The sequence below is a fragment of the Hetaerina americana genome, unplaced genomic scaffold (genome assembly GCF_022747635.1).
Source record: "Hetaerina americana unplaced genomic scaffold, ioHetAmer1.1.p SCAF_121, whole genome shotgun sequence".
Taxonomy (NCBI): domain Eukaryota; kingdom Metazoa; phylum Arthropoda; class Insecta; order Odonata; family Calopterygidae; genus Hetaerina; species Hetaerina americana.
Window position 1 is genome coordinate 492,501 of NW_027286304.1, and position 137,500 is coordinate 630,000.

The 137,500-nt window shown below is 35.6% G+C and overlaps 3 protein-coding genes and 1 long non-coding RNA gene across 5 annotated transcripts in view; all 4 read left to right on the forward strand.

The window, feature by feature from the left end:
• Positions 1-28,927: 28,927 nt before the first annotated feature.
• Positions 28,928-75,580, forward strand: LOC139685937 (dentin sialophosphoprotein-like). The gene is made up of 8 exons (XM_071583074.1): positions 28,928-29,337; positions 36,102-36,239; positions 37,602-37,685; positions 41,789-41,920; positions 44,842-44,961; positions 45,777-45,909; positions 49,157-49,270; positions 75,426-75,580. The coding sequence occupies exons 1-8, from the start codon at positions 29,203-29,205 to the stop codon at positions 75,515-75,517; spliced, it is 948 nt and encodes a 315-aa protein (XP_071439175.1). The 5' UTR covers positions 28,928-29,202; the 3' UTR covers positions 75,518-75,580.
• Positions 75,581-77,944: 2,364 nt separating this feature from the next.
• Positions 77,945-96,919, forward strand: LOC139685938 (uncharacterized). Its single transcript, XM_071583075.1, has 8 exons — positions 77,945-78,359; positions 85,755-85,892; positions 89,850-89,951; positions 91,418-91,549; positions 93,157-93,354; positions 96,066-96,194; positions 96,538-96,759; positions 96,902-96,919. The coding sequence occupies exons 1-8, from the start codon at positions 78,240-78,242 to the stop codon at positions 96,917-96,919; spliced, it is 1,059 nt and encodes a 352-aa protein (XP_071439176.1). The 5' UTR covers positions 77,945-78,239.
• A 1,897-nt stretch (positions 96,920-98,816) lies between these two features.
• Positions 98,817-105,235, forward strand: LOC139685945 (uncharacterized). The gene is made up of 4 exons (XR_011700246.1): positions 98,817-98,956; positions 99,050-99,115; positions 102,454-102,598; positions 104,950-105,235. It is a non-coding gene; the product is annotated as an uncharacterized lncRNA (long non-coding RNA).
• Positions 105,236-129,824: 24,589 nt separating this feature from the next.
• Positions 129,825-137,500, forward strand: part of LOC139685946 (uncharacterized) — a 12,701-nt gene continuing 5,025 nt past the window's right edge. The window contains exons 1-5 of one of the 2 annotated variants that reach the window (XM_071583084.1): positions 129,825-130,023; positions 130,135-130,301; positions 131,796-131,906; positions 134,776-136,196; positions 136,508-136,678. In XM_071583084.1, the coding sequence (XP_071439185.1) occupies positions 129,905-130,023; positions 130,135-130,301; positions 131,796-131,906; positions 134,776-136,196; positions 136,508-136,678 (1,989 nt within the window). In that variant the 5' untranslated portion in view covers positions 129,825-129,904. Of the gene's footprint in view, positions 130,024-130,134; positions 130,302-131,477; positions 131,556-131,795; positions 131,907-134,775; positions 136,197-136,507; positions 136,679-137,500 lie in introns of those variants that run through there. The other variant, XM_071583085.1, reaches the window with a different exon arrangement.

Genomic DNA, 137,500 nt, shown 5'->3' on the forward strand with positions numbered 1-137,500 from the left:
TTTAGTGTTACTGGATTTGACAGAGGAAGAGAATGATGGAATTGTAGTCAAAGGAATGTTGATGGAAGAGGTAAGTCATGCGCAAGAAACTGCTGTAATCATTCGTTTGGTGTGGATTTATCCTTATAGTTGACTTAAGTCATTGTTTTAAAAATTCTGAAGAAACTGTGCAAGATGGAACACAGTAACTATTAACGGAGTCATCGTCTAATGTGCATTTCAATTCAACAATTTGCAAATGTAAATATCATTCACTTTGACTTGGATTCGAACCCAGATCCCTGAAATGTTCAGTTGAGCCCTTTAGCAAGTTAAGCTGAGAAGGGAGAATGCATGTATACGTATATGGTTTGGTGGAAAATAACAGTAAGAAAGGAAAGATTACAAAAAATATATCGTTCAGGTCACACGCAAGGCATATTTGCAAAAGAAACTCAACAATTAATTCCCTGATTATTTAACCCTCTTTGTGCGATGGGGATTCCAGGGTTACTTAGTGAGAAGTGCGAAGGGTAATTTAAGAAAATGTATCACCTTAGGAAAAAAAACATTATGAAGTTATTTGTTTAGATATCCATATGCAGTTTTCAATATTTTAAAATAAAATATTGTAGTTAACAATGGTGGTTTACATTTACATCATCTGAAAATTAAATGTAATTATTACAGTATTCTAAAATTTGAAGAATATTTTTTTATAAATAATATTTCGATTTTTAGACAAAATACTAATATTTTTTTAAAAACATTTTTCAATGAAACTGCGATATTTAAATCTAAGAAAAAATCAAAAAGACATGTAGAAAAATTATACATAAATAAAGAAAAACCAGTGAATTGCAAATTTTTCTGTCAGCCTCTGCATAGTTCGATTTTGTTGAAAAGGCTGATCTCACTGAGTCAAATTGGGACTTTTCCCCTTTCCTTGAGACTGCGGCAATGTGCTTACAATCTAAAGGCAGAACAAAACAAAGTTATTGATAAAACACGATATTGATAGTGATGGTTTGATACCAAGAAAGGGCCACCGTTCTTCATAGCTCTTAGCTTTGAGTCAAATTTGATGAGGATTTAGTCCCAAAAAACTGTCTGACAAAGCTGACAAAATCACTGTCTTTTCATTATTATTAATTGGAAAATATGAATAGCAACCCTCGTATCCACCACAATATTGATAGTGATGGTTTGATACCAAGAAAGGGCCACTGTTCTTCATAGCTCTTAGGTTTGAGCAAAATTTGATGAGGATTTAGTCCTAAAAAAATACCATTTGACGGGGAATTTGGTGCGGCAATATATATCTGAAATATTCCTGGATCATTTACAAATATTTTTGATAAAATCCTAAAGGACGAAAGTCTTTGGGAAACTAATAGATATGCTAGTTCCTACTTACGAAACCATGCTTTATCATTAACCCTCTTAGTGTAGTGGGCTGATATTTCAGCTCTTGCGTAGGCTATTGTTTAAATCGCTGTAACTTACGGTTTTTTCTCTAATAATTTATGGTTTTTGTGCTAACAATAAGGTGAATTCCATACAATTATATGACACATTTTTAAATTTTTTATTGGCGATTTCAAATGCTTTTCAAAGAGTATAATTCTTAGTACAATTTTAGGTTCAGTTTTGTACATGTCCAGAAGCTCAGCCTAATTGTCAGCTTGTTTTTTTCTGAGTGGTCTTTTCACTATGAAAAGCCACAGAAAGGCTACTAATCTGTTTTCATCTGTAATCTTTTGAATGTGTTGTGGTGTTGATATATACCTGCTTATTCAGACTTTGTTGAGAGGATGGAAATGAGAGCACTGCTTTGTAATCATTTTGGTTTCTCTTGCCGTCCATCCTATCCACTCAATTGCGCCCTGTGTATTGGATTACACTGTCAGCAGTTCTCTGTGTGTTAGAACTTTGTTTTGTTCTGCCTTTAGATTGTAAGCACATTGCCGCAGTCTCAAGGAAAGGGGAAAAGTCCCAATTTGACTAAGGTGAGATCAGCCTTTTCAACAAAATCGAACTATGCTGAGGCTCACAAAACAATTTGCAAATCACTGGTTTTTCTTTTTATTTATTTATAATTTTTTCTACGTGTCTTTTTGATTCTTTCTTATGTTTAAATATGGTAGTTTTATTGAAAAATGTAAAAAAAATATTAATATTTTGTCTAAAAATCGACATATTATTGCTAAAAAAATATTCTTCAAAATTTATGATACTGTAATAATTACATTTATTTTTCAGATGATGTAAATGTAAACCATCATTGTTAACTACATTATTTTATTTTAAAATAAAAGAACTGCATATGGATATCTAAATAAATAACTTCATTTTGTTTTTTTTCCTAAGGTGATACATTTTCTTAAATTACCCTTCCCAGTTCTCACTAAGTACCCCTGGAATCCCCGCCGTACTAAGAGGGTTAAACTAATAATGAATGAACCAATGGAAACCTTAAGATGTTGGAGAAATTTATTGTTTATTATTTTTCAATTGCTGTTTCATACAAACGTATTTCATTTCTGTCCTCTGTCTTTCTCCTTCAAAGACCGGTGATGCAGGAGGAGACGGAAGTCCACAGATCTCTTCTTCAGAGGGATCCGCAGGGGCCAAGTCCAACGGGTGCCCAGATGGGTCCTGCGATCCCAAGATTGGACCAATCTTGAGGCGTAGCAAGAGCGATTTGGCTGTGATCCAGGAGGGCCATCTTGAGAGACATTCCGAGGGGCAGAGGTTGAGGAAGAGGGTTTGGAAGGTTGAGGAATCAGGAGAAGTGGTCTCCGAGGAGAGGGTGACCAGAAGTTCAAGGAATGCACGCCACGTGACGGAGAGCAGCATTGAACAATTGCGTAAGTGGCGGAAGCAGAGTTTGCCCAAGCGTAGAAGTTGACACGGGCTACATCAACGCAAGGGACCTCCATCAGGGAATGGAAGGACGAGCAAAGTGATGTATCAAAGTTATGGTGAGGACCTCTCTGTTAATTGCAGTTACTACACATGTAGTTGGTAGCAAATTATATTTAAAAAAATGGAGAACACAGTAATCGACCTCAAGGTCTGTTTGGTATGGGTGATGGTAGAGTTCACCCAGTACTAAGCCTGACGGTGTGTGAAATTCATCCATTATTGGCAGGGTATTAAGGGGGGGTCAGTTCCTTGCCCTGTGCCAGTTATGGTTTCCTAGAAAGATTTGGTACCCGAAATATCACATAGCTTGGGTAGAGCTGCAGGTGCCTAGTGGCATATTGGCTGAGAATCGAACCCAGGACCCTCCGGTCAGTAGTCCAATGTTCTACCCCTTGGACTACCGTGATTATATATTTATATATATATATATATACACACACGAGGGTCATCCGGAAAGTAGTACCCGTTCGTGCCGCATGAAGTGCTGATGACGCGAGTAGCCGCTGGACGAGGTCAGATAGCTTCAGTGGCTTGTCTGCCTTCTCTGAGCCAAGTTGCGTGACACTAGCATTGCCTGTGTTGTTTCTGTGATTGTTTACAATGTTTAAAAAAATTGAGAACGCCGCCAGTTGTGAAGTGAGGGCAGTGATTAAATTCCTCAATGCAAGAAACGTTCGCCCATGTGATATTCATCGCCAATTAAAGGAGGTGTATGGAGACAATGTAATGGACGAGTCGTCTGTTCGGCGGTGGTGTCGCAACTTCAACATGGGGAGGGGGACACACATGACGATGAGCGTTCGGGGAGACCGTCTGTCATTACAGACCAACTGGTGAGCTCAGTTGACGAATTCGTGAGGAACGATCGGCGCGTCACAATTGATGACATCTGTGAGCATTTTCCCAATGTTTCTCGAACAATTGTTCATGAAATTGTTAAACACCATCTGCATTATGCAAAAATTTGTGCAAGATGGGTCCCTCGCATATCTCAATGAGCTGGCGGCGAAGGACTATGCAGCAGGAATACAGAAACTTGTCACACGTTATGACAAATGCCTTAATTTGCTTGGAGATTATGTTGAGAAGTAGTTTAAAGTATCCTCTTTCAAATAAAATTTTTTATGTTTGTTAATATTTACTTTTGCGTCTTTATTTCACGAACGGGTACTACTTTCCGGATGACCCTCTTAATAAATAAATAAAAGTAAAAAGGATTTTCAATTTAATTTGTATTAAACGAAAAAATTCATTTGTATTTGTAATCAAAGGTTTCAATTGTCCAGTTTTGACTGCTGAGAGTACCGTGTGTGTAGTGTATAATTTTGCTGTGGGAGGAGTGGATTTGAAAGAATGAGAGCTTGAGTCTTGCTTGATTGAACCAGAGAGAGAGAAATAAGGGATTTTACATTAAATTATGTAGACGACTGTTGAGTGTTTCCGTTCATGGCGCACATTAGTAATATTCTGTCTCTGAATAGCCTGTGAGAATAAGGGAGCTCACCCAAGCTTTCGTCTTTGCCTAATTTAACAGTTGCTTGAGAGGCGAGGGAATCCCAAAAACCCCTCCGGTGCGAAGAGACTGCCAATTGATCCATCGCAACGACGTTTGGTCGAGAGGCACTTCATTGAAAGGATACGACAGACGGGGAAGAAGTCGAGGCCTCAAAGGAGATGTCAGGTTTGCTCGGCACGAGGTAAAAGGAGGGATACCGTGTACTGGTGCCCAGACTGCAACACGGGACTATGTTTAGAGGATTGTTTCAAAATATATCACACGGAACAGTACTTTTGAGGGCAATGATGTCGAAACTTCGAGAAAAGAAGAATTTTAATTTATGAAAGAAGAATTTTAATTTATGAAATATTATGTAAGTAAAATTTTTAATAAATAGAATAAGTTATTTGAACGAATGGTTTATTTTTTTTTTTAAATTTTAGAATGTATATTTCAAAAGATTTAAATTATTTTCAGCAATGCTGCATTTGGAGATTTAAAAAAAAATGAAATACCACAAGAATGGCATTTAAATTCCAATACTGACTTGAAGGGTAATACTTTTCATTAATTATGAATCTTAGCTTTGCTTTGATGTTGAACTGTTTGGATACGGGGAAGTTCTGCTTAGTTGGGATGCTTATTTTCTCTGCCATTCACTAGTTTTTCCTTATCACTAACGATAATCAAACGGTTATGGTAGGTTTTGGATGGACACAGCCATTAAATAAATATTTTGTGACTCCTAACAAAACACAAAATCCAGTTTCCTACTCTACATCAGCTCCCTCTTCTTCTTTGAGCACTTCCTTCCTCCCTTCATCCCCTATCCAAGACATCCCTATCCTGTTCCTTCCCTTTCCTCATCTGCCATTAACATTCTCCCATCTACAGGGTCGCACCCAAAAGTGGTAGGACTGATTTTTTTACAAGAATTTTGTTGACAATATAATACATCGACTTAATAATCTTCAAAGTATGCTCTTTGAGCTGCTACACACTTAGTATAATGTTGCTCCCATTCCCCGTACGCCCGCTGGAAATTTTCTTTGGGGATGCCATTGATGACCCTCGTCAAAGCCTCTTGAACGGCCTTTATCGAGTCAAAACGTTGTCCCTTGAGCTGTCTTTTCATCAGGGGGAAGAAGAAGAAGTCCGGTGGTGCCAGATCGGGAGAATAGGGCGGGTGTGGCAACGTGGCAACGCCGTATTTGGCCAGGAGCTGTCTGACGACGAGCACGCCATGGCAGAATTTTCGGCACCATCTTATATATATATATATATACATTCAGACAGACATATATATATATATATATATATATATATATATATATATATATATATATATATATATATATATATATATATATATATATATATATATAGTGGGTCGCGGTAGTCCAGTGGGTAGAGCGTTGGACTGCTGACCGGAGGATCCAAGGTTCGATTCCCAGGCAAGGCACTCTGGGCACCTGCAGCTCCACCCAAGCTATAGTGATTTTTCGGGTACCAGGTATTCCTGGGAAATCATAATGGGCACAGTGTATTAAGGAACTGGCCCCCCTACTCTGATGTGTGAATTTTCACACGCCGTAAATAGGGCTTCGTTTGAACTCTACCATCACCCATACCAAACCGACCTTCGGTTTGATTACTGTGTTTATAGTTATATATATATATATATATATATATATATATATATATATATATATATATATATATATATATATACACATATATATATCTATTATATGTATATATATATATTTATATATATATTATATAAGTATGCGTGTGGATCTTAGTAGTAAGAGGGTTTTACTACTGACTGCAGGGTCCCAGGTTCGATTCCCGGGCCAGGCACTCTGGGCACCTGCAGCTCCACCCAAGCTTAAGTGATTTTTAACAGGGTATTAGGTATTCCTGGGAAACCATAACTGGCACATTGCACTGTTAAGGAACTTGCCTCCCTTATTAATACTCTGCTAATGTGTGAATTTCACATGCCATACATAGGGCTTATAGTACTGGGTGAACTCTACCATCACCAATCAACCAAACCAACCTTCGGGTTGAATACGGTTTTTATGGTATATATATATATATATATATATATATATATATATATATATATATATATATATATATATATATATGTATATATATATATATATGTATATATATATATATATATATATATATATATATATATATATATATATATATATATATATATATATATATATATGTATATGACCTGCTGCCTCCCATATTAATATCGTAGAAGAGAGCAGTAAATCTTGTGAATTATCTCCTATAAGAGAAATGTTTTCAATTGTATGCATTAAAAATGGTATTTAAATCTAGTACCATAACACTGTGCAGGTTAAAAATCGTTTTACTTTCTTAGTGTGACAGTTGGATATTATAAATACTGAGCATGGAGTTTAAATCCGGACAAATTTCTATTTGAATTTCCCGTCATATGGTAGTTCTATTGGAGGTCATGTTTTACATTGTTGAAAGCTATAGGCATCTGGTAAACAGTCATAATAACCTTCAAAATGGCCGAGATATGGCTAAGTACATGTGTGGAGTACTATCAAAAGAGCTGTTAATATCGATATGAGTGTTACCGTACTGGGCATTATGCATATTTTGAATTATAGTTTGATTCTTCTTCTGTAGCACCTCACAGATGAACTGTTTACGATATTGTGGCTAAGTATAATGCTTCGGAGAAGTCTGGAGAAGGTTTTTCTTAACCCAGCAAGGAAATCTCGTTTGAGGAAATGCTTGTTTGTCCTGATTTAAACCCTGCAGCATTATTTTAATCCTATGTATTGAAACAATACTTTTAACTGTCTTACTACTGTTATTTATAAGATTATAAATAATGTTTTATGTGTTCTCGGATGTGTTTATTCAATTAATCTATTAAAAAAACTAATTTTCTTGTTAGTCAACAGTGAGATACCTGGTCAGGAGAATTTGGAGCCATACAATAGATGACTTGAATGGATTGGAGGTACCTCGTATGACATTATGACTAACATCACCTATGGCACGAGCATTTAATAAATAAATCAGTATTCCAAATATAATAATATATCGACCAATGCTCGAAGTATATGAAGGCATCAGTAAGAAAGAGAAATGAAGATAATTTTTTTATTTTTTAACCGACAAGTACAAGAATATATATGTTTTCTTTAATGCTGTGTGATGTATGCCGGGCAGAGCAATGAGCAGTGTTTATTATTATTACTTTATGTGATCACAATAAATTATATTTACAATTAATATTTTGTTTTTATTTAATACCAATTCATCCTGAGAAATATTTGATAGTGTGTCTCAATGAAATTTATAAATGGGTCGTGTTAAGAAAAAAATACCTCTGAATTGATTACAAGATAGGTACAAAAACAGATGAGATCAGTGTCTTTCTATGTTTAAAAGGGCAGTTCAATAAGTACCCATGTTATAAATGAAGACATCATTTTTTCAAAAAACAATTACTTTTTTTTTCAACTAGATCCGTATTAATATCGTGAGAGGAAACTATAAAAATCTTCGGAATGAGATCTTTTTAAAGATCGTGGTTATTTACTGAAGTAAATTGCATGCTTTCTACCGAGGGACGGCTTTGGGAGGACGGAAGGGTATCCAACTGTAAGGTGATTACATCCCTATCAAAGATAACTCCTCTCTTCAGCATCTTAGCCTACTCGTAACAATTACCTGTTCTATAGACCAACACCATGTCATATACTAATGGTTGCCATTCATATATATATATATATATATATATATATATATATATATATATATATATATATATATATATATATATACACATAAAATTTCGTCTAAAAAATGAAAAGACTGTTATTTATCGTATTAAAATGACTTTATTCTTTCTTCAAAGTATTCTCCAATGATAATCAGTACAATTTTGCATTTCTCCCGTGGCAATTTTGGTAAAAAAAACTTCCAACTAATCCAATCGAGATATCTCCGATTGTAAAACATGTTTTTTCTTCAGAATTCATCAATGGCTTCTTCATTTGCCCTAAAAACGTTGGCAGCACAATTTTAACTCGATAGACTGGGTTATAGAAAGAATTCTCAATAGTTACTAAACCACGAATGTACAGAAGATGGATGGAGCAATCAATTGTAAGACGGTTTTAGGCCTGTCAACAATAGGAGGTAGTTTATCTGTTTCAGTCACCTATCTGTGAGAGTTTTCCCTAACTGTCATCGTGATTGAAGTATGATCCTACGTTGCCGTCCCTTTTATTCCGGTTTTTCACCAACAACCACTTTCTGTTGGAAACAGATGCTCAGATTCAGAATACAGGGTTCTACTTTGCCCTAATGTTACTCCTAATGTCCAGTTTGTATTCAATGAGGAAACAGGTGATCATTTGCTTCAATGTGCTTTTATGTACGATAATCACTTTCGTAGGTTTTGCTTCGTCTTGGAAGACCCATACAGTGGATTGCTGTCTTGTTTCGGACTAATACGCATATATATAAGATACGATCACACTTGTGTATTTAGATGTTATACACAGCTTTCGATGGACCGCGATTATGAATCACGTGGACAACAAGTCCATTAATTAAACATTTAATGAAAAGAACACGAAATAATTGCGTAGATGTGGAATAATATTTATTCGATGTTATAATTACTATTCGATGTCAATTTAATGGCAAAGGGTTATATAATCAAGGCCGGACAATCTATTTAACTTTGACCACCAGTTTAAATTGGGGATACTAATTATTATAACACCTATTAGGAATAAAATGACCGCTAAACGATGCCTCCAGTACGATACGTCGGGAAATTCTTAATGAAATCAATTCGTAATTAAGCGCCGTGTCGCATATATATATATACATATATATATATATATACATATATATACATATATACATATATATATATATATATATATATATATATATATATATATATATATATATATATATATATATATATATATATATATATATATATATTTTGTTTGTGAAAAACACTCGCCTTGGTCATGATTTAATGACTTTACATTTTGTTAATTTTTTAATAAAAAATCCCTCCCTTTTATTTCTGATAACTCAGTTCCTTTCAATAATTTCGCGAAATACTTCGTTTTTGTAAAGTTTCGCAAAAATCGCATTTCACGCATTTTAAAGAATTTCCCAACATCTGTATAATGCTAATAGGTTGGTGCTATTTCTAAGCCAAATTCTTATAAGTGATGAAAATTTCTAAAGAAGTCTTTAATGCATAATTTGGACATTAATAGTTTTGGAAAGTGCTTTAAAATAATATTTTAGAAACCGTTAAAATTTAAATTATTACTTTCGTATTTGAGTTTTTTCGACGCAGTTAGTCCGGAGTCCGCTAGCGCTGACTTACGGTGGTGTGATGTACGGGTACTGATTTTGCTGCCTCTGATGGAGTATTTGAGTACTTCGTGTTCAATCCCATCGAGTGTTCGAGTTCGTTCTGGTCCCTTCGCGACCAACGCACTCACACTCTCCGGCCCTCGTGACGTCTGCCGCCAATTTTTTAAATTCTGCTTTTTCTGTGCGTTTTTTAACACGAAAAAAACTTTATAAATGGGTTTAAAGTGTTCCGCAAAAAAATATTAAATTTTAATGAATCAAATTCATCGAGCAAAATATGTAATAATGGCTAATTTGTATCATTGTAATTACTTTTATTGATAATTTCATTGAAATTTATTTCATACGAGAAGATTGAAGTGATTAAAAGTATGTCTACGTCTTCTTTCCTTTAATTATCCAAATCGTTCTATATCACAAATATTGCAATGCTTTCGTGTTTTCCCATTTTAAAATAATAATACCGTATACCGTCCGTCGTATAGGCCGTTGAAACGTTCAGCCCCCTTAAGGGTTATTACCTTTTTTTCGGTAGTTTTTTGATTTTGGATGAAATGAAATTTTTGGAACCATTCTTTTAACGAGAGTTAAGTTGTTCTTACTTTAAATATATTAAATTAATAATGAAATTCATAATTACGGTGTATGAATGTAAATATATAAATATATATATATATATATATATATATATATATATATATATATATATATATATATATATATATGTGTGTGTGTGTATATATATATATATATGTATATATATATATATATATATATATATATATATATATATATATATATATATATATATATATATATATATATATATATATATATATATATATATATGCATATATATTTATATATTATTTATATTATATATATATGTGTATATATAACGCTAAATGATGGCATTACGTCAAATGAATCTTGACTGAGTCCTTATCATCATCACTGTTTCGTATTTAGGGACATCTCTTTGTGATTTCCCATCTGATACAGCGTCCGTTGGGATTTTACCCTTAGGGGCTAATAAATTGAGTATTAGCACTGAAATTTTTTTTACACCAAAAATTATTTTTCACACGAATATATTCATTTTCAAGGCATGAACAGGAAGATTTAAATAGATAGTCCATCAAATAGGCCGTAATATAATGTTACCCCTTGGGCGCCTATTTCTTAAATTAGACGCGAGTGGTTATTCACAGTGCTTCTTCTTTAAAAAAAAAATTCAAAATTTCCCATTTTTGAAGTATATTATTACGATTTCATTAACCGTCCGTCGTATGGTCCGTTTATTTCTTTGAAATTTAGGCTTTACTTTTTATGTTAATGTGTTGAATTCTTTACACTATAATATCTGCTATAGCTATCGAATGTTTTACTCAAAAAGCAGTATGCATTGATAATGTAGAACGAGAGAAGGAAGTGAAACCAAACAAGGACCTGAAATACAATCTCGCAGAAGATTCTGAGTCAGGCCTATGGAATGGAAACTCTGGACCAGAAAGAGTTCAACTCCGATGGGAAATTGGCGAAATACGGGTGTTACTTGGATACCACGAGTGATACAGGATTATAAGACGTGATCAATAGGATTTCTATAATAAAATAGTCAGCCTTCCGCCGTCTTCCCACAATGCAGGACAACAGATGGAAGTCGAGACACTCTTCTCCACGTGGGAAAGGTTTTTTAAGTCGAGGGATACCATTATCCCAGTAAAAAATGAACCCCAGATCGCTCAGATTCTTTCGTCTCCCAAACAAACACGAAACTGATATCCCTATCCGACCACTGGTATCTATTCCCTACGACCCAACTCACCTACTTGGGCAATAATTTGAAAAAAACCTATTCTCTGACAAAAGGCTCAGTTTTCCCAACAAAACACAGTAGCAAGAACTCATACGTGGGCTTTCGAGTGGGCTGTCGGATATAGTACTGACACCAAAGTGTTTCACGGTGTCCTCCGATGTAGCCTAAGTGTTCGGAAGCATCCTGATGGAAGGAGGCCCTAGAACAAGCAGAGATATCCCTCGTAAATTTTAAAATACCTCCTCCTATGGTTTACTGGACTTTTTGCCCTTATGTGGAAATGAATTTCGTGTTCTAAGTTCAACATTATGGACAATTATAAGGTCTAGCAATGGGCTCAGTGTGGTTGGCCAACTCTATGATTTCAAAATCATAAAAATTTAAATCGACCGTCCGTAGATTAGGCCATCAAAACATTATGAACCTTAGGCGACAAAACCTTTCGATACAGATGTATCCTACACCTCCCACTTAATTCAGTGTTTTTTGAGAGTAAACTATAGTGTTCTGACAACATAATGTTTACTTTCAATTGATCGTCCGTCTAATAGTCCGTCAAAACCTTATGATCCTTAGGTGAAAATATCCTTTACATAGACATATTGTGATTAGCGCTTATTAATTATTCTTTTTATCATGATTTTACAGTTGAATATCGTATTTTTTTGGGTCATATTTTGAGTTATCACTCCACCGTCCGTTATACAGGCCGTTGATATGACGTTTTTTGGGTGGTTTGGCGGACTAATATATGGAAAATTGGGGAAGAAAGTTATTTCCTTAATACGTTATCCTACAAAAGAATTTTTTATCTTGGTTCCGACGTCTTCAAGACATTTTCTGGGCTTGGACTGCATCCAGAAGACAGTAGGATAATTGTTTGACTTAATTTAGTTCTTAAGATGAATGTATACATGTCACGAGTGAGTTGGGAACGGACGGTGCATTAAATTAACTGGATTTGACCTCGGAAATAATTTATCAATGCTTCGACCATTCTGTTTGCATAGGAAAAAGTCTTACTCTGACCAAATCTAAGCATTATCCATTCACGGAAACCTGCGACCTATCATTCCATCACTTTGCGGAGTATCCCAATTGTCACCAAGGCAACAAACAAAGGGAAATACGGAACCTTAAAAAAATTACAACTAACTCTGTGTAGAAGGGATTAAACGATTGACCAATACTTACAACATAAAACAAGAGTCGAAAGCCTAGAAAATGTTTCCAACATACGTCTAAACCTGACGAGCAGTGAAAAAGTCCTTTTCTTGACAACGTTTCATAAGGGCAAATATAGAGTCATAATAGTTACTTCAAGAAGGACATTCTGCACACGTAAAAGAAAGGACTCAGGGTTTGAATTCTTTGGAGGAGATGGAAAATTGACAATCCCTTCTGTCTGAGAGATATGTGGTTGTCAACGGAACGATAAAAAACTCCCGTTCCACCCCCTTTCCTTATCTTTCTAACATACTTCTAAATCCTATAGACCAACCAAGCCAGGATTGAGAATTTATAAATCTATAAAACCAGATGTTTTTGCGAAGCTCGGAAACCATGGTGGTATTATACATCTTTACATGGAAATTGAAACCTTTTTTATCCTTACCCTCATCAAGAAAGAATCCCCTCCTACAAAGTTATTCCCCTTAAACTGTTATGTTTTTTTAATAATCTCTGTTAATTTTGAGAGGTCAACTCTCCACTCTATTCCCTAATTGAGTCCATTTCCCTTTCCCTTCTACAACTACTGAAGAGTCTGTCTAAAAAAAATATAAATGGATTAGTCGAATGCAAAGAGATGTAATGATATTTTTCGTTGTTATAATTACTATTCGATGTTAATTTAACGGCGAAAGGTTATAATATCAAGGCCGAACAATCTATTTAACTTTGACCTCCAGTTTATATTGGGAAAACTAATTAATATAAGACCAGTTAGTAATTAAATTAACGCCAAACGATGCCTCCAGTTGAACTGCAATAGCGCGGGGAATTCTAAATGAAATCGATCCGTATTTAAGCGCCGTATATATATATATATATATATATATATATATATATATATATATATATATATATATATATATATATATATGTACACACATATATAGTATATACATATATATATGTGTGAACAATACTCGCCTTTGTCAATATTTAATGACATTACGTTTCATTTTTTTCTGTAGTAAAACATCGTTCACTTTAATTTCATAAAATGCGGTTTATGTCAATATTTTCGTGAAATACGTCGTTTATTTTAATTTTCGCAAAAATCGCAATTTGCGCATGTAAAGAATTTCCCAACATCATTATAATGCCAATAGATTTGTGCTATTTCTTTTCCATATTAGTGATAGGAAGTTCTGAAATCGATAGACCTATCATACATTAATTTGGAGTGCTTTAAAATAAAAGTGCTTTAAATAATATTTTAAGAACTGTTTTAATTCAAATTGATATCGTATTCGTAGTTGTGTCCACGTAGTTAATCGGGAGTCCGATAGCGTTGACTTACGGTGGTGTTATGTTTGGGTACTGATTGTTCTGCCTCTGGTGGAGTATTTGAGTACTCCGTGCTCAATCCCTTTGGGTGTTTGAGTGCCTTCTGTTCCCTTTGCGACCAATTTCCGCCCCTCGTGACGTCACTCGCCACTTAATTATATTCTCCTTCTCCTGTGCGTTTTTTAACACGAAATTGACTTTATAAATGGGTTAAAAGTGTTCTACATTAAAATATACAATTTATTTTTACGTATTCATCGAGCTTTTTTCGTAATAATTGTTAATTTTTACCATTGTAATTACATTCACTCTTAATTTCTCGTCTTGGAAAAATGCCAGTCGAGGCGCGAGCGCGTCGTCAAACAAATGAGAATCGAGGCGCGGGCGCGTCCTCGGACAAATGAGAGTCGAGGGGCGAGCGCGTCGTCAAACAAATGAGAAACGAGGCGCGGGCGCGTCCTCGGACAAATGAGAGTTGAGGTGGGAGCGCGTCGTCAAACAAATGAGAAACGAGGCGCGGGCGCGTCCTCGGACAAATGAGAGTTGAGGTGGGAGCGCGTCGTCAAACAAATGAGAATCGAGGCGCGGGCGCGTCCTCGTACAAATGAGAGTCGAGGGGCGAGCGCGTCGTTGGACAAATGAGAATCGAGGCGCGGGCGGGTCGTCAGATTAGTGACAGTCGAGGCGCGAGCGCGGCGTCGGAAAAATGTCAGTCGAGGCGCGAGCGCGTCATCGGAAAAATGATAATCGAGTCGCGAGCCCGTTGTCGGATAAATCAGAGTCGAGGCGCGGGCGCGTCGTCTGACAAATGAGAATCGAGGCGCGAGCGCGTCGTCGGACAAATGAGAGTCGAGGCGATAAAATAATTCATAATAATGATAAAATTTGGCGTAAATGAAATGTACTGGTTTTTCTGTATGGTAATTCATATATCGCGATTGCGAGTTGGTTTTTAAGGGCTTTACAGTGTAAATAAATTAGGTTTTGGGTTCAAATTGCGGTCTCCGTAAGTTTTTCAGTTTATCAAAAGAAATATGAGGTATTTTGACCTTTCACAAGGAGAATAAAGTTACAGCATGGTATTAGCCTATGTGTTGCGATATATATATATATATCAATTTAAAGGTCTTAAAATCGGTAATTGCGGGATATATCTACGTAATTAGCCTAAATACAGATGATCGGACATTTTGAAAAGTCTTCCACTGTTTATAGGAATCATTTCTCAATATATATTGGTTTTATTATATCTTTAGACGAATTTTTAGTTCAATAAAACCAATTTAATGACTTGACTTAAGTAATTTTTAATAAAAACGAGCTCCAGTTCAACAATATCAATCACGACAATGATATAAACAAATAAAAACGAACATCACCATCACCATGCAGTATTGACGATGTTAACAGTCGACGTTGCCAAGTGAATTATATTACCATTTGCGTCGTTGCCAAGTTTCGTTTCTCCGAATTAAATTTTGTTTGATTAAATTAATTATGATTATGCGTAGCGTAGCAACAGAACAATTTCCTAATGCCATTTGTTTATTTATATACAATAAACCTTAGTGATCATCTTAAGAAATAAATTACAGACGAAATAATGGTATTTTCAGAGCCTCTAAACTATGTTACTGATTTCCCTAACGGCTGTCCTTAGCAACGTCTCAAAACAATGAAAATAAGCATCATATGTCCACATTTTCATCAATATTTTCGAAATTTGTTCCTTTAATAGAATTTTTCTCAACATCTATCCAAAGGATTGTCATGAAACTGCGTAAGCCCAAACAATGATAACTCATCATTAATGTAAACAATTCGACTCCCTGATAAAAATCACCCAATTCATATTATTGACGTAACTAATGGCAACCACAATCATTTTTTCGCAACAATAGGAAACCCTGATTGTTACATAAACAATAATATCGAAGATTAATTGCCATGACAATAATACAACAATGACATTATGGAAAAATGTGTTAGTTACGGAAATTTAAGAAAAAATTTTGTGAAAATTATGATCTCAATTGTAACTATGTCTCAAGACGAAAAATATACTCTATATCCCAAGGAAATGAGTGTAAGGTTAGGAAAAATATAATCATAGAAAGCTCTTAAAATAGACTAATAAATAATCCAAACAGATTTTGTTAAAAATACAAGATAACGTTGCTAAAAATATTTTTAGGTGAAATCTGAACTCTTTGTTAGGCTAAATATAGTATAACAGGCGTTGGAAAGCATAAAAACTGCCGAAAAACGGATTAAAGGATAAAATAAAGTTAACGGAGCGTATAAATTAATCTAATTTCGCATTTTTTGTTTAAGTTGCACCTGAAAAACCTTGAAAAACACGAAAAAACGATAAAATACGCGAAAACGCCATTTTCAATCGCGCAGGGTATCCATCTTTCAACAACACCTTGGTAACGCTTCGAATAAGCAAAAGACACTTCATTGTTGGATGAAGACAGGAAAAGTTTTCGAAATCTCACAACGAACTTCTACTAATTCAAATTCAAACAGGAAGTTAACGGTTTTCAAACGGACCGTTGGGTTGATTTCTAAAATTTGATTGGTCGACATTTTCGTCTCCAATTTTTTAAAACGTTAGCGACAGAGAAACTGAATTTAAAATACTCTTTAAGTATGTTTAAACTTTTTCAACATATGGTTGTACGCAATCAAGCAACAATGGATGTATATTTATAGCATTGTCAATTGTTGCGAATAATAGAATCAAGCACTGCGATTTAATCTATTTGTTAAGAAACCATGTCCGATTGCGTTGCTACCCAACGATCACATAACAATTAAAATGGCTTTCAAGGCTTATATATTGTTGTACAAGACCGTTGCAACAATAAAAAAAGTTGTTAAGCTGCCATTTTAAGCACGGATGCTCATCTAACCATAGAATTGACAAATAGAGATGGAATTACGTACAGTTTTAAGGCATAACCGTCAACAGTTCAGTATTAATGCCGTTTGTGGACAGTTTTAGGACTACATTCATTTATATCTATTATTTAAACTACTCCAGTGGCATTATGGGTAGGGATATTGAATTATTTTCCGTCTATTCCACAAGCCTTAATCCATATATCAGCATTGAAAAAGTCTACAATGCATTTTTTAACGTATAAACGTAAATTAGACCCAAAAAACATTTAGTAAGACGTAGTTTTAGTAATTTAAAAAAATAAAATGCCAATTTTCCCATTAATTAAGACTCAAAACCCTTATTAAAAACCCTGATACATAAATCAGTATACTTAAAACCCTTTTTTAAACATTAGGTTAGGGTATTAAAAAGTATTAACCCTTTTTTAACCAGGATCATTGACGTTAAACACACTATCAACAACGATAAATAATATTTGTACCCTTATTCACGAATATATGAACCCTTAATCACTTAGAGTGGTGATTAAAATGATTACTTGCACCCTTTTAGCGAATATCTCTCAAAAAAGCCTAGTATTTAAACAAATATAATGGTATGAGTACCCTTTCTATGAATATGTTCTCTAAACCCTAGCAAAGTCGTATTACGAGAGAATTGCTACGAAGGAATCTAAATTTAAAGATTTTTTATTGATATTTTTGAAGTTATTCCCGTAAAAAGACAATGCATACGTCTAGAAAGGTTACCAAAATACATTGTTTCGGTTGCTATGACGATAATGGCGAAGTTAGACCAGGGTATAAATACCCTTTTTTTTAACAATATCCGCTAACTAAACGCTACCCTTATAATAAAAATAAATTTTTACATTTTAAATGATGAATAATATTTTTTTAAAGATTTTCGGTTTTTTAAACAAAAAAATAATTTTAAAAACAGTATTATTGATATTTTAACGAATATAATTGAATCTCATCTTTGATTTAACATTTTAAGATAGTATTAGCACTTATTTCTACGAATGTAAGATGCTTAAACCCCTACATTAAATTTCTGAGAGATTTTCAATGCCCTTTATATGCATAACGGTTGAAATTACAATAGGAAAGGGTGTTCAATATCATTTTTTACATTAAAAACGTAAATGTCAACCTATTATCAACATTCTAAATGAGCTGAAGCACCCTTACTGCAATTTTATCAGCTAACTGTACTCTAGAAGATAAATTTTGACAACATTTAAACCCTTTTTTATGAATATCTAATTTCTAAACCATAGTAATATCATTTTTTTTAGATTTTACTGTGATTTATACGTATATCTGTATTCTCATTTATTCCTTAGCATTTCAGTTTTCTGCCATTTTTTTTAGGAAAACCTATTACTTAAAAGCAAAAAATCGCATTATAATGGGTTATTATTATTTTTTCAATTACTTTATTTGTTCAATCCCTAATAATTAGATTCTAAACAAAATATAGTATCCTTTACTTGAAAAAAACTCGTAATTCATACCCTAGCAATATGCATTGTTGATTAAATCAGCTGTATTTAGCATCCCTTTTATGTCAATCGATCAGAAAACCCTAACAATGATGAATTTTCCACAATGTAAACAATTGATTTCCACAACAATAGTACCCAAATTCATATGAAATGCCACCGTTATCGATAAGTACGATCATTATTGCGTATATCTATCATAAAATCCTAATAATGACACCAATAGACCGTATTGTACCCTTAATATTTCTCATTTAAAACCCTGGCATCAACACGGACAATATTGGCATAGGTTTAACGCAGATCTGTTATTTAAACCCTAGCCGCTGAAGATAACAGTGTATGATAGTTGATAATACCCTTAATTTTACAAATAAATGTCACCTTTTACTTAGCAGGGACGTAAAGAGCTAGGGTACGTACCCTTTTTAGCAACATGTTAGCCCCAAATGCACGTACATATGCTATTAAACCATAACTGTGAACTGAATAGATAATATTAGTCGATAGTACCCTTTATTTTACAAATATTTGTCATCTTACCCTTAGCAGGGACTTAAAGACCTAGGGTTAGTACCCTTATTTAAACATATACATAGATTGAAACCCTAGAAAATGATTTTTTTAAAATTTAATCTATATTTTTTGTGTAAACAAGTCGTTTATACCCTTAAGGGTAACAGGGTCGACCTAATTATCAAAAGGAAGATGGAAAACAATAGATATAGGGCGGAAGAAACTTAATTTCTCCAGGCAAAACCCTTAAGAGTTGAATCAATATTCATTATTTTTTTGAGGAACTTTTACAACATTCAGGGGTAACTGTTGCTAGCTAGAATAATAAACTTCGAGTAAGGGATCATAAAATCAATACCAGCGCCATGAAATCCCTTGGATCCCTTAAACTTTCCAAGCCAAGTTTTACCCAGGATCATTTCTCGGCGTAAGGATACCACATTCAATACCTGTACCCAAGAAAGCTTGGTTTACAGACATATATTCTGGTACTTAGACGCTTACAAACGTCTTGGAACAGTTAAAAATGGACGGAATATAATAAACACTAATTTATACTAATAAACGCATCGGAATACGCACATTTTAACCCCAAAAATGCTCCTAAACGAAAGAAAATAGTTCCTACTATACTTGCCTCATTGTTAAAAACCATACGCAGTGGTGAGTGAGTAAACAAAATAGATGAGCGACGCCGTTACCATGGTTAATATGGCGGAGAAGAAGAAACGCATAAACAATTCTCTTTCTAATGGCTGTAATTCTTAGAATATAGCCATAAACGCCTTTATATACATATATAATGAATGCAATGAGATAAGGCATTAGTTAATCTAAACAATGGTTAAAATTTCAATATCTTAACTTGAGTAAAAACAATTAAAAAATTGAAAATAAGAAAATGGCTTCATGTTTTCCGACGTTAAACTTAAAATTATTTCTTCTAGGTGTTTGAAACAAGCATTCTAGTATTAAAAATTCGGAATTTTACTTAAAAACCTTTTAATTATGAACTAAATACCAATCTTAGAAGAAAGAGATCATATGTTTGCCCGAGCTTTCAATTTCTAAACAAGTAAATAAAGCTGACAGCGATTACAACGGAAAAACGTCGTTTCCATGGTCACATGAACAAAATATGGCGATAGAACGGTTTACAAATATGGTTTCTTGTTAATGTTTCGATTTTTTCGACATAAATGGGAAAATGTATGATGAAATATGTTAATTAAATTGTTTATTCGTATTTTTGGGACAATTTTCTTATCTTAATTCGATATAAAACCATAAATATGTACCAATATATGAAAAAACACGGATATTGATGCAAAATGTTTAATATTTCACGAATATTCAGAGGAAACCAATCAAAACATAAAAAATAGCGTAATTATTTCATTTTTTTTAACTGTTGAGAACAATAATACGAAGTCAAATCACTTTTTCATGACGGTCACATAGTAATACTAAACTTTTTTAAAATTATTTTCACTATTTCTTTCAGATACGCAGCGAATTATGAAAACAATATTAATCCCAACAATTAACAATGCCGTTAAACACGCAAAACAACAATTGTTTGAAAAACAATTGTTATTCAGAACAGGAGAAGAGTTGTCTGCTGTCGTCTGATTTTGTTGAGCAACAATTGGAACGAACAATGGATCAATATATTAGTTGTTGACTGTTATTCGCCTTCGTTACCTGCGTTCATCTGTTTAATTGTTGGATTAATATTTACATGTCACGAAAGTCGAAATTTTAACATCAATAAATAATATATAAACAGAATAAAAAATACGTTTCATTACAACGGTTCATCTTTTTCGAATAATCATTGTTGTCGATCTAACAGTCGTTAATTATATTTGATTTTAACAGTTTATTTTTTTATCATCAGATAATTTCAAATTTTGAACGCTTTTTAATTTTTCTTCGACTAACTCTGGGGTTTGAAGTATCTCTGAAAATTCGTCAAACGAGATTTGAAAGAGTAATTGAAGAATCACGAAAAAAATCAAAATGGCGGATGGTTTCCTATCGATCGCCATTTTAGCGTTAATCCTATTTAGAAAATTTTATATCATCTGAACCACTTAAGTTAGAGAAACAATAAAATATGATATTGGAAGATAAAAAAAATTACCTACAATCTTAAATAATACGATATGAAAAAGTTACAGATACAATAAATTTAAAAAAGATTTTTCTCAAAATTAAGAACACGACCATTCGGTATTTCATGAGAAATTATTTTATTTCTCTCAAAAAACGAAACATAGGTTAAAAATAAAAATAGCGCTGAAAACACTGATATTTTTTAACTATAAACAATAAAAAGGTTTTTAATGAAAGGTACTACTATTAGCATTTCTTTAAGACTTTAATCAGCCTCTTAATGAATATGAAAAAGGATCTATTTCAATCAATATCAATTAATATGCTTCCACTACGCTAAAAAATTAATTAATTCCACTACGCCAACAATAGTATTGCGATTCTAATTTCAAAAAATAACGGCCATTTTTCTATTTTTCATTTTTGTAACGGTTTCACACAGATTTAATTTTAAACAGATTTTAATAATTAAAAATTTTAACTCCATCCAGAAGAGAGTAGGAAATTTTTTGACTCGGTTTAGTTCTTAAGATGAATGTATACAGGTCACGAGTGAGTTGGGAACGGACGGTGCATTGAATTAGCTGTATTTGACCTCGGAAATAATTTATCAATTCTTCGATCTTCCAGTTTGTATAGGAAAAAGACTTACTCTGACCAAATCTAAGCATTATCCATTCACGAAAACCTGCGACCTATCATTCCATCACTCTGCGGAGTATCCCAATTGTCACCAAGGCAACAAACAAAGGGAAATACGTATCGTAAAACAATTGCAACCAACTCTGGGTACAGGGGAATAAATGATTGACCAGCGCTTACACCATAAAAAACAAGAGTAGAAAGTCTAGAAAATTTTTATAACATTCATGTGGTTATCAACGGAACGATAAAAAACTCCCGTTACACCCCCTTTCCTTATCTTCCTAACATACTCCTAAATCCTATAGACCAACCAAGCCAGGATTGAGAATTTATAAATCTATAAAACCAAATGTTTTTGCGAAGCTAGGAAACCATGGCGGTATTATACATCTTTACAAGGAAATTGAAACCTTTTTTATCCTTACCCTCATCAAGAAAGAATCCCCTCCTACAAAGTTATTCCCCTTAAACTGTTATGTTTTTTTAATAATCTCTGTTAATTTCGAAAGGTCAACTCTCCACTCTATTCCCTAATTGAGTCCATTTCCCTTTCCCTTCTACAACTACTGAAGAGTCTGTCTAAAAAAATATAAATCGATTAGTCGAATGCAAAGAGATGTAATGATATTTTTCGTTGTTATAATTACTATTCGATGTTAATTTAACGGCGAAAGGTTATAATATCAAGGCCAAACAATCTATTTACCTTTGACCTCCAGTTTATATGTGGAAAACTAATTAATATAAGACCAGTTAGTAATTAAATTAACGCCAAACGATGCCTCCAGTTGAACTGCAATAGCGCGGGGAATTCTAAATGAAATCTATCCGTATTTAAGCGCCGTATCACGTAGAAATATATTCACATATATATATATATGTATATATATATATATACGTATATATATATAAATATATATATACGTATATATATATATATATATATATATATATATATATATATATATATATATATATATATATATAAATGAAAATCAATCGCTTTTGTCAAAATTTAATGTAACGTTTCATTTTTTTCTGTACTAAAAAATCGTTCCCTTTTATTCCTGAAAATATAGTTTCTGTCAATATTTCCGTGAAATACGTCGTTTTTTTAATTCTCGCAAAATTCGCAATTTACGCATATAAAGAATTTCCAACATCATTATTATTCGAACAGATTTGAGCTAGTTCTTTGCCATATTCTTATAAGTGATGGGAAGTTCTGAATGTGATGGCCCTTTCATGCATTAATTTGGTATAATTATGGAAGGTGCTTTTAAATAATATTTTTAAGAACTGTTTAAATATAAATTGGCATCGTATCCGTATTTGTGTCCACGTAGTTAATCGGGAGTCATATAGGGCTGACTTGTGGTGTGATGTTTGGGTACTGATTGTTCTGCCTATGGTGGAGTATTTGAGTACTCTGTGTTCCATCCCTTCGGGTGTTCGAGTGCTTTCTGTCCCCTTTGCGACCAATGCACTCAATTTCCGCCCCTCGTGACGTCACTCGCCACTTTATTATATTCTCCTTTTCCTGTGTGTTTTTTAACACGAAATTAACTTCATAAATGGGTTTAAAGTGTTCTACATTAAAATACACAATTTATTTTAACGTATTCATCGATCTTTTTTCGTAATAATGGTTATTTTCCCCATTGTTATTACTTTTACTCATAATTTCTCGTCGTCGGACAAATCAGAGTCGAGGCGCGAGCGCGTCGTTGGACAAATGAGAATCGAGGCGCGAGCGCGTCGTCGGACAAATGAGAATCGAGGCGCGACATCGTCGTTTGACAAATGCGAGTCAAGGGGCTAGCGCGTCGTCGAACAAATGACAGTCGAGGCGTGAGCTCGTCGTCGGACAAATGAGAATCGAGGCGCGAGCGCGTCGTCGCACAAATGAGAGTCGCGGCGCAAGCGTGTCGTCGGACAAATGCGAGTCAAGGGGCTAGCGCGTCGTCGAACAAATGAGAATCGAGGTGCGAGTGTGTCGTCGGACAAATGAGAATCGAGGCGCGACATCGTCGTTTGACATATGCGAGTCAAGGGGCTAGCGCGTCGTCGCACAAATGAGAGTCGCGGCGCAAGCGTGTCGTCGGACAAATGCGAGTCAAGGGGCTAGCGCGTCGTCGAACAAATGAGAATCGAGGTGCGAGTGTGTCGTCGGACAAATGAGAATCGAGGCGCGACATCGTCGTTTGACAAATGCGAGTCAAGGGGCTAGCGCGTCGTCGAACAAATGAGAATCGAGGTGCGAGTGTGTCGTCGGAAAAATGAGAATCGAGGCGCGACATCGTCGTTTGACAAATGCGAGTCGAGGGGCTAGCGCGTCGTCGAACAAATGACAGTCGAGGCGTGAGCGCGTCGTCGCACAAATGAGAGTCGCGGCGCAAGCGTGTCGTCGGACAAATGCGAGTCAAGGGGCTAGCGCGTCGTCGAACAAATGAGAATCGAGGTGCGAGCGTGTCGTCGGACAAATGAGAATCGAGGCGCGAGCGCGTTGTCGGACAAATGAGAATCGAGGCGCGACCCCGTGGTCGGACAAATGAGAATCGAGGCGCAAGCGCGTCGTCGGACAGATGAGAATCGAGGCGCGACATCGTCGTTTGACAAATGCGAGTCAAGGGGCTAGCGCGTCGTCGAACAAATGAGAATCGAGGTGCGAGCGTGTCGTCGGACAACAGAGAATCGAGGCGCGTGCGCGTCGTCGGACAAATGAGAGTCGAGGCCCGAGCGCGTTGTCGGACCAATGCGAGTCGAAGCGCGATCGCGTCGTGGTATAAATGGGAATGGAGGCGCGAGCACGTCGTCGGAAAAATGAGAATCGAGGCGCGACATCGTCGTTTGACAAATGCGAGTCGAGGTGCGAGCGCGTCGTTGGACAAATTATAATCGAGTCGTGGGCGCCTCGTCGAACTCTAGCACGATTTGTTCAACAATTAGGTCACGCCTCGATGTCCTTTTTGGGAAGGATAACTTTAATATATATATATATATATATATATATATATATATATATATATATATATATATATATATACATACATACATATACATATATAGGATACACCACTGTGATATCAAAATGCTATATTTAATTAGCCGTCCGTTGATAACGCCGTCAAATGTTATTACCCTTAGGCGTTATATAGTCCGTCGATTCATAGGCATTCAAACAATTGAAAACGGAAATATTGCGGCATTCTATATTTCTTGAATGTTCAATAGGTTTTTTAAATGTAATTTTGATTTGAAGTTGAACGTCCGTCAAACAGTCCGTGAAATCGTATGATCCTTAGTTTGAAAATCCCCATAGGTAGCTATCTTGCATTTCGTCTTATCGATTATTCTGTTAATTATCATCTTTGACGAAAATGTCGCATGCTTTCTCCATAAATTGAATTTCCACTGAACCGTCCGTCAATCCGACTGTTGATATGATACCTTTGGGATTGGTATTAAATTTCTTTATTGGATATAATCAGTTGTTTTGATATTAATTAATTATATTAAAATGCATTTACATGTAATTAGAATTAAAATAAGTTATAAAGCACCAAAAGGTAACAAGCTACGACGGCCTATATAATGGACTGTCACTTCAAATAACCATTTTTTCCACGATTTGAATATTTATGTAAACAGTAATTTCTCATAGGTTTCTAAGTTTGCCTATAATTGAACACTATTCAAATGCTAAATATGTTCCTAAGGTTAATAAACTTAAATGGACTGTTCGACGGACGGTAAACCATTTAAGAATTTTAACTAAAAAATTGAATTAATGCGTAAGAATGGACTTTTTAATCATTTGTTCTACACTTTAGTAAAAATATATAAATTTAATGCCTAGGGGTCAAAGATCCATACGGACTGTACGATTGGTAATCAATTTGACATTTTCCTCGAAAAAAATTATAAAATTATTCAAAATAAGATAGATTAGCAAATAAAAGAACCATAAAAAAATACCCAAGGACCATAACAACGTCCGTTTCAAGGGACGGTCGACCAAAATTACAAATTTATTTAAAAAAAATTAATATCTTCCATTTTAAAAGTTTAAAGAATTCTAATTAAAATAAAAATGGTGGATCAACCAAAATGATAGATCGCCTAAGGGTCAAAAATTGTCGACGGCCAATACGACGGACGGTTGATAATATGTTTATTTTTGGAAACAAACGCAAAAAGAAGAGCGAAACTTATATAACTCGATGACGCTGTTTAAATCATTCTATTCGATATAATAATAAGTTTACATAACAAATGGGACACTGTTCTTAAATATATTACAACTAGATATAATTGTATATACAAAAATATACATTATTATATATATATTATATATATTATATTCTTCTTATATAAATATGTATTATATTAAAAAATCATAGGGATATAATGCATCAAGATCTTAGGAGGATTCTTTCTACATTCTTATAATAAACCCCCAAAACAAATGTAAAACAACTTATATTCACCTATTTTTTCCTATTAGTAGAAAGTTATCCGCCCAAAGTTTACTTATACACTATAAATTTTTAAGTTATCTACAGTGATATGCAAATTATAAAATACTTAAAATTGATTAAAAAAACCAGATTTTTTAATTATTACATTTCAACTTTTCCAAAACTAAAATTTAGGGCCTAAGAGTCAAAAATATCGACGGACTATGTAGCGGACGGTACAATGAAATTAATGTATCTTCATTCTAAATGCACGCGCATTAAATTAAGACCAAAATAACACATTTTTTTGACTATGATAAAAAAAATCGCCCAGGGGTAATTAGCTTTAGCCTCCTTAGTGACGGCGGTATCTTTAGGTATATCTAATGAAGAATATGGCCTATTTCCAGCTAAAGAAACAATTCAACGTATACCTATGATAAAAATACGTATATTCACCAAAAAAATATTCCGCCTAAGGGTCAGAAAAAATGACGGATGGTTATTAAAATCGGACTTATTTACTTAAAAGGGATAAACGTTTGGGTATTCTAAAATGGATTGTACATTAAAAGTAACTACTCAACGCAATTGAAATAATAAGTAACCAAGGGTAATAATTTATAACGGCCTTCTAGATGGACTATCATATTAATGTTGCAGTTTAGCTCGTAAATAACTTTTCAAATAAAAAATGAAGTGTACCGAGTATCAGTAAAGTAATTCTTTAATTCTTCCAGTTATATTGTAAACACCTAGGGGTAAAAACCAAAACGGACGCTTTGTTTGCGGAACACCATGACGATTTGACTATATATAGGAAACCGTAAAGATAAGATAAACTTTTTCATAATTTATTTTAACATTCCAGCATAAGCCTAGGAGTCAAGTAATTAGACGGACTATACGACGGACCATCGATTAAACTTTATTCTTCTGGGGTATGTTAAGAAAAAAATTAAGAATGTCAATTATATCCAATTAATAGACATACTGCAAGTCCCCAAAAAATCATATAAACGTTCTGTTTGACGGACGGTCGACTGAAAACTCCAATTCAGACGAAAACATAATACACTCTGGTATATCATAAGTAAAAGTCGAATTGGTAACAGACTAATGGAAGATGACTTCCCAATGACATTAATCGCTTTAGGATCATTGGTTTCGACGGACTATTAGGAGAACATTCAATTGAAAAAAAAACATTTTGTTTCTAAACAATGATTTCCTGTTTTCCTAACACACTGAACGGGAAAGAAAGTATAGAATACATCAATATAGCCGTAATACAAGGTTGGAATTCCCAAGGGTCAACATAGTACGACGGTTTTGACGGACGGTCGAGTTAAAATTAATATTCTCTAATTAAAAGGATACTGTCGTATCTTAACACATTTATCATAACATTAGGTGTAGAAGAGGGTTTATGTTAGGGTTTATGAGTTAGGGTTTATTTAAGGATTAGGCTACGATTGAAGGATAAAATATTTTTATATATTTATGTGTATGTATATAGATATAAACATATATGTACATATATATTCATATATATGTGGTATATAAAATATTATATATATATACACATGTCTATATATATATATATATATATATATATATATATATATATATATATATATATATATATAAAGAACCATTCACACAGTAATCAACCCAAAGGTCGGTTTGGTGTGGGTGATGGTAGAGTTCACCCAGTACGAGGTCCTATTTACGGCAGGTGAAAAATCACACATCAGGGAATTAAGGGTGGCCAGATCCTTTCCCTGTGCCCGAAAAATCACATCGTATCATCGTATATATATATATATAAACACACACACATTTATATATATACCAATATATATACCTATATATACACAAATATATACATTAAGGTATATATACACACGTATATATGTTTATATATATGTATGTATACATTGGTATATATATATATGGATATATACATATATATATATATATTCTTGGCTATATATATATATATATATATATATATATATATATATATATATATATATATATACACACACACACATTTTCCAGGGTTTTATTAAAAAAACTCGCGGTGATTCTCCCAAAGTTCTTGAAATATTACTCATTAAACAAGACATACGGATGTTCACTAGTTTCTAATATCAAATTAATAATAATAATAACAGAGTTGATGTTGCCAGTAAGGCATTATTTCAGTTTATTCCCAGTTATTACCATTCAAAGTATTATCATTTTTATTAAATTAAACATTCTTCGTACTTGTTTTTTCCGATTTCTATGATCAATGAGTTTTTCGAATGATCAATGAGTTTTTTTAGTTTAAAACAAATCTTGTAAGAGATTACTAATCTGTACTCAAGGTACATACGACATTAGTAACTTCGAAGCAACTACATTAAATATGACCTCTATTTAAGCTATAAAATATCACATATGTTGACTGTACAAAATTTACGCAGACACGAATGAACCGCCATTTTCCTACAATAGATTAACTTTGGAAGTGTGTCAGCCACGCCACCCAAATCTGCCGCGAAAGAATTTGTGATGAAGTAATGGTTATTTGGTAGTAAGGTGAACTTATGATCGTAGACGAAGGATTTAAGTGGTACTTATGTAGCGGTACCGTCTTAATTGAATTGCAAATGCACACTATATTATCAAATATTGACATTGGTAAACTCATGTAACCGTTGCATGAAAGTCCTTTCCAATGGAGTTATATACATATGTGTGATTTAAGTTCCGTTTCTTCAGTTTCACGTTCGCGCAGCAATTAGGAAAGGTTACAGTTGGTGAACTAAAAGCCGTAACTTTTCTTTATACTCGTAGTATATTATAAAAGAAGCCGGGCAACTGGACAAAATGTTAATAGTGGAAAGTTCCCCACTCTGCAGGCTATGTTTACAAACTGGTACGTGGAATATCAACATATTCGACCCAGACGGGACAAATGGGTTTATTGTCTGGAAGGTGATTAAGGAGCTCTTGGGAATTGAGGTAACTTTTGTACTTTTCATATCTTTGGCGTAATTTTTACTGTTGACAATGATTATGGAACCGTTAACGTGTGACATTACTTCATATTGTGTAGTATTCACCATTGCTTCTGTCGATTTCATTTTGTTAGCACGGCATAGCTTCATATGAATTTACTTGATAGTCACGCTGTACTCAATTTAAAGTGTATAATCAATGAAACGGAAAAATGTTTTTGATACCAAACTAAACGTACTAGATTGCAGTAACTTCCCGAACAAGAAGTTGAAGTCCTTTGAATCGAAGTTTAACAGTGTATTAATGTCCCTGAAATGATTTTGTTCGTGTTTCAGTACGACATACTGGAATGTCATTTAGTCATTCTGTTTGTTAATTTATTTTGACCCTGCCAGCCCATTTGAACTTGTGTGGGATAGGTATTTGTTTACAACACACTATTCTTACGTTTTTCGTAAAATTGAATTCATTTTCGCCTCCTTAAGATCGCAGATGACTTTGAAGGGATTGTTTTCACCTTTCGCAAGTGTGAATTATGTGCACAGTAATTTATTAATTATTTATTTCTAGTTGATTAATCTCGAAGTAAAATTGTCCTGTCAATTGACATTTCCATTGTCCCTAAGTTACCTCGGAGATAAGCATCTTAATTTCTCAATATTCTCCCCGTAGTTATATTCCTACCTGCGATTTATTGTGTTAGTTACAATTAGTATATGGATTACGTCAGTGTCAATCATAGAATAACCTCCTACTACGGGAAAATTGCCTCTAAATACGTAAATAGTGTCGTAGCCCTGATGGAAGCCAAGCCAACTGTGAAAAACATCATTACGGTTATGTAACAACTATTTGTGAGCATAGTAGGGAAGGTTGACCAGAAAAATACTTTTTTTTCTTATATCAAGGAACACAGTGCATAATTTAACTACGTTCTGTTATCATAGTCTACTTGGAATTGACCTTTTAAAATTTTAATATTAATTCATGACCTGTGTAGATATCTCGTAAAACGATGAAATATTAATGGGTAATCATTAAGATATCCATTAAATATTTCTGTGGCTATGAATATCATCAGCAGTCATGAGATATGTGATGACAGTTCGAAATTAATCTATTATTATTATTAACATTTTGGAACATCCTGGGGGTTATGTAATTCTTTTGTGCCAACTTTACAATGTTACGTGTTTGTGTATTGAAATGTTTCGGAATGTAAACACGAGTTCTCTTTTCCTTGAAGTTTGCACTTTGCTCGATTTTCTTTCATTTTTCATGTATATAGTGCCTATTATTTTCCAAACAGTTGGGTTATGTGAGATATGTGTCTCGGTTTTTAATTTGAGGTGATTTTCGTGTTATTTTTTTATATATGTATTATAATATATGCCCTTTCATGCAGTATACCCTAGTTTAATGTATTGAGTTTTAAGGTATGATTAAATTGTGCTTAGTATATTATTGTGCTTGATGCGAATGGATTAATTAAAAATAATACATGTGGTTGAGTGTGATTACGTATGATAAGTTTTAGTGTGTGGAAAATTCTTACGAATCTAATTAAAATCTGTTGTTTACCCATTGAACGTTTTGATTTCGAAAAATTACTGTAGTTTACAGTAGTTTCAATAATTGATGGAGGAAAATAAGATCGTACTTGTTATGTAAGTGCATTAATCAGCAACATTGTCTTGTCGCTTGTCTCACAGGCACCGTATTTTCCTATAGATAACGCGCACCTAATGTATAACGCGCACCCAGAAATTTGTAGCTATCATGAATTTGTATAGATACCACGCGCGCTCAGGGATTTATAGTTATTTTGAACGTGTATACATCCCGCGCATGTATGTATCCATATATTTGCGCCTAAAAATACTAATAATAATAGATGGTAACAACCAATGAATACATGGAATCATAATTGCTTGTGGCTATTTCTGCCGTAATAATACACAATATTAGAGCCAGGTGATTGAAATTGACTGCAAACAACATGAGAATGAGAAAATAAACAATATTTACAAGCCAACACAATATGTTGTCTTATTACATTTTCGCTATGATTCGTAGGTCGAAACGAGACATAGGGTTGTGTGTCCTTTCATATTCTACGTAAATTAACTTACAGCAAATCAAATATAAAACAAATAAGAGAATGAATGAAATAGAATTTTCTTGTTTCGTCTGCTTTACTTCGCTTTGTTAATATCGGCGCTCAGCTGTTCTAGTGTAGGGAGTGCCGCCAACATGGCGATTGTTTCAATCCTGAATTGAGTTAAGTTATTCGTAATTCAGAATTTTCTCAAGAAAATTACCCATGAAGATAAATATTGTGAGAATAAAATGGTATGCAGAGATGTTTCAGATAAAATTCATCAATTTCGCGAAAGAAAAAGGATAAACGCGAGGCTGCCAGGAATTTTATCCTTTCGTATACCTGTATTTATACGTGCGTGTATATAATACGATATACTCTACGTTTAAGTGAAGTACTATGTATTAGAAATAAGAAGTACTACGTATTAGAATAAATGAAGTATAGAAATTATATATGTTTCTTCTTTTTCTCATGGATTTATGAGATGAAATAACTGTATCAGTAACACATCTGTATAAAATAGAATGCAATTAGTAAGGCATGCTTCCAGACTAATTTATTTTTGCGACACCCGTAATTAAATTAGTGCGGAAATTGGTACGTCAATGTTTTGATTATTTCAATTTTCATGACATAAGGCACATTGTCATTTTTTCGATCATCTGAACATTTTCTTGGGGCTAACGGGTGTGTTATCCATGGGAAAATAGGGTAATACAGTCATTTCAAAAAGATCACTTGCCAATCTAAAATCAAAAGCATTGTACTCAAACCTTCTGTCTCACTCAATATTGAGGTTATTTTCTTAATCTTTGACAACATTTTCCTGTATATATATATATATATATATATATATATATATATATATATATATATATATATATATATATATATATATATATATATATATATATATCTATATTGCTTGCTATATATATATATCACTTGCAACCGCCCCCGATGTAAAACCTGTCCTCTTATTATGCCTACTCCCCTCTCCCTACATCCCCTCATAGCCCCCTCACCTCGTTCCCACGCTAATTGCCTCTCAAAAAATATTATTTACCTTTTATCATGCAAGCATTGCACTTCCTTTTACATAGGTGAATGCATTACCCCCTTATCCATCCGAATGAATAATCACCGGTACTCCTGCAATTCTACCCCACTCTCTTCTCTTCCTATCCCTTCACACGCCAATTCCCACAACCTTTCATTCGACCAGCCTTTTGCTCTAAGCATCCTAGAATCCCTACCTGATTCAGCCACCAACATAGAGGTGAGAACTCGTGAATCCGCCTACATACTATCCTTCCGTTCCTTTAAAATTCCCACCCTAAACCGCCATATTTAATTTCCCTCCCAGCATTCCCTCCAACCTCCCCTCCACGCCCATAGCTCTTTCCCCTCTCCTCTGCAATAGCATATTTTCAGTCTCTCCTGAAGAAGGCCTCTGAGAGGGCCGAAAGCTCGAACAATTTACCGTGTTAGTGTTCTTTTAAATGTGTCTATTCTTTTCTATTTGTGTTATATATATATATATATATATATATATATATATATATATATATATATATATATGAATGTATATGAATATATATATATGAATGTATATGAATATATATATATATATATATGAATGTATATGAATATATATATATATATATATATATATATATATATATATATATATATATATATATATGAATGTATATATATATATATATATATATATATACATATATATATATATGTATATATATATATATATATATATATATATATATATATATATATATATATATATATATATATATATATATATAGTTGGGAAATAACTTGAAGATGATATGTTTTCATCTTTATTCCCAAGTTACACGATGATAGAAGTGTAATTATTTAATCTGTTAGTAATATCCTGGAAATGTTTAATGGTTTCTGTGTAGTTTTACCTTAGTTTGCAGATTCACATATACATGAGGGTAGACTGAAAAGTAAGGCATACATGCTTGTATAGACCATAAGCAAAAACAAACCAGCAAGAATTACATTCGAGTACAATTCTTATGTTTCAAAATGACATGTTTACTTTCCAACATAGTCCCAACATTAAGGCTAACTCAGATTTCTCCCAACATGTAACAACTTTCATATATATTCCGTCACTGACAAACTCTTCTGACTTTACTCGAATTCAATTGACTTATCAACAGCATCGTCTTTACCTAATTATCGTCCGAGATGTAATGATTATTACCCTTTGAGAGGTGTCTCTCTTTGAGTTGAAAAGGAATAACGTAATAATAATCGCAGAAGGCATTTTAAGATCGTATTGGGAATAAGAAAAGAGGGTGTTTTGGAATCGGTTTCAAATTTCTTAATAATTTTGCAATAGCCTCAAATTCCAATTGCCCGTGCGAATTGTGTGTATAGCAACGAGCATTGTATTGTCATATTTGCAAGATAATTATTGCCTGGCCGGGCTACTGCCATTTTAAAACATGACAAACTCAACTCCAATATGGTGTGATATGCGATATATATTCACTTTTGATAAGTGATTTGCCTTTGATCATTTTTGAATCAAATCTTCAGAAAGACGATTTGGCTTTGATGTTTATGTATCGTCTGTGGGTCAGTGATCTTGGACGTCCCCTGCTCATGTTTCAACCAACAATTTTTGACTTTTCCCAGGCTCGCAACCACTAAATTCTACCACCCATATCAGATTGACCTATGAATAGCATCGTCACTACATAATAAACAACCTTATAAAACAACGATTGAATCTCAGTAGGAGTTACTTTTTAATAGTCACGCTGTTTAAACTCGCAATTGTTGACATATATAGCACAAAACACTAGAACATGTCTCCATACTTCATCCGCTTCTCAAAATACTACAATGGATTAATAGGGAATTAATTAATTTAAACCTCCCTTAACCGGTAGATTACCTCATCATTGTCCGAAGTGTAATGATTATTACCCTTTAAGAGGTGTCTCTTTGAGTTGACAAGGAAAAACATAAAAATAGCTACAGGTAACTCAAGATCAGAGTGGGAATAAGAAGGATGGTGTTTTGGAATAGGTTCAAATGTCTTAATGGTTTCGAAATAGCCTCAGATTCCAGTTACGTATGAATTGTGTGTGGTTGAGGGTTGGTAGAAATGTTTCAAGATTATTATCACCAGGCGGACACCTTTCACACGACAAACTCAACTCCAATATGGTTTGCGATACACTTTTGAGTGAGTCATTGGTCATTTTGAATCAAATCTTCTGACGAGTTTGCGATGTTTATCGTCTGTGTTACCGATTGGAGGTCCGCTTTGTGTTTCATCAACAATTTTGGCTTTTCTCAGGCTCGTAACCACGAAATTTTACTACCCATCAGATTGACAGATTAGACCTATGAATAGCATCGTCACTACATAATAAACAGACTTTAAACGACGTTTATAATCTCAGTAGGAGTCACTTTTATAATAGTCACGCTGTTTAAACTCGCAATTGTTGACATATATAGCACGCAACAATAGAACACGTCTCCATACTTCATCCGCTTCTCAAAATACTACACTCAAAGAATAATGTAATGACCTCAAACCTAAGCATGCGTGCTGAGTTGGGGGAATGCTACTTCCACTTGCCACCAGACCAGGATTTCTTCTGAAGGTCATTTTGTTTGTATTACCAGGACACGTCTCCATACTTCATCCGCTTCTACAAAATACTACACTGGATGAATAATGAAACGAGCTCAAACCTGCAAATGCGTGTTGATGGGGAAATGTTACTTCCACATGCCACCAGACCAGGAGTGTTTCAGAAGGTCATTTTGTTTGTATAGTGTACAAGTATCTGTGCATTAGTTTACAGCATACCCTCCCCCATCTGAAGGTCATTTTGTTTGCATAGTGTACAAGTATGTGTGCATTAGTTTACAGCATACCCTAATGGATATAACTCTTGAATTGCTCTACTTTAAGGAGAATGTTACTTCCACCTGCCACAACTTGGCATATGGAAGTAACATTGCCCTCTCCTCCCACATCTGAAGGTAATTTTTTTTGTATAGTGTACAAGCATGTGTTTGCATTAGTTAACAGCCTACACTCAGGAATATAACTCTTGAATCGCTCTACTTTAAGGAGCATGTTACCTCCACCTGCCACCACTTGGCATATGGAAGTAACATTGCCCTCTCTTCCCCCTTCTGGAGGTCATTTTGTTTGCATAGTTGACTAGCATGTCGGAAAATAGTTTACAGCATACCCTAATGGATATAACTCTTGGGATGCTCTACTTTAAGGAGAATTTTACTTCCACCTGCCACAACTTGGCATATGGAAGTAACATTGCCCTCTCTTCCCCCTTCTGGAGGTCATTTTGTTTGCATAGTTGACTAGCATGTCGGAAAATAGTTTACAGCATACCCTAATGGATATAACTCTTGGGATGCTCTACTTTAAGGAGAATTTTACTTCCACCTGCCACAACTTGGCATATGGAAGTAACATTGCCCTCTCTTCGCCCTTCTGAAGGTCATTTTAGAGTTTACCTAAAAACGTAATGTTTTTCAAAGCTAACCCAAATTTTTAACAACTTACCTTCAAACGAGGTTGTGGGTTTTCAATGAGTTTGTTTTTAATCATTTACAGATCTCGAAGACGGATGGCCTGCCATCAAATATCTGTGATGCCTGCATGAAGAAATTGATGGAGTTCAAGTACTTTAAGAAGATGTGTATTAATTCCAAAATAGAATTCCTCAAGCTGCAGCTTAATCAAGGGTTAATTGTAAGTGTTTAACTCAAGGCTTTGCCATTTTTAATCAAGGTTTAATGCACCTAGAGTTTTTTTTGAACATGTCGTACCTCGCTTATTAAATGTAGATGTGCTTAAAAGAATTTCTAATTATTTATAAATGTTTATTCCATTCGTTTTGCTTGTTTTCATAGTTTTCATTTTTTTACCATTACCCATTGCGGTTAATACCTCTTGTTACATGTCCATGTTTGCTCTTTGATTCAATTCTCCAGGTAAAATTACGCTTAACCAGTGTTCAGTTAAACATAGGCCAATATCAACGCTAATACTGAGAATATACGAGGGCGGTTCAATAAGTACCCGTGTTAGAAATGAAGAAGCCATCTTTTCAAAAACATATTTTCATTATTTTTCAACATAGTCCCCTTTTTAGAAAGATACACTTCTCCCAACGTTCCATCCATTTTTTAAACCCCTCCAAAAAATAGGATTTGTCAAACTCTCCAAAATACGACTGTCTCGGCAATAACTTCCTTGTTTGAGCTGAATTTTCTTCCCATGAGCCATTTCTTCATGTTAAGGAATAAGAAAAAGTCACAGGCAACCAGATCGGGGGAATACGGGGGGTGCGGCAGCAATTCATAATGTAGTTCATGCTGTTTGGCTAGGTTGACAGCCGGATCAGCTTGTTGTCTACCGTGAGCAATTGCAACACCCATCAGGCCAACAATTTTCTCATTTAGACCTCCCACGGCCTCTGCTACTTCGTGCACTTTCGTTTGTCGATCAGCAAGAATCATGGCATGGACTTATTGAATGATTTCCTCGGTATAACCACGTCTGCCGGGCGTTCTGGTCGCTCCTCATCAAAAACAGATGTTCACCCACGTTTAAATTCGTTGAACCAATATCTAACTTTGGTCATAGATGGCGTGAAGTGAAGTGTTCCCATCCAACAGCATCCAACTTTGCTTTTATCCCCTCGCATTTCTTCCCATCCAAAAACATAAAAAGTGAATTACCAAACGATACTGCTCTCTTTTTCCATCTTAGAGAAAATCACAAAAAACACGTCTTACACTCAAATGTCTGCCAAATCCAAACTAACCATTGAATCAGTCTGAAATTTGTTTCACCATCGTTTGATAGATGGCAGCACACGATGATAGCATAAACTTCCCTTAGGAAAACGCCCTTTGGTCGTCAAACACGGGCAATTTTTGAACTGCCCTCATACTATGTTTCCTTTGCCATCTTCTTGTTTTGTTTAAATACTGATTTTTTCTTGTTTTAACTGTCCTTAATGGATCTATTGTTCAACCTTTTTTGTGCCTTATCGATATACTAGAGGTCCTGATAGATTTTTTGCAATCGAAATCATTTGCATTGCAGATTCCAGTGAACATAGAGGATGAAGGCTTCAGTTTACAAATTGAGAGATCTTTGCAGTCTGTTGGTCATCAGGAAGTTGATGAGGTAGGTCAGCAGGGGTCAAAATAGTCATATTTTAAGTTTTTTTTATCCTGTAACTTAGAATATGTTGTTCCTGTGGCCTTTTTTCTATTAATATCTATGATGGATACTTACTTAGAGGTCAAAATGATCACTTTTTATGTTATTTAACTATTAATATATAACTGTAACTAATAATATGTTGTTGCTATTGCCTTTTGTCAACTAATGCCAATGATTGATACTTACTTTTACAATTGTGGTAAATATTAAAGGGTTTATTTTAAAGTTTGGATATGAGTGTGAGATAATATCTTCCGTTCATTTGAGATTACTGCATGAAATCAAGTATTTTGGTAAAATTTTGGATTATGCTAAATCAAGAGGTTACATAAAATGGTGTAAAGAGACATTTCAGTTGTTATATGGTGGAATGTCATAATTGATTAGAAATTAAAAATTAGCTGATTGATTAGTGATGACTGTTACTTGACGATGACGTCAAACATTAAAAACCAGTCACATTAATAAATTTTATTTTCTGGAAAATATTGCCAATATTTAATGTTTTGCTTAGCGTGTTACTTTCTAGAAAATTGCTTAACCTTTGTTTTATTAATATTGATTCTCATCCCATACCTGTCGCCCTGAATTTCCAATTCACTCAGCAATGCTTGCAGCCCCTTGGCTGACTGACAAACTAAAGCTTGGTCATCAGGAAACCTAACTGATTTTACAAATTTCCCGCCCACTTTCATTCCTACCTCTAGTTCTTCCCAAAATGCCTCTTCAATCATTTCCTCTGCATACAGGTTGAACAGCAACGGTGATAATGGGCAACCCTGCCTTACACCCCTTCCTAACACTGCCCATCCTGACTCCCCGTTTCCCACTCATACCTGAGCAGTCTGAGACATGTACAGGTTACGGATTAGCCTCCTTTCCCTATTCCAATCTATTCCTATTTTCTGCAATATACTCATTAGTTTTTCTCAATTCACTCTATCAAACGCTTTTTCGAAATCTACGAAACAGGCAAATACCTCCTGGTTGTACTCTGTATTCCTCTCTCGATTAATAATCTCATTACTGCAATGGCATCACGTGTACCTCTCCCCATCCTAAACCAATAAACTGATCATCCCCTAAGTAATCATTTGCCCTACTCTCTCTAACCTTTTGTTTATGATCCTGAGAACAACTTTAGCTGCGTGAGATATCAAACTTATTGTCCTGTAGTATTCACATGATGTAGCCTTTACCTTAGAATAGGAACTAAAACTGATCTCACAAAGCCTTCCGACCAGATTCCTTCCTCATAAATACTACGAATCAGTCCAAATAGGCTCTTCCTCCCACATTTTCCTAAGCATTTCAGTAGTTCCCCTAAGGGAATGTTATCCACCCCAACGGCCTTATTTAGTTTCATCTCCCTTAATGCCCTTTCTATCTCACTGTCTAGTATGCCTGGACCTAAGCTATCTTCCTTTATGTCATGTTCCTCTTCTATGTCTGACTTTGTTGGTCTGAGTTCTTTACTATACAGTTCTTCTCTATATTCCTTCCATCTCTCTTGGATCTTTTCTGTGTCAACTATTATCTCACCAAAGTTATCTCTAACTGTTAGCATAAATCTTTTCTTCTTACTTCCTTGTATCCATCGATAAAAATAAAGTATAGAAAATGTATTTGTAGGATTAAATCAAAAATAGATATCCTAAAAATTGATTTTTCTGTAAATGCAGTTATCCATATAATTGATATTTCTGGTGAAACGATGTTTCCTTAAAATCAATGTTTTGAGGAAATGGGGATTTATAGTAAATCAAAGTGTAAATCAAGATTTTCTGGAAATCAATATGTTTTGTGTATTAATAAAACAAAGGTTATGCGATTTTCTAGAAAGAAAAAGGCTAAGCTAAACATTAAGATAGGAGGGCAAAAACTAGAGCAGGTAGAACAGTTTTCGTATCTCGGTAGTGTTTTGGACCAACACGGTCAAAGTAGTAGGGACGTAAGGAGAAGAATTGCACTAGGCAAAGAGGCTTTCAGAAAAGGAGGAGGGAGTTGATGAGAGGGACGTTGAGTAAGGATATTAAGAAAGGACTCGTTAGAAAACTTTGATATGGAGCATAGCTATGTACGGTGCGGAAACGTGGTCATTGAAGTAGAAGGATAGACGTAGATTGGAGGCTATTGTAGATATGTGGGTGTGGAGAAGAATGGAGAAGGTGAAATGGACAGAGAAGAAAACAAACGAGGAAGTGCTTGGTATGATGAGCGGCGAAGAGAGGGGTTTGTTGGGAGATATTACTAAGGAGGAGGCAGATGAAGAATGGATGAAGGGGGTACTGATATGCAATACTGGGATATTGAAGAAGATTGTAATAGAGGGGAGAATGTTAATGGCAAAGGAGGAAAGGGAAGGAACAGAAGATAGGGATGTCTTGGTTAGGTGAGGAAGAAAGTGCTCAGAGATGAAGAGGGACCTGATGTAGAGTAGTTTCGCTGGATTTTGTGTTTTGTTAGGAATCACAAAATATTTATTTAGTAGCTGTGTCCATCCAAAAACATACCTTAACTGGTAGATTACCTTATAATAATAATAATATGTTTTCTACATTTAAATATATATATATATATTAATTCATTCACCATTTGAATGTTTACTCGAGAGTTCTTTCTGACGAGGGTTCAATATTTTACAAGTGGGTATTTCATTATGCCCAGAGGTTTATTATGCTAAATATTTTCCCACAAACATTGTATTCATTTCTATGAGATTTTATTTTTGGGCATTCATTTCTATGACATTTCATTTGATTTTCCTTTAACCCTCTTAGCGCGGCGGGCCAATATATCGGCTTTCATATCCCTGGCAAAAAGTGCGGCGGGCGGATATATCGGCTCTTGCGTAGCCTATTGTTTAAATTGTTGTAACTTATGGTTTTTCCTTTAATAATTTATGGTTTTTGTGCTATCGATAGGTTGAAATCCATAGAATTACGTAATTAATTTTTTAAGTTTTTATTATCAATTTTAAATGGTTTTCAAAAAGTATAATTCTTACTATAATTTTTCGTTCAGTTTTGTACATGTCGGGAAGCTCAGCCTAATTGTCAACTTGTTTTTTTTTCTTAGTGGTCTTTCCACTATGAAAAGCCACTGAAAGGCTACTAATCTGTTTTCATCTGTAATCTCTTGAATGTGTTGTGGTGTCGTGGTGTTGATATATACCTGCTTATTCAGACTTTGTTGAGACGATGGAAATGAGAGCACTGCTTTGTAATCATTTTGGTTTCTCTTGCCCTCCATCCTATCCAATCAATTGCGCCCTGTGCATTGGATTACATTGTCAGCAGTTCTCTGTGAGTTGGAACTTGGTTTTTCCTGCCTTTAGATTGTAAGCACATTGCCGCAGTCTCAAGGAAAGGCGAAGAGTCCCAATTTGACTCAGTGAGATCAGCCTTTTCAACAAAATCAAACTATGCAGAGGCTGACAAAAAAATTTGCAATTCACTGGTTTTTCTTTATTTATTTATAATATTTTCTACATGTCTTTTTGATTCCTTATTATATTTAAGTATCATAGTTTCATTGAAAAATATTTCAAAAATAATATTAGTATTTTGTCTAAAAATCGAAATATTATTGCTCAAAAAATATTCAAATTTATAATACTGTAATAATTACATTTATTTTTCAGATGATGTAAATGTATTACATCATTATTAACTACAATATTATATTTTAAAATAAAAAAACTGCATAAGAATATCTAAACAAATAACTTCATAATGGTTTTTTTTCCCTAAGGTGATACATTTTCTTAAATTACCCTTTGCACTTCTCACTAGTACCCCTGGAATCCCCGCCGCACTAAGAGGGTTAAAGGCATTTGGTGAGGCATTGGTGAAGATGCTTGGAAAGAAGGAATTCAAAAAGTTAGACTTTTCGTAATTGCTGGTTGCTCTTTTGCCTTTATCATTTTTGAGTGAATTAAGAGTTGACTTATTTCCCTGAAATTCTCTGACGTATGACCAAGAATGCTTTAGGATTCTCTTTCAAATTTCATGCCAAATCCTTTTCTTTTGAATTCACTCAATATTTTTTTCATCACGCTGCAGATTCATGTGAAAGTTGAAGAAGGCATTGACCTTGATGAGCCATCGGACAATGAGACCACCAGTTTGACTGGCAATGACAGTGAAGACTCTGAGGGCAATGGACAGGAGGCTGACGGGTCCAGTCAATCAGAGGTGAGCGTTTCTTTCACAATTGCACCCTCTTAACTGTTGCATTTGATGGAAATTGATGTGAAAGTAGCCTGGGATCTGTTATTGGAGTGTTAAACATATAAATTTGGTAATCTATTCAATCAGTGCATTGTCATATTTTTGAAATAACCAGTTTAAAATGTATAGTTTCTTCAATATTCAGATACTTCATGCAAGTCAAATGCTAATTATTATTTGGGAGAAGGGTCGAGAAGTTAATAAACAAGATTGAGCATATACCTGATTCAATTCTGAATAAATATGTGAAATCATAGGTTGGCACAAGGTAATCATTGCTCAAATTGGACATATGATGGAATTTTGATGGTTAAAATGCTTCATTTGGTCATAATACTTTTGGTTTATGTTTTTCCTGAAGTTTAGGTTAAGTATAACAGGAGGGTGGTTCAATAGGAACCCGTGTTAGAAATGAAGATATCATTTTTTCAAATACATTTTCTTTATTTTTTAACATTGTCCCCTTTTGGAAAGATACACTTCTCTTAACATTTCAGCTTTTTTTTAACCCTTCCAAAAAATAGGATTTGTCGAACCCTCCAAAATACACCCCTGTCTCCATGATAACTTCTTCGTTTGAGCTAAATTTTTACTCCCCCAAGCCATTTCTTCATGGTAGGGAATAAGAAAAAGTCGCGGGGAGCCAGATCAGGGGAATACGGGGGGTGCGGCAGCAATTCATAACGTAGTTCATGCAGTTTGGCGGCGACAACTCCTGGATCAGCTTGTTGTCCACCGTGAGCAATCGCGGCACCCATCGGGCCGACAATTTTCTCATTTTGCCAACTTATCATGTAATAAAATATTAATTGCCGTTCTGGTCGACACACCTCCCACGGCCTCTGCTACTTTGCACACTTTTGTTCGTCGATCAGCGAGAATCATGGCATGGATTTATGGAATGATTTTCTCGGTATAACCACGTCTGCCTTCTGGCGTCCTGGTCGCTCCTCATCAAAAACAGATCCACGTCCACGTTTAAATTCGTTGAACCAATATCTAACTGTGGTCATAGATGGCAAAGTGAAGTGTCCCCATTTAACAGCATCCAACTGTGCTTCCATCTTCTCGCTATTTCTTCTCATCCAAAAACAAAACAAAAAGAGAATTACCGAACGATACTGCTCTATTTTTCCATCTTCAAGCGAAAATCTCGAAAAACACGTTTTACACTCGAATGGCTGCCAAATCCAAACTAACCTATATTAAATTGGTCTGAAATTTGTTTCACTGTCGTTTGATAGATGGCAGCACACGATGATAACATAAACTTCCCTCAGGAATACCCTTTTTCGTCGAACACGGGTACTTATTGAACTTCCCTCATACTATGTTTCCTTTGCCATCATTTAGTTTTGTTTATTATTTTTCCTTCCTTTAATGACAATATACACAAGTGTAAGTTGCAAACAAAACAATTGCTGGTCATTGTAATAGATGTTGCGGTGGTATTTTGGAAGGAAGCTTCTGGAGGCAGATTTCAATGGAAATATTTAAATATGGCCTCTATAAACAATTAATATGCCATATTTATACACAAAATCTCTTTGTTCAAATGATTTCCCGACTTTTCCTTGTGAATAGGATGGAAATGATAAAGAATTGATCATCTAACTCATTATTTCACCGGTACTCTTTTATTAATTGCCATAAGTCTTAGAGTTTAACTCATTTCAAAGAATGTTGCTTGCAATGCAACACTTTTGAATTGTAAAAATCATTTGCCTTGACTCTTGGGATATGAACGAGGTTCCCTTTAAGTCAAATCCAAGTCAATGTTTATGTATATCAGCGGCTGTGTGGATTACAGCTTAAGGTTAGCCATTGTAAAATTTGTTGTCCCAGGCATAACTTTATGGAATTTGCATAAAATATTGAAATGTAATGAAATAATTGACTTAGTAATTCCACACACTTTATTGTAACAAAAACAGGACCGAGGTTTCGACATTGAACTTCATCATCAGATGGTACTCATAGAAGTACGCTGGCTATATATACCTTCTGATCAAGGGAATAGAGGTTGGTCAGAGTGGAAGGGAGTTTGGAGGGGTCATAAGGTTACAATGTATAGCTGTCACTTTTGTGGTCTTATTTCGATGAGATGCTTTGCAAAGAAGGATGTTTTATGTTCTTATTTTTTAATGTGTTCTTTATTTCTTTCTTTAAATTTCCATCCTGTTTGCCCAATATATACTTTGTGGTACATTCCGAGCACTTCAACTCATACACTCCATTCCTCTCGTTTTTGGGGACTTTGTTGTCTTAAGTCTGTGGAAAGATCAGGTTCTTAAAGCATAGACCACTGTAAAATGCACATTTAATGAAAGATGATCTTGCCAACGAAATTTAGGTATCCTTCTCACTCTCCACTCCTAGACCTACCACTCATCTAAGTCAAAAATGTAATTCTCTTTTCTTCCCAGCTATACATTGTGACCTTTTGACCCCTCCAACCTCCCTCCCTCTCTGACCAACCCCCTCTCCTATGATCAGAAGGTATATATAGCCAGTGTGCTTCTTTGAGGACCACCTGATAACGATGTTTAACATCGAAACCTAGGTCGTGTGCTTTTTAAAACAGTGTGTGAAATTACAAAGTCAATTATTTCATTACATTTCATTTGGCTATTGTACGTACTAAGACCTATTTGATGGTGTGAAAGGTAATTCGTTGTTCTCAGACAGAAGGAATATTCTAGATTCCTATCCAGCTTCATTTTTAATTGCAACTTGTTCTCCAGAGGTATTAATTATAATTGAACCTATAAATATTTAAATAATGCTCGTTTGAAGAAAGATTTGCTTGACTTGCCTTTATTTATTTGAACAGAACATACATATGTAGAGTAGATTTTTAAATGAGAATGTTTTACACCCTGTAGACTTCTGTAAAAATTGAACGCAGTGATCCAGATGAGGCGTTGGACAATGAAGTTGCCAGTATTGCTGATGAGGATTCTGAGGACAGTGAACAAGAGATGGATGGATCTAATGAGGAGGAGGTAAGATGTAAGAACGGCTATCCTAATCTATTAATCATTACCAAGATAGTTGTTGAGATAGACTTCTAATTTTTATTTCATATTCTGAAGACTTCTCTAAACATTTTACTTCTGGAGTTATATGCATTTTCCCATAGATGTCTTGACCTTTTAAAGACTTGTAATTGTAGAACTTAGCAGATTTGGTCAAAAATCATTGTCTGAAATGTTGAATTACATTATTTTTGTCAGATTAACCTAAGTTTTTTTGAGTTAAGGAAGTAAGAAAGAGTTTATTTGGGTGCAATTGGTTGAATAATGTGGATGTGGCCTTAATTCAAAGGCCCCACAGCTCTTTTACCAATGTGGTTTCATATTGCATTTTGCACCATGTTTGCTTCTGGAAAATGATCTGCATTTGTAGGCCCAGATGTTGCACAACTTCAAGGTTACCTTGCTTTAATTGTGAGTCATGATACTGCAGTTTGCAACATGTTTGATTCTGAAAAGGAATCGGATGACTTGGAACTAAGCATGCTGACACTTTTGACATATTCAGTTCTTCCTGAATAATTTTCCATTTACAGTGATGATGTAATTATGAGTTTCATTCATGAGCAATATATTTAGTAATATTACTTCAAACTATGGCTTCTGTAGGCTAAAAAAATGTATATTGGTAGCTGTAATCTGCAATATTATGTGTATAAGGCATAATCCACATAGAAAATAAATTTAATCGTGATATCTCTAATTATCTCAGTAAAGATTACCAAAAAGGTGAGTCTACCATCGTATATATGATTGTTTTAAATGGATTTACACCTGCATTCCAGGAGTCAGATGCAAGTTCAGTGGCTATCAGAAGACAACATGATCCCATTAATCAGAGCAGCAAGACTCTGGAGTTTGAGGAAGAACAGTTAACAGAACAGGCAACGAAATCCTTCCTGCTGCTTTCAACAAAAGGTAACTGCCTATCCTTTCTGTTTATAACTAAAATTATTATATGTTTGTGATTGTTCATCTTGTAATATGTGTTCCTATCCCTTTTGTTTATATACGAGGAATGCTAATAAAGTAAGGGCTGTGTGGTAACAGGAAAAATATACTCATGAAACAATTTTATTGGCACTTTTAGTAAGGTTTTAGTAAGGAAATCTACTTCACTTCTTTTACATAATATCGCCGTTCACTTCTAAGCATTTTTTGTACCACTGCCCCAGCTTCTTATAACCCCTCTTGAGCATAGAAGCTCGCCGTCTGAGAGGGTTGAACCAGTTGACATTAACCTCGTTCTTGAGTTCCTCTTCGTGGTTTCAAAATGTTGCCCACAGAGTCATTGTTTGCCAAGTGCAAGGAGAAGAGGAAGTAGTCGCTGGGTCAAAGGTCAGGACTATACACGGTGGGGGGGCACAGAAACTGTCTTGTCCACTGGACATTCTCTGTACCCTTTGTGTGGTGGTCGGTTTAGCATTTTTGGTACACCCGCCTTGCACACAATTTGTGGTATCCAAGGTTTTCCATGAGAAATATTGTAGACAGTAATGCGACCGAATTGAGGTAATTGTCCAGCCAGGCCATTATTAATCGTCAATTGGCGATCATATCGTAGTTTTTGTTCCACTTGTGAAACGATTTCATCGGTCAGAATACTGTGGGCAAACTGCCGCTATGCTCTTCTTAAATGGACATTTGTTCGTCCATTTTTAAAATCACCGGCACCATTGTCTCTTGACCTTTCCTTTGCTCTCATGACTAACTGTAGGTCCATACACTAGGGTCCATAACTCCGTTGAATTTCATTTGCGACCATCAATCCTTTTGCAATACGAGAATCGTATGACATAACAACGCACATTCACAGCTGGCGGAATGAACGATTGTCATTGCGGACATTGTTGTGTTTGAATGCACGGACAAGCAAACAACTTCTGAAACAAAACAAAAGCTTCTCAATGAATCAGTAGATGCCACTGCTGGAGTGAAACTGTGTGCTAAAGCACCAATTGTTTAAATATAAGCAAACGACCCTTATTTTATGAATATGCCTTGTGTGTATGTTCATCCATATATATGCATTCTTCATGCGAGGTCTCTTCAAAAGTAATTTGTGTGTCTCTGTATATAATAGTATATGTGTGAGATGTGTTTGGAAAAGTGAATTTTGGAATTTTTCCAGATACAGGTTCGCACCCAAAAGTGGTAGGACTGATTGTTTTTACAAGAATTTTATTGACGATATACTCACATCGACTTAATAATCTTCAAAGTATGCTCTTTGAGCTGCTACACACTTAGTATAACGTTGCTCCCATTCCCTGTACGCCTGCTGGAAATTTTCTTTGGGGATGCCGTTGATGACCCTCGTCGAAGCCTCTTGAACGGCCTTTATCGAGTCAAAACGTCGTCCCTTGAGCTGTCTTTTCATCAGGGGGAAGAAGAAGAAGTCCGGTAGTGCCAGATTGGGAGAATAGGGTGGGTGCGGCAACGTGGCAACGCCGTATTTGGCCAGGAGCTGTCTGACAACGAGCGCGCCATGGCCAAATCCTGTGAAATAATGCGTTGGGCGTTAGATGCAGACAGACCCAACTGGTCTGCAATTTCTCCTTCACTGGTTAAGCTTCGGTCTGTCTGTGTTCAGCAGTGTCCTCACTCTGTCCACATTCATGTCGGTTCTTGCCGTCGACGGCCGTCCGGAGCAATGGTCATCTTCAACGAGCCCCCTACCCTCTTTAAACAACTTGTGCCACTCAAATACTGTGGAACGGCTTAAGGCAGTGTCCCCATGAGCCCGCTTGATCATAACGAGGGTCTCAGTTGCCGTCTTCCCGAGTTTCGCACAAAACTTCACGGAATAACGTTGCTCTAAATTTGGATTCATTTTGTTTTTCGACGCAGACAAAAAACTTGCTTCACTAAAAACGGTGTCCTCACTCAACGACAGCCCACAGGCAACTGAGGTTGATGTCGGTCTGTTGCTAAAAGCCCCCTCTACCTTATCCTGCCAGGCAGACCCCCCCTTCCACCGCTCCGTTTGCACCAGAGAAAATCAGTCCTACCACTTTTGGGTGCGACCCTGTATATTGAATTTTCATATTTTTTGTTTTGTGTTTTTGGAAGACATGTCCCAAACATTTTTTTATAGTTTCAGAAATATGCCATATTTAGTTGATATAGCATATTAAATTAGTTATTTCACATACACAACTGTTAAACAACTTTTGCTACACTTGGCTAATTTCTGTTATAAAAAAATGGATCAAAGAATTTGAAACTAATCTCGTGTAAAAAAATGGAATGTGTGATCAAAAAAAGACAGGACTGATATCAATAAATTTAGTTTATTTCGATGGATACAGCTTAGTTAAACATGTTTCCCTCAAAGTTACATGCCTAGGCTGACAAAACATCTTTGCCAACGTTTCTTCTTCCAGTTCTCTAACCCTTCCTGGTAAGCTGCCTTATAGGGTTCCTCTTTAGGTTCACCATACAATTAGTTTGAATTTCTGCAACAGAGTTGAATTAGCATCATTTCAATGTTGATTTTATTTTAGGAACCAAATAGAGCTAGCAGGATAATTATAGCTTGATGATAATCAATAAAATCAAGTAATTTAGGTTCATGAATAATTGTTATTTTTTGGTAACCGAGGTCTCTGGATAATTGACGCTTCTGGATATAAGAGGTTCCAGGATTATTGATGTCTTTTTGATATTCAATGTTCCGAGATAATCATGGTTTCTGGAAAATATAGGTTTCTGGATAATCTAGGCTTTTGGATAATTAATGGTTTCCTTGAATCAAATTAAGTGTCACAACTTGGGGGTTTTTCATTGTCTAAGGTTGACATTTAATGGAGGGTTTGGGAAAGTGAAAGTTATGTGGATAACTAAGGTTTTCTGTGAATATTTCCCAATAAATTAAGTTTTCTTATAAATAAAAGCTTCAAACTATTCAAGGTCTCTGGATTTTTAAAGTTTCCTGGAAGATTGAAGTATCTGGACATTTAGGGACAAATGAATTTTCAATTTAATCCCATTGTTTGCAGTGTAATGCGTTTACAATATACCATGAGAATAAATTTTAATTAAAAAACAACTTGTTTCAAAAGAAAGAATAAATTCAAATAAAAATTGGAGTAAGGCGTACAAATTTGAGATGCAATTACAATGAATTACTCACTCATTTCTTCATCTTGGGTCTGTTTTACAGGACAACAAAGATCAAGTCGAAGTCGTGAGGCTAAGAAATCTGATTTGGGCCAATGTAGAAGTAAGGAAACGTCAGAAGAAGATGACCCTGTTGCTCCATCATCGTCAAAATCAAGTAAGCAATCTCTCACAAATGAAAAGATGCCTGATAAAGTTTCAAGAGGCAGGAAAAGGATATTGGAGCAGAGAACTGATTTGAAACCAATGGGTGTTGTCAAAAAACCATGCCAACCTTCGATAAATGTTACTAGTACCATCCATGCGAGGATTAACCCTAAAACAATGTCGTCAAATGAATGTAAGACTGAGGACAACATGTTTAAAGATCAAGAGAAGTTGCTAGGAAGGTCAGAGGACTCAGATTTGGTTTTGTACGGTTGTGATCTCTGCAAGGAGATGTTCGAACGTAAATGGTCACTCCATTCCCACATTGTCTCTCACGGGAATGCCGTGAAAACTTTTGATTGCAAACACTGTGGTAAAGGTTTCTCATCTGCTCTATCAAGAAACCAACATGCCAAAAGATCGCACAGCAAAAGATTAATCTACGATTGTATATTCTGTCCATCAAAGTTTAAAAGTAAATGTAGATTGAAGGCTCATGCGAAAACTCACGGCAGGAATTACTTCTGTAATGTATGCCTCGAAACGTTTACAGTTGAGGTTGAATACAGGAATCATTTAAAGCAACACGGTCAGTTACATTTGTGTGACGTTTGCCCGGAAGCATTCAAGCAAAAACATGCCTTGGACAATCACATGGTCAAGCACAGACGAGTGGGATCAAATTCATTTTCCTGTGAAATGTGCCATAAAACGTTTGCGTCTGGTCCGAAACTTAAAAGGCACTCATTGGTACACACGGGTAAAAAACCGTTTTCGTGTCATATCTGCGGAAAAGCCGCAAATCTGAAGTCTAACCTGAAGAAACACATGGTCGTACACACAAAGGATAAATCGCATCTGTGCAAAATTTGTTTCAAAGGCTTTGGTGACAGTGGTAGCGTTAAACTTCACATGTTGACACATACAGGTGAGAAAAATCATGTTTGTCAAATTTGCTCGAAGGCATTTTCATTAAAGTCAAACCTTAAAGTACACTTATCCGTTCATCAGGACGAGAAGAATTACTCCTGCGATATTTGCAAAAGGACTTACAAAACTCGGAATAACTTGACGAATCACATGAAGATACACACCGTTGGTAAGAGGTTTCAATGCAAAATATGTCAGAAAAGCTTTGAAGTTAAGGCTGCTCTGCAAAAGCACATTCTTGTACACACAGGAACTAAGAATCACAAGTGTAATATTTGTTCCAAGTCATTCGGACTGAGGGAAAACATGAAGAGACACATTGCAACCGTTCACCACGGAAATAAAATATATCCCTGCGAAGACTGTGGGGAGAAGTTTAGTAAGAAGAAGGATCTAAGAATTCACATGGTCGTACATAATGGTTTTAAACGTTTCAGGTGTGATCATTGTTTGTATTCCAACAATTACAAAGCACATCTATGTAAACACATCAAGAAACATTATATGGACAAAAAATGATAGAAGAAAGTAATTAGAACAGCAGCAGACTACGTGTAAACCTTAACCCTCTTAGTGCGGTGGGGATTCCAGGGTTACTTAGTGAGAAGTGCGAAGGGTAATTTAAGAAAATGGATCACCTTAGGAAAAAAAAACATTATGAAGTTATTTGTTTAGATATCCATGTGGAGCTTTTTTATTTTAAAATAAAAAATTGCAGTTAATAATGATGTTATACATTTATATCATCTGAAAAGTAAATGTAATTATTACAGTATTATAAATTTTGAAGAATATTTTTTTGTTAGCAATAATATTTCGATTTTTTAGACACATAACTAATATTTTTTTAAAAAATATTTTTCAATAAAAACTACCATATTTAAATATAAGAAAGAATCAAAAAGACATGTAGAAAAAATTTTGAATAAATAAAGAAAAATCAGTGAATTGCAAATTGTTTTGTAAGCCTCTGCATAGTTTGATTTTGTTGAAAAGGCTGATCTCACTGAGTCGAATTGAGACTTGTCCCCTTTCCTTGAGACTGCGGCAATGTGCTTACAATCTAAAGGCAGAAAAAAAAACAAAGTTCTAACTCACAGAGAACTGCTGACAATGTAATCCAATACACAGGGCGCAAATGATTAGATAGGATGGAGGGCAAGAGAAACCAAAATGATTACAAAGCAGTGCTCTCATTTCCATCTTATCAACAAAGTCTGAATAAGCAGCTATATATCAACACCACCACACCATAACACATTCAAGAGATTACAGATGAAAACAGATTAGTAGCTTTCAATTGTGAAAAAGACCACTCAGAAAAAAAACAAGCAGACAATTAAGCTGAGCTTCCCGACATGTACCAAACTGAACGTAAAATTATGGTAAGAATTATACTTTTTGAAAAGCATTTAAAATTGCTAATAAAAAATTAAAAAATGTGTTATATAATTGTATGGAATTTGCCCTATCGATAGCACAAAAACCATAAATTATTAAAGAAAAAACCATAAGTTATAATGATTTAAACAATAGCCTATGCAAGAGTCGATATATTGGCCCGCCGCACTTTTTGCCAGGGATACAAAAGCCAATATATCGGCCTGCCGCACTAAGAGGGTTAAAAAACAATGCACCTATGAGAAGCTAATGTAAACTTGTGATTATTTCATTTCAAGTGCAATCATTGTTTGTATCCATGCAGTTTCAAAACTAATCTAAGTAAACATCATCTCACTTCATATAGACAAAGAATTAAAACGCAAGGGAATAGGAATGGTGGGAGATAACTTAAGTAAACACATCATCTTCCTTCATATAGACAAAGAATTAAAAACATAAGGGAATAGGAACGGTGAGAGATAAATTCCAAAGAAACTGTGGGAGATGCCGCAACAGTAACTTTTAACGGAGTCATTTCAGAGTTTAAGAGGATGCCTCGGTAGCTTAAGTGGCTAAAGCACTCGACCGGATATTGAGGGATCTGGGTTCGAATCCCAGTCAAGGCGAATGATTTTTACACTCTGAAATTGTTGCATTGGTGGGAGATAACTTCAAAACCATAAGTAATATATTCCACATATGAGAAGCTATCCTAAACTTCTAATAAATACCCAAAAAAACTCATTAAGTCATCGAAAAAGACATTTAAGTTGATTTGCTCACCATTAAAACACTTCTCAGCTCAATCAACAGCTGACAATTACTCTTGATTGTTCATAGTAAGGCTCTATTGTCTGTTAACTTCATGGGTTATGTGTGAGTGACCTTTGACCAGTTCAGAAATTACTTCCCAACCTAGCAATTGCATTATACATGGTCAATTATGGAAGTAATCCACATGATTTCACTTATTTCCACTGGAAAAATAGATATACTGATTTGAATACTTATATAAATGCTTGAAATTCTTTAAAATATTACAGGTTGCATTCCATAAGTCATGCAATGATATTTTTTCAAAGTGATTTTTTGAAAACATTTGAAGAAACTCATAAAATTTTTCAAAATACTGTCCTTTGGCCTCGTCACATTTTATCCAGTGAATCTGTCATGGCAGTGTGTGGTAACACTCTGAAGTGTTTGGAGACAATATATATATATATATATATATATATATATATATATATATATATATATATATATATATATATATATATATATACATATATATACATATAATAGATATATATATATATACACACAAATATATATATATATATATATATATTAGCCTAAGTGCCAATGTTTAAGGCGAGGACCATAGTGGTTGTCCAAGCATTGTAAATGATGAACTGATGTCAAAAAATTAACGAAATAATTAGTGAAGATGAATGCAAAATATGTAAAAGTAGCCAATTTTTCAATTATGAAATTATGGCTTAAATCTTTTCCATATTTCAGTGAAAAATATGACATGAATATGCTGTGAGAAAGCTTGTCTTTCACAATTTTTCGGCCAAATGTTTGGCAATAATGTTTATAGAAAATCACAATAGACAGTGCACAAAATCACAATAAAAAGTCAACACAGTTGGTTGAAGGTCATCTCTGCATCATCCGTGGCGTCTTTTTGATCATCTATAAAATGCTAAATCCACTTGAAAAAGGATCTTTTGTTCAGAGTGTTATCATTATAAATAGCTGTCAACATTGCAGTGATTTCTGGATAACCTTTACCTTTGGACTTCACCAAAAAACTGGAAACATTGATCTGCCATTTCATCAATTTACATTTTCGATGACAAATGGTAAAAACAGGGACAACTAACATAACTGGGCATACCATACGCACAGCTTGGCCTTTGCAAGTTTTGTGCCAAATGTTTGCCAATAATGTTGATAGAAAATCATGATACACAGTGTCTTCCTGCATTACTGAATTTCCTGGAAGCTAATAAAAAACAAATTGATAATGCTTTCTAAGATGATGTGATCTCTACAGATGAGGTATTATCAACAATATCATTGACAATGCAACAATTTCAGAGTGTAAAAATCATTTGCCTTGACTGGGATTCGAACCTAGATCCCTCAATATCCGGTCGAGTGCTTTTGCCACTTAAGCTACCGAGGCGTCCTCTTAAACTCTGAAATTTTGGGGCTTTTTTTAAAGGAACAAGATGTTGTGACGAAATACCGTAAATACAATGTCACAGGCATTCATAGTCGAGCGCGAGGCGCCACAGTCCACGAGGTTAAAGCCAACTTTAAACACTTATGGTGTTTATACTTTGACAAATTCCAAAGAAACTGCGGGAGATGCCGCAACAGTAACTTTAAACAGAGCCATCCGCTAATGTGCATTTCAAAGCAACAATTTCAGAGTGTAAAAAAAAAGTGAAAACACCATAAGTGTTTAAAGTTGGCTTTAACCTCGTGGACTGTGGCGCCTTGCGCATGACTACGAATGCCTGTGACATTGTATGTACAGTATTTCGTCACAACATCTTGTTCCTTTAAAAGCCCCAAAATTTCAGAGTTTAAGAGGACGCCTCGGTAGCTTAAGTGGCTAAAGCACTCGACCGGATATTAATAGGGATCTGGGTTCGAATCCCAGTCAAGGCCAATGATTTTTACACTCTGAAATTGTTGCATTGAAATGCACACTAACGGATGGCTCCGTTAAAAGTTACTGTTGCGGCATCTCCTGCAGTTTGTTTGGAATATCATTGACCTTATTCTTTCCAGCGATAAAGACAACATGGCTAGCAAGACTGCTCTTTGAAATTGACTCAGAATGGCATGATGGTGTATTTAAAAGTACTACCTTGATCAAAAAGTTCCCGGAATAACCACCGTGTGGCGCTCCCATCGTTCCGATTTGAGTTGTTTTTTTTGTTAAATTGGTACATCTGTTGTTGATATTCCCTTTAAATCTTAGTGTCATAACTTGACATTTGCAAAAGTTACGTAGCCAAGAGTACATCTATCAATGTGTGTGTTGGCGATTTTTTACAATTGCAGAAATGGATTTAAATTTGCAACAACGAACTTGTATTAAATTTTGCGTAAAAAACGGATTTAGTGGCGCACGGACGTTGGAAATGTTGGAAAAGTGTTTCGGCAACGATTCTCTAAAAAAAACGGTCGTTTACCAGTGGCACGAGCGGTTCAGAAGTGGTCGTGAGTCAATCAAAGATGATGAACGCAGTGGCAGACCATCGACATCGAAAGTCGGTGAAAAAATTGATAAAGTAAAAGAAATGTTGGTCAATAACCGCAAATTAACCATCAGAGAAATAGCGGAGGACTTGAACATTGCCTATGGATCCGCCCAAGACATTGTGGTTAATGATTTGGGTTTCCGTCGTGTAGCAGCAAAGTTGGTGCCAAAATACCTCAATTTCATGCTAAAAAGAGACCGTGTTGACGTCGCAAAAGACATGATTTGCGAGGCTGAATCCGATCCCACATTCATCAAAAGGATCATTACTGGAGACGAGACGTGGGTTTATGAGTACGACACGCAATCCAGACATCAGGCAAGTGAATGGCGTTCACCAAATGAGCCGAGACCAAAAAAACCACGTCGTTTTCAGTCAAAAAAGAAGGCAATGCTGACGGTTTTCATGGATTACAAGGGTGTAGTGCATCATGAATTTTTACCAGAAGGCCAGACAGTAAACAAAGAGTATTATTTGGGCGTTATGAGACGTTTGCGTGAAGCAATTCGCCGAAAGAGACCAGAAATGTGGGCAGAAAACTCGTGGATTTTGCACCATGATGACGCACCGTCGCACAGTGCTATCATTATTCGTAATTTTTTGACGAAAAACGCAACAAATACCATCCAACAGCCACCGAATTCACCTGATTTGGCTCCCTGTGACTTCTTTCTGTTCAATCGAGTTAAAAAACCATTACGGGGAACGGGTTTTAGCAGCCGAGAGGAAGTAATGGAAAAATCGCAGGAAGCACTGATGGACATACCGAAAACCGAATATAAAAAATGTTTCGAGGATTGGATCAAGCGCTGGCATAAGTGTGTTGCAGTCGATGGGGATTACTTTGAAGGGGACAATATAGATTTAGATGAATAAACTTGTATTTTTAATTTTCTGAATAAATTCCGGGAAATTTTTGATCAAGGTAGTATATTAAAATATAGGTGGAAGACTTCTTCTGAGACGAAATTGAAAAGCTTTGCAAATTGTGATAATAAATGCCTCTCTTAAAATAATGGCTGCTTAGGAAAATAGTTTTAAGAATGCGGCTTTTGAATGAATACCATAAAAATCAATCTAATACCTATGGTTTTATTTAAAAATGTCAGTCGCATTTCGGATGATTCTAGTATTGTACCTATTTGGAAGTATTTATTATTTATTAATCCTTATTGAAAGTGTTTTACTGTTAAATATAATTGTTGAATGTTTGTATTTTTGTAGAAATATACATTTGCCAGAAAAAAACAAGTTCATATTCTATTGTGTATGATGTGTGAATATATATGTTATAATACTCTGCTGTCAAAATGTTATGTTAAATTTTTGAAATTGATAAATTAATTAACTGATTATATAGAAGTATTCAAAGGAATAATAAATGAAAAGTTTGAATTTATCTGTTCACAATAAACTAGAATTTACCCAATAATGTTCTTTAATGTTTATTCTTACTTCATATTTGTTAAATTTGAATGTTTTTTTTAAAAGTTATGTGTGTATGAATAGAATGTATGACTGGGGGTATGTGGTGTATTTGTAAAATAAGGTCCATTTGCTGATATTAAAATATTTTTATGTAAGCAAATTTTTTTCATTGACAGTTCTCTTTCCTTCTTGAGATAATATCACACTCATCGTCAATCCCCTGATAATCCCAATTGGTAAGATTGCAGTCTAGGCCAACTTGTTTATGTTATATATATATATATATATATATATATATATATATATATATATATATATATATATATATATATATATATTTGTATATGTATATATATATATATAGACAAAAACACAGAAACACACAAAAATAGTGAGTCTCTGTGTGTCTCTGTGTTTTTGTCTGTGTCCACTAGTGCTAAGTGTTATACATTATTATTCACGTCCGTGAGACTTTCAAAAAGTGTTATACTACCTTGATCAAAAATTTCCCGGAATTTATTCAGAAAATTAAAAATACAAGTTTATTCATCTTAATCTATATTGTCCCCTTCAAAGTAATCCCCATCGACTGCAACACACTTATGCCAGCGCTTGATCCAATCCTCGAAACATTTTTTATATTCGGTTTTCGGTATGTCCATCAGTGCTTCCTGCGATTTTTCCATTACTTCCTCTCGGCTGCTAAAACGCGTTCCCCGTAATGGTTTTTTAAATCGATTGAACAGAAAGAAGTCACAGGGAGCCAAATGAGGTGAATTCGGTGGCTGTTGGATGGTATTTGTTGCATTTTTCGTCAAAAAATTACGAATAATGATAGCACTGTGCGACGGTGCGTTATCATGGTGCAAAATCCACGAGTTTTCTGCCCACATTTCTGGTCTCTTTCTTGCTTCACGCAAACGTCTCATAACGCCCAAATAATACTCTTTGTTTACTGTCTGGCCTTCTGGCAAAAATTCATGATGCACTACACCGTTGAAATCCGTCAGCATTGCCTTCTTTTTTGACTGAAAACGACGTGGTTTTTTTGGTCTCGGCTCATTTGGTGAACGCCATTCACTTGCCTGATGTCTGGATTGCGTGTCGTACTCATAAACCCACGTCTCGTCTCCAGTAATGATCCTTTTGATGAATGTGGGATCGGATTCAGCCTCGCAAATCATGTCTTTTGCGACGTCAACACGGTCTCTTTTTAGCATGAAATTGAGGTATTTTGGCACCAACTTTGCTGCTACACGACGGAAACCCAAATCATTAACCACAATGTCTTGGGCGGATCCATAGGCAATGTTCAAGTCCTCCGCTATTTCTCTGATGGTTAATTTGCGGTTATTGACCAACATTTCTTTTACTTTATCAATTTTTTCACCGACTTTCGATGTCGATGGTCTGCCACTGCGTTCATCATCTTCGATTGACTCACGACCACTTCTGAACCGCTCGTGCCACTGGTAAACGACCGTTTTTTTTAGAGAATCGTTGCCGAAACACTTTTCCAACATTTCCAACGTCCGTGCGCCACTAAATCCGTTTTTTACGCAAAATTTAATACAAGTTCGTTGTTGCAAATTTAAATCCATTTCTGCAATTGTAAAAAATCGCCAACACACACAGAGATAGATGTACTCTTGGCTACGTAACTTTTGCAAATGTCAAGTTATGACACTAAGATTTAAAGGGAATATCAACAACAGATGTACCAATTTAACAAAAAAAACAGAACTCAAATCGGAACGATGGGAGCGCCACACGGTGGTTATTACGGGAACTTTTTGATCAAGGTGGTATATATATATATATATATATATATATGTTTATGATTATCTATATTTCAAGCAGAAAGAAATGTCAGGTAATCTTATATTAATATATGTTGCTCATATTATTTGGTTCAAATTCTCAGTTTATTTAAAAAATTTAAATTGCCGATTAAGTTTACTCAGATAAAGAAAACATGCACTCTTGTCCAGTCAACTCATTGACCAATGTCACCCTTAGCTGTTAATATTCAGAGAATCAATGGGAATCAGGATGTACTGGCTTCCTGTCGTAAGGGCCCGGATTCGAATCTAGGTGGCAGCGCATATATTTTCAGTGCTATCCCAATCCCTACTTGAGGTGTTAGTGGAAAGAATTTTGAGTGAGTATGACGTCCATACCCCTTAGTGCCTTTTTACAAGAGTAGGCTAATCCGAAGCCAGGTTTCTCTCCGCCCTTCACCCTTTCCCATTCATCCCTAATGGTGTAAATGACCTTATGGGCAACAGGCAAATGACGTCGTGGTAGTCCTGGGGGTAAAGTGTTGGACTTGCTGACCGGAGGGTCCCAGGTTCAATTCCCGGGCAAGGCACTCCAGGCACCTGCAGCTCCACCCAAGCTAAAGTGATTTTTCGGGTACCAGATCTTCCTGGGAAACCATAACCGGCACAGGGAAAGGAACTGGCCCCCTACCCTGATGTGTGGATTTCACACGCCGTAAATAGGACTTAGTACTGGGTGATCTCTACCATAGCCCATACCAAACCGACCTTCGGGTTGATTACTGTGTTTATATATATATATGTAATATAAGATGCATATTTTATTTCTTTATTAGGTAATCCACCAATTAAGGTAGGTTTTTGGATGGACAGCTAGTAAATGAATATTTTGTGACTCGTAACAAAACACAAAATCCAGCATCCTACTCTATTGTCTTCATCTCTGAGTACTTCCTTCCTACCTTCATCCCCTATCCATGACATCCCTATCCTGTTCCTTCCCTTTCCTCCTTTGCCATTAACATTCTCCCCTCTATTACAGTCTTCTTCAACATCCCAATCTTGCCAATCAATTCCTCCTTCATCCACTTTTATATCTGCCTCCTTAGTAATATCTCCCAACAAACCCCTCTCTTTGCCCACCATACCAAGTATTTCCTCGTTTGTTTTCTTCTCTGTCCATTTCACCTTCTCCATTCTTCTCCACACCCACATATCTACAATAGCCTCCAGTCTATGTCTATCCTCCTGCTTCAATGACCACGTTTCCATAGCCACACACAAAACTTCGCTTAACATATCAAAGTTTTCTAACGAGTCTTTTCTTAATATCCTTACTCAACGTCCCCCTCATCATAACTCCCTCCTCCTTGTCTGTGAAAGCCTCTTTGCCTAATATGACGCATTTCTTCTCCTTAAATGTCCTTACTACTTTGACCCTGTTGGTCCAAAACACTTCCAGAGAAACGTATTAAAGTATTCTACCTGCTCTAGTTTAATTGCCCTCCTATTTTAATGTTAAGCTCAGCTTTTGTATTTCTAGAAAATCGCATAACCTTTGTTTTATTAATATATTGATTCTCATCCCATATATCTGTTGCACTGAGTTTCCAATTCACTAAGCAATGCTTGCAACCCCTCTATTGGCTGACTGACATTAACTAAAGCTTGGTCATCAGCAAACCTAACTGATTTTAAATGAATTCCCCACCCACTTTCATTCCTACTTTCAGTTCTTCCCATAATGCCTCTCTTTTAATCATTTCTTCTGCAAAGTAAGATATTGTCATGGTGAAAAAATATTTTCATAGGCCCATTTATTTTTGTTTATTACTAACACTTTTGGCATAAAATATAATCCATGTTAAAACAATCTTGAAATTGAAAGGCGTTTACCTAACTCAAAGCAGAAAAGGATAATTTGGAGATTGAAGATTTTTTCCAGTGACAAACTGTGGTGTTATATATTGTGTTAAATGCCCCTATAATGAATACAACTGTTGGAGAAATATGTTTAGAAAAAATTTGAAAGGAAAGAGCAAGGAGAAATTCAAAGAAAGACAATTTAACGTTAAAGAGAAAAAATCAAGTAAGAGGTCCAAATAACCCGCAACTGGTAAATCTTTAAAACACTGTAAAAAACAAGAGACTTAATTGCTTGGGGGTTATAAAATAAATTTAATTGAAGACTGATCTTTATGGGAGGATGATTTTGTAGAAGTTAATGTGGGCGATGGTTACAACAATAACAATTTGAAAACAGAAGACTGAAAATAATGGTATATGAGTGTGGTTCAATAAGTACCCGTGTTTGACGACAAAGGGCGTTTTACTGAGGGAAGTTTATGTTATCATCGTGTGCTGCCATCTATCAAACGACGGTGAAACAAATTTCAGACTGATTCAAAGGTTAGTTTAGATTTGACAGCCATTTGAGTGTAAGACATGTTTTTTGTGATTTTTGCTTGAAGATACAAAAAAAGAGCAGTATCATTTGGTAATTCACTTTTTGTTTTATTTTGGATGGGAACAAATGCGAGGAGATGAAAGCAAAGTTGGATGCTGTTGGATGGGGACACTTCACTTTGCCATCTATGACCACAGTTAGATATTGGTTCAACGAATTTAAACGTGGGCGAACATCTGTTTTTGATGAGGAGCGACCAGGACGCCCGGCAGACGTGGTTATACCGAGGAAATCATTCAAAAAGTCCACGCCATGATTCTCGCTGATCGACGGACGAAAGTGCGCAAAGTAGCAGAGGCCGTGGGAGGTGTGTCGACCGGAATGGCAATTTATATTTTATTACATGATAAGTTGGCTAAATGAGAAAATTTTCGGCCCGATGGGTGCCATGGCGATTGCTCACAGTGGACAACGAGCTGATCCGGAGTTGTCGCCGCCAAACTACATTTACTACATTATGAATTGCTGCCGCACCCCCCGTATTCTCCCGATCTGGCTCCCTGCGACTTTTTCCTATTCCCTAACATGAAGAATGACTCGCGGGAAAAAAAATTAGCTCAAACAAGGAAGTTATCGCCAAGACAGTCGTATTTTGGAGAGAGTTTGACAAATCCTATTTTTTTGGATGGGTTAAAAAAATGGATGGAACGTTGGGAGAAGTGTATCTTTCTAATTAAGGGGACAATGTTGAAAAATAAAAAAAAATATTTTTGAAAAAATGGTTTCTTCATTCCTAACACGGGTACTTATTGAACCGCCCTCGTACACCTACACTGTAGAACGGGAAGGAGAAAAATGTATTTTAAACTTGAAATAATAAATAAAATGGAAATTGGAATACGGGAATTAGAAAGATAGTTTTCCTGAAGCCGGGATTGAACTCAGGGCTTTCATGATTACATGTTTAATGCTTTCCCATCTGAGCTATTCTGAACAGTTGATGGAAAGAAATTGAAATACCATCTTACAATATTTGTTTACACTTCCACTATAGACTGGAAACGGATAATCGAAAGGTTAATCGAAAGGTTATTGTTTACTAAAATTGTTTTTATGACGTGAATAGTCAATTATCCAAGGTTTTGCTACTTATATACTTCAAAATTTTGCGTAAAATGTTCCTCATTTCTACCAACAAAACATATTTTGCAACAAATATCAAGTTCACTAATTTCCAAGGAAACGGCGGGAGATTCCGCAACAGTAGCTTTAAATGGAGTCATCATTTTTACTAAGTTATAACGCGACATTTGCAGAAGTAAGAATTTTTCTGTCGAAAAATATAATTTTTAAGGGCCCAGTTGCCATTTTTACATCAATATTTTTGCTTAAAACTAACACTATTGGCTTAAAATGTTCGAAAAAATAACCTGACGGAAATTTGACTTCTTTTACTTATACCTAAGAAGAAATACGTAAAAGAGAGAATGAAGACATTATCCAGTGACTAAGGTACCCATGTTCAATTGAAGTGACCCATTTATGTTTCAAAATAACTGCCATTTTGGCGAAAAATTTTCGGAATAAAACAAACTGGAAATTCCAAGGAAAAGTTTAAAAAAATAAACCTTTATGGTATTGGGAAAAAATCAAGGAAGGTGGCCGAATCACTAACAGCTGTTATCTTAATGAACACATTGACACAAAAAGACTTCATAGCTTTGCGGTTTATGAAGTAAGTTAAGTTGAATAGTGATATTGAAAGATGATGTACAGGTTTCTCCAAAAGTATATGTGAGTGATCATTTAAGGGTTAAGAATTAAAAAAATACTGAAAATATTAATATACACTCGCACTTAAGACCGGAATTGAGAAATTGTTATGTGTGAATGCATAATGTACTTGCTCTTTATACTGAAAAGGAAAAAAATCCACGTTAATGTATGACACACTAGCAGTAAATAGTGAAAAGATGACGCTTTACTTTGGCACGATAAACTAAACTCGGGCTTGGACCGGAGACCTAAAGATTTGTTGTCTAACACTCCTTCAAATGAGCCAAATTGAAATACCATTGCATTGTAAATATTGAAATAGTTTACCATAGCTGTTTTGGTAAAGATATAATGAAATATAGAAAGTTTTGGGAAAAAATTATTCAAAATATTTCCTGCAAATTTTCGACATATAGACCGAAGTGCGTACTTTTCGTCAATTACCATTTCAAATAAACTATTGCTAGAAATTTGCAAAAATAATCTATTATCTGGTGATATGGCACTTTTAATGACCAATTAGGTGATTTTGTCAACATTATTTTCCCTTTTAACTACCTTTTTTGGCATAAAATGTCCGAAATAAAAGCCAAAATGAAATTAATCAAAGCATGAAAACGTTATTGGGAGAATGAAGAGATATATTTTCCAGTGGCAAACTGTCGTGTAACATTTTTGTGTTGAATTTTTGTTTTGTTAAATGGACCAATTGCTATAAAATGTTATGGAAAATATTGAAAAGGAAAGACAAAGGAGAAATTCAAAAAAAGATACCTTGACGTTTGAGAAACAAAATCAAGGAAGATGGCCAAATCACCTACGACTGGTAAATCTACTTTTACTATTAAATAATAGGATTGATAAATAATTAGGATTATACTAATAAACAAAAGGATTGATAGCTTACAAAGTAACGAAGTAAATTTAATTGAACGGTGATATAGAAAGTAAAAAAAATGTAATAAGAAAATAAAGGACTGAAAATGTTATTTGAAAATTGCAATTAAGACCGGAAAGGAAACAATTTATGTGAATTTACTACAAACTTGTCCTGAATACTGGAATTGTAAAAAATGCATGTTAATGTATCATTAACTGGAAATAATTATTGAAAAGAAAATGATAATACTACATTTATAAACAATAGTTTGTTGAAAACTGGGATCGAATCAGGGTATTTACGAAAGAGTTGAGGAAGATCTCCGCATCACCTACGACTGTATCTTAATAAACACTGCAAGGCAATTGATGGGTTACAATATTAATTCACATAGCATTTGCAGTATATAGCGAAAAGGAAAAAAAATAAAACTGTTGAACTATTATCAGCCGGCACCAGGGATTGAACCAGGGACTTTCATAACATCAAACTAATCCCATCCCATCTTAGCTATTGTGTTCAGGTAATGAAACGACGAAATAATTACCAACTTTAAAATATGGGGCGCATTTTCCCTTATCAAAGCAAAAAAAAACGTAATTGGGAAATTAAAGATATGTTCTAGTTACTATCGTGTTAAATTTTATATTAAATATTTAATGAAACTAACCATGTCATGGGAAATTAACGTTTAAATCATTAACTATTTTAAAATTGAAATTGCCATTACAATTAGCCACAACGCGAAATTAGCACAAGGAAGATATTTTCTGGTGACAAAACATTTTTTAGGACCCATTTGCGATTTTGCCAGTATTATTTTCACTTTTAACTATCACTTTTGGCATAAAATGTTGGAAATATAAACCAGCATGAAATTAAAAGGCAATGATTCTTAATGAAAGCAGAATAAAAGACGTAATTGGGAGAATGAAGATATATTTTCCATCGGCAAACTTTCTTGTTACATTTTATGTCAAATGTTTATTGTGATAAATGCATCAATTATTATATTTTATAATGACTACAACTGTTGGTGAAAAATGTTCTGAAAAAATTGGAAAAGAAAGACCAAGGAGATATTCAAAGAAAGATTGGTTGACGTTAAACAGAAAAAAATCAAGGAAGATGGTCTAACCAATGAATACTGGTAATCTACTTATAGTGTTTATAAGAAACAAAAGACTTGATGGGTAGCGGGTTATAAAGTAAATTCAGATTAAGATTAATTCTGGAAGAGAATGATTTCGTAGGAGTAAATGTATGCGATGGTTACAACGATAAGAATTTGAAAATAAAAGACAATATATAATAAACACTTGCAACACACACCGGACAGGAGAAATTTGATGTTAAATCAACGACGCACTCCTACTAAAAACTGAAAATGAAAAAAATGCATGATGAGAATGCATTAGAACACACTTGCAATATGTCCACGAAGGAGAAAAAATACTAAAAATTGACATGATAGTTTACCAAAGTTTGAAACTGTTTCAAATGATGGTATTTTGATTAATGCACAGAAATATAAAATAAATGCGTCAATTTTTGGGAGAAAATGACCAAATTAACCATTTAAAGGAGAAAAGCTTGTATCATTTAACTCAATCAAAGATTAAATGCAAAAATTGATATGTTTTTAAGGGTTAAAACGGTGCCAACAATTTATTAGAAATTATTAATTCTACCTCTTTATGACCGAATGTTTAGTATTTTTGGATTTTTTTTTTGTTTCCATTTTTGATCTTAACCAAACAGAAAATCTCACTGCTTTTCACATTATATGATCCTAAAAATTTAGATTTAATAAAAAAAAAAAAGAAAAAGTTTTGGTCTGAAAAATTATTTCCATAGACAAAACAATGTTTTTTGTGCACCAAAATGTCGCAAAGTTTATCCAAATATTTGTGAATAATGTACTGCATTAATGCCCAATAGAAATAGTTGACACAATTATCTCAAACTCAGAGCATATGAAAATGGAATAATTGAAAAGAAAGATATTAATCTGTTTCCAAATCAATAAAATTAACATAATTAGAATTTAGCACAACAAAGTCATTTCAAAATTACTAATATTGACAGAAAATGTTTTAAAAAATTAAAAATGGAGAACTTTGTCAAAAATAAACGATATCCCATGCGAAATTTAAAAAAAATCTATATGTAATGTAATCTTTATGTTACCAAAACTGTTTTTAAGATGCAAATGGTCAATTATCCCAGGTTTTGCTTAATAAACACTTCCACATTTTACATAAAATGTTCGAAATTTCTACCAACAATCGCATTTTGTGTAAAATAAATTTTTTATTAAGCTGCAACACAACATTGGCGAAAAGAAGTTATTTTCAGGCAGAAAAAAAAACATTTTTTAGGGCACAATCAGCATTCTTACATCAATATATTCGCTTATAACTACCGTCTATTGGCATAAAATGGTCGAAATATAAAACTAATTTGAAATTTTTATGTCTTTCACTTAAATCTAAGCAGGAAAACGGAAAAGGGGGGATGAAGAATAATCCAGTGACAAAGGGTATCTATTGTATTGAAGTGCAACATTATACTTTTATTTCAACAATCACTTTTGGTGAAAAATGTTCAGAAAAAAAATAGAAAAAAGGACAAGGACAAATCTACATAAAATATAGGTTAACGGTTAAGAGGAAAAACCAAGGAAGATGGCCAAATCACTATAAATAAAGCTAATATGTAGGTGGATTCACGAGTTCTCCCCTCTATATTGATATTTTATATATATATATATATATATATATATATATATATATATATATATATATATATATATATATATATATATATATATATATATATATATATATAAAATATCTTCGAAATGGAACGCTCATCGGCGACACACAAATATATAAAAACACAGATGTAGATTTTTAGAATATAGAGACACAAAGAAAGGACACTCACAATTTGTTATTTTACATTTCGACAGCATGGCTGATGTCTTCAGAATCAGATTCTTCAGAATCAGATTCTGAAGACGACAGCCGTGCTGTCGAAACGTGAAATAACAAATTGTGAGTGTCCTTTCTTTGTGTCTCTATATTCTAAAAATCTACATCTGTGTTTTTATATATTTGTATATATATATATATATATATATATATATATATATATATATATATATATATATATATATAACCAAATAACCAATATATATATATATAACCAAATTTGACTCAATGCTCAATTGATTATTGCTAGTCAATGTTTATCTTTATATATATATATGTATATATGTGTGTATATATACAAATATACACACATATATACATATATATATATAAAGATAAACATTGACTAGCAATAATCAATTGAGCATTGAGTCAAATTTGGTTGTACATGATACATGCTATATCTCAAATGCTTGACAAGTGTAAGGTAGAAATGTCAGTATTTATTGTGTCCTCCAAGAAGAAATTCATGACGAACAGCAACACCTTCGACATCAAAGAAAACCAGGAGCATGGCTTTGATTCTCAATCAGCATTTTCTTAATATTTTCATTTAATTTAATCCACTTTGAAAACTTGGATGTTTTCTTCTAGCCAGAGTATTATTACCATTTAAACAGATGTCAGTACATTTCTCACTAACTTCTAATGACAACTTTTACCACCGCACTTTACCATATAAAATTGATATATTGATTTATTCCTCAATGATTATGTGAATTTTCATTTTCAGACGAACAGTATAAAACAACTACAACAGAAACTAACTCATAACTGGCATACGATATGAACAGCTCAACAATAATCCACCAAGCACACAGACATAGCTCATCATTGGGTCTCATAGGCAACCTGCGCCTAGCTAGTGTGCTGGGATATAGTCCGGGTTATTACAGCCAGATGGCACTAGTTTGCGTATTTATAGGAAGATGTTGTAGTACCCTAAAACTTCTTAAAAAATATTTGAATGCAAATTTCATACCATTAAAAATTTGTTATTTCACTATGCAACTTAAAATATTAATGCCTGGTGGAGTTGTTTGACTATTTTGATGGGTGTTGTGCCAATAAAGCCAATATGATGTAGGTAAATTCTCATCAATGATAGCTGCTCAATTGTGGACATTTGGTCCCGATAAATGCTTTGAATAGATCTCATTATATCTGTAATTGTTGGCTCTGGGGATCATGTATAGTTATGACTCTGGAGATTATATGTATTTATGTTATCCATTCACACTCTAATGACTATGGAATGTGACAGAAAAGCTGCTGTTAAATATTAATGACCTATCAATTGAGCATATGATGAAATGTAAATTTTTAAGTACTTCTCTGTGTGCAAATATTCTTAAGGATATGCTTGTAAAAGTGACCAAGAATAAGATAAAATTTTATCTGATAAAATATGGATATTGAGATAACAGTTACAATTACTTGTCCCATATAAAATCTAAGTAATTCGTTTTCATTGCAGTGAAAAGAAAACCTTAGTAGATTAATTGGAAAAGGGGAAAAAAATATATTAGCCATTGAATAAAATTATAGATTATGCATTGAATTAATTCCTTTGGTAATAGATACATGGGATCTGTCCAATAAATATGCCGACTGATGCCATTAAAACTTTATTTTGCCAAAATGTAGAGTCTACACATGTCAATGATTTTGTTCTCCTCCCTTCTTCAAAGTACTCTATACTATTCATAGTAGGCTATGCCTTCTTCTTATATATTCCATCTTCTTCTTTACATTTCCGCTGTTTAATAATAAAGCAACCTCCTTGGGAAGTCATCCTCCCCTAAAGGCAGCAGTTTTCATCCTTTTTAATAGTTTTCTTATGTCACTTCTTTGCTTTATTATTGTGTGTCTCCAAACATCTTGTAATCAAAATTTAATGCATTTAATGGGAATAGGAAAAAGGTTGCAAAGGGGTAGAGATCTATTATAAGATTAATAAGGAGGATAATGATTAAAGGATCAAAGGTGATTGAATATTTGAATGCCAGAAACAACAGAGAACAGTTCAATGCTTTGAATGTGCAGGAGATGCATTGTTTCATAGTATGAAGGATCAATCCATTGCCTTGAGTCAACTTTGGTCACACATGATGCACATAATCTCTCAAGTGCTTGAGAATTTACTGTTTGTCCTTCAGGAAATAATTTATGATTAACAACATCTTTGACATCAACGAAAACCAGGAGCATAACTTTGATTTTTGATTGGTTTTTCTTAATATTTTGCTTTGATTTAACCCTCTTAGTGTGGCGGGCCGATATATCGGCTTTCGTATCCCTGGCAAAAAGTGCAGCGGGCCGATATATCGGCTCTGGAGTAGGCTATTGTTTAAATCGTTGTAACTTATGGTTTTCTCTTTAATAATTTATGGTTTTTGTGCTATCGATAGGTTGAATTCCATACAATTATATTACTAATATTTTAACTTTTTATTAGCAATTTTAAATGCTTTTCAAAAAGTATAATTCTTACTATAATTTTTCGTTCAGTTTTGTACATGTCAGGAAGCTCAGCCTTATTGTTTGCTTGTTTTTTTCTGAGTGGTCTTTCCACTATGAAAAGCCATTGAAAGGCTACTAATTAATCTGTGATCATCTGTAATCTCTTGAATGTGTTATGGTGTGGTGGTGTTGATATATAACTGCTTATTCAGACTTTGTCGATAAAATGGAAATGAGAGCACTGATAAAGCTAACAGTTTCAGGCTTAACTTTGTGGAATTCTTTCATGGTGAGGGTGAAAGAAAGAGAAAAAACAACTTTGCACTTCCACACACTTTTTCAATGTAACACGACCATGGTTTCGATGCTGCGCATCTTCTTCAGGTGAAGATGATGCGCAGCATCGAAACCATGGTCGTGTTACATTGAAAAAGTGTGTGGAAGTGCAAAGTTGTTTTTTCTCTTTCTTTCACCCTCACCATGAGAGCACTGCTTTGTAATCATTTTGGTTTCATTGCCATCCATCCTATCTAGTCAATTGCGCACTGTGTATGGGATTACATTGTCAGCAGTTCTCTGTGAGTTAGAACTTGGTTTTTCCTGCCTTTAGATTGTAAGCACATTGCCGCAGTCTCAAGGAAAGGCGAAGAGTCCCAATTTGACTCAGTGAGATCAGCCTTTTCAACAAAATCGAACTATGCAGATGCTGACAAAAAAATTTGCAATTCACTGGATTTTCTTTTTATTTATTTATAATTTTTTCTACATGTCTTTTTGATTCTTTCTTTTATTTAAATATCGTAGTTTTATTGAAAAAGGTAATAAAAAAATATTAGTACTGTGTCTAAAAATCGAAATATTATAGCTAAAAAAATATTCTTCAAAATTTGTAATACTGTAATAATTACATTTATTTTTCAGATGATGTAAAAATAAACCGACATTTATAACTATAATATTTTATTTTAAAATAAAAAAACTGCATATGGATATCTAAACAAATAACTTCATAATGTGTTTTTTCCAAAGGTGATACATTTTCTGAAATTACTCTTCCAACTTCTCACTAAGTACCCAATCCCAACCGCACTAAGAGGGTTAAATGAATTTAAGAATGCACTTATCTCTTTAGGCACATCACCAAGTTCACTCTCCGAAGGTAACTCTTCCTCATCTTCTAGCATTGGTATTGAAATAACCATAAAAACCATAAACACAGTAGTAATCAACCCATGAGAAGGTCGGTTTGGTTGATGGGTGATGGTAGAGATCACCCAGTACTAAGCCTATACGGCGTGTAAAATTTACACATCAGGGTATTAAGAGGGGCCAGTTCCTTAATACACTGTCCTGGTTATGGTTCCCAGGAAGATCTGATACCCTGTAAAAAATCACATAGCTTAGGTGGAGCTGCAGGTACTCAGAGACTTGCCGGGGAATCAAACCTGGGACCCTTTGGTCAGCAGTCCAATGCTCTACCCACTGGACTACCACGACCCCTGGTGAAATTTTTAATTTTGTTTCATTACGTATGATTGGTGGGCCACTGACACAGAGGGAAACCTCTCACAAACCCTGATTGAATGTGAGTACTCATGACTAGCAAGGATCAATGCTATATAGTACATCCAAGCTAGAGAGTGCGTGATTAATTTTCATTTCCTATTATTCTAATTTTTATTTTATTACATGCATTTGAGTGCTTGAGACCAGCCTGGATCAGTGCTCTTTAGTATATCTAAGCTAGATAGTATGTGATTATTTGTTGTCTTCTATTTCATTGTTCTAACCATTTGTGGTATCTAATTATTTCAATTATTTTTAGTTTTTCACTATACTTTCAGTTATTTATTTATTTTTATTGATTTGCTGCTTACATCTTCTCTAATTTCCCTCACCCATCCTTTGCCCATTTATAAGAGTAAGTCATGGGGTGGACTCTTCCCATTATACTTCTTTAGCAATTTCTCAAAGCTTTCTTTTCATTAATTTAGGATCTCTTATAGAAAGAGGTAAATATCTTCATAGACAGGTGCTCAGTGTCAGTAAATTATTCCCAAAATTAAATTTATTTTGCTTTCCATTAACCATAATAAATTTTTCTTTCTCGCACCTTTTTTTATTATTAATTATATGTGGTATTTTATAATTATTTTTTCATGTGCTTTTGTAAAAATTTATGTTGAAATCCATATTGCTGTAAGTTACCTCTGTAAATTATTTCACTAATTTTAATTGTAATATGTGTGTGACCAGTGTATAATAAAAAATATTATGATGAGGGAAGTGCCCATGTAGAATTAAACAACTATTTCTCAATAAACATAAAAAGGTTTCATGACCAATGACCACCTATTCTAAAACAATTTGGGTCTCTTTTACTGTGGTCACTATGATCCAAGGCCAAGATTGTCATGTAAGCAGTTATCCAACAGCAACTTTGGGACCATGTTGACATGCATCTTTCTCATTGCTAAATCTTCTGTAGGAATGCCATCCACTGTAGTTTTTTTGAGTATTACAAAACCTTTCTGCTAACATCCTGACACTTAGGGGTTAATTTGGAACTGAGCATGTGTCTAACACCGTATTTCACATTTTTATCACACTGCTGTGTCATTGTTTGGGATTATTCCTCATCAGGAACCTCCTCTCTACCCTCAAAAGAACATTCATTGCATGCAGAAACAGAAAAACTATCACTTGAGGCATTATCTTGCCATCTTCACACATAAGCATCCCTTTAATATCATACTTGTAGTCTCCAAAACAAAATTTTCAAAAGATTTAAGGCACATTATGTAAATATATGTTTATTTAACTATAATTTCTGTTTGAAAACATTATGTCAATCAAATAGAACATTATTTGCAATTATCCCTGCTGTAAATAAGCTCAGTATTGTATTTGTTTAATTCACAGCCAGTTTTTTATGTCAAGGCATTTTGATTAATTGATTATTTTCCCCTTTATATTCTGCCTAACTTGCCCATCAAATTATATTTAATAACGTATGCTTCAAGTTATTTAAGAGAAATCATTTAAATACACATATTTCTGCAGTTAGGGTAATGTTTACCAATTCCTTCTCAAGTGTATTCTTTTAACAAGGCTTACTTTAACTCTTACTATTTAATCTGTTGCATCAATTAACTCTAGTTTCACTTCTAAGAGATGAAATGATGGCAAATTATCCTTGCCAAAATTTGATAATTGTTTTTCAGTATTTATAATGTGTCGGAGGATATTACTAGTACATTTTATTGCATGTCATTTCCTAATAGAAAGGGGAATATTGAATTCTTGATGCGATCCTCAAACAAGGGTCCAGTTTAGCAGCAATTTGCAGACTGTAATGGCCTATAGACAACTAACATGGGTGGTGTCCCCATCCCAAGATCTACCATTACCATTTCCTCCAGAAATCATCCCATTCCAGCAATCTGAATTGGTGGCAAAAAATCATTCTCTTCATATTATGGGCAAACCTTGTATATAACCCATCGTTCAATAACTCCTGGGCATCATTCAATAAGTCCCGGGACTAGATAAGAATACAACATTTGTTTTGCAACATTCATTTTTATCCATCAACATAATCTTCAGTCATGCTTCATCATTCATTTCATCATCAGTGTATACTTCAATCATACCTTCTACAGCTATACAATCACTCCAATGCTTTTCTAACTTTTTGCTACAATACTTGTAAAACAACTTGTCCTTGAAATAAGCTTCAGTTGCTTCAGCAATGACTTTCTTATTCGAGGCAAATATTTTCCCCTGAAGTATCTTTTAGAGATCACAGCAAACAGCCAGTAGTCGCTGAGGGATCATAGATCTGGAGAGCATGGTTGATTTTGAAGCCCAAATTATTCAATTTGGCCATTGCTTTCATTTAATTGTGGTGAATTGCACTGTCTCGATTAAAGGTAATTATATTCTCCTTAATATGCGGTCGTTTTATGGTGATTCCATCCTTCAAAAGCAGCAATAACTCAATGTAATAGTCGCTATTGATAGATTTGCCCTTTTCAAAGTAGTCAGTGTAAAACATATACCTTTTCTATCCCAATATATATCTCATTCAATACGTCTCGGGACTTATTGAACGATGGGTTGATTGTCTGACATAAGTCTTAAGGCAATTGATATTTATGGCTCAAGTTTATCTGAGTGGTTTCAAAGCGACTATCAAGATGGATGATAGATAGTGGTCTTTATTTGGGCGAAATTGAGACCAAATGGTCCCTTCTTCCATTTAACCCATCGCCGTATACATATTAGAGAAAATTGAAGATTATTCACACCATATTTCTCCTTCAACGTCAACAAATTGATGACATTAACGATAATAATGGATACTCGGGTTCAATCTGACAGTCGATTAAGTATTTTTGCGACTGCTGAATTTGTAAGGATCATGAAATATTTATGACAAATGTTGATTTTAATGCCAAAACGCTGTACAAAATTAGTCGGTCTCGTCTTGCATCGGTCCCTATGTTACTACGAAAATCTTTTGCGCATTTGATTTTGATCGGCATTGCAAATGCCATGCCAACCTTGTTTAAAATGCTTTTTACATCCCTAATTCTTTGTTAAAGATGTTTCGCACCCTTTCTTCCGATTGAATAACACTGGGTCGGTCATTTTAACGCTTTACAATACACTTTATACTTTGCAATAACACGACCTCAGTCACCTTTACTCGATACATCATGCACATTTTTGATGTTTTCCGGTGTGGTTGTAGGTTTTTGGTCGTCTTTCATGTGGGTCGTCTTCTTTCTGATGTGCGACCGCGTTTGAATTCAGCTGCCCACTTTTTTAACTGTTGATATCGAAGGAGCAGAGTTCTCATTACATTTTTCTCAGCGTTGGATGAATTTATTTAAGGATTAATCCATCCAAAACAAAGACTTTTAAGACCACGCGTTTTTCAATTTTTAAACGAAAAACACGCAAGATGTCTACTGCAACAATAAACAAACTAATTGATAGAAAAAGTTGAAACTCATATTTCGAACTGATAACGTGTTTCCAGGCGTTCATCTCGGTGTCTGACCGAGAAATTTTCCCCTAACCCTCGTATTTTCACTTAAAAAGAGATGAATATCTTAGAGTAAAGTTTAAATTTTACTTTCCATACCAAAAAAACTGAAGATTATGAGATGTATAAAAAATTGTGGTAATATTGAGTCAAGTTCACCAGGATCACTTTAAAAAATGGTATTAAAAATGTCTGATGAATTTTGGAATGCTAATAATTGCTGTGTGGATATCTATGCACGTCAATACGTTGTTCCTTGTGCCAATTTGGCAAAGGTTTCTCAATCGATTCCTTAAGGTCCAGTTAATAACAATTGCTAACATTTATTATTTTGTACCAACATCTGACCCGTGACAAATACTATACTTCTGATATTTTTTTCCTATTTTTTAAATTTGGAATATTGTTTAATATTCATGTGTTTACGCGAGTGCGTCTGCATACATGTATACCATTTGAAAATGTCTTTCACGGATCACAAATGAAAATTCTTCTTTAATTCTAAATTACGCCTTAATTCTGTATTAGTCTGTCTCTGTAGTTCGATTTTCGTTCGTTAAATGAACATTTTATCCAGTAATTTTTCGTACTTAAGTTTTAATTACTGTGTATAAATACCATTCTTCAACCCTGTATCGTCACCAGACAGTATCATGGTATTTCAATTCTCCAATCCGATATTAACCGGCCGAAATGGCTCAGTTGGGAGGGCGCAGTATCAAATATGTAGGATAGTCCCTGGTTCAAACCCAGGTTACAAAAAACTATTGTTGCTAACTGTAGTATTATAATTTTATTTTCAGTATTAATTTTGAGTTAATCATAACATCAAAACATGTATTTTTTTCGATTTCAGTATTTAGTAGAAATTCACATAAAATTTCTCCTTTCCGGTTTTAAATGCAGGTGGTAATTTATATTTTCACTCCTTTATTTTCTTATTACATTTTTTTTAATTTCTATATTACTGTTCAATTAAATTTACTTCGTTACTTTGTAAGCTATCAATCCATTTGTTTCTTATTTAATAGTCAGTAGATTTACCAGTCGTAGGTGATTTTGGCCATCTTCCTTGATTTTGTTACTCAAACGTCAAGGTATCCTTCTTCGAATTTCTCCTTGGTCTTTTCTTTTCAATTTTTTCCTAAATATTTTTCTCCAACATTGAAAAATATAATTGGTGCAGTTAACACAACAAACATTCAACACAAAAATGTAACACGACAGTTTTCCACTGGAAAATATATCTTTTCATTCTCCCAATTACGTTTTTATGCTTTGATTAATTTCATTTTGGCTTTTATTTCGGACATTTTATGCCAAAAGGGGTAATCAAAAGCGAAAATAATGTTGACAAAATCGCCTAGTTGGTTCTTTGAAAGTGTCATGTCGCTAGATAATAAATTCTCTGTAAATGTTTCCTTTCCGGTCAAAAATGCAAGTGTATATTTGCAGTCTTTTAAGTTGTGTAATGTCACCAGGAAATATATTCCTTTTGCAAATTTCGTGTTGTAGCTTATTGAAATTTCAATTTTAAAATGGTAAATGAATTAAATGGTAATTTCCAATTAAATTACAAATTTATCACGGAATTTAACACGACAGTTCGTCGCTAGAAATTATCTTTAATCTCCCAATGACCGTTTTTTTGCTTTGATTTGGGAAAAAGCATTCTATTTTGAAGTTGGTATTTATTTCAAAGATTTTAATGCCAATAGTGGTATATATAAACGAAAATAATGGTGTATTAATCTGAAAACCACCTTTTTTCGCCATTGAAATAGAAGCCGCACCCGCCCTATTCTCCCGATCTGGCACCACCGGACTTCTTCTTCTTCCCCCTGATGAAAATACAGCTCAAGGGACGACGTTTTGACTCGATAAAGGCCGTTCAAGAGGCTTCGACGAGGGTCATCAACGGCATTCCCAAAGAAAATTTCCAGCTGGCGTACGGGGAATGGAAGCAACGTTATACTAAGTGTGTAGTAGCTCAAGGAGCATACTTGGAAGATTATTAAGTCGATGTAAGTATATCGTCAATAAAATTCTTGTAAAAAACAGTCCTACCACTTTTGGGTGCGACCATGTATCATCCATTTTCCAATTTAGTGTGGAAGCTTAGTAAAAATTGGATTTGACGCATATTATGTCCCTCTCTCTTTATCAAATGTAATGTAACTTAATGTAATTTTTACCCAAATGCAAATTTTTTTTTGTAATTGTGGTACTTATATACATTTTTGTCTTTCTTTTTGTAATAACGGTTATTCCTGTAAATAAGTATTTATTTAATACCAACAGTTATCGTTCCGTACCATCATCTGACCTGTGAAAAATACTATACTTCTTATATTCGGTTTCCCGTTTGTAATATTATTTAATATTGATATTTTATCTGCATTAAGTAACCTTACTAGAATTGTTTTCGTACCAGAATACAATCTGAAAATGCCTTTCATACATTGCAACTCTAAACTCATTTTTAATTCTAAATTACATTTTATTTCTCGATAACGAGTTAGTACCTTAATGCAATTTGTACCCCGTTCGTAAATTGTTTTCAAATAATTCTGGAACCAATTGCAGGAGGACCCCTCTTTGCGAAAAAAGGCTATTTCCGTTTAATCTACAATTAAATAAGTAGCTGATGCCCCATTTCCTGTTATCTTAATTTTAATGCCTTCGTTATAATGTTGCGCTAATGGATGTTTTGCCTTCGTCTGGCGTAATGATTATGTCAGTCTGAGTAAAAGGAATAGTTACCATTGCTGTTCATTATACACATAATTGAAAACCTCATATCAATTCACAGGAGTGGCAGCCAGTTTCATTTCTGGGATATATTGCCTTGATGGTAAATTAATGAGGTTACCGAGTGTTTATTCTGATGGAATTCTTTGGCATTTTAAAGATAGTTAGAGAAATGTAGATACTGGATTGAAACTGGCAACACATGAAATGGTGATTTTCAAATCGATAGAGTATACTTATTTGAACCCTAAGCCATGCTATTTGCCACTGATTTATCTAATCCAAAACATACTTAATGCAAAAATTACCTTAAGTATGTTTGCTCATCTTGTGGAAATGTCTTTTACGCATTGGAAATCAAAACTCATCTTTGATTCTAAATTATATTTTAATTCACTTTAACCGGTATATAACTTTATGTAAATTGTTAGTAAATATTTTTTATAAATGTGAAACTAATAAATTTATATGTTATTGTCGTTCTCATTTTTGGAATGGTTATACCCGTAAATAAATCGGAATATATTTCGTATAAACGATTAAAATCATGATTCAAATGAAACGCGGCCATTGGATATGTTATGTTTTAACATTGCGCGAAAAATATATAATTCAAAGGTCTAGCAGCCTTGGCAATTCCAACATTATCTATTCCCACTACATTTTAATGTTAATAGGTACTTATAACAATGATGTACAACCCGCAGGTCACTAAAAATGAATCACTCAAGTGAACGAGTCATTGAGATGAGGTGATCCAATTGACACGAGTCAGTAAATTGAATCACTCTTCTACCATTGCGTGGTTCGCGATAAAATATGTTTCTTTTATACCTTCACCATAATCAATACCATTTTAAATACGCGGAGAAAAGTTAATATTTAAAAAATTCAAAACACCCACAACAGTTGAAGAATATGAAACTTGGACCACTGTGCCTATTCCGAATCACTCAAAACTCAAGTTAACGCGAAGTTATATTAGAATAATACAATTAATATAAGATTAGGACAAAAAATCGGGTAATATAACTTCAAACAACATAAACTGGAAACATCCCTTCAAAATGGTTAAGTTATTCTTAACCTAAATTAGCGGTAATGTTCAATTTTGACAGATATTTGAATATGATCTCAAATTCACCTCAATGAACAGTTATAACAATTAAATCTTAAAGAAAAAATACATACCCAAAACATTTACCAAGCACGAAGACGGAGAAATCAGTTTTTTTATAATGATTATGTAAAATTAAAATATGTCGACCATGATTTGATTTTAATTTTTTTTTCATTTAAAGTAAGCCTTCTTAAAAGAATACACTTGCAAAGGAATTGGAAAATGTTACCCTAACTGCAGACGGTAGATTCTCTTGAATAACTTGTAGCTTGCGGATTATATTTAAATATAATTTGCAATGATGAAAAATTCAATACTTATTTCTCTGTTCTTATGATTACAAGTTTTATTTTTAGTGTTGGCACTGCTGTGAGTGAAACAAATGCGAAACGAAAAGAGTAACATGTAACTAACAATTGGCTTCATCTTAATTCTACGAACAACATTGTTTCGGAGCAAAGGTTATAAGCATTTGATCCATCGGTGTTGCGTCTTACACATTTAGATAAACGAGTTCTAATTAAGGAGAAGATTCGCGGAAAAAGTCACTCCTTTTAATGTGTACAATTATTTAGCAGCGGCGACTGCTCTCAACGCATGTATCACAAGAAAACAAAGTATTCATGAGCTACTAAGCATTCATTTCTTACATTGAGACTTACGAGGACCTTCTGTGACGTTTGTTCAAGTCTTTATTCCTCGACAAGTGCACAAACATTTATGGAACATGAAGTTTTACATATGTAGGCTGTGCCTAAAACATCAGGAATTTCTAATTTACATCTTCCGAGATAGGGAACCCGAAAGATTGATACGGAAGATGATTGCTAACACCCTTCAACTAAGAGTAAGTACTAGTTTGAAAATAGTCATTTGAATATTTAATTGGTAAACCTTGGTGCAATTTTATGTAGTTACTGTGAACTTGCGTGATGTTTTTGAAGTGTATTTTTGTCGATATAAAGTTGGAAAGGCAGGACAAATAATATGTTTTAAGCTTTCCTTGCTAAGGATATTAAAACATGACGCAACGAGATGTTTACTGTGTTTTATGAATACTACTTCTATTTTTATAACGTGAGTAATGTTTTCCGATGTGCAAGACATCTATAAATATGGATTGTTAGTGAATTCAAATTATAATTCATAGATATTCCTTTTTGTTTGTCGGTTTTCACGGATAGGCCGAAGCTTTGCGTATTTAGTTGATCGTTATGTTTAATTCAAACCACAAATTTATCCCCGATGTAGTTGTGAAATAAAATCCTCGTATAGAATTCCTTCCGCAACTACAAGCATCCATATAGTAAATGTTAATGAATTCATAATTATTAGTTTTTTACTTCCGATTTCAAAATTTAACCCAGTAGGAGAAATTTGTCTGAAATACTATGCATTAAATGATCTTTTTCGTATTTTAGAATTCATATTTAGATTATACTAGTGTTTACGTTGTACCTCCAACATCTAACGTAGACTTTTTAAAAAAAATCGTAAATATTTAAATGAGTGCAGTGACTAATTTCAAATAATAGCACTTGTTATTACATATATATCTGTACAGGGAATGTTAAAACAAAGTATTAGCCTCATAAATTGTACTTTTACTCTTATATTTTACGCAATATTTCCGACTTTTTACCGTGTAATACAATTTTGCACGGAAGTGATTGATGTATTTTCAGCGTATTTAAATGACAACATTAAAAGTTACGATCTTCACTGATATAGATAGGCAGAAAACGGATTTTCATTTTGATTTCGTGGATTAAAATTACGTGTTAGATAAGTTCAAGTAGGGATCGTAATGGTGCGGTGGCTATCTAGAGGACCCGGGTTCAAATCCCGGTGGTGTTGAATAATATACAGCGAAATTCCGATCCCTACTTGAGGTGCTTTGTTGAGGGCACTTAGAGTGAGTACGCCGTCCGTCAGATGGGACGTTAAACTGAGTGACCCTTTTGTGCTTTTCGTAAATATTGGGCTTATGCCGACGCCGGGTTTCTCTCCACTCTTCATCCTTTCCTGTCCATCCCCTATGGTGCAAATGACCTCAGCTGATGGCCGCCTCCCATAAATACTACAAATTAAAACACTGCTACAATGAGGATAAAATAAATTAATAGTTTATACACAGATGTTGTGGATTATCAGTGGATATTGCAATTTATAGAGTTTAGTATAATGATAACTAGAAATTGTTGTTTCTCCAGCTTGAATTTAAACGTAGAGTATGCTTATGTAGTGAAATAAAAATTGTAAATGGTTGTTCATCCAAGTATAAACAAATTTCAATATTGTATTTGTTTAAATGCCTCACCTTTTGGTGTTTATAGACATAGTGGGTTGACTACATTAGTATTCTCATTTATTCTTCGACCAATATTGCTGATATGATATTGAAATTGTCATTTTATGCTTAAATAATGCTTTTGGAATATTGCAAACACTCATCTTAGCGAAGATATATTCTACTTTATCAACTCATACGTCGTATTTATGGTTGTAACTTTACACTTAAATTCCGTTTGTGTTATCATTTGATTTTTTCATAATTTTTGTGGTTAATAAGACAATTATGCACTTGCAAACATGTCATGGGTGATGTATTTTAAGTTAATTATATAATTTTCGAGCTTAGTAAGATGTAAGTGACAAATTCACTCACAAATATGTCATATTCTTTATCGATATAAATTATTTATGGTATTGGCTGAAATGCCTTTGGAGTACATTAACACATTACATTAATTTCAAAGGCTCCAAAATTCTTGTGTACGATTCATCCTTAACGTACATTCTAATGAAAGTGGAACTCCTTACCATACAAAATGTTGAATTGGCTAAAACTCGAGCAGAGGAGAATGCTTTAAAAGGCATATAATAATTATTTTAAGTTCTGAATTATTAAAAACCCCTTCATATTTATATGAAAATTTTATATTCAATTCACTTATGACAAAGAGATCACCTTGCATTACAAAAACATTCCATCCTCCCAAATACCGCACAGCTGTATATGAAAAGTGATTCGGTATTTCATCCTGTCAAACTATGGAACTCTTTGCCTATAATAAAGTAAAATTATCCAGGAACACATCCCAATTCAACAGGAACATGTTTGCATATATCTATCTACCACAATACCAAAATGACCTTATTACTGTCCTATCAGTCTAAATATTTATGCTATGGTAATTATAACTATTGTTATATATATATATGTGTGTATTGTACTCTATGTTTTGTTCAACTGATGTTAAAATGGTTTGATAACACTTTTTAATAAATTTCTAATTTTTATAAATTAATAACTTATAGATAAATTATAAATTAATAATATAAAAATTTAACTTGGTTTAATAATTATTCTGTCCATTATGTAAATATGTTTCACTCCATTATTAACCTCATTTAACATGTATTCTGCTCCAAGGGACTTTGCTCCCAGAGCAAAAAAATTGTTTATATATATATATATATATATATATATATATATATATATATATATATTACAGAAATTGGATATATATTGTGTTGAATAATAAATTGGACAGCAGCAAAAAATATAGAAACACATAAAAAGATCACTCACAAGCTATTTCTTGATAATTTTGACAGAATTCTGCTCCGTTTTCATTGGAAGATGGAGCTGCTTGGTCTTCATTGAAAGACGGAGCGGAATTCTGTCGAAATGATCAAGAAATAATATTTTAGTGATATTTTTATGTGTTTATATATACTTATGTATTAATAAGTTTGGAGTACAGTATTATTTGTGGGAAGGAAAATAGGTTATGCTCAATATTATAAATATATGTTTATCGAACTATAATTTCTGCTTTGAAAATATTGTGTAATTATCAGAACATTTTTTTAAATCATCCCTGCCGTAAATAAGTTCAGCATTGTATTTGTTTAATTCACATCCAGTTTTGTATGTCAAGGCAATTTAATTCATTGGTTATTTTTCCCTTTTATTCTGCCTAATCTAACCATCAATCCATCTGTTGCATCAATTAATTCCAGTTTAACTTGTAAGAGATGAAATGTTGGTGAATTCTCATTACCAAATTTTGATAATCACTTTTCAGTATTTTTAATGCCTCAAAGGATATTTCTGGTACATTTCTGTCTTTGATATTAATGTTGTGTTAAATAATGGTTACTTGTATTTGTAAATTTTATAATTCTGAGGGACATTACCTCATTAACTACATAAAGTAATCATTTTGTCAGGGTTTACATTTATATATTTCATTAGACATCAAATTAATTGTTAAGATATGTATTTAATTATTACTGAAGTAGGTTTTCATCTTGAAAGGCTTTAATGAAATGTTTGTTATATTTATGATTTAAAATTTTAAGTTTTTTTGCATTTGTGAGTGAATTGAATTTATCATTTATCAATGTTTGCTTTTGTGTTGAAAATTACAATCTGGCAATAGATTAACATTTTGTGGCTAAGGTTTTCTAATATTTATGTGTATATATTGGAATATGATACTGGCTGTGAGTAATTTTAGAATTATATATGTCTTGGCTTAACAAAATCTGTGGCAAATATCATAGCTTAGGTTTCAAATAAGTATATACTATCAATGTGAAAATCACCATTTCTCATTTTGCAAATTTGATTCCAAAATTGCCATTTAACTATCTTTAAAATGCAAAAGAAATCCATCAGAGTAATCACTCGGAAACCTCATAAAGTACCTTCAAAGCCATATATTCCAGGAATTAAATTGGTCACAACTCCTTTGAATTGATATAATGTTTTTAATTCTGTAAATATAGAACAGCATTGAAAATATTCCCTTAACTCAGACTGACATCGTCATTAGACCGGATGAAGGCAAGACGTCCACTATGGCAATATTGGAACAGAGGCATTAAAGTTAAGGTCACAGGAAATGGGACATCAGATGTTTATTTATTTATTTAATGGAAATTCACACAAATATGGGCAGAGACATTTAGTGGGTTGACAATTGTAGAAAACATTTATGAATGGATATAAATTACATAAAGTTACATGCTAATTATTGAGAGTTAAAGTTGAATTTTGATTTGCAATGCTTGGAAGACATTTTCAGGTGGTGAAAATGTATGCTAACATGCCTAGTTAGGTCAATTAGTGTAGGAAAAATATCAATATTAAATAATAATCAAAATTAAAAAATGGAAAGAGAATATTAGAAATATAGCATTTGTTACAGGCCGGAATGATGGTACATAATGATAAATATTAGCATTAGTTATTAACTTTGTACTGTGGCATCAATTAGGAAAATATTATATTATTGTTATGTATTATATTATTAATGATTAAACTAATTTCCCAAAATTATAAAGGTACTAAGAGAACTACTGCATTCAAACATTGACTAAAAATGTATCTACAATGTATACAAAATGGTCTACTTGGTTGAGGAATATCTCAATAACATTCCTGATCTTTCAGTCCATATTTTTAGTTTATAGCAATGCTCTCAGTATAGTTTATATTAATTCTCTGTGGTTATTAATGGACATTTGTGTGTTTTTCTATTTAATATGTGTTTGTTATATATTTAATGTAATTGTTGGTAGCAGATTTTGTATCTCAGTTGAGTCTGAGTATAATTTACTCCTTTGTGATATGCCTTATATCGTGAAGAGCATACTCCATCCACCTGGTATTAGTGTGATAAAGATGGATAAGTAGATAGTCTTTACTTGGGCAAAATTAAGACCTAATGGTACATTCTTCCATTTCACCCATGGTCGTATACATTCTTTATTAGACATAAAATTTATATATAAATTCATACGTACACATAAATACATATAGACTGACAACCATTTATTTATGTCCAGATTTGAATATAAAATATATATATATATATATATATATATATATATATATATATATATATGTGTGTGTGTGTGGATCGCAGTAGTCCATGGGGTAAAGCATTGCACTGTTGACTGGAGGGTCCTGTGTTCGATTCCCAGGCAAGGCACTCTGGGCACCTTCAGCTCCACCCAAGCTATGTGATTATTATTTGGATAGTACCAGATCTTCCTGGAAAACCACAACCGGCATAGTGTATTAAGGAGATAGCCCCCCTTACTAATACCCTGCTTATAATTTGTGAATTTCACACGCCGTTAATAGGGCTTATAGTACTGGTTGAACTCTACAATCACCCATCAACCAAACTGATCTTTAGGTTACTTACTGTTTAATAGTTTATATATATATATATATAATGGTTCGCGGTAGTCCAGTGGGTAGAGTATTGGACTGCTGACCGGAGGGTCCCAGGTTCGATTCCCGGGCAAGGCACTCTGGGCACCTGCAGCTCCACCCAAGCTGAAGTGATTTTTCGGGTACCAGATCTTCCTGGGAAACCATAACCAGCACAGGGAAAGGAACTGGCCCCCCTACCCTGATGTGTGAATTTTCACACGCCGTATAGGGCTTAGTACTGGGTGATCTCTGCCATCACCCACTAAACCGACCTTTCGGGTTGATTACTGTGTTTATGGTTTATATATATATATATATATATATATATATATATATATATATATCTATATATATATATACCCATAAGTAGAAAAATGTATAAAAATGTGTGTGTGTATATATATATATACACACACATATATATGTATATACATATATATATATATATATACACACCCATAAGTAGATTTGTGTATATATATATATATATAATATATATGTGTGTGTGTATGAGTGTACTGCATTAATAATTTATTTATATGTATATGTGTGTATATATATATATACATGTATGTATGTATGTGTGTGTGTATATATATATATATATATACATGTATGTATGTATGTGTGTGTGTGTGTGTATATATATATATATATATATATATATATATATATATATATATATGTATACACACACACATATATAGATTGTTTGAGCTTTCAGCCTGCTCTGATGCCCTCTTCAAGTAAGACCTGAATATATATATATACACACACACACACACACACGAGGGTCATCCGGAAAGTAGTACCCGTTCGTGAAATAAAGACACAAAAGTAAATATTAACAAACATAAAAAATTTTATTTGAAAGAGGATACTTTAAACTACTTCTCAACATAATCTCCAAGCAAATTAAGGCATTTGTCATAACGTGTGACAAGTTTCTGTATTCCTGCTGCATAGTCCTTCGCCGCCAGCTCATTGAGATACGCGAGGGACCCATCTTGCACAAATTTTTGCATAATGCAGATGGTGTTTAACAATTTCATGAACAATTGTTCGAGAAACATTGGGAAAATGCTCACAGATGTCATCAATTGTGACGCGCCGATCGTTCCTCACGAATTCGTCAACTGAGCTCACCAGTTGGTCTGTAATGACAGACGGTCTCCCCAAACGCTCATCGTCGTGTGTGTTCCCCCTCCCCATGTTGAAGTTGCGACACCACCGCCGAACAGACGACTCGTCCATTACATTGTCTCCATACACCTCCTTTAATTGGCGATGAATATCACATGGGCGAACGTTTCTTGCATTGAGGAATTTAATCACTGCCCTCACTTCACAACTGGCGGCGTTCTCAATTTTTTTAAACATTGTAAACAATCACAGAAACAACACAGGCAATGCTAGCGTCACGCAACTTGGCTCAGAGAAGGCAGACAAGCCACTGAAGCTATCTGACCTCGTCCAGCGGCTACTCGCGTCGTCAGCACTTCATGCGGCACGAACGGGTACTACTTTCCGGATGACCCTCGTATATGTATACAGTCATATGAATATACATATATATATATATATATAAACTTATGTGTATAATCTTTTAGAAATATAATCTTATACATATACACATATGTACGTATATATCTATAAATATTTAAATTCTATGTTGATTTCCTTGTTTGTATGTCTCACATATTTCATTCTTCTCTCAATCCACATTTCCCTCTCATTGTACTCCAAAAGAAACATTTTTGCAAAAGATTTTTCAATATATTTTTATCTTTAACAGTTGTTTTCAGAGGCTATAATTTTACACTCACAAGTATCAGTTATAACCACTAGTAATTATATTAGATTGGATTAATATTAAGGATTGCATACATTTTCAAATAGATTAGGATAATATTTGTAATCTAGTATGTGAAGTCATATTTTAAATCTCCACGTTGGATCAAGGAATATTTTGATATTTAAATTGGATCCTTGTTTTTTTTCTAGGTGTCAAAGGATGATTGTCTTCCTCCGACAGTGTGCAAAAGATGTGTCCAGAAACTTAAGGACTTCTTTCTATTTAAGAAAGATTGTGTGAGGGCAAAATCAATCTTTCTTGAGTTTTCGACTAGTTTTAAGGGTGAGGTGTGTGTCAATTAATTACTTACACTTTCAATAGAATATAGCACTGTCTTCACCTTAGTCTTCTTCTAGTTATTCTTTTCAAATGACCTCATTAGTGTTCTGTTCACGTGTTTTTAAGTCTTCCTTTCAATCCCTCATCCCTCTTTCGATTCCCTGGGGGAAATTCCTGCTACCTGCAACATTGGGTCGCATTCCCTGCCTTTTACAGTCTCCTCAGGGGGATAGAGAGTATTGTGGTGCATGTTCATGTTGTGGTGGAGTTTTGCATTCATGCTTGTTGTGTCCTGGCTTGCATGTTGTTGGAATGACCTCAATACCTCATTAGTGTTCTGTTCATATGTTTTTAAGTCTCTCTTTCAATCTCTCACCCCTCTCCGTGGTGGGAATTTCCTGCTACCGGCAACGTTGGGTCTCATTCCCTGCCTTTTACAGTCTCCTTAGGGGGGAGAGAGTTTTGTGTTGCATGTTCATGTTGTGGTGGAGTTTTGCATTCATGCTTGTTGTGTCCTGGCTTGCGTGTTGTTAGATAGCTTTCGTGCTGCATCCTGGGGTACAGTTTTTTGTTGGTTTGCGGTATATATATTTGCATGAGTGTTGGATGAAAGGATTTTTGCATGAGTGTATGCACTGCTGTGGGTGTAGTTTTCCATGTTGTTGTTTTGCATGTGGTATTGTTCTTTTTTACGGTTGATGACCTAACACCCCCTGCCACACACCCTTGCGGCAGCTTGCGGGGTATTATGTAGATGTAGTCCCTAAGCCATCGCTATTAATGAATGATTATAATTTCAATCTGATAAATGAATAAATCTCTGTTGATTTAGACATTATTTATTATTATTATTAAAATGCACATTTGCAGATAGGCAATGTCAGATGGTACATCAGTCTCAAGTATCATAATCAAACTTGCTGTGGAAAAATAACATGACATCTCAAATCCAATCAATCATATCAAATAAACAAACAGAAATCTGTAAGAAAAAAGGAAAATTCCCATCTAATCAACATCATTTTCCCAATAAACAATTTAAAAAACCTAAAGTTAAGCCCTTGCATACAATTTTATACAACCCATCAATCAAATCAGTACATAAATTGCTTACATCTTGTCTTAAAAGTAAATACTCTGTTAAGGAAAGAACTGGAATAGTTCTTAAGGTACACTGTTTGATGAAAAATTGTTTTATTGAGAAATGAAAGTTTTTGTTTTAGTCATTCTTTCTGCTCTGCATTTAAACTTGAATTCATGATCATTCCTCCCTTTTAAAATTAGAATTTCCCACCTCTATTTCCTTAGTTCTTCTTCCCATGCTTTCTCTTCCCTTCAGAATGTGAAACATTCCTCAAAGCCTGTTTATTTGTCATCTACTTTGTAAAGGTTCCCAGCCGAGTATTTTTGAATATTTCAATCACACTGTACATCCTCCTATGCTTCTTCTCCAGCTCACATCTATTGGCAGCCTTTCTTTGGGCTTAGTCCAGTTTTTTCAGTTTATTTATTTGCTTTTGAGAAGTTTAAGGGCTTGCAAATCTTTAGCGTTAGTAGGGTAAAAGTACAATGAGTAGATTAAAATAGATCTGATGAAGTTATACCTTAAGTAAAAATTGTCATGCCCAAAAGTGTCTTCTAATTATTTTGGAAAAATAATTTTCCCATGTGCGCAGTTGACCATTGAAATTAAGTTTCAAATAATGTTATTAATGCCTTGCAATGTATAATTACATATTATGGAATAACGATCAAATTATGTTGCGTATAAAACCATATTGCAATTAATATGCATTCATTTTTGTTTCTTAAAGTAACTTTGTATGAGAATTACCTTTTTTATTAATAGAGTCGTTATTTCATTAATTTGAATATGTACAAAGTTACTACCTCTTTATACTAGTATATAAAAAGGCCTTTATTTTAAACTTAATTCAAATGCATTTCAATTCATGCCTGAAACCCAGCCAGTAACATCACATTAGTCCAGCTGTCTATCTGGGGAAAAATATTATTTTATCAAGCAGTAATTTGTTATGTGATAATTTTATAATGTCATATTATATTTTGATTACATTCCTTATTGTATTTCTGCTCTATTATATGCTTCTGATAACTTTTGTGCCACTTGCTGAATGTTTACCATATTAGTTAATGTACACCTACTCTTATTTATAATGTTTCTACTCCATTCTATAACATATTAGACTTTACTTCAATTCTTCTGTATTGTTTAATATATTTCAACTTATGACATAATATATATTTTAAAATTTGAATCTTTAACTTATCTTAAATTTATATCTCTATCTTTAACTTAATCTTTGATTTATCTTTGTAAATACTTAATCTATCTTGTTAATATATCTTTAAGGCTCTGATTCATGCAAAAGTTAATCTAGGAACTTACAAATTAAGATCTTACATCCATAACTATACCACAAAAGAGTAAAGTGAGTCTAAATATTGATACTTATTGTAGAAATTCATCATTGAACAACATGTTTTATAAAATTAATATGCAACTTTATAACTATCTGTCTAATCAGTTGAAATCAGACAGTATGCTGAGGTTAAAGAATAGGTTTACTTGCTAACACAACTTTACTTATCAGATGAATTCTTCTGTGAAAATCTTCATAACATTTAAGAACTCATGTTTATATGTTAAATAATATTTAGATTTGATGACACTTTACATGGTTGTAACATTTTTCAAAATGAATCTAGTATTACAATTATTATCTTTAACATTTACATCTGTTATACCCTATTTTTAATTGTTTTAGAAGCTATATTTTTTATCTGCTGCTTGTGTCTTCTGTACTCAACCCTATATTTCTGCTAACCATTACACTATTTTTAATGCACTACATATTTTATTTTTAATATAATCAAGTGCAATAATAATAATTTAATATATTCCTGTATATTTTACAGTACTGTCTACTAAATTACATATTTGCTGTGCATTATGTGATGATTCTACTGTATAATATGCTAATTTTATGTTGTTGACAGCTTATTATTCATTGTGTTTCTTCTATTTTTAATGTGCTTTGTGCTATAGTTCAACCATATCAACAAAACTTTGGTATTTTATAAATTTATTTAGTCAAAGTTTAAAAAAATCCATTAATTGACGATTTTGCTTGAGAATTCTCTGTATTTGGAATAATATTTTGAAATATTTGAGAGGATAGGGAAGTTTTTGATTTTATTACTGTCAATATTTGATGGTAAGGATATTTTTTCATTTAAAAAACTCATAAGTTCAATTAAAAAAAAGCCAACTGAATGCCTTGATAAATGTTTTCCAGGAAATAGAGAACTTACTATATTGGTAAATATAGAAAAATCTTGGTTAGCCACATTATTATCTCTAGCTAATGCCTTGAAATATAAAGGAAATTACAATTTCAAAGACAATATATGATTTTTTAAACTTAAATAATAAATTTATTTTTTAAATATGGAGCTGTTTTTAAAATAACAATGGTATTTTTTTTGGATATTTCAATTTTAATTGCAAAATTTTTTGTCTTCCATTATTGTTTATTGGTTTTGTTTGAATATTTTTGTAAAATATGTTGTATTGTATAGTTTAACAATTATTATAATAATGTCTGAGAAGTGTGGAATAATTTTCTTTTTGTTTGGTTAAAAAATAAACTCAAATTTACTGCTAAAAAATGAAATACATTGGATAATTTATTTATTAATCGCAGGAGCTTTATGTTTTTATGTTTATGCCAATTTTTGGCATAGTAAAAAAAGCTATTTGTTGAACAATGCATTAGTTATCACAGATAACGATGAGTTTGAGATTTTTCACAACATTTTCCAATTTCCACACCTCCTTATATTACAAAATTGAATGGAATTAAGTTTGTGAATCAGGGTATGAAAGAAATGTATTTATATCTGATAACGACTTCTCTCTAAACGCATGGATTACAAAGCAGGATGACATCTCTATGGGTAACAAAGAAAGTGATGACGTCTCAACGGAAAAGTTTTCTTCAGACTGGAATGATACGGCCGACTGTGAAGTTGTTGCACATGTTGTAAGTATTTATACTCTTAAATCTATCTCTATATAATAACTCCCTGTACTACATTCCTGCCAAGTAGTTTACTCATAAATGATTTAAAGAGAATTAAATTAGGTTTGGTGTTGGAAAAATATATTAAAGATTTATAAATTAATATTAATATTCCATTTTTTAATCCTAAAAGGTTGTGTAGATATTTAATTTTGTTTTGTTGTAAACTGTTATAAACAGCCAAGCCATATATATAATAAGTCTAAAAATCTACATCTGTTTTTATGTTTGTGCATTGCCAAAGAGCATTCCATTTTGAAAATATTATATAAATATATATATATATATATATGTATATATATATACATATATATATGTATATATAGATATATGTAGATGTATATATATATATATGTATATATATATATATATGTATATATATATATGTGTGTATATATATATATATATATATATATATATATGTATATGTATATATATGTATATATATATATGTGTATATATATATATATATATATATATATATATATATATATATATATATATATATATATATATATATATATATATATATATATATATATATGTGTGTGTATACATGCGTGTACATATATACATACATGTGTGTATACATGTGTGTATATATATATATATATATATATATATATATATATAACGATTGTACGGAAAAACTCACACGAGCGGCACAATAATGGGCTGACACAATATAACACAAATAGAAAAGAATAGACACATTTAAAAGAACACTCACACGGTAAATTATTCGAGCTTTCGGCCCTCTCAGAGACCTTCTTCAAGAGAGACTGCTCTCTGTCTCTGCGACTGTCTCTCTTGAAGAAGGCCTCTGAGAAGGCCGAAAGCTCGAACAATTTACCGTGTGAGTGTTCTTTTAAATGTGTCTATTCTTTTCTATTTGTGTTATATTGTGTCAGCCCATTATATATATATATATATATATATATATATATATATATATATATATATATATATATATATATATATATATATATATATATATATATATATATATATATATATATATATATATATATATATATATATATATATATATATATATATATATATATATATGAAGACAACAACCGAGCCATCCAAATGTTAAGATAAAATATTTTCATAAGCCACAAGTTTGCATCAGTTTACGCATTTATTACATAGGCCATGAATATAATGCACAATAAGCTCAGGAAATGGCATTGAATTCATTTAGTGTAATTTTTAATCATGTATATACCAATGTATGACCACCTTTAGTATAATAATCACTGTACAACAGAGATTGTTGCATTTGTTTGTTTTGGCTTAATATCTAGTCGCTGAGGTATATTTGTAATAGCATATATTAATTGTGTTTTTGAATGTGTAGAATGTAAGCTAGATGGATTCATCACCTAATGGCTTCTAATACTGGTATTTTTGAACTGCAGATTAATTCTAAAAAGAATAAATATTCTGGAGCAAAGATAAGAGGCAAAGAAAAGCGACAGAAAAATGGTGTTGTTAGAAATGTAATGACGAGTCTACCTTTGCCATCCTGCAGTACAGCTGTTTCACCAAAGGTGAGCCTTGCCAATTATAGTCTGAATTTGGTTTTGTTTAATATTCCCTGTGCTCTTACTTATACAAGGATAGACCAAAAGATAATTCAAACACATGCCTGTACCCCACAAACAAAATGACCTTTGGAAGAACTCCTGATCTGGTGGCATGTGGAAGTAACATTCCCCCTTAACACACATGGGCAGGTTTAAGGTAATTACATCAATTCAGTGTAATGTTTTGAGAAGCAGATAAAGTATGGAGATGTGTTCTTGTAATACAAACAAAATGACTTTCAGAAGCACTTCTGGTCTGGCGGCATGTGGAAGTAACATACCCCCAACTCAACACCCATGCTTAGGTTTGAGGTCATTACATTATTCATCCAGTGTAGTATTTTGTAGAAGCAGATCTAGAATGGAGACATGTTCTCGTAATACAAACAGAATGACCTCAAACCTCAATGAGTGTTGAGTTGGGGGAATGTTACTTCCACATGCCACCAGACAAGGAGTGCTTCTGGAGGTCATTTTGTTTGTATTACCAGAACATGTCTCTATTCTTCATCTGCTTCTACAAAAAACTACACTGGATGAATAATGTAATGACCTCAAACCTAAGCATGGGTGTTGAGTTGGGGGTATGTTACTTCCACATGCCGCCAGACCAGAAGTGCTTCTGAAAGTCATTTTGTTTGTATTACCAGAACACATCTCCATACTTTATCTGCTTCTCAAAATATTACACTGAATTGATGTAATTACCTTAAACCTGCCCATGTGTGTTAAGGGGGAATGTTACTTCCACATGCCACCAGACAAAGGAGTGCTTCTGGAGCTCATTCTGTTCGTATTACCATAACATGTCCCCATACTTCATCCTCTTCTCAAAATACTTCACTGGATGTATAATGTAAAGACCTCAAATCTGTGCGTCTGTGTTGAGGGGGGAATGTTACTTCCACGTGCCACCAGACAAAGGAGTGCTTCTGGAGCTCATTCTGTTTGTATTACCATAACATGTCCCCATACTTCATCCTCTTCTCAAAATACTTCACTGGATGTATAATGTAAAGACCTCAAATCTGTGCGTCTGTGTTAAGGGGGGAATGTTACTTCCACATGCCACCAGACAAAGGAGTGCTTCTGGAGCTCATTCTGTTTGTATTACCATAACATGTCCCCATACTTCATCCTCTTCTCAAAATACTACACTGGAAGGATATGATGACCTCAAACCTCAAAAGCATGCATGTTGAGGGAGGAATGTTATTTCCACATGCCACCCGACCAAGTGCTTTAGGAGCTCATTCTGCTTGTATTACCATAACACGTCTCCATACTTCATCCCCTTCTAAAAAATACTACACCGGATGAATAATGTAATGACCTCAAACCTAAGCATGTGTGTTGAGGGGAGAATGTTACTTCCAGTCACTTCTTTAAGTCATGCTGTTTAAACTCGCAATGTTGACATGTAGCACCTGACATACGACCGGCCCAACAAAGCCTTCCCTTACTCTTGCTCCCCCCCCACAGTCCAGTTTCCGTTACTTTTGGGTCCTCCCTCGTATTATATTATTATGCAATGATGAATGTTTTATTTTGTTTTCTCCCACCAACCGTAGGAGGTGAGACGTGTCTGTTCCGAACCGTACTTTGATGACAATGATTGCATGCCGTCAAGCAGTACGGACGACTTCAATGTCTCCAGCAATAATAATGAGAATCAAAATTGTGAGGAAATTAATATTGAGGACCCACAGCCCTGCAACGAACCCCCTGAGGAGGTCAACGACAATGACCATGAAGTGATGACCGATTTGGTAATGATAGTTTTATTGTCTTGTTCTTGTTCCCAGGAGAGTCCATGCAATGCAATTCTTGTATTCAATGAGTTTTAATGCCAAAACTTTAGGAAATATGTTTTCATAACAAGTGATTGTAGTATTATGCAATTATATATATATATATATATATATATATATATATATATATATATATATATATATATATATATATATATATATATATATATGCTTTTGTAGACGTAACACGGAAGTGCCGAATAGTACAATACACAGTAACACACAATATAGAAACACAAAAAAAGAAGAACACTCACACGTTATTTCTTGATATTTCGATGGAAACAATCCGTCTTCCTCTGAAGATATAGAATATATATATATATATATATATATATATATATATATATATATATATATATATATATATATACACATATATATGTGTATATATATATATATATATATATATATATATATATATATATATATATATATATATATATATATATATATATATATATATATGTATATATATATAATTGGATGCCATAATAAATGTTTAAAAATGGCTAGGTGCCAAGCAAATACAGGGTAACACCCAAAAGTGGTAGGACTGATTTTTTTACAAGAATTTTATTTACGATATACTTAAATCGACTTAATAATCTTCAAAGTATGCTCCTTGAGCTACTACACACTTAGTATAACATTGCTCCCATTCCCCGTACGCCAGCTGGAAATTTTCTTTGGGAATGCCGTTGATGACCCTCGTCAAAGCCTCTTGAACAGCCTTTATCGAGTCAAAACGTCATCCCTTGAGCTGTCTTTTCATCAGGGAGAAGAAGAAGAGGTCCGGTGGTGCCAGATCGGGAGAATAGGGCGGGTGCGGCAACGTGGCAATGCCGTATTTGGCCAGGAGCTGTCTGACGACGAGCGCGCCATGGTAGAATTTTCGGCACCATCTTGGCGCACACCTTGCGCATGGCCAAATCCTGTGAAATAATACGTTGGACGTTGGATGCAGACAGACCCAACTGGTCTGCAATTTCTTCACTGGTTAAGCGTCGGTCTGTGTTCAGCAGTGTCTTCACTCTGTCCACATTCATGTCGGTTCTTGCCGTCGATGGCCGTCCGGAGCGATGGTCGTCTTCAACGAGCTCCCTACCCTCTTTAAACAACTTGTGAGAAAGAGAAAACCACATTTGGGTGCGACCCTGTATGTATCTTTTTTGTAGAACTGTGTTTGTCTTCAGTAATGATGGGTGTATCAGTTGTATGTGATATATATATACTACCTAGATCAAAAATTTCCCGGAATTTATTCAGAAAATTAAAAATACAAGTTTATTCATCTAAATCTATATTGTCCCCTTCAAAGAAATCCCCATCGACTGCAACACACTTATGCCAGCGCTTGATCCAATCCTCGAAACATTTTTTATATTCGGTTTTCGGTATGTCCATCAGTGCTTCCTGCGATTTTTCCATTACTTCCTCTCGGCTGCTAAAACGCGTTCCCCGTAATGGTTTTTTAACTCGATTGAACAGAAAGAAGTCACAGGGAGCCAAATCAGGTGAATTCGGTGGCTGTTGGATGGTATTTGTTGCATTTTTCGTCAAAAAATTACGAATAATGATAGCACTGTGCGACGGTGCGTTATCATGGTGCAAAATCCACGAGTTTTCTGCCCACATTTCTGGTCTCTTTCGGCGAATTGCTTCACGCAAACGTCTCATAACGCCCAAATAATACTCTTTGTTTACTGTCTGGCCTTCTGGCAAAAATTCATGATGCACTACACCGTAGTAATCCATGAAAACCGTCAGCATTGCCTTCTATTTTGACTGAAAACGACGTGGTTTTTTTGGTCTCGGCTCATTTGGTGAACGCCATTCACTTGCCTGATGTCTGGATTGCGTGTCGTACTCATAAACCCACGTCTCGTCTCCAGTAATGATCCTTTTGATGAATGTGGGATCGGATTCAGCCTCGCAAATCATGTCTTTTGCGACGCCAACACGGTCTCTTTTTTGCATGAAATTGAGGTCTTTTGGCATCAACTTTGCTGCTACACGACGGAAACCCAAATCATTGACCACAATGTCTTGGGCGGATCCATAGGCAATGTTCAAGTCCTCCGCTATTTCTCTGATGGTTAATTTGCGGTTATTGACCAACATTTCTTTTACTTTATCAATTTTTTACCGACTTTCGATGTCGATGGTCTGCCACTGCGTTCATCATCTTCGATTGACTCGCGACCACTTCTGAACCGCTCTTGCCACTGGTAAACGACCGTTTTTTTTAGAGAATCGTTGCCGAAACACTTTTCCAACATTTCCAACGTCCGTGCGCCACTAAATCCGTTTTTTACGCAAAATTTAATACAAGTTCGTTGTTGCAAATTTAAATCCATTTCTGAAATTGTAAAAAATCGCCAACACACACAGAGATAGATGTACTCTTGGCTACGTAACTTTTGCAAATGTCAAGTTATGACACTAAGATTTAAAGGGAATATCAACAACAGATGTACCAATTTAACAAAAAAAACAGAACTCAAATCGGAACGATGGGAGCGCCACACGGTGGTTATTCCGGGAACTTTTTGATCAAGGTAGTATATATCGATTTCTTCCAAAATCTAAATGTGTACCTGTATTATTTCAAAAGCTGCCTTGGAAGTAGTTTTCCCGTTAAAGGCTCTTTACTTCTTTGTTTGAAGGCCTCAATCAAGATGGAAGAAATAGATTTGGTTGACGATGAGCCAACCATGGAACTTGTTGGTGAGAGGTACATTGACTACAGCATTTTGCCAGTCAAACGGGAAGCTGTCAATCCTCCGTCGGTAGAGGTAAATTTGTCTTGCATAAATTTCTACTGTTCACTGCAGTCACAAATCTGAATCTACCAAATTGTGACTTCTAATACGTTTTTGTTTGGTAATGCTGCGTTATTTTTTTATATTGTTTGACTTGTTTAATAATTATCATGAATAATATCAGTAAAATAGATTTATTCCATGTTTCTGCCATGTTTACTCAACATAACGGATTCAAAGTACTCTGAGAAGGATTTGCCTGAGCAATATCCAGGGAATTAATTCTAAATATCCAGAAAACCTTTCCCGAAGCAAATAAGAATGAGGGAAAGAAAACTCCAATGGCTGTAATAATTAGTTGCAAATCTCTCGTTAGACCAATTGTTGTGTTGGTTTAATGGGAACCACATCAGGGACCAACCACAATCCCTCCTCCAGAATATCCTCTGTCTCTACTTTCAACCTTGTGTTGGAGGTGTTTTCCCTTTGGTTCACTGAAAAGGGCCACGTTGTGGCCGAAACACGAGTGTTTGATGCATATCTTTGGTTGGACTCTTTACCTATGTCCAGATACTCCCAGAAGGGCCTTTTTGAATGTGTGAGTGTATGTTTCTTGAGTGCTTGTGTGTGTGATGGGTCTAAGATAAAGTGGTTGTGCTTGAGAATATCCTGGAATCTTTAACAGGGTCTTCTCTACAGCCTCGTGAAGGGTTCAATCTCCATCTGAAATTCTTTAACAGGGTCTCACAGCCTCTTGAACGATTCCAGTCAGGCTGTGTGTTGGTCCCTTGTGCGGATTAATTTCCCGTAAACCACCACAGAGGGTATTCTGGTTGTGTTGTTGGTCCCTGATGTGCTTCCCGTTAAACCAACACAAAAATTGGTCTGACGAGAGAGTTGTGACTAATTATTATGGCCATTGGAGTTTTCTTTCCCGATTCTTATTAAATTGAGAGGCTGTAGAGCTAATTATTTCTTGCTTTTCTAAAGCCTTTCATCCAAACTTTGTATTGTTAAAGCAACAATTTCAGTTGGTAGAAATCATTTCCCTTGACTGCAATTTTTAACCAGATCCCTCTTGATGTCCTACTGGGTGCTTTAGTCAGTTAAACTATCAAAGCATCCTCTTAAACTCTGAAATTTGTAGGCCTTTTTAAAGGAACAAGATGTTGTGATGAAATACCGTACATTCAATGTCGATACAATGACATCCTGCAGTTTCTTGGAATTTGTCAAAGTTAAAAACAGTTTAAATATTTAAAGTTGGCTCTTTAACCTTGAGGACTCTGGCGTATTATGCCCAACTATGAATGCTTGTGACATTGTACAAGGGCGATTTTAAAAATAAGGTCTCCTATTTTTGTTCTTCATGAAAAATCAAACTTATTCTCTTAACTTTGTTTACACCTTTGTGTATAGGTTGAGCATTTAGCTATTTTCCTACATAGTCGTCTTGATGATCAATCACTTTTTGCATCCTTGTAACCAGCTTTTTAATAGCAGCATCGGACCTTTCTCCTGCCATGTCACAAACCCAACTGACTACTTCTTCTTGCACTTCCTTATCTGACCTGAATTTTTGTCCTCCAAAGTTTTTTCTGGAAATGAGTGGTAGTCGCTTGGGAGGCAACGTCCGGGCTGTAAGGAGGGTGGTCGATGATATCCCAGCAGCCGAATTCATTGAGTAGGGTGGTCATCGTTTGATGTGAAGACACGTGGACACGTGCAATGTCATGATATGCAAACACACTCCTTTTAGTGAGGAGAGACACCTTGTTTGTTTGTCTGATTGACCTCCGACACACAATATTCTGCAGCACGGAGAAGTAGCCACTGCCTCTTCATTCTCTAAAGCCTTCCTTTATCTAAATGAAGGGTAATTCTCTCCACCATCTCGTCCATTGGAGCTACCGTTGTTGATATTCCAAATGGCAAACTCGGCTGTCCCATCGACCGCTGCTCATCTTAGGACGTTTTTCCGGCCATCAATAAACTCCCAGCACCACTTCCGATGCACGTATTTGATGTCCATAATACACTTCTCACTGTACACTTCCACTAAATGGCAGGATTGATATATTATATCGGAGAAGGGGTCGTAAAGTTGGCTTCATGATGCGTTGGGAGAAAGGTACGATGCCGGTATTAATAAAGAGCTGCTTACAAGGATGCAAAAAGTGATTTGATCGTCAAGTCAACTATGTAGGAAAATAGCTAAATGCTCGACCTTTTCATATGATGTATGCAACTTTGAGAGAATAAATTTGATTTCTTCATGAAATAAGAAATAAGAGAGCTTACTTTTTAGAATTGCCCTCGTATGTACGGTATTTTGTCAAAGCATATTGTTTCTTTAAGTCTTTCGAAATTGAAGAGTTTAAGAGAGGATACCTTGATAGTTTAACTTGCTAAAGCACTCAGCTGGATATCCAAAGGATCCAGGTTCAAATCCTGGTCAAGGCAAATGATTTTTGTGCTCTGAAAATGTCGAATTGGAATGTATATTAATGGATTACTGTGTTAAAATCGGTCACTGTAATGGCATCTCCCGCAGTTTCTTGAAGCTTCTATTGATCATTGATTTTCTTACGTTAATATCTTTATCTCTGAATGGATAATAGTTATTCATCGCAGTTTTCTTTCGTTTGCAGGTTGAATCGCAAGTCAGCCCAGTTTTGGTTGAAGTGGAAAGTGGAAAAGATTTCGCTTCAATGTGTTACATATGCGATCGTTTGTTCAGTACAAAGAAAGGGGCGTCGATTCACATGAAAAGGATGCATTTGATTTCGATGGCGGTAATATCTAAAGTGGACAATACTTGGATAATACTTTTTGTTTATTCGTCAAGTAAGGTTATTAAGGTTGTGATTGTTATAATTTCTTTTCAGAGCAAGAAGCAGACTGTCAAAAAAAGGAGAAGGAAGACGAAAAGTCGCAGCAAATTGTTTAGAGTGGTGAGTTAGCTAAGAAAGTAATTTCATAGTTTTTAATGTATATGTGTTTGTTTATATATGTGTATATATATATATATATATAAATAAATAAATATATGTATATATATATATAAATAAATAAATATATATAATATATAGATATATATATTTATTTATATATGTATATATATGTGTGTATATATATATAAATAAATAAATATACATATAATATAATGTAATGTTTATATATATATATATAATATATAGATATATATTTATTTATATATGTATATATATGTATATATATATATATAAATAAATATATATATATATAATATAATGTAATGTTTATATATATACACACACATATATATGTATATATATATATAAATAAATATATATATAATATAATGTAATGTTTATATATACACACACACACACACACATATATATATATATATATATATACACACATATATATATGTGTGTGTATATATATATATACACACATATATATGTATATGTATATATATATACACACACACATGTATATATATATATATATATATATATATATATATATATATATATATATATATATATATATATATATATATATATATATGTATATATATATATATGTATATATATATATATGTATGTGTGTGTGTGTATGCATGTAATTTAAATGAAAGAAGGAATATCATTTATAATGAAAACACGGAGAAACGCAAGCATGACACCCATTGTTAGGACAAATTTTTTGGAAGCCAAAATACTTCCTCTGACAGTAAAAAAGAAACCTTCCCCCTGAGGATAATGGTTTGGCCTCCAAACAATCAAAACTCATGTGATTAATCTCTTGCGGATGTTTTTCTCTCTGTTAACCTTGACTAATAACATCTCATTCCTTTATTTAAATTACCATTGATATCCATGTGACATTCCGATACTGGCAGTATTTGAAAAGTAATGCGATTGGATTTCCCATGCCATTCCAAGTGGTCCAAATGAGATGAAACCATTTCTGAATGGACAATTGAGCAATTTTATATGAATAAACTGAATAAATCTCTTGAGAAGACTATCAAAATGATTGATTGAGGCTTGCAGGGACTCTGCTCTATCCCATTCACAAGTGTCTAGGTGATAAATGGCCTCTAAGGAGGGCTGGGAAGAGGTCTTCAATGAACAATGCTCTGGGCGGTCATCAAACAGCAAAACTGACAACCACGTGATTTGCGTTTGACCATTCTTGATTGCTTATCAAGATGATTTGTGTCAATTAACTGAACTTAATATCTACTGTTGAATTTTGCGTTGCAATGGAAGATTTAGCAATGAGGGAAGTGTGAGCCATGCTCATATCCCAAAGTGTTGTCAGGCGACCAAAAGATCAACCAAGTGGAAATTTCAAGTAAACTTTGGCTACACATTGGAAATGAAATTGATCATTTTGAGACAAAGTCATCACTGATGATATAACCTTGGTTTTTTCAATATAAGACCCACAAACAGAACATCAAAGCTCTCCGAGTGGTACATCGACCAGTCCGGCAAAGCCTAAAAAGATAAGAATGAGCAAATATAAGGTGGAAACAATGCTAGTTTTCTTTTTTGACAGTAAAAGAGCAGTCAATAAGGAGTTTGTTCCTCAAAGACAGAGTTAACTCTGCCTACTATGTAGATATGCTTGAAAGACTCCGAAAAAGGGTCATCAGGACGAGAAATGACATCTCCGCTACCTTGCACCTCCAATGCACTTTGCCACAATGGTCTACGAGACTGCTAGTTTCTGGTTCCAAACACCAGGTGCCAACAATGCCCCAACCCCTCTATCTATAGTCCTGATTTTGTCCCAGCAGACTTCTTTTCATTCCCTTGGCTAAAGACAGCCCTGAAAAGAACCCGTTCTTCGTACATAGAAGAGATCTAATTGGATCTGTGACTAGAAGACCTTTTGCGAGAGGTTCCCCGAAGATGCCTTCCAGGTTGCATACCGGTCATGGCAGAGTTGCCGGGATAAATGGGTAGTGTCCTTAAGATAGTACTTAGAGAGTTTTTGCAAATCTTTTCAATGAGTTACTTTAAAAATAAATTGCAATACTTAACCCTCTTAGTGCAGCGGGCCGGTATATATCGGCTTTCATATCCCTGGCGAAAAGTGCGGCGGGCCAATATATCGGCTCTTGCGTAGGCTATTGTTTAAATCGTTGTAACTTATGGTTTTTTCTTTGATAATTTATGGTTTTTGTGCTATCGATAGGTTGAATTCCATAGAATTACATAACTATTTTTTAAATATTTTAATAGCAATTTTAATTGCTTTTCAAAAAGTATAATTCTTACTAAAATTTTAGTTTCAGTTTTGTACATGTCGGGAAGCTCAGCCTAATTGTTTGCTCGTTTTTTTCTGAGTGGTCTTTCTACAATGAAAAGCCATTGAAAGGCTACTAATCTGTTTTCATCTGTAATCTCTTGAATGTGTTATGGTGTCTTGGGGTTGATACATAACCGCTTATTCAGACTTTGTTGATACGATGGAAATGAGAGCACTGCTTTGAAATCATTTTGGTTTCTCTTGCCGTCCATCCCATTTAATCATTTGCGACCTGTGTATTGGATTACATTGTCAGCAGTTCTCTGTGAGTTAGAACTTTGTTTTCTTCTGCCTTTAGATTGTAAGCAAATTGCCGCAGTCTCAAGGAAAGGGGAAAAGTCCCAATTTGACTCGGTGAGATCAGCATTTTCAACAACATCGAACTATGCAGAGGCTGACAAAAAAATTTGCAATTCACTGGTTTTTCTTTATTTATTTATAATATTTTCTACATGTCTTTTTGATTCTTTATTATATTTAAATATCGTAGTTTAATTGAAAAATGTTTTTAAAAAAATATTAGTTATGTGTCTAAAAAATCGAAAAATTATTGCTAAAAAATATTCTTCAAATTTTATAATACTGTAATAATAACATTTATATTTCAGATGATTCGAATGTATAACATCATTATTAACTACAACATTATATTTAAAAATAAAAAAACTGCATATGGATATCTGAACAAATAACTTCATAATGTTGTTTTTCCTAAGGTGATACATTTTCTGAAATTACCCTTTGCACTTCTCACTAATTAACCCTGGAATCCCCGTCGCACTAAGAGGGTTAAGGAATGTATGTTGATGTTTTTCTGTGTGTTTTGTTGGGTATTGGAAATTTTTCAGAATTAATAGTATTTTAGACTTTTCTATCAGATATTGTTTGCGACTATGAATTCTCGAAAGTATCAGATGTGTTGTTTAATCATCCAATCTCCTGGGTCTCTAATTATGTTTTTTTTTGATCATCATGCTAGCGGAAGGTGAAGAAATATGTGATACCGAAGTCCGTGCCAAGCACTGCAATTCCACAGGGCACTGATTTGAATAGCATACCTGAGAAACTATGAAATCACTGGGAAAGTGCAATGATTTATTCATATCCTCATCTCACTTCAGATGGTAAGCAAATCTATCTTGTTCCTGTTTTCCTCTTGATTGATTATACTATTATTTAACCAGCGGACATGCCCTAATATATCCATACAAATGGTAGTCATATTAAGAGGACTCCTTTATGCTGTTTGGCAGTTTCTAAATCATTTTTTAGTCGATACGAATGCAGAAAAAACAAAATAAACAAAGTCAAAGATAAAATAAACTATATATACAGCTGAGAAGTTGATCATACTTTAAGGGCAGGTATACCAACATATAATAATAATAAGCATAACATATATGTATATATATATGGAATAAATATAACATAACATATATGCATAGGTTGCGGTAGTCCAGTGGGTAGAGCATTGGACTGCTGACCGGAGGGTCCCGGGTTCAATTCCCGGGCAAGGCACTCTGGGCACCTGCAGCTCCACCCAAACTAAAGTGATTTTTTGGGTACCAGGTCTTCCCCGGAAACAAGAACTGGCACAGGGAAAGAAACTGGCCCCCCTTAATACCCTGATGTGTGAATTTCACACGCCGTATAGGGCTTAATACTGGGTGATCTCTACCATCACCCACACCAAACAGACCTTCGGGTTGATTACCGTGTTTATGGTTTAACATACATGCATATATATATATATATATATATATATATATATATATATATATATATATATATATATATATATATATATATATATATATATATACATATAATATACAAATATATATACAAAACTTTTTGAAAGTCTCACGGACGTGAATAATAATGTATAACACTTAGCACTAAGTGTTATACTAGTGCTAAGTGTTATGCATTATATATATATATATATATATATATATATATATATATATATATATATATATATATATATATGGATATATATATATATATATATATATATATGGATATATATATATATATGGATATATATATATATATATATATATACATATATATATAATATACAAATATATATACAAAACTTTTTGAAAGTCTCACGGACGTGAATAATAATGTATAACACTTAGCACTAAGTGTTATACTAGTGCTAAGTGTTATACATTATATATATATATATATATATATATATATATATATATATATATATATATATATATATATATATATATATATATATATATATATGTATATATATATATGGATATATATATATATATGGAATAAATGACAATTTAAACCTGTCAGTCTTGCAGTCTATCATCTCTCTAATCTTACATTGGAGATCCCTCTGCCCGTAATACGTTGGGGTTCATATTATGTTCCTGATGTCATTGGAAAAGGATCCATCTTTAAATGTTTTAAATAAGTTTAATCTATATTGTAAATTCTGCTGTCTAAGGGAATCTATTATGTCAAGCCAACTCCCAGGAGATTTTAATTACAACCATTCTGGTCCCTTATTGTTCTTGGAGAAAATGACATTTTAAACCTGTCAGTCTTGCATTCTTTCATCTCTCTAATCTTATATTCACGATCCCTCTGCCCGTAATACCTTGGGGTTTGTATTAATGTCCTTGATGTCATCAGAAAAGGACCCATCTTCTAAGTGTACTTAATAAGTTTAATCTATATTGTAAACGCCGCCGTGTAAAAGGAATCCCAGCCTAAATTTTTTTACAAAGTAGTTACGCTACTCTGTTGGTTATAACAAAGTTTGTGGCAAATCTAGCCCCTCTTATCTGTTGAACTTGATCTAATTCCCGATATCAAATATATCTCTTGAGGATCCCATGTATACTGGCAGCATACGTTCTTGTTGGGGCCTGACTGAGGGCAAGAAAACATCCTTCCTTCACTTTTTCATCTCGTAGATGTGTGTTTGTGATCTTTTCAATTTTCGTTTGTTGAAAAAATTGATCACAGAATTTGTAAATTAAATTTTGCTTCAAAGATTTATTAAAGTGTAAGAAAAGGGGTTTGAAATGTTTTTAAAAAGGTTCCTAACAATAATAATAATAATAATAATAGTAATTTTTAATAAAATTCTCTCTATTTTCTGTGCATTGCTAATTTGAACAACAATATAATATTCTATATACTCTATTACATCGAAATACTCCTGATTTTTCAGTCTAATCCAAGAAATTTTTATAATATCTTGTGAAAAATCAAGATTTGGCATTATTTCCATGAGTTTTAATGTTATTACTGAAGTATTTTGTGCCTCCAAACAGGATTCAAGATGCCATTCAGAATTAAATTGCAAATATATCTTCATTAATGATAAAATTGTGCAGGGTATTGCGATAATCTGCTAGGTTTAAACGTTATTACTTGTTATCTTTTGTCCTGTTCAATATTGTTTTAATAATTACTTAATTTCTTTCTCTTTAAGGACTTAAAAGATGTTACCAGTGTTTGATATTTTGCAAATGTTTTCGCTGAATGCTGTGTCAATGTTTATTGAGACATGAGAAATGTTCAGAAGTCATCGTTACTGTGTCTTCCTCGGGAAAAATGACAGTTATGCAAGTCAGCATGTTATTATCACAATCTAATGAGGCCAATCCATTTTTCTACAATGCCATATCTCATTTGAAATGTCCTGTGAAAGTGTAACAGTCCTTTTTAAGTGTCTAACATACCTTCAGCTAATTGTTTATAGTATCCACTTTTTTCCATTTCATTTGCGATCCATGAGGAAATTTAGCAAGTGTGTAATTTCGATTATAACATCACTTGGTAATGGTATTTAATTCAATTATTATACTTTACAGGAACATATATTTGTGTTCATGCAGGTATAATCTTTTTTGGTTTGTCTGGCATTTGATATGTGCTCTTAACTTATTAATAATTTGTTTAAAGGCAGTGCAATTTATGTTGGGCAACTTTAAGTGGTCTTTGAGAAAATTTGCGATAACTACAGACATGGGGACAGTTTGCAATATGAAAAAGATCGCGTCCTTGTACGCAAGATATTGAAATGGTGTTTTTAAAAATGCTAAAGTCATTTGTGCTGTGTGTGTGTGTGGAGTGACCACAGACCAATTAATATTGAAATGCATTTGATTTTTTCTTCGTTTTCAACTAATTTTATACTTCCAACTCAAAGCAAGATCTAGTCTGCCAAACATGCTTTGACAACTATTATTTTTTGAAACCTATAAGAATAATATCTCTCGATAAATGATGAAGCCTTTCTAGAACATTCGACCGAAAGAGAAAATAGCATGTCAATGATAATTTAAACTATAGTATGATTAATATAAAGTCTTTATTCAGAATCTTATTGTTATTACAAGGTTTAGGGAATGTTAAAGACATGCCAATGAGAATACATTTGTGTGTGATATGAGAAGAATGTGAATACATTTGCCAACACAGAATATGGTTATTTCCAAACTATTGAAGTGATTCTTGTAACAAATTCTGACTTAAGTTTATTGTAACAGAATGTATAAAATTAAATTTCAACCCTTGATATTATTGAAGGAATCTCAGGTTTTGGAGTATAGTTAAAGGGAAAAGGTTTATTTAATTGAAAGTCATTGAAAATCTTTAATAATTTAACAGAGATTATCGTTAATTCAAATTTATTGCATTTGTACATTCAAAGTTATTGAAATTTAACTGTTAATCAGTAATTATCATTTCAATTGTCATCCTGTCAATAGATATACTGACCTCAAAGCTTGAAAATCTACTGATTTATGTGTGTGTGTATATATATATATGTATATGTATATGTATATATATATATATATATATATATATATATATATATATATATATATATATATATATATATATATATATATAAGCACTCACGAGAGCAATATAACATTTAGACAATGCAATGGAATACAAAAAAAATAGATAACACTTAAAAGGATACTCACATTGCAGATTGTTTAAGCTTTTGGCCTTCTCCAAGGCCATCTTCAGGTTAGACAGGCAGTTTGACCTGAAAAAGGCCTCAGAGAAGGCCAAAAGCCGAAATAATCTATGATCTAAGTATCTTTTTACATTTCATCTATTTTATTTTGTGTTTGATTGTGCCATCTTCATGTGTGTATTTATACAGTTTAATTATTTTCCCAGTAATAAACCTTTCTTCAAACTTCATGTCATCCTATTAATACTTATCAGCATGATATGATTAATACAGAGTTTTTTTTTGCTTTAAGTGATAAACGTCATTTTTTGCAATGTCAACTCATTTGTCCCAGTGTGGTATTTCATTTAAATATCTTATACCATGGCTTTTTTTTTGGTTAATTTAAAATAAATAATATGGTACAGGTACCAGAAGACATCAAGGTATTTAGTTAGTTGTTGTATACTTAATGGTTTGCTTGTGGATATCTGAGTAAACTGATATTTTTGTCACTGAAAATATTTATTATACCACTGCATATCTTCAGCATTTTGTTTTTGTATTATATTTTGTTATGTTACCTGAGTTGGGATTTCTCATCTTCGTTGTAAATACTATACATTTCTGTACAAACAAAAGTGAATGTTTTTTTAATAATTCGGTATGTATTAAATGTTTATTGAGCGCACTAAAGGTATTTATTGTTTTATGTTTGCTAGTATTTCCAATATTACTTGAAATCCTAATGATTATTAAATATAATAAACAGTACCATATAATTTTGTTCGTTATATTAAGTGTAGAAGTTTTTGTATGTCTGCTATTGGTGATTAATTAGCAAAAATTAACAATCTGTACAGATGTCATAATAAATGGCACATTAGTTATTTCGAATAATCATTAGGACTTAGTTAAATAAATGTATATTTTGTTAGACTGAAGTTGAAATTAAAATGAACTGAAGGTATATTAATGTGTCATTTTGATATCTATACTGAATAATTATTCTTTCTTTATATTTAATTTGGCCTTATTATTGCATTCAGTTTGTGGTTTTCTGTTAAAAGCATGTTTTCATTCATATTTAAATGTGATATACAGTTAGAAATGGTTGAATGTTTCCTTACAAATGCAGCTATGAATGTATATACCTAATAAATATGTATGCTTTGCTTGATGTTCTATATTTTGAAAGAAATCCCAACAGAATAAGTATAAAAAAACTACTTTTTTTGGTCTTTTATTCAAAATTTAGACCCCTATCTCTCTCTCTACCCACTTTTTAACACTCTCCTACCAATTCCCTACTCCTCGTGTACTTCCAGCAATGTAGTCTACCTCCTGAAATGCCAAACAATGCCCTGCCTTCTATGTGATCTCCGCAGTACATGCACCAACTGGTGCAATCTGGCAGCCATTATGCAGACTATATGCCCACTAGCTAGGCAATAGTAGCCTGAACAACGCAATGAGAAGCTGTCTTTGTGCTTTTGCGGATTGTCTAGCTGGGCGTATGGTTGGCCAGTAATATCAGTTTCTGTTGTCCTTTCTTGTTTTCATTCTGTTTGACATAAAAAAATGGGAATTGATGAAATCATGGATCAAGGAATGAAAATATTAAGTTACTTGGTGAAGTGCAGTGGTAAAAGATATCAAGATATTACTGAGAAATGTATTGACAGCTGTTAGTACAGTGATAATTCTCTGACAAGGAGTTTCCAAGTGGATTAAGCTTTTTAAGGATGGCTGACAAGACACCAAGACCGATTTATATGCATGGCCGGGATCACCTTCCTATTACCTGTGTTGACATTGACAAAATTGATTGTGTACAGACCCTTGTCCTTATTAACAATTGAAAAACAGTCGGAATGATAACTGATATGAACTGAATTTGGGAAAATCAACAGTGCACATTATTTTAACCAAAAATGATGGATAGATCCTTCACACCATGACACAATCAATGCACCAACTGCACATTGATTGTTTGGGATTATTTGATGCATCAGTAAGAAGATGGGGACACAATAAAGCAATAAATGATGAAAAACCTAAAAAAGTCTAATTGCTGAGAACTTCCAAGGGTGCCTTAAACCATAGAAAAGAAGATAGAATAAGTAAACACCAATAAATGAGAAGTACTTTGAAGGAGTTAAAGTCGATGCATACTAAATTTAGCAAAATAAAGTTTTGATGGCCTTAGTTTGTGTATTTATTGGACAGGGTAGTATATTGGACAGTGTACCAAACCCTTAAATGTTATGGTCACTAATCAGTGCTTACTGCAAGAATTCTTATAATTCATAGCTAAAGAGCCTTTGAACACAAGACTTCCTTTGATAAACACCATAGTGTATCCATTTTAGGATCCCTTCTGTCCTCTACAAATACTCAAAACAATAGAGCAGGCATATATATGGCTCCTTGATTCTTGGAATGAACCAGGAATCAATATCATGCATTAAAAACTCTAATCTCCAGATAATTTCATACCCTCTCCACTCCTAAAACCTTCCATATAAATATTAAACCTTCAAACCTTTACCTCCTAAACCTTTTCCTACCTTTTCCCATTTAGCTTTCATTTCCTCTCTCATTGATACCTTCTCGACCCTAAATGAAATAGTTTGGTTAGGCTACTGAAATTTGGAATACATATCAGTTTTATTTGTACATCTGAGTCTATTTTTGTTCAATAGCATTATAACCCATCATGATTTATATAATTGTTCATATCTGTGAGACTTTCCTTCAAAGTACATATATTTATATAAACAGAGTGCGTTCCATAAGTAATGCAATTGAGTTTGTTGTGCCGTTCCTACTGGTTGGAGTGTGATCAAAATGCTATTAATAGATGGAAGGATGCTAACCTTTGCCACAAATTTAATCTCAGTGCTCTCCATGCTGTGGAAGAAGCAGGACAAATTCTTGTGAACCTCTGCATGCTGACCATGTCAAGAAAGACCAATCAAGCAGGAATTTCAAAGTGAACTTTTGTTACATATTGAAAATGAACCCTGATTAATTAGAAAATGTCATCACTGGTGATTAAACCTGGGTTTTTGATTAAACAACCAAGAAACAAAGCATCAATGATCTCCGAATGGCACACCGATCAGTCCTAGAAAGCCCAAATAAGGCAAAACTGAGCAAATCAAAAGTTTAAACAATGCTCATTGCCTTTTCCAACAGTCAAGGAGTTGTCCATAAGAAGTTTTTCCTGAAAGACAGATAATTAATGCTGCCTACTATGTGGATGTGCTGGAAATACTCCATAAAAAAGGTCATCAGGACAAGAAAAGACATCTCCGCTAACAGGCAATTCCTTCACAACAACATGATACCAGTCTATAAGTTTCTGGCCCAACACTGTCCCTATAGTCCTGAGGTTGTCCCAGCAGACTTCTTTTTGTTCCTTCATATCAAGGTAGCTCTGAAAGAAACCTGTTTTTCATCCATAAAGGATTTTCACTCACCTGTGACAAGGAACTTGCTAGAGAGGTCCCCAAAGATGCCTTTTAGGGCACGTAACGGTCATTGCAGAGACACTGGAATAACTTTTAGGGACCTAAGGACAGTACTTTGAAGAATATTAAGTGTTTATGCAAATTTCTTCTATAAATTTTGTATATTGTTGCCTTTTGCCATCATCATTTATCATATTCTGCCAACATGCTATGTCTATGGTTACAGTGCTCTAATTCATAACCACTTTTCTCTCTATTCTATTCTTTCTTTCACCATTGTATTACCTAAATTTCCTCTTCTATGTACTTGTTAACCATTAATAAAATTATTCCTGTCCTGTCCTTCCTAGGCATCATAGATGGTCATCCAATTTTATCCTTCTATAACTTCCTATTGAAAAGAATCTCTACATTAGTGGATAATTACCTTTAGCCTTTAGTTCATTCCCTGCAGTCATCCATTAAAGATACATACTATTTCCTGGAAAGGCTAAAAATCAACCTTTTCATAAACCAATGATAACATTGATGCCATATCAAATAATGCATTAAATTCAGTAGTAGTAATAGTATTTAAGGGAGGTGACTGAGAGCAGAGGTCATTTGCACCATAAGGGATGGATAGGGAAGGATGAAGGATGGAAAGAAACCTGGCATTGGCATTAGCCTACTCTTTACGAAAGGTGCCAAGGGGTCTGCAGCTTAACGGCCCATCTGATGGATGGCGTACACACTTTAAGTGCCCTTCACAAAGCATCTCAAGTAGACTCAGGTCTTTTATCCTTCTAATATTTCCTCTAACAGTGCTCCAAACTGCAGATACCCAGCTTTAAGTATCTCCTTAGCCTTTCTAAAATTGTCATCACCCATGATTCCTTCTCCTTTAACAATAAATTTCACTTGCAAATCAAAGGTTGTGCTATAGGCTGCAGGTTGATAAACCTTTTCTATGCAAGCCTTTTTCTTGGTCTTGTAAGGAAAGAATTCTATATAAAATAACTCCTGATACATCTACTATGGCTCAGACCTATTGATAATATTTTCCATCTCTGACTAGATGGTACCGATTCCCGGGAAACTTTCATTTCAGACCTCAATGCTTTGTTCTCTGTCTCATTCAATTATATTATTTCCTCCTCCCAAATCAACTTCCTAGGTTTAAATGTATCATTTAAAGACCAAAAATTTCATACTACTGTGCATATGAAACTGTCCAACAAACAGCAATACTGACATTATAACATTCCTTATTTCCTTTCTATAAGAGAATACAGAATTTCCTATGACCGCAACTCACTTGATAATTTCCTTTCAAATCTACACTGTTCCCTCCTCAAACAAGGTTATCTAGAATTCCTCCTAAATGAAAGAATCTGAAGACATGAATACACTCCCAAACCTTCCTCTTCTATTGAAACCAACCATCTTTCAATATGTACCACATGCTTCCCTGGCCTAAAGTCTCTGAGATTATTCCTAAAATAGCCTATTCCCAATCTTCAAAAACCATAATTCCACCACCAACCTTTTTCCTAAATGTCCCTCTTTTACTTTCAAATGCCCTGCCAACTTATCAGATCTCTTCAAATCTACCAATCCAATCATTAAATCCCAATCCCGTCCAAAAAATCACTCCCATGCCCTGCAATAAACTTACTAGATGCAAAATATGTCTTTTTTTCAAAACCAGAATCCCATCTGTGTCCCACCTGCTTTTTAACTTTCTCCTACCAATTCCTTACTCTATTTGTACATCTAGCAATGTAGCTTACCTGCTGAAGTGCCAACTTTGCCCTGCCTTTTATATTGGACAGTGTATTACACCCCTTAATATTAGAAATAATGATCACTGGGCATCCTGTAAGAATTCTTCCCTGATTGACAAGTTCCCAATCCCCAAACACAAAATCCAATCCCAATCTGAAAAATCAATCCCAATCCCAATCTGAATACATCATTACCTTTGATATATGCCATAACATCTCCATTTCAGTATCCTTCCCTACCTCTGACCCTCCACTCAAATGAAAACCATTAGAACATGCAGATATCTGGTTCCTTGATTCTTGGAAGGAGCCAGAAATGAATAAACATCAGATGTTAACTACCTCAATCTCTGATTTTTTTCATCCCGATCTGCTCATAAAGTATTCCACATCAACCTTTAATTGCTAAACCTTTCCCTTCCAACTCTTTTCTTAAGAAAATCATTCCCCACCTTCCCATTACATTCAGTAATCACATCTTCTCTAATTGAAACCTTTCAAATCCATAAACATGCCTTTGAATATAAGACTTCCTTTGATAAATGCAAAGGTATCTCCATTATAGTACCCAGTCCTCTCTCTGACCTTTCATTCAAACTTAAATCAATAAAACAGGCATATATCTGGCTCCTTGATTCCTGTAATGAGCCAGGGTTTAATATCCCTGACTAAACAACCAAATCTACAGATATTTTGATCTCTCCTCTGCTCTTAAAGTATTTCACATCAGTTCTATGCTTCTTAAACATTCTCTCACAACTGTTTCCCTCCCAAACACTTCCCTTCCAGCTTGCTTAATGTTCCTGCTCTATTGAAAACAATTATTCCAAGAGGGAAGATGATTTGACCCTGGAAAATTTGGAATACATATGAATTACATTTGTATTTTTCTTTCTGTTTGTTTGCGAAGACTTTGTGAGTTCCTTATTTCTATTTTTACTCAAATCTGTGAGACTTTCGTTTCCTTTATTTATATATATATATATATATATATATATATATATATATATATATATATATATATATATATATATATATATATATATATATATAAATATCTTCGAAATGGAACGCTCTTTGGCGACGCACAAATATATAAAAACACGGATGTAGATTTGTAGAATATAGAGACACATAGAAAGGACACTCACAGTATGTTATTTGACATTTCGACAGCACGGCTGTTGTCTTCAGAGTGAGTTTCCTTTCTATGCATCTCTATATTCTACAAATCTACATCCGTGTTTATATATATATATATATATATATATATATATATATATATATATATATATATATATATATATATGAGAGATATATACATATATATATATATATATATATATGAGAGAGATATATACATATACATATATATATATATATATATATATATATATATATATATATATATATATATATATATATATATATATATATATATATATATATATATATGAGAGAGATCTGTAAATTAAGTGAAGAGGCTGATCTTTTCTATTTTTTCATTGAAATAGAATTATCATTTTATATTGACACCTTCAACATAATTTTCCTTCTGAAGCCACACAGCACTGGAGATGGTTCTTCCACTCCTGATAGCAGTCAGTGCTTGAACTCTGATACTGCTGGAGTAGCCTTTGGCTGGTTGCTTACAGCTGTTTGAATGTTTTCGACCCCTTGAGGTGACTTCTCAACTTCAGGGAGAGAAAAAAGTCACAAGGCCTCAAGTCAGGCGAATAAGGAGGCTTAGGAGCCACAGGAATGTTTTACTGGCAAAAAATTAACTATTACTGGTCATTTTGGTCTTTGTTGAAAGGTTTTTGGAACCATTTTTGCACAGATTTTATCTCATCTCCAATTCATTTGACCAAATCTGATGAATGATGGTGGTGTGAGAGTCAAATTCAATTCTTTCCCGATCATTCCGACTGTCGATCTGAACACACAAAATCCTGGTTTCTGTCAACATGTTCATTGGTTCTTGAAGATGAAGGCCTTCTTCAGCTTCATGGTTCAACTTCAATCAACTCTCTTTCTTCCAAAAATGCCTTAAACACCCAAAAAACCTAGGCTCTTGACAAAACACAATCTCCCTAGGCCTGCTGAAGTTTGGCAAGAGTTTCCATTCCACTGTGCCTAAGTCCAAAGCAAAAACTTAGAGCACACCATTGCTTGAAATTGATGCCACTCATTTTTAAAACAATAGAGAAAACTTTCACAAGAAAAATCTTAAACGACAACCAAATTTCTTGAATGAGTTGAAACTGATACTGAAGGCAGATCACATGTTCCCCTGCCACCCATCCAAGCCAAGCACCTCCAGTGTTGCCAGATCGAATGCTATGTTGCCAGTCTCATTGCTTAATTCAGTCGTCTTAAATAAATATAAAATAGTGGTTATAGAAATAGATTTATTTACCACTATAAATATAAAAATACATAAATGTAAAGGCTTATCTAAAATTCAATCAAATTTACAGGTACACTGCATTTACATGTATACAAATTCATAAACATATGGATGGATTTGAATTAAATAATAATAAAGGGTATAGAAGATTTTATAAGCCTCCCTGCATTGGCTCTTTCTAAACTAAATAAACACATAAAAGGACACTCTTGTTTCAGGAATTAAAAGCTTTTAACCTTTTTTCAGGCCTATTTAAGGTCAGACTGGAAGGTTTCACAAAGTGAAAAGAAAATAAGGTCTGGGGATAAGAAGGCACAGGGTATTCTGGAAAGGGATTAAATGTATACAGTTAATGCCAGGAATTTTAAATGATTGGTAAGCTAATATGCATGTGGATTTGGAAGTTCTCACTTCTATATGGGTACCTGAACTGGATAAGGATTCTAGGATGATTATGATTTCATTTTTATGCAGTCCAAATGCTATCAATAGTGCTAATAAATAAATGTGTGTGTGTATATATATATATATATATATATATATATATATATAAATCATGAACACAGTAATCATCCCAAAGGTCGGTTTAGTAGGTGATGGGGTAGAGATCACCCAGTACTAAGCCCTATATGGCGTGTGAAAATTCACACATCAGAGTAGGGGGGCCAGTTCCTTAATATACAGTGCCAGTTATGGTTTCCCAGGAAGATCTGGCACCCGAAAAATCACTTTAGCTTGGGTGGAGCTGCAGGTGCCCCGAGTGCCTTGCCCGGGAATCAAGCCACTGGAGCCTTTGATCAGCAGTCCAACACTCTACCCATTGGACTATCGGGATCCATACACACACACACACACACATATATATATATATATATATATATATATATATATATATATATATATATATATATATATGTTTGTATATATATATTTACATTTATATATCAAACTTGGACTGCAACAAATAATATAAGAACACATAAAGAAAACACACATTATATCTTAATAATTTCAATAGAATTTAGCTTAGTCTTCCTCATAAGAATCAGAAGTGTTCTCATTCTTCTAGTACTTCTGTTTCTTCTGAGGAAGACAGAACTTAATTCCATCAAAATTATTGAGAAGTAACATGTGACTGTTTGTTATATGTGTTCTTATATTATTTGTTGCAGTCCAAATATTTTTATCAAACACTTCAACATTACTGCTACGAAATCATATATAGGGTCAAGTGATCAGGTGCCAGTACAAAATGCAGCCCTGAACAATTTAAAAAGCTGTGCATTATTAAATTTTTTGCTGGACTATGAAATTCAGGTACGATAAATAATTTGCCAAGTATTTCAGGATTAAATCATGTCGCAAACTGGAGTTTACTAGGTGGCAAAAGCTCTTAAAATATGGTCCATAGGGTGTAAAAGACAACACCTGCCATTGATTGCCATCAACATCAAGAACCATGGTCATCACATAACCTTATTGCCATGAAAAACTTTATTTTTTTAAATAATTTTGAGTCTACATATCAATGATTTTGTTGTCTATACCTTATTCAAAGTAATATCTCTCAATTCGTGGTAGGCTATCTCTTCTTATATATTCCATCTTCTTATTTACATTTCCGCTGTTCAAAAATAAAGCACCCTCTCCTTAGAAGTACTCCCCTTTTAAAGGCAGTTCAATTAGTAGGCTCTTTTTAATTAGCAGTAATTTTCTATCGTTGTTTCATCTTTCCTTTACAATTGTATTTCTTCTACATCTTGTGCCCAGTGATAAAATGTCCCCAAAATCACATTTAATTACGTTTTATCAGGAATATAGGAAAAAGTTGCAGTGGGGCAAGATCTATGAGAATAAAGAGGATTGTTATCAGAGGATCAATGGTGATTTGAGTTCATTAATTGCCAGAAACAATGGCGAACCTATATCAATGTGCTCTCTAGATAATGTGCTCTGAATGGTGTGCATTGTGTCATGGTGTCATTCATTGGCGGGTGTGTCATCAAGGTTCCATCCAATTGTGTTTGGTTAAAATACAGGGTCGCACCCAAAAGTGGTAGGACTGATTTTCTCTGGCACGAATGGAGCAGTGTAGGGGGGTCTGCCTGGCAGGGTAAGGTGGAGGGGGCTCTTAGCAACAGACCGACACCAACCTCAGTTGCCTGCGGGCTGTCGTTGAGTGAGGACACCGTTTTTAGTGAAGCAAGTTTTTTGTCCGCGTCGAAAAACAAAATGAATCCGAATTTAGAGCAACATTATTCCATGAAGTTTTGTGCGAAACTCAGGAAGACGGCAACTGAGACCCTCGATATGATCAAGCAGGCTTATGGGGACACTGCCTTAAGCCGTTCCACAGTATTTGAGTGGCACAAGTTGTTTAGAGAGGGTAGGGAGCTCGTTGAAGACGACCATCGCTCCGGACGACCGTCGACGGCAAGAACCGACACGAATGTGGACAGAGTGAGGACACTGCTGAACACAGATCGATGCTTAATCAGTGAAGAAATTGCAGACAAGTTGGGTCTGTCTGCATCCAACGTCCAACGCATTATTTCACAGGATTTGGCCATGCGCAAGGTGTGCGCCAAGATGGTGCCGAAAATTCTGCCATGGCGCGCTCGTCGTCAGACAGCTCCTGGCCAAATACGACATTTCCACGTTGCCGCACCCGCCCTATTCTCCCGATCTGGCACCACCGGACATCTTCTTCTTCCCCCTGATGAAAAGACAGCTCAAGGGACGACGTTTTGACTCAATAAAGGCCGTTCAAGCGGCTTCGACGAGGGTCGTGAACGGCATCCCCAAAGAAAATTTCCAGCGGGCGTACGGGGAATGGGAGCAACATTATACCTAGGGCGTAACAGCTCAAGGAGCATACTTTGAAGATTATTAAGTCGATGTAAGTATATCGTCAATAAAATTCTTGTAAATAAATCAGTCCTACCACTTTTGGGTGCGTCCCTGTAGTAGAGTGTACTGTCGATTGATTTTCCTAAAATCAGTTCATCAGCCATCATTCGGATCACAGTTTGATCTACGATCGGTTAGAAGGACAAGGGACCATTGCACACACGACCTATGTTGTCAATATCAACACAAGAGGTGGTTGAAAGTATCTAAAGACCTTGCATCATCTGTATTGGCATCTTGTTGGCAATCTTTAAAATGCTTAAATACACTTGAAAACAGATGTTATCTTCAAAACATTATCACTGTACAAACAGCTTCCAGTACATTTCTCAGTAATTTCTTATGATAACTTTTACCACCGTACTTCACATACAAAACTTGTTATATATTGATTCATTGCTCCGTGATTCAGTCAATTTCCATTTTCGACGACGAACAGTATAAAAACACCAGGACAGCAGGCAATTAGCGCCGTTAATGGGCGGGGTTACAGTCCGCGTCATGGTCGCCAGATTTCACCAGTTCGCGCACTTATTGTACATACTACGTTTTCCGGAAACAGCGTTTGGGGAGATCCTTAACCAGTTGTTTATCGAGGGTCGAGAACCAGTTGTTTTCTAAATTCCCTGATGGGAGTCCGTAGTGATACCTATTCCGAAACGGGGCGAAAACAAAAACGACCCGAATAGCGCTCTTCCCATCTATCTCACCAGTTTACAGTGCGCATCAATGGAATTAATGGTTGAGCGACGTTTCAGCTGGCCCTTGGAGACACAACATCTTTTCTATCAAACGCTCAGAGCAGCTTTTCGCGTGAGATTTCCGCGACACCCTGATCTCATTTTTAGGGCTCTTAATATTCTTTCGCCGATTACAGTTATTTTTAGTCGATTAAGTCAGCTTAATTAGTGGGCAAAGCTATACGTCAGCCGCCAGCAGTGTCCAAGGCTCGACATCTTTCATTTTAAATTTCAAAAGTACGTACTTAAACTATCGAAGGATATATTATTTAACTTATAAACACGAGTATTTCGTTTGTCACTTGTTTGTCATTGCTCCCAGTTATGTAACCATGGCAACAGCGTCAACTATTATAGGAATCCAAATGCACAACATGGCGTCGCCCACAACGGCATTTCTTTTTCATAATTCCATACGAGGTCTGGTGTGCACTGACAATTTCATCCAGGAAGACATTTTTCTCCGCCAACACATCTTGGCAGAGTTCTTCGACCTTGAGAAGACCTACGTTACTGTGTGGCAACGAAACATTTTAAACACGTTGCATAAGTGGGGAATTTGGAGGCAATATGGATATATTTTTTAGGATTTTATGATAATAAAAAGGGTTTTTAAAGTGACGACCGGCAATCTTTCATCCCAATCCTTCAAGCAAGGAGAACGGGGTGCATCAGGGATCAGTTTGGTAAGCGTGACGTTATTTGCCATCGCAATTTACGACGTGATGAAATGGATCGACGCTCCGGGGATGTCATCGCTCTTTGTGTACAACCTAGCCATTTTTTTTGACCGTCGAGACGACTGGCAAACGCCAGCAGGCAAGCCCAGGTGACCCAAAAATAAACTGGGAAACAGGTCGCGAAGGAACTGATTTCGTTTCTACCCAAAGTAAACGAAATGAGTTGATTTCAACCGTCTTCGTGGAAACCAAATACCACCGACTTTAAGCTTACTGGGAAAGATTCTCGCATTTATTGAGTCTGTCCGCTTTCTGGGTATGATGATCCTTGATCAAAAGGTAAACTTTTGTGAACATAACAATGTATAACGTTATAACGCGAGAGGTTCCATCAAACTCTCAATATGACAAAGGCAGGCTGAAACCTAATGGAAACACATGCTTGTAGACCACAAAAAAAATGACCTCCAGAAGCATTTCTAATGGCATGTGGAAGTAAAATTCCCCCTCAACGCGCACATTTAAGTTTGAGGTCGTTATATCCATCCATTGTAGTATTTTGAGAAGCGGAAGTATGAAGACTTGTTCTAGGGTGCCATATGTCAACATGGCGAGTTAAACAACGTGCTGTTATCGAATTTTTTAATCATCCGAGGTGTAATGATTACCTTTGAGGTGTCTTATGAATTGAGAGGAAAAAATTAAGATCAAAAGGCGCAAGATTGGGGGAATAAGGAGGCTTTTGTCTGTTTTCTTCTGTGAGAGACGGCGTGATGGACCCATCTTGAATACAGATATCACGATGTCCCAAATGTTCAATAATTAAGCCTTAACAAGTTCCACATTGGATATTCCAATATGGTGATATGCGATACACGCTTTTTATGCGTGATTCGCCGTTCAATTTCGAATCAAATCTTCATAAAGACGAGTTTGCTGCGATGTTTATATATCGTCTGTGGGTCAGTGATCGGACGTCCGCTGCTCGTGTTTCATCATCAAAAATTCTTGGCTTTTCCCAGGCTCGCAACCACGAAATTTTAATACCTATGAGATTGACCGACCCCCCCGCGGGTAGGGGGATAGAGAATACTCCCGCAGTATCCCTGCTTGTCGTAAGAGGCGACTAAAAGGGCGGGGAGAAAACCCCGAAAACAAACCCCAAGCCAGCAAGGGATGCGTCCGGACAGTGCTGTGGATCCACTGTCTGTGAGCGGCCATACCATCTGGCCTGCGATCCGCCCAGGTGTTTGCCGTGCCTGGAGACCCGTAAGGGAGAGAAGGGGATCCTGGAGGGTGAGCTTTCTGGTTCCCAGCAGGGTGTCGGATGCCCTGTATGGACCGGGGAGTGATACCCCTCTTCGGCCCCGGATTTCGTGTAAACGGGAGGCCGGGAGCTAGCCACTCCCGGTCAATCGGCTTCCGTCGCGTTTTCGCTCCGGTGGCGAGTGCCAAGGTTGTGGGGGTCTGCGTAGGGAGGTCGGAGATGTAAGGGTTTTGGTGGGCCCTTGCACCGAAGATTGACCCCGAAACAGACAACCACTCCTGAAGCGCTATATCCCTCGAGTTAGCCCTGGCGACCGCTCCGGTTTGGCGGAGTGGCGTCCCAAATGTGTGGCTCCGTGGCGGGTGGGGAGGCCGAGGGACGAATCATTTATTATTATGGAGGAAAAACCCTTTCCACCACTAAAAAGATCCCGTCCGGACACCGGCGGGGGAGAAAAGTGTATTGGCGCATGTAAGCGCTATTTAATTATGTCGTGCATAAAGGAAGGTGAAACCTTGAAAAAGGTTTCTCCTTTCTTAATTCGCAGAGTTTTGTCACAGATTGTGCCTGGGGACCCAAAGAGCGTGAAGAAGCTCCGGGATGGTACACTTCTTATAGAGACCCTGAACGATACACAAAGCGAAAAACTGCTTGCTATGGGAATGCTCCATGACATTCCGATTAAGGTGGAGGTGCACCGCACTCTTAACACCTGTCGGGGAGTCATCAGTCACTACGACCTCCTATACGTGGACATCGAAGAAATCAAGAGAGAAATGTTCTCTCAGGGAGTGACTGATTGTCGTCGACTCACCACAAGGCGCAACGGAGAAAACGTAAACAGCACCTCCGTGATCTTGACGTTTGCGCGTGATAGACTACCCGACAAGGTGTTTGTGGGCTATGAATCGGTACCAGTGAGGCCATTCATCCCAAATCCCGTGCGTTGTTTCAAATGCCAACGGTTCGGCCATGTCGCGTCGCGCTGCGAGGGTAAGGCCACCTGCCCGCGCTGTGGCAAAGACGCGCACGAGGATAAAGAGTGCTCTTCGGAACCTCTTTGTGTCAATTGCGAGGGTACACACCCAGTGTACTCTCGTGATTGCCCGAAGATGAAAGAAGAGAGGAAAGTCATGGAGATAAAAACCCTTGAAAAAATCCCATATGCGGAAGCGAGGAGGAAATACAGGGCGCTAATCGCTCCAACTTTCTCCCGGTCCTTTGCTTCCGTTGCAACCACGCAATGTGTAAAGTGTACCATCGCCACGCAGACGGAGATACCGAAAGAATTCCCAATTGAAAACACGCAAGTGCCTAAACCCAAAAGGGTGAAGGATGGAAAGAGTAAGGTGGACAAGGAGCCACCTACTCCTGTGGGCCCTTCAAAGAAGAGCCCACAAAAAACCACCAAGGGGAACACGCCAAAAGGGCGTGAGAATACACCTTCCCCGCCGCCTCCAGTGAAGCCAAAGAAGCCGGAGGTAATTGAAGAGGACCAGAGTATCTCTGATACTGAGGTCTTCGCAAACGAGTGGAAGAGGAAACATCGCTTCAAGCGATAACCTCAATAGAGTTGGTCATCTCCCTTTTTAGTCAACTTATTTATTTATATATTTATTTATTTATTTATTTTAATTTAACATTTTAAATGTGTTCCATTCTGCAGTGGAACTGCAATGGTTTTTATCGGCACAAGGAGGAGCTGGCCATTTTAATCCAAGATTTTAAACCCTCTTGTATTTGTCTCCAAGAGACCCATTTTAAGGCTGAAGATAAGGGTATTCTGAAGGGGTTCACTGTTTTTAGAATGGATGACCTAAGTGGCCAACGAGCCCAAGGGGGAGTAGCAGTTGCGGCCCGTGAGGCCCTTTACACCTCGCGAGTCCAACTGAACTCTCCATTCCAGGCCGTCGCTGTCACGGTGCACACCCCTGAGAGGATGACGTTATGCAACGTGTATCTGCCAGAGGGTGCACCGGTGACTCGCCTGAACCTTGAAGCCCTTGTCCACCAGCTTCCTCAGCCGTTCATTTTGATGGGAGATTTTAATGCCCATGATCCTCTCTGGGGAGGGCCAGAAACCCAAAGTAATAGGAGAGGTCGAATTTTATCCAACTTTATTGAGGATTTTAACCTGTTTTTATTAAATAGCGGCGAAAAAACCCGTTTTAACAGCTTCAATGGGGAATTCTCAGCAATAGATCTTTGTCTATGCTCGAGAAGTCTAGCCCCAAAGCTGAAAATGTCCACCCACAACGATCTCTGTGGGAGTGACCATTTTCCTCTTCTACTCGTTAAAGAAGACTCTTCGCCCACCATTTCAAAACCTCCGGAAAAGTGGCGTATTAACCGTGCGGACTGGCCACTTTTCAAGCGTACGTTTACATATAAACACGACGCAAGTTTCGACGCGTTGCACAACTTCGATAAACTAAGTTCAACGCTGTTGGCGGCAGCTACCAAAAGTATCCCTCGTACGTCCGGGAATATAAATCGAGCTCCTGTCCCTTGGTGGAACGGGGAATGCGACCGGGCGATTCGGGCGAGGAAAAAAGCATTGAATATTTTTAGAAAATATCCCACGGCAACTAATCTGGCATCGTACCGCTGCCTGAGAGCGCGAGCTCGAAGGGCCGTGAAGGAGGCCAAGAGGGCTTCCTGGATAGAATACGTCTCTACCATCAACCATCGCACGCCACTTGGTCAGGTATGGGACAAAGTCAAGAAAATCTCCGGGTCCAAGGGCTCATTTGTCATCTCGCCATTGCTTGTTGCTGGCCGGGTGGTTAATTCACCTGCCGAAATAAGCAACATATTTGCCAGTCAGTTCGCGGCCAATAGCAGTGACGAGGGCTATGCCGCGGACTTTGCGAACCGGAAGAGGCGATGCGAGAGAGTCCCTCTCAATTTTGGTGCAGGTCCTACAAGCGAATATTACAATGAGCCTTTCACGTCCTGGGAGCTTAAATCCGCCATCGAAGACTCCCATTACACCTCGCCAGGGGCGGACGAAATCCACAACGCATTTCTCCGGAACATTCCGGAAACCGCGATTGGGGAGGTCCTAAATACCCTCAACCAACTCTGGAACGAGGGCAGTTTTCCAAATGCCTGGCGAGAGTCCATCGTGATACCAATCCCAAAACAGGGCAAGGACAAAAATGACCCGAACAACTACCGTCCCATATCTCTCACCAGCTGCCTGTGCAAGGTGATGGAACGGATGGTAAACCGACGTCTCATGTGGTGCTTGGAGAGTCGACACCTGCTCTCCGACGCTCAGTGCGGCTTTCGGCGTGGCAGGTCCACGACAGACCATCTGGTTCGCACTGAGAACTTCATCCAGGAAGCCTTTCTCCAGCGTCAACACGTCATAGCAGTCTTCTTCGACCTGGAGAAGGCCTATGATAGTGTGTGGCGATGGAGAATCCTCAACACGCTCCACAAGTGGGGATTTAGAGGCAACATGGCCCTATTTATCAGAAATTTTTTAACCAACCGCCTTTTTAAAGTAAGGACTGGGAAGCACTTTTCCCGATCTTTTACACAGGAGAACGGGGTACCCCAGGGTTCAGTACTGAGCGTGACGTTATTTGCCATCGCCATCAACGACGTGGTGGAATGCATCAATGCCCCGGTGATGGCATCGCTCTATGTGGACGACCTAGCCATATTTTGCCGGTCGACACGACTGCCAAACGCTTCCAGGCAAGCCCAGGTGACTCTAAACAAACTGGGAGAGTGGTCGCGAAAGAACGGATTTCGTTTCTCCATGGAGAAAACGAAATGCGTGCACTTTCACCGTCTTCGCGGTTACCACGTTACCCCGACCCTAACCCTGTTGGGTAGGATTCTTCCATTTGTGGAGTCCGTCCGCTTTCTCGGCATGATCCTGGACCAAAAGCTGAACTGGCGGGAGCATATCCGCGTGTTACGTGAGAGGTGTCGCCAAACCCTCAACGTTTTAAAGTTTTTAACTCACTCCACTTGGGGAGCAGACCGCACCAGCATGCTTTTATTGTACAGAGGCTTGGTGCGATCCAAACTGGACTATGGTTCCATAGTGTATTCCTCAGGACGAGAGTCTTACTTGAGACCACTTACATGTGTCCACAATGCTGGGATACGGTTGGCCACCGGGGCATTTAGAACAAGCCCAGTCCCAAGCTTACTTGCAGACGCAGGGGAGCCTCCGTTGGAAACCCGCAGGATGATTTTAATGGGCAACTATGCCTGTAAAATTTTATCAGAGACAATCCACCCTTGTTTTAACATAGTTTTTAACCAACGGTTTTTAGACTTATTTAACAGGCGGAGAAGGGCAACTAGGCCCTTTGCCGTTCGTTTTAATGATTTTATTAACGCGGTAAATTTTACATTTCCTCAAGTATGCCCCGTCTCCTATGCTAAGTACCCGCCTTGGTTAACGCCAATGCCGGATATTAAACTCATTGCCAGTGCACGCCGCAAAGCCAAGACGACCGATTCCGAATACCAGCAGCTCTTCAGTGCCGTCCTCGGCTCACTTTCTGACTTTGTCCCAGTCTACACCGACGGGTCAAAGTCAGAATCTGCATGTGCCTATGCGGTCGTGTCCCACTACCATGGAGTCGTGAGGAAAAAACTGCACACTTCTTGCAGCATTTTCACAGCCGAGCTGTCAGCCATAAGGACGGCCCTAGGAGAAATAAAAGAAAGCGATGGCTCTTTCCTCATCTGCACAGACTCGTTGAGCGCCCTAAAATCTATATCGGTCTTTGCACCTGTGCACCCGATAGTCCAGGAGATCCATTATACCCTGTTGTCCCTTCAGAGAAAGGGGAACAGGGTCTCCTTTATATGGACTCCTGGTCATGTCGGCATAAGAGGTAACGAAAAAGCTGACCAGGCAGCGAAGGATGCCCTTCGAAAACCCGAGACCGACTCCACCTTGGTTCCAATGGAGGACGTAAAGGCTGCCTTGCGGAACTCGGTCCTGCATCAGTGGAAGGAGACTTGGCAGTCTCTGCAAAATAATAAACTCAGGGCAATAAAACCGGTCGTTTCACCATGGTCCTCTTCCATCCGGAAAATTCGGAGGGAAGAGGTCATGATTACGCGCCTGAGAATAGGACACTCTGCCCTCACTCATTCGTACCTCTTTGCGGAGGTAAAAGAACAGCCCCGCTGCAATGAGTGTTTCCAACCCCTGACGATAAAACATATCCTGACGGAATGCACAACATACCAAAGGGCCAGAGACATGTTGAAGATAAGGGGAGACTTAAAAAATATTTTAGGGGATGACTCTGGGTCTATTAACCGAGTCTTAAGTTTTTTAAGGTCAACCGGTTTAATGGGGCAGCTTTAGCTTTGCAGCTCATAATTTTAATGCTTTTGATTTTAGCATTTTCCTTTTTTTTTGTTTATTTTATTTATTTATATATTTATTCGTATTTATTTGTTTACTTATTCCTAGTTTAAAAGGAACATAAGTTTTACGTTATGACAGTGGTGCAAAATGACCATAGCTGTCGACGCACCCTACAAACCCCTAAAACTACTACTACTACTACGAGATTGACCGATTAGACCTATGAATAGCATCGTCACTACATAATAAACAACCTTATAAAACGACGATTGAATCTCAGTAGGAGTCACTTTTTAATAGTCACGCTGTTTAAACTTCTTCTCAAAATACTACACTGGAAGAATGAACCGACCTCAAACCAAATCAGGCGTATCGAGTTGGGGGAATGTTACTTCCACATGCCACCAGACCAGGACTCCTTCTGAAGGTAATTTATTTTTTTTATTACCATAACACGTCTCCATACTTCATCCGCTTCTCAAAATACTACACTGGATGAATAATGTAACGACCTCAAACCTGCAAATGCGTGTTGAGTTGGGAGGAATGTTACTTCCACATGCCACCAGACCAGGACTCCTTCTGAAGGTCATTTATTTTTGTATTACCATAACACATCTCCATACTTCATCCGCTTCTCAAAATACTACACTGGATGAATGTCGTAACGACCTCAAACCTGCAAATGCATGTTAAGTTGGGGGGAATGTTACTTCCACATGCCACCAGACCAGGACTCCTTCTGAAGGTAATTTATTTTTTTATTACCATAACACGTCTCCATACTTCATCCGGTTCTCAAAATACTACTCTGGATGAATAATGTAACGACCTCAAACCTGCAAATGCATGTTGAGTTGGGAGGAATGTTACTTCCACATGCCACCAGACCAGGACTCCTTCTGAAGGTCATTTATTTTTGTATTACCATAACACGTCTCCATACTTCATCCGCTTCTCAAAATACTACACTGGATGAATAATGTAACGACCTCAAACCTGCAAACGCATGTTGAGTTGGGAGGAATGTTACTTCCACATGCCACCAGACCAGGACTCCTTCTGAAGGTCATTTATTTTTGTATTACCATAACACGTCTCCATACTTCATCCGCTTCTCAAAATACTACACTGGATGAATAACGTAACGACCTCAAACCTGCAAATGCGTTTTAAGTTGGGGGGAATGTTACTTCCACATGCCACAAGACCAGGACTTCTTCTGAAAGTAATTTTGTTTGTGGTCTACAAGCATATGTTTGCATTAGTTTACAGCCTACCCTTGTATTAATTTATTTGTTTATATATGTTTATAATAATGGTATTGAGGTTTTAAACGTTTTGACACTGGTACAAAATGACTACATCTGTCGAGGCTAACTTGGGACTTTTCCATGACTCAAAGGCCCTTAAGGATATGTGATTCTTTTACCGCTTGAATTAGGTTTCCATGATGGTGTCCTTTGAAGGGATAGAATTTTAATTTTGGGACTATGAATAATAGTCTGCCAATAGTGGTGACAAGCTGGGAGTATAAGGTGTTTGGGGAATAGTTGCGGTGCAGAAAGTCTTCGCAAGCAGGCTCTTTTGGTAATTCATTCAAACACCTTGTAGAGTACAAGTTTAGCTGCTCAGACCTTTTTGCCATATGGCATAATACTCATTGACATAATTATGTGAGAACTGTCATATTATACTGTAAATGCTAATACTATCTGCGATATTTCGCAACACCAAACCAATAATCTGATTTCAGTACTTCAGACCTCCTATTCCTGAGAAATTCTTCGTGGATTTGATTTACTCTTGACCAGAGGTGTTTATGGGAGTGAAAAGCACATTGTATTTATCCTGTGTTCAACTTTCACTGAAATTATAAAGGCCTCTCTCGCTTCGCTTCTCTGTTTATTTACAAAGACGGCGTCATAAGCCCTCGTTACTTCTGTTGGCTAAAACTCCTTGGCAAATATGTCGCTTATTTCGGGGGGGTAAAGTCACCACCCGGCAAAATTGGTATCCTGAATCGCTGCTCCGTGATTCCGTCAAACTGCGTTTCCAGAAAAACAGTAATAAGAAGGACAACAGAAGCTAATATAACTGGCACAACCATACGCACAGTTCGACCTTCCGCCAAGCACAAAGACGACTCATTATTGGATCTCAGGCAATTAGCGCTGCTAATGGGCGGGGCTAGTTTGCCTCTGGTCTTAGCCTGGGGCTCTAGTCTGCGTGATGTTCCTCAGATTGTACCTGTTCGCGTATTTATCACAGCTTTCTCATGTCCAAATTTTCAGTTAATATGCGATGTACCGCCCTTTTTTAAATGCCTACCATGTCTGCTAGCTCGCGCACTTTCAATCGACAATCATCCAGTATCATTTTGCCGATTTTCTTCACCGTTTCTATGAGTCGTCACCTCATTTGGTCAACCCCAATAGCGATGTTCTCGTCTTTTGACAGCTCGTACTATGGCCTCGTTCGTCAATTCTGCTGCCCAATTGTATTGTACAGGGTCGCACCCAAAAGTGGTAGGACTGATTTTTTTTACAAGAATTTTATTGACGATATACTTACATCGACTTAATAATCTTCAAAATATGCTCCTTGAGCTGCTACACACTTAGTATAACGTTGCTCCCATTGCCCGTACGCCCGCTGGAAATTTTCATTTGGGATGCCGTGATGACCCTTGTCGAAGCCTCTTGAACAGCCTTGATCGAGTCAAAGCGTCGCCCCTTGAGCTGTCTTTTCATCAGAGAGAAAAAGAAGAAGTCCGGTCGTGCCAGATCGGGAGAATAGGGCAGGTGCGGCAACGTGGCAACGCCGTATTTGGCCAGGAGCTGTCAGTCGACACTCGGAATTTTCGGCACCATCTTGGCGCACACCTTGCGCATGGCCAAATCCTGTGAAATAGTGCGTTGGACGTTGGATGCAGACAGACCCAACTGGCCTGCAATTTCTTCACTGGTTAAGCGTCGGTCTGTGTTCAGCAGTGTCCTCACTCTGTCCACATTCGTGTCGGTTCTTGCCGTCCGGAGCGATGGTCGTCTTCAACGAGCTCCCTACCCTCTTTAAACAACTTGTGCCCCTCAAATACTGTGGAACGGCTTAAGGCAGTGTCCCCATAAGCCTGCTTGATCAAATCGAGGGTCTCAGTTGCCGTCTTCCCGAGTTTTGCACAAAACTTCACGGAATAATGTTGCTCTTAATTCAGATTCATTTTGTTTTTCGACGCGGACAAAAAACTTGCTTCACTAAAAACGGTGTCCTCGCTCAACCACAGCTCGCAGGTGACTGCGGTTGGTGTCGGTCTGTTGCTAAGAACCCCCTCCACCTTACCTTGCCAGGCAGACCCCCCTCCACTGCTACATTCGTGCCAGAGAAAATCAGTCCTACCACTTTTGGGTGCGACCCTGTATTACTGCTGTATAAACGAAGAAGGAGCAGACTCACTTCCAGAAAAGTAGAATGATCCAGTTCAGATTCTACTCTATTGGTTGGGGGCTGGGAGGCCTTTCAAATAATTAAAGTAGTATTGTATCACATGTAACGATGTCCAATTTTCTCTGCATTTTCACAAATTCAATTGAAAGCATTCCATATTGATGGCTGTTAAACAAATACTAAACAAGGTGGCGTCTTCAAACTTGAGACATATGCTCTATAGAATGCGTATTTTCTGATACAGCGATATTTTTTAAACAACTACCACCATTTTTATGTCAGGCTGGGTACTTATGGGAACACCATCATACGTGCATTAGAAAGTAAAATTTTTCAGATTGTAAAAAAATCATTCGACTTGACCGGGAATCGAACCCAAAATCCCTCGTCATGTCCTGCCAAAGTTTTCTACCACACACAAAAGTTTCAGAGAACAATACTGGGTGTGTTTAAAAAGCAATGCAATTATTTCATTTTAAAATTTATTTATTCTAAATATTTGCAAAAACACTCAAAAAAGAGAGACAATCATTTTCGAAAGAACTAGCGTGTTTTCCACCTCAACCGATAAAATGTATGGGCTGTTTTTTATACAGGAGAGACTTAGGATTGAGAGGATTAGAATTAACTATGATATACTAGAGTAAGTCGTATACAGTGTACTCCTTGGAGAATTTTCGATGAAAATACCTCTTGAAAACGTCAGACGCACAGGGTACCGAACCGAATATAATGGAATTATTTTTTAAAAATTTAATACATTGAAGAGATTTCCACAAAATCTTAAAATTCTTCAAAGTACTCTTTCCTTGGGCATTTACATAGTTTTCCAGGGAATGTCATGAACGGTACGTGCCCTAGAAGGAATCTTCGGGGACCTATCGCAAGGTCTTCGTCATGGAGCCGATTGAAACTCTTCTATGGACAAAAAACGGGTTGCTTTCAGGGCTGCCTTAATCCAAAAGAACAAAATGAAGTCTGCTGGGGTGATGTAAGGACTATAGGGATAGCGTTGGCACCTAGTGTTTGGCCTGGAACTTGCAAACTTTCGGGCCGTCCCATGCATGCCCAAAATTTGTTACAATTGTAATAAGTTTGGGTAAATTTAAGGCTATGTGTCACTAATATGCCAAATTTTTATACTTTAACAGCTCGTTTTTAGAAATATTGAGTAGATTTTAGCAAATTGGCACTCAGAGATAAATATAATAGCAATAAGCGAGCTAATAAAACATTTTGAAGCCCCCACGAAATTCCCTCTAGTAAATCTAAACACCGTGACAAAATAGCGGGGCGCTACTATCGCCATGAAACACTTGCTATGCGATATAAAGAAACAATGTTTACGTACGACGTTGCACTTAAGCTTGTTGATTCCAGTATATGTCATTTTAAGAATTAAAGAGTTCAGTTGCAGAAATTTGAATATGGATATATTTAAAAGACCAAATTTACGTTATTGTGCAGCATTATGGTGCAGCAACTCTTCAGTAAGCCGTGTTGATGGAGATATATATTTTTTCTCATTCCCCAAAGACCCAATCAGGTGATTTATTGTGTTGTGGTTTATCTTGTGCCAACTACATCAGCTTCAATTAAGTTGTATTCAGTAATATTTTATGAATGCCGTGTGTTGTGTAACTTTGTGAATACATAGGGCGAAGAAATGGGCCAGGTTCTGTCTCCGAAATGATTTACTCAATCGAGAACCTGAGAAAATCAGTCGTTATTTTGTGTGCCATACTCATTTTCAAGCTGAAGATTTCAAAAGGAAGCACCCTACTCCTATCCTTACGTCTTCGGCTATTCCAAGTGTGACGGAAGGTGAGTTCTTGTTCATTTTTACTCTGATATTTCCTTTTGGCTGTGGTACTAAATCGCGAGGGGATATCTTATTTCATTTCCATGTCCGTTGGCGATGCCATAGTACTATTATGTCGCCCAGGATGTTGATTAGTGGTCCCAGAGAATTAAGAAATAACGATTTAGTACTGCGTACCGAAAGCGGGACACTAAAACGCTCTAATTAGCAATATTACGTGACCAAAGACCAGCTTTGTCAAGGTATTGCAACTTTGGCAAATAAATGGGGATATACTATATTATAGACGTATCTAAAATGTAATAAGGCGATTAAATTTATATGGTGTTAACGGCGCCTTGAATGCAGTGGTAGTTTTTGCGATTTTTAACGACTAAAGGAATGGAAAGGATTTCACACACCATTAAACGGATAACCGCTGAACGATAGGAAAAAGTTAATGTAACAGTGTGTTGTACTACGAGTCAATACACTATATACTTTAGAAATATGTGAATTCGTTTGAATAACAAACCATGTACTTGTAAATTCAACAGACAGACACAAGTTTTGACACTTGCGGAATCAATATTTGAAATGCTGCGCAAGAAATGTCACCTGGAATTTTTGTTGATTTTCCGCCAAGTTAAATTATAGTGTAAGAACACGTATCAACCGTTGAATTCATATAATTCTCTTGCATTCCCTAATGTATCCTAATCGAATTACCTTTTTCGACTTTGAAAGGCTTTAATGCATATATTTGCACGCAAGTGCAATTGCATATTTCTCTTCCTTGATAATGACACTAAATAGCCCGATAGAACGATTTGCAATCGTAAACTTCGCAAATAATTTTGTGAAAGGTGATATTGTGTGGTCAGGAATGCGCCCACTATTAATAACGTTATTGACTTGTTTACAATTTCTCACCGCGGTAACCATAGCAACGATCGCGATTGCTATTGATTCGTAATTAAGAGGAAGATTCGACATTACTCAGGAAAGTTTATTTTCTCTTTAATATTTGGATTAGACAGAAAATATCAAATTATTTTTATGTTTACGCGATAATGTGAAGAAAATTGGAATGTTACATCAAATAATTAGCTTATATACGTGAATTTTTATTCGTCGTAGAATCCGTTCAAAACCGTTGACACTGCGCCGAAATGTTTCTAACTTGCTTTTTTTTAACGATATCAAGTGTAATTAACGAATTAATGTGTATGAAATGCTGCACGATCATCTTCCCTGTTTTAAGATCCCTCCGAGAGGTCAGTATCATTTTATATTTTAAATACAACGCTTAGTTTCTGTTTTGGTGTGATATTGTCGACAGAACCATTTTCTATGCCTGGATTCATGATAGAGTAAGTTCAGGCTAGTATCGGAATGAAAAAGTTCGTTTACTATGTCAGTTAAATTCACGTTTACATTTTCGTGAATATTAATTCAAATGTTGTGATGGACAAGACGTAATGATGTCTGTGTGTGTTTTATTATTTTGTTCGCAGGAGAATTTAGTATCGATACAAATTCAACGCAGAAGACCAAAGAGCCAAAGTATCGTTATGTGACACTTAATAACGAACCTGTGGGAACGTTACATCCGATTCAAGTGTTGGGTGAGTGTGACTACATTTCTTTTTTCCCTCTGATGTAATTCTCACAATTATTTTAAAATGTTCGTTTCGTAAAGAAAGGATGAATTTGATTATGTGACCAGTGATAAATACTTGTTTGATTGTTTAAGTGTGGAATATCCGATTTGCGGTGCTTGAGGTGTGTTTTGTGCGTGTTCTGTCGAGGACGTAACTTATGTCTCGGCCTAGCCTGACGTCCCTACACTCAGTTCACGCGTCCTGCTATGGTATTGTGTCGTTCACACTGTGTTTATTCTAATTAACTCACTCTGCAAACTTTTAAAATGTAATGCGAGTAAATCCCGCGAGTGGTGAATTGCGATATGTTATTAGGTGTTTACTGGCGGAAAACTATCGCAAACAATTTGAAATTCGTTTGGAAACTATTACAATTAAACTATATATAAAAAGGACTTACTTTAGTATTTCCTAGTTGATTCTAATCCTCTCAGCAAAAGAGGCTCCTGTGTAGAAAACAGCCCATAAAGTTTTATCGGTTTAGGTGGAAAACATGGCAGTTCATCCGAGAATGATTGTCTCTTTTTTGAGTGTTTTTGCAAATATTTAGAAAAAATAAATTTTTAAATAAAATAATTGCATTAATTTTGGAACGCGCTCTGTATGACACTCTAAAACGTTAGTATGTGGTAGAAATATTTGGCAGGACATGACGAGGGATTTTGGGTTCGATTCCCGGTCAAGTCGAATGATTTTTTAACATTCTGAAAAATTTTACTTACTAATGCACGTACGAGGGTGGTCCCATAAGTACCCGGCCTGACATATAAATGGCGGTCGTTGTTTGAAAAATATCACGTAATGAGAAAGTATGCGATCTATAAAGCATATGTTTCAAGTTTGAAGACGCCACGTTGTTTAGTATTTGTTTAACAGCCATTAATATTGAATGTTTTCAATAGAATTTGTGAAAATGTAGAGAAAATTGGACATCGTTACATGTGATACAATACTACTTTTATTAATTGAGAGGCTTCAAAGCCCCCAACCAATAAAGTAAAAGCCAAACTGGATTATTCTAATCTTCTGGAAGTGAGTCACCTTCTCCTTCGTTTATACAACAGTAATACAATACACAATTGGGCAGCAGAGTTTACGAACGAGGCCACAGTACGAGCTGTCAAAGACGAGAGCATCGCTATTGGGGTCGACCAAATGAGGTGACGACTCATAGAAACGGTGAAGAAAATCCACAAAGTGACACTGGATGATCGCTGACGGAATGTTCACGAGCTAGCAGACATAGTAGACATTTCAAAAAGTGGTAGGACTGATTTTATCTGGCACGAATGGAGCAGTGGATGGGGGTCTGCCTGGCAGGGTAAGGTGGAGGGGGCTCTTAGCAACAGACCGACACCAACCTCAGTCGCCTGCGGGCTGTCGTTGAGTGAGGACACCGTTTTTAGTGAAGCAAGTTTTTTGAAAAAACAAAATGAATCTGAATTTAGATCAACGTTATTCTGTGAAGTTTTGTGCGAAACTCGGGAAGACGGCAACTGAGACCCTCGATGTGATCAAGCAGGCTTATGGGGACACTGCCATAAGCCGTTCCACAGTATTTGAGTGGCACAAGTTGTTTAAAGAGGGTAGGGAGCTCGTTGAAGACGACCATCGCTCCGGACGGCCGTCGACGGCAAGAACCGACACGAATGTGGACAGAGTGAGGACACTGCTGAACGCAGACCGACGCTTAACCAGTGAAGAATTTGCAGGCCAGTTGGGTATGTCTGCATCCAACGCATTATTTCACAGGATTTGGCCATGCGCAAGGTGTGCGCCAAGATGGTGCCGAAAATTCCGAGTGTCGACCTAAGCTCCTGGCCAAATACGGCGTTGCTACGTTGCCGCACACACCCTATTCTCCCGATCTGGCACCACCGGACTCCTTCTTCTTCCCCCTGATGAAAAGACAGCTCAAGGGACGACGTTTTGACTCGATAAAGGCCGTTCAAGAGGCTTCGACGAGGGTCATCAACGGCATCCCCAAAGAAAATTCCCAGTGGGCGTACGGGGAATGGGAGCAACGTTATAATAAGTGTGTAGCAGCTCAAGGAGCATACTTTGAAGATTATTAAGTCAATGTAAGTATTTCGTCAATAAAATCCTTGTAAAAAAATCAGTCCTACCACTTTTGGGTGCGACCCTGTACAATACAATTGGGCAGCAGAGTTTACAAACGATGCCGTACGAGCTGTCAAAGACGAGAACATCGCATTGGAATCGACCGAATGAGGTAATGACTCCAGAAACGGTGAAGAAAATCCACAAAGTGATACTGGATGAATGTTCAATGAAAGTATACAAGCTAGCAGACATGGTAGGCATTTCAAAAAGTGCGGTACATCGCATATTTACTCAAAATTTGGACATGAGAAAGCTGTCTGCAAGATGGGCCGCATTTGCTCAGACTCGAGCAAAACCAGTGTCGTGAAGATGTTTCAATTGAGTGTTTAGCAAAGTTTCACGGCATCAAAGCAGAATTTTTTTGATGTTTCATAGCAATGGATGAAATATGGGTCCATTATTTCACGCCTGAGGCAAAAGAACAATCAAAACAATGGATTCAAAAGGGAGAACTGGCTCCAAAGAAGGCGAAGACCGTTTCATCTGCGGGCAAGGTCATGGAGTCGGTTTTTCCGGATGGGCATGGGATTTCTTTCCTAAGTTCTTGTGTTTTCTTTGTTGGGTCGAGTACTTCTGGGTCCGTCGTCTTATCGCAGATTACTCTTTTAAAAATGTTTCTGTCGTTGAATCTCCCGCAGTTTCTTGTTATTTATATTTAATGAGTTGGCTGTAACATTATTTTATCTTGCATTCTTTCACTTTCTTATAGATGACAACGTTGGCGATGTAGAGTCCTGTACTGAGGAAGTGCAAGGAGCTGAAGTGAGGCTTACGGAAAATGTAGACGGGGAAGACAATGAGGATGGCATAAATGTATTGCATGTTCAAGTGAACTCTGTTAACCGGTCAGTTTCTTCGGGAAACGGTTTGCTGGTACCGAGGGCAGAGTGTCAGTCAAACCAGAACTTGCCTCCTGTCGAAAGAAGTAGTACAAACCTGGTCACAGCCTTGCCCGTGCATAGCTCATCAAATCCTGGACAAATCGTCGGCTTTTGTCTCCCGATAACTGGTGTGAACCTAGCCAATCGTACTCCGAACATAATCCTGCAACCATTTAATGTCGGGACAGCCCCCGGGACATTAAACACATCTGCGCAAGTCATCTTGCCTGGACTAACCGCTCCATATGCGGTTTTAAACTCTCCGAAGACAGCGACAGCAATGGTAGGAGTTGGATCTTTGCAAGTTGGTAATGTTAAGGATTCCACGCAGTTTCTCCCGAGTGTTCAAGAGAAGGGAACGCTCCTCTCCAGTCCAAACTCATCTACGATCAATGCCAAGCCCTCGTCATCACCTCCGACTGTCAAACCGAATAAAAGACAATCAGAAGTGAGCCCCAGAGGGCGATATAAGTTGAAAAGAGAAAAGCATGCGATTGGGAAGGTGTCTAAGATCGGTAGACAGCCAGCTAATACGTCCGCTCCACAAACAAGCTCTTTCTTCCTCCGGACATCAGAAGAAAACCAACGGACAGATCAGTTATTGGATTGCATTCAGCCGAATGATGTCCCTTCTACCTCGGTACGACCTCCGAAAGATGTGTTGGTATCAGTGTCGCATTGTTTGTCAACCCCAGGGAGAATTGTCCCCTCTGAAACGCTTGAATCATGTTCAAATCCAGACGATTCCGTCTCGACAGACATGAAGGATGTGTCCAGCTCGTCCGATCGAGCCGTCTCTCCCAGTGTAGACACCTTGTTTCCTGTCCGTGATGTCCCAGAGGAGACGGTGCAATCCCCTGTGATTTGTACATCAAAGTCTTCAGTTGGCGTTGAATCTCAGATTGGTTTAAGTTCCCCGGGGGAAAAAGTTCGGCACGATCCGGGGGAGCTAACCAAAAGACCGTCGTCGGAGTGTGGGTCAGTGTTGAGGGTCAATGTTTCCCCACCGCGTTCAACCCTGAAACGGCTGCTTGATAAGCAAGACGTAGCTGATCTAAGTCTCAAGGCCGTGGCCAACACGCTTCTGACGTCTTCGGCAAACGAAACAGTCTCGCCAACCGATCCGTACTATCGTTACAAAGTCTGCAGGCTCTGCTTCAAGACCGGGCAGAGTTTGACGAGCATATTTGGAACAAAGTTTCATCAGTTCGACATTAAGGAGGTGATTGAAGAACTGCTTCCGTACAAGGTAAGCACTTTGTGGCTTTGCGCGTGCCTAAAAGACCTTACTGAAATGTGGAAATAGCTTATCTGGAATCATAGTCTAATACTATTAAAGTCCTGTCCAGTAAACATGCAAACTGAGGTCATGAAAACCTTATTTTGTTTAAAAATTAAGTCTGGATTCATGATTTTGTGTGTATATGCTGTATAGAGGAATGCTAGTGTGAATCTTAATGGGTAGATAAACGTTAAGGCTTCCTCCAGATCTGATTGCATTTAAACTGTTTCATGTACCAATAAATATAACAATTAATCTCTTTTGCTTTTGTTTCGTAGGTATCCAAATTAGACGTTTATCCCCAGCAGATATGCGAACTATGTCTTGTCGTTTTGGTGAAATTTAAATGCTTCAAGGACAAATTTCTCGAAGACAAGAAGTTATTTGATGAGGAACTGGCCAAGCACAAACAGGCAATGGACAAAGAGGAGAATTTACGCCCATCAGAGGTGATTGCAAAGTTACATTACCCAAATTGCGAACAGATTTTTATTTATTTTAGTTTTTCAAACCGAGAATTCACTTAGCCATTCAATTAATTGGAACGTTTGGGAAAACGTTATTTTAAAATTTGGAATTTAATGCACTAATTCTCATTGTTTACGATTATTTGTGATTCAAGCAGAAAGAAATGTCAGGTAATCTTATATTAATATATGTTGCTCATATTATTTGGATCAAATTCTCAGGTTATATTTTAAAAATTTAGATTGTCGATTAAGTTTACTCAGATAAAGAAAACATGCACTCTTGTCCAGTCAACTCATTGACCAATGTCACCCTTAGCTGTTAATATTCAGAGAATCAATGGGAATCAGGATGTACTGGCTTCCAGTCTTAAGGGCCCGGATTCGAATCTAGGTGCCAGCGCATATATTTTCAGTGTTATCCCAATCCCTACTTGAGGTGTTAGTGGAAAGAATTTTGAGTGAGTATGACGTCCATACCCCTTAGTGCCTTTTTACAAGAGTAGGCTAATCCGAAGCCGGGTTTCTCTCCGCCCTTCACCCTTTCCCATTCATCCCTAATGGCTTAAATGACCTTATGGGCATCAGGCAAATGAGGTCGTGGTAGTCCAGGGGGTAAAGTGTCGGACTGCTGACCGGAGGGTCCCGGGTTCGATTCCCGGGCAAGGCACTCCGGGCACCTGCAGCTCTACCCAAGCTAAAGTGATTTTTCGGGTACCAGATCTTCCTGGGAAACCATAACCGGCACGGGGAAAGGAACTGGCCCCCCTACCCTGATGTGTGGATTTCACACACCGTCTAAGG

What these genes read in the sequence shown, in the direction of transcription:
- LOC139685937 (XM_071583074.1), top strand. Translation starts at nt 29,203, where the DNA reads ATGTTAATAGTGGAAAGTTCCCCACTCTGCAGGCTATGTTTACAAACT. An exon ending in AGCTTAATCAAGGGTTAATT is followed by an intron (nt 36,240 to 37,601) that starts GTAAGTGTTTAA and finishes TTTGCATTGCAG; the next exon opens with ATTCCAGTGAACATAGAGGA. An exon ending in ATGGATCTAATGAGGAGGAG is followed by an intron (nt 44,962 to 45,776) that starts GTAAGATGTAAG and finishes CCTGCATTCCAG; the next exon opens with GAGTCAGATGCAAGTTCAGT.
- LOC139685938 (XM_071583075.1), top strand. Translation starts at nt 78,240, where the DNA reads ATGAAGTTTTACATATGTAGGCTGTGCCTAAAACATCAGGAATTTCTA. An exon ending in GTACAGCTGTTTCACCAAAG is followed by an intron (nt 91,550 to 93,156) that starts GTGAGCCTTGCC and finishes CACCAACCGTAG; the next exon opens with GAGGTGAGACGTGTCTGTTC. An exon ending in TCAATCCTCCGTCGGTAGAG is followed by an intron (nt 96,195 to 96,537) that starts GTAAATTTGTCT and finishes ATCTCTCGTTAG; the next exon opens with ACCAATTGTTGTGTTGGTTT.